General features: G+C 34.4%; 12 protein-coding genes, 1 long non-coding RNA gene and 2 pseudogenes across 21 annotated transcripts; 7 read left to right on the forward strand and 8 right to left on the reverse strand.

Moving 5' to 3' along the window:
• LOC110729991 overlaps positions 1-15049 on the reverse strand; it is a 16633-nt pseudogene extending 1584 nt beyond the window's left edge.
• Positions 15050-21534: 6485 nt separating this feature from the next.
• Positions 21535-22704, forward strand: LOC110730003 (germin-like protein subfamily 1 member 17). The gene is made up of 2 exons (XM_021909789.1): positions 21535-21760; positions 21882-22704. The coding sequence occupies exons 1-2, from the start codon at positions 21637-21639 to the stop codon at positions 22436-22438; spliced, it is 681 nt and encodes a 226-aa protein (XP_021765481.1). The 5' UTR covers positions 21535-21636; the 3' UTR covers positions 22439-22704.
• A 3003-nt stretch (positions 22705-25707) lies between these two features.
• On the forward strand, positions 25708-29608 carry LOC110730014 (uncharacterized protein At5g41620-like). The gene is made up of 3 exons (XM_021909799.1): positions 25708-26835; positions 27418-27525; positions 27963-29608. The coding sequence occupies exons 1-3, from the start codon at positions 26311-26313 to the stop codon at positions 29316-29318; spliced, it is 1989 nt and encodes a 662-aa protein (XP_021765491.1). The 5' UTR covers positions 25708-26310; the 3' UTR covers positions 29319-29608.
• A 756-nt stretch (positions 29609-30364) lies between these two features.
• LOC110730022 lies at positions 30365-31045 on the reverse strand. Its single transcript, XM_021909806.1, has one exon. The coding sequence runs from the start codon at positions 30821-30823 to the stop codon at positions 30554-30556; it is 270 nt and encodes an 89-aa protein (XP_021765498.1). The 5' UTR covers positions 30824-31045; the 3' UTR covers positions 30365-30553.
• Positions 31046-32180: 1135 nt separating this feature from the next.
• On the reverse strand, positions 32181-43339 carry LOC110730031 (IAA-amino acid hydrolase ILR1-like). Its single transcript, XM_021909815.1, has 5 exons — positions 42822-43339; positions 33922-34047; positions 33520-33834; positions 32743-32871; positions 32181-32653 (listed from the first exon to the last, which is right to left on the reverse strand). The coding sequence occupies exons 1-5, from the start codon at positions 43164-43166 to the stop codon at positions 32243-32245; spliced, it is 1326 nt and encodes a 441-aa protein (XP_021765507.1). The 5' UTR covers positions 43167-43339; the 3' UTR covers positions 32181-32242.
• A 14058-nt stretch (positions 43340-57397) lies between these two features.
• Positions 57398-58542, forward strand: LOC110732331 (ATP-dependent DNA helicase pif1-like). The gene is made up of 2 exons (XM_021912258.1): positions 57398-58099; positions 58192-58542. The coding sequence occupies exons 1-2, from the start codon at positions 57398-57400 to the stop codon at positions 58540-58542; spliced, it is 1053 nt and encodes a 350-aa protein (XP_021767950.1).
• A 1224-nt stretch (positions 58543-59766) lies between these two features.
• LOC110730040 lies at positions 59767-64347 on the reverse strand. 6 transcript variants are annotated; one of them, XR_002512993.1, is made up of 9 exons: positions 64175-64347; positions 63835-64067; positions 63666-63753; positions 63226-63344; positions 62784-62998; positions 62561-62683; positions 62425-62470; positions 62266-62333; positions 59767-61461 (listed from the first exon to the last, which is right to left on the reverse strand). It is a non-coding gene; the product is annotated as an uncharacterized LOC110730040 (long non-coding RNA). The 6 variants fall into 6 exon arrangements; XR_002512992.1 differs by having other exon boundaries at positions 59767-60022; positions 61134-61461; positions 62561-62998; XR_002512991.1 differs by having other exon boundaries at positions 59767-60022; positions 60276-61461; positions 62561-62998.
• A 5349-nt stretch (positions 64348-69696) lies between these two features.
• LOC110730079 (splicing factor U2af small subunit B-like) lies at positions 69697-71030 on the forward strand. Its single transcript, XM_021909850.1, has one exon. The coding sequence runs from the start codon at positions 69946-69948 to the stop codon at positions 70759-70761; it is 816 nt and encodes a 271-aa protein (XP_021765542.1). The 5' UTR covers positions 69697-69945; the 3' UTR covers positions 70762-71030.
• Positions 71031-79314: 8284 nt separating this feature from the next.
• On the reverse strand, positions 79315-90996 carry LOC110730058 (IAA-amino acid hydrolase ILR1-like 3). 4 transcript variants are annotated; one of them, XR_002512996.1, is made up of 7 exons: positions 90684-90996; positions 87957-88023; positions 82561-82686; positions 82142-82435; positions 81825-81950; positions 80361-80842; positions 79757-80063 (listed from the first exon to the last, which is right to left on the reverse strand). XR_002512996.1 is itself a non-coding variant. In XM_021909838.1 (5 exons), exons 1-5 carry the CDS (start codon positions 84293-84295, stop codon positions 80462-80464), a joined length of 1314 nt encoding a protein of 437 aa, XP_021765530.1. In that variant the 5' UTR covers positions 84296-85648; the 3' UTR covers positions 80256-80461. The 4 variants fall into 4 exon arrangements, 1 of the variants encoding a protein (XP_021765530.1); XR_002512995.1 differs by lacking the exons at positions 79757-80063; positions 87957-88023; positions 90684-90996 and adding exons at positions 79315-79404; positions 83909-85648; XR_002512994.1 differs by lacking the exons at positions 87957-88023; positions 90684-90996 and adding an exon at positions 83909-85648 and having other exon boundaries at positions 79758-80063.
• A 4714-nt stretch (positions 90997-95710) lies between these two features.
• Positions 95711-98688, reverse strand: LOC110725789 (tropinone reductase-like 2). The gene is made up of 2 exons (XM_021905261.1): positions 98606-98688; positions 95711-97844 (listed from the first exon to the last, which is right to left on the reverse strand). The coding sequence occupies exons 1-2, from the start codon at positions 98635-98637 to the stop codon at positions 97106-97108; spliced, it is 771 nt and encodes a 256-aa protein (XP_021760953.1). The 5' UTR covers positions 98638-98688; the 3' UTR covers positions 95711-97105.
• A 1683-nt stretch (positions 98689-100371) lies between these two features.
• LOC110732338 (peroxisomal hydratase-dehydrogenase-epimerase-like) lies at positions 100372-105840 on the forward strand (the record flags this gene model as incomplete). Its single annotated transcript, XM_021912268.1, is given in 6 exon segments — positions 100372-100448; positions 101309-101510; positions 101513-101719; positions 101721-102113; positions 102532-102590; positions 104685-105840. Coding segments are annotated over 6 exon segments (1755 nt in total), but the record flags the coding sequence as incomplete, so codon positions are not given.
• Positions 105841-106814: 974 nt separating this feature from the next.
• Positions 106815-109335, forward strand: LOC110732343 (annotated as a pseudogene).
• Positions 109336-113715: 4380 nt separating this feature from the next.
• On the forward strand, positions 113716-115411 carry LOC110730089 (secoisolariciresinol dehydrogenase-like). The gene is made up of 2 exons (XM_021909862.1): positions 113716-113916; positions 114426-115411. Exons 1-2 carry the CDS (start codon positions 113879-113881, stop codon positions 115246-115248), a joined length of 861 nt encoding a protein of 286 aa, XP_021765554.1. The 5' UTR covers positions 113716-113878; the 3' UTR covers positions 115249-115411.
• A 1133-nt stretch (positions 115412-116544) lies between these two features.
• On the reverse strand, positions 116545-119259 carry LOC110730097 (secoisolariciresinol dehydrogenase-like). The gene is made up of 2 exons (XM_021909873.1): positions 119015-119259; positions 116545-117808 (listed from the first exon to the last, which is right to left on the reverse strand). The coding sequence occupies exons 1-2, from the start codon at positions 119050-119052 to the stop codon at positions 116947-116949; spliced, it is 900 nt and encodes a 299-aa protein (XP_021765565.1). The 5' UTR covers positions 119053-119259; the 3' UTR covers positions 116545-116946.
• A 17254-nt stretch (positions 119260-136513) lies between these two features.
• LOC110732352 lies at positions 136514-138298 on the reverse strand. Its single transcript, XM_021912289.1, has 3 exons — positions 137835-138298; positions 136737-137781; positions 136514-136690 (listed from the first exon to the last, which is right to left on the reverse strand). The coding sequence occupies exons 1-3, from the start codon at positions 138296-138298 to the stop codon at positions 136514-136516; spliced, it is 1686 nt and encodes a 561-aa protein (XP_021767981.1).
• Positions 138299-144179: the final 5881 nt, after the last annotated feature.

Consider the following 144179-nt stretch of genomic DNA (forward strand, 5'->3'; position numbering starts at 1 on the left):
ATAATCTTATGTAGCGCTTTAAAAAAACTAATCTTACGTGGCATAATCCTATTGTAGCATTTTAAAAATATTTATTCTACGTGGCGTTTTTTTTATATTATAATCCTATGTAGTGCTTTTAAAAAAACTAATCTTACGTGGCATAATCCTATTGTAGCGTTTTAAAAATATTGATTCTACATGGCGCTCTAATAATTTTTAAAAAAATTAAAATCCTACGTGACGCTCTAAAATCTTGGGAAAAAACTCTCCTTTATATATAACTAGTTTTGTGTTCGGGCGATGCCCAGATGATTCATAAAATTTTAAGATAACATTTTTACTTGAATGTTAAATGCGGTCAAATAATTCATTCTAATAATGTAGGATATTTAGAAATATTTTTTGTAGTTTTGTTTTTAAATAGATATCTATGTTATTATTGACTTGAAATTATTTTTAGTAAACTTAAATTATTCGCACTGAACTGAAAGTATTTTTATCAAACTAAAATTATTTTGACTGATTAAAACTTTTTTTTACTGATTCTTTAATATATTTTTTAAATAAGTTAAATAACAATGCACTTTGTATGCAGCTAGCCTCACCATCTGGACAAAGTAAGTCCTATAAAAATGACCGAGTAACCCCCGTAATACTAACTAAGTAACCTTTAACACTGACTATGTAACCCCTATGTATAACACTGATTGAGTAACCACTATAGCACTGACTAAGTAACCCCTATAGCACTAACGAAAAACTCTTGTAATAGTTGGTGACACGGTTTGGCTAGCTACGTATAAAAGTTTGTTATTAAAAATACTATTATAAATGGATCTTATTTTAAAGAACTTTTAAAACGAATTTGATGATGGAAAAAGAATTGAGTTATAGGATATTTATTAACAGTTATGATAAATTTTGTATATATGAAATATTAGAATTTTATCTATAATAAAACTGTATACAACAATTTTATATTAAAAAATTATCCAAAAATCGCTTACTTAGCATTTATCATATGTGTCACAATAATACCTATTTATCTCCTACGTGGCGCGACACTTGGCGAAAAACTGAAATGCCAAGTGTCGCTGTCTCGTGGCCTGACTGCGAGACCGACTTTATTTAGTGATATATGATATTAGATTTTGTGATAAAATCACATGTCGATCAATGTTATAAGTAATTTTTTTTTTTTGAAACCAATGTTATAAATAATTAACATTATTATTTATTTTTTTATTTATTACGAAGTATATACAAGTATTATATTTTTATATAAAATATTTAGGGTTGTACTTGCTTGCTATGTGTTTCAGGATATTGCTAATGCACAAGATTAATTATAAATATATGCAATTATAGTATTAATAAAATTTTATAAAAAAAATTACTCGTAATATTTTTATATTTGTAAAATTATTCAAAATAACGTTGAATAATTATGTATAGTCGTTTTGTCATATTCACTTTTTAGACTCATCATTTTAAAAAATAAAAATAAAAAATAAAAAATAAAAAAATTTATAGGCCTTTTAGTAAATTATTACTATGTTTAGCCAAAATCCTTTTAATTTTCTTGTTTTTATTTAATATATATTACGTACGGATTATTATACATAAGTGATCTGAACTGGTCACATCCCTTCACTTTACACAATTAATTTGCATTTTAAAGAGCTAAAAGTCAACAAATTTACATCAAATTTAAATTTAAAAACATATTAAAATGGTTAAATGGTAATTAAGACGAAGTTACCAACCTTCTTTTGCAATAATGGCCACCAAACTGTTTGAGATACTCTTCAAAACTCTGCAATTACACACAAAGACGTTAGAGATGAAATTATTATGTTTGGAGCAGAGAAGTAAATTTTAGTATTGGTGGAGTTGAGTGTTGGTTATTTAAAGATATGTTTAAGGTTGCTCCAATTTCAACCATTGAATCAAGAGTAGTAATAATTCGCTTCATCAGCTTAAGAGTAAAAAACAGACATTTAAGATTCAAATGTTTATTAATGTACATGTATACAAGTATATTGATACATTAGACAGATAGACCTGGTAAGCCCGATTCATGTTGTGATTGAGTAGTGTCATACTTTTTTTTTTTTTTTTTTTATTTAATGCAACACAACTTTAGAACATTTTTTTTATTAAGGAGTTGATAAGAGTAACGGAGGTAAACGAGCGACTTTATCAAAATAGTTTTAACATCAGAAATAGAGAAGGGTTAGATATCATGTGTATAAATTATATGGAATATTGATTAATTTGTCCATTTATATTACCTAATATTTTTCACAAAGTACGTGTCATGAATGTTTGTTACAAATAAAATAAAAAGGAAAAAGTATTAGAAATTGGTTTTTGAAACCTTTCTCTTCATATTTCTGGAGTTGAAAACTCCACCACACCAACCAAAATTAAATTTAAAAATTACAATTAGGAGAAAATTTATATTTTTTAAACATAGTTTCATAAATAGTACAAATCTATACCAATGTATTTAAAATATATTTCTAAATAGATATAGCCCATATAGGTGTCATGTGACACACTCTCAATCACCTATGCATGACGAATAGTGTTTCTGGCCTAATTTTTGCTCACTAAATGCAGATACATTTAGATAAGATAAGTTAAAACAAGTTATGATAATTATAATCTTTTGAACTCGAGTTTATAATATTTGTTGTTGTGACATGGGAGGATCTTTATCGAGACTCGTAAACATAAAGAATTTAAATATGAATATAAAAGTTTGTGCTATGATCCAGGTTATATACCTTGGCTCCCTGTAGTTAAAAAACTAATTAATTTTATTAAAAAGGGTAATTAAAGATGGAACTAAAAAAGCTAGATATTTCAGAATGTCAAGAATAACATGAAGTGTATGAGTAATGACTAATGAATTAATGATAAAGCGAAAGAAAGGGACGTACCCTCCACCACTCCATGGGTCTCTGATGCCATTAAAAAACAGGATGTTGCTGCCGTACCTTCTTAACACCCTGTGTATATCCTGTTTCCAACAAAGTTTTCATTCATAGACATTATTACTATTTTTATGCTACAATTCTTATAATGTTATACTATACTAATAATGACAAATTTTATATTATATAGTCATAATAATGACTCATTAATAGAGGTGACGACGTACAATGAGCTAGCGTATAACGATCACTTCTTAAATTTGGTAAATTTAATTATAAATTCCTCGATATTATAGTTAATGATACCGTACAAGCCTGCATACATTTGTATGGTGCATGTGTAAAACTTTGTTTAGTGAAGGACTATATTTATATACCTTAAAATGTACCACAATCAATTATACCTTATATGTGGCTCTTTAAATACCAAAAATCAATTATTATTATTATTATTACTGATAAGTTAGGAACGAAGGGAGTATCATCTACATATTGACAGATACTTCATATATACGACGGGAATTTAAGGAGTAAGAGATTATTGTACTTTATGTACCAAGTATATAAGTAGAAGGTGGTAGACTCACAGTTCCACCAAATTCAGTAGTGATCCAGTGAGGGCGAGGTTGAACACCATACAGAGAGGTGCAATAGGAGTCTCGTTCACTGTAGTTGTAGCTGGAAGCTGGGAATATGCTCTCTTTGTTGTTTCCGTCTGTTGGCAGTATCATCTCTGTACATGCCTGAATGTAACATTAATATAGATTAGAGTGACAAACGGGAAGATTCTACTTCGTTTTTTTTTATTTTATTTGCAACACTTTTGCTTATGTACTATTTACAGACGTTACTTTGACTAACTATGATAATTTATTATTTAAGGAAAATTGTAGTCATGTGAAATTAATTCAACTATTTTTAAAAAATTTACTTAGTACAGTGTAATAGTTAAGATATTTGTAATTTTATTACTCTTATTTGATTAACAATTATAAAAAGAAGTGTCTTAACTATTTAAACAAAAAAAAAAGTATGTACTATGCAACAATTTGTAAAATATTGTCCACTTTATGAATGATAGATAGACTTAGCAAAACTAACCTAGATCGCCATGAAATAACTTGATCCACCTCTGAATTTATCCAATAATGGACGACCCAAACTAAATTAAATTGAGCCGACTAAAATAAAACAAAAGGAACATGAGCTTTTTTTGCTTCACCATTTTTGGATTGTGTGGCATCTTAGCCTCTAAGGAGACTCAATGGGCTGAAGCTTTGAACTTTGGAATTCTAGTGGTTGGTGGGCTTCATCGTGTCTAATATTTGTGCTGGGCTTATTCTTGTATCATGAGAGTTGTGCCGATTACTTATTACAGAGTATCCATTTATCCAAGGTATATCAACGAACATCATAGATGCTAACTTAGAATCAAATCTCGTTATTATTTATGGAATCAGCAACTTTTGTGTGCGGCTGGCCACACCGTGTGGTCAAATAACACACGCAAGTAACCCCTAACCGACAAGTAACTCCTGACCGATCAAGTAACCCTTAACCGAGTGAGTAACCCCTGACCGACTTAGTAACTCCTGACCGAGTGAGTAACTCTTAACCGATCGAGTAACCCCTGATCGACCAAATAACCCCTGACCAAGTGAGTAACCCCTAATCGGATGAGTAACCCCTGACCGACTTAGTAACTTCTGACCGAGTGAGTAACCCTTAACCGAGTAACCCCTAACCGACCGAGTAACTCCTAACCGAGTGAATAACCCCTGACCGAGTAACCCCAAACCGACTTAGTAACCCCAAACCGAGTGTGTAACCTTTATAGCACTAACAAAGCAACCCCATTAATGGTTGGCCATACAGTGTGGTCAGCCACATATAAAAGTTTGTGTTGCAATATAGCCTCTCTACACATCATCAAGACGTAAATAATGGATATGCATCAAATTTTGCCTGTAAGTTCACCCAATTGTTAAAATACATGTTATTTAGCCAATATATTATGCACAACAAAATCCTCTTTTTTTTTTTTTTTTTTTTTCTTTTTTTTGACAAAAAAATCATCTTTTGGTTTGTTTTACTATAAAAGCTAATCAATTACAAGTGAAATTAGTTATGATGAAAAATTATAGGAGTTACTCCTCTTATGCAATTTTTAGGAATTATCAATTTTTAGGAATTGTCTTGACATAAAAATACATTTATCTTCTATCAAGATTAAAATCTAATGGGTCCTAATTTATTTGAACTACGGAGTAATAAAGTAGGAAAATGTACTATACGTCTAAGAGGTCTATTTGTTGATGACTGTCCATTTTATATCCTAACAAGACAACATAATTTGCAACTTTATTAGCTTTTTTCTTGTATGTATTAAAGTCAACATAATCTCCAAGCATAAGTTGTGTATTGAGCACACGTAGTAAAGCCGTTTCTATTCTGAGGTAAAAGGTGGAGTATTTATGTTACATGTGTATGTATTGTATAAAAAAATTTCCTACTTTAATAATAGAGTTGTAGCTTTCTATAAATGGTCATTCTCAATTTCTCATTATCATCAGCATTCAGCACAACCTTTATGTTGATTTCATCACTTAGACAAGCTTTGATTGGGTGGTTCTACTGAATTATTTGAATAATTTGTGCAATTTTCAATTGAAAGACAATATTCGTTAAAAAAAAAAAAAGTTGAAAGACACTAAAATCTCATATCACTTCACTAATAAATAAAGCCGGTCTCGCAGCCAGATCACGAGACAGCGACACTTGATATCTCAATTTTTCGCCAAGTGTTGTGCCACATAGATGACAAATAGATATTATTGTGACACATATGATGTTAAGTAAGCGAATTTTGAATAGATTTTTAAAGATAAAAATGTTGCATAGAGTTTTATTATCGATAAACTATAAATATTTCATATATACAAAATTAATCATAACTTTTAATAAATATCTAATAACTCGGATCTATTTTCACCATAAAAATCGTTTTAAAATGTTATTTAAAATAAGATCCTTTTATAATATATTTTTTTTATTTTAAAATATAATAGAGAATTAGTAAAAAAAAAAGTTTTAATGAGTAAAAATAATTTTAATTTAGTTAAAATACTTTCAATTTAGTAAAAATAATTTAAGTATGATATCGCATGTCTAAATATCCTTCATTATCAAAAGTGATTATATGACCGTATTTAACATTCAAGCCAAAAAGTTTATCCTAAATTTCAATAAACAACTTGGGCATCGCCCGGGGCACAAAACTAGTATCATATCACTAATAAATAAAGCCGGTCTCGCAGACAGGCCACGAGATAGCGACACTTGGCATTTTAGTTTTTCGCTAAGTGTCGCGCCACGTAGGCGAAAAATAAGTATTATTGTGACACATATGATACTAAGTAAGCAATTTTTGCCCGAAAAAAAAGTAAGCAATCATAGGCTTTTTAAGATAAAATTGTTTTATAGAGTTTTATTATCGATAGAATTCTAATAATTTATATAAACAAAATTAATAAATATCCTATAACTCTGTTCTATTTCCATCATAAAAATTTCGTTTTAAAAAGTTCTTTACAATAAGATACATTTATAATATATTTAAAATAATAGAGAATTAGTAAAAACAAGTTTTAATCTGTAAAAGTACTTCCAGTTTAGTAAAAATAATTTAAGTATGATATCGCATGCCTAAATATCCTGCATTATCAAAAGTGATTATATGACCGTATTTAACATTCAAGCCAAAAGGTTTATCCTAAAACTCAATAAACAACCGGTGGATTAACCTATGTGGCTGTCCACACCGTGTGGCCGGGGTTACTCGAGTTACTCGGTCAGGGGTTACTTGAGTTATTCCAGACCGAGTAACCCCTAACCGAACCCTCAAGTAAGTAGTAATCCCTGACCGAGTAACTCGAGTAACCCATGACCGAGTAACCCCTCAAGTAACCTTTGACTGAGTAACCCCTCGAGTAACCCCTGACCGAACCCCTTAAGTAACCTTTGACCGAGTAACCCCTGATCGGGTAGCTCGAGTAACCAATGACCGAGTAACTCAAGTAATCCCTACCACATGGTATGACCAGCCACATATAAAAATTTTCATAAACAACCTAGGCAATTGCCCGGGGCACAAAACTAGTATATATAAAGGGGTGTTTTTTCCCGAGTTTTTAGAGAGCCACGTAGGATAAAATTTTCTAAACGCGTCATGTAGGATTATAAAGTTTAGTTATAACCAATTAAATAAGAGATTGGTAAATACTTTTAGAATTAAATAATTCAAATGCCATATAAGCAAAATTGGCAAATAAGATTTTAAAGTTTAAATTAATTATATATAAAATATTATCTTCTAAGATTAAGAATTTTATCTAAATATATAACGAATGAGTGAAAATTCAATTTATTTTAAAATAAAAATATTAAATGATATACTACATATGACAAATAAAACAATATTTTATCACATAAATATAAAAAATATTTGTTTACACGGAGTTCATCCAGTGTAATCTGTTGGACAATGAATGAACAATAAATAAGCATGATAATTTTTTGGGCCCACACTTTTTCTAAAAATTCTGGCCCATTTCATGCAATCTTTGCATGATTTATAAATTTGCATCATGTCAACCGAAAAATCTCCCACTTTATGAGGTTACGATGAATTGAGGACCTAGAACGATCATTTTTTCCTTTTAATTATTTTATTTTATTTTATTTTTGTGAAAGACCTTCAAACTTTATTCATGAGAATGGCAACATTTTATACAAGACGGTGGATATCTTACATTTAATCATAGATAGAAATAGAAAAAATAAATACCTATTTATGGCAGATTCTTCTAAATCGTCTAATTAGTCAACAAGCAAAGAGGTTGAATTTTTTATTTGTATTTTTTTTTTTTATAAATGAGTAAAAAGGTAGCCTTACACTTCAAACTAGTTATTTAAGAATAACCCTACAAATTTTTATTAGTTAAAAATATAATCACAAGTTAAGAAAAAGATTAAAAATTAACAAGCCTAATAAAAAATTAGTTAAAAATTCTAATAGAGGTAAACTCTTAGATATAATTAATAATAAAAATTTAATCAATAAAAAATAATGTATGTTATTTTTTAAAATTGATGAAAACTAGGCAAAACATATTATTCAATTACTTGAGATAAGAGTTTAGAATAGTTGTCTAGCTTTCTGACTTTAAGAAGGTTAGACCTAAAGTACGTGTTAAGGTCAACTCTCACCAAACTCATTGTAGGAGATATTTCCCTAAAACTTCCCTTCCTAGGAATTGGCCTTACTAATTATTACTTCATCCGTTCTAATAATATTGCAATAAGGATGAAATTACACACCCAAAGCACATTTTATAATTAAATAACTATAATAATAAGAGTAAAAATTATAAAAAGTTGATATTGTGAAAATATTTTATGAGACAAATCTAACAAAATTTCACATGACTATATTTTGCTTAACGTATAAATCATTCTATATGGTCTCAAACAAGAGTGATGAATAGTGCAAAAGTCCAATTGTTGCAATACTATTGGAACGGAGGAAATAGTTATTAGACCACTTGTATCATGGTAGTTTACCCTAAATATTCTAAGCAAGTTATAAGGTTAACCTAAGAGCATTGAGTATAATACTTCCTACTAAATGTATAATGTGATCATGCATAGAGATGACAATTGAGCAAGTCAGATGCAACTATCCAATATCCAACGAAGCTATACTATACCCATACTAATTGCTTTAACTAACTAAGACAAGTACGGTATAAAGTCCACGAAAAATTACTATCCATTTGTCATCCCTAACGTGCTAATATGTAGATCGACGCTATTCTTAATGAGAATGGATCTATCATATTGTATAAGTCTTGCTAAGAAAGATCACCATTATTCGGAGATGCGCAACATATCCTAATCACTTTTGTTGATGATTTTAGGAGCCCACCACCCACCACATTAGCTGATTATTCATTTCAATGGTGGTGTAGTTACTTTCAAAAGTCCTAATCCTAGAATGAAGCCCAAATTTCTAAACTTAACAAAAGTACAAATAGGCCAAATATATAGTAGTTGTATAGGTATTTAGGTTGTGAAACTAACTACCAATGTACCAATTTGATACAGATCGAACTACACTAAAAAAGAGAAGATACCTTAGCCTTTGTCTACCTCTTTATTTGGAATCTTTGATGTGATTGGTTACCTTATCATCTACGAGTATATTCTATACCCTACTTTCTACTATTATCTTAGCCCTACGGCGCATATACCTCCATAATCAAGATGACAAATTGACAATATGAGAGAATTTGTACCGCATATAATATTACTCGTAGAATCTATCATGTTCACTTTAATTTTGGAAAAATTACAAAAATATCTTATGGCAATTTTATGTTAGTTATTAAAATTTGTTAATTTTTTTTTATATTTAGTATAGATAAATAATAGTTGTAAATCATATGCTACAAGCCTTCAACCATATACTTTGATCTAGTAGTTAAATTTGGCAAATTGACACATATTTGATTAGTTAATTCAACTAATCATATTAATTGGATTGTTCGTATTTAAAAACATTAATAATTTCAGTATCAGTCATACCAAAATTAATAGACTCAAATGTCTAATGTCAAATCAGATCTAATCTAAACAACATTTTTTTCACCATATTAAACATATCCTATTCAAAGTGTACTTGTATATGAACTTAAGGTATAATGGTTGAGCACATTTGTTTTAAACAAGTGATAAAAGGTTCAAAACTAGATCCCTACTCCAAAGCGTGCTTCAATTTGACCTACTTTAACTAATGTTTGTGATTTATACATAGGAAAATATAGTTTAATTTTGTGGGCACTTGTTGGAACGGTCTCAATGAATAGATTATTAATTTTCAATTGTTATAATTTATACTTATAATAATTAAAGATATTACTAATAAAAGATTTGCATCGACATACGTGCCCAAGAGAAATGGAGCAAGTAATAAAATACGGAATGAGTATGTTTATTTATTACTGTATACGAAGTATATGTTGGTGGACCTAATTATCTGTTAAGTTATAGTAGTTTATAAAAGGAAATTTTGACTTTTACCACCTCCAAACAAACCACTTATTGGCTTTTACCACCTACATAAAAAAAAGTTTTATTTTACCACCACATAAAAAAATGAAAGTCGGCTTTTACCACCAATCACCTCCAACTAACGGATTCCGTTCCGTTAGTGGGGCCTATCATGTACACGTGTCACCATATTATTGGGTGAGATTTAAAAAAAAATAATAATAAAAAAAAAAACCCAGCCACCGCCGGTCCGGCTACCAACCCCACCACATGGAAGATCAGGGGAGATGAAGAGAAAAAGTCAAAAAGGTGGGCCATACTAACGGATTCATGGACGGAATTCGTTAGTTGGTGGTGAAATCCAATGTTTGGAAATCTTATTGGTGGTAAAATAATTTTTTATTTTTATTTTTATTTTATATAGGTGGTAAAAGCCAATAAGTGGTTTTTTGGAGGTGGTTAAAGTCAAAATTTCCTTTATAAAATATTCCTCAAAAAATAAAATTTTATAAATGTAGAAATTAGAGGAAAAAATACTAAACCTGCCATGTCCATTCTTGAAGACCATGCTTATCATTATCACCTGCTATATCAAAGCAATTCAAGTTTCCTGAGTAATTGTAGTAAATGTTGGCTGCTCCATATAACTTGGCAAATGTATCATTCCCTAACACTGGGTTGTCGATTGCTTTACACATCTGCAATGTCTATAAATTAGAAAGCCTGCCAAAATAACACAGAGTACTCCGTATAATATTAATTTAGAAGAAAAAAAATTTAGTTTATGCAACAAACATGTCATGTTGGACAGAAGGACATAACATATGGTTCGAACTAAAGTTTCTGTTAAGTTGGGTCTATGGTCAATTTCAAATAGGGTCAACAAATATTACCTGTTTAACAGGAAATGCAGGTAAGGGATTGAGAAAGTTAGAGGGAGTAGGATAGTCCGTCATAGCGGTGTAAATATAAGCCGTACTCAACCAACTTTCAATATCATCTGTAGAAATAGTAATGTTCCTGTATATAATCAAAATTATAAATTAAATAGAGGATTTTCTCGTCAAGATATCATTTTGTCGTAATTTACTCTTTCCGTTTCTTAATAATAGTCCCTTTTGGTGAAATTTCACGAGAATTAAGAAACTTAAATAAGAAGTAGTAAAAGTACGTTGAAAAGGTAAATTTACATGGAATATGCAAAAAAGTAGAGAGAAAAAGTAATAAAAGTATTTGAAAATGTAACATTTACCTGGAGAAGCTAATTTTGCACAATTATAGTTGCAAATTGGAGGGAATTTTGGTAAAAAAAATTAATATTAATGGTTGTTGGAAAAAACAAATGGGATGAATATTTTGGAACTAAAATTTGGCCAAAAAGAATTATCATTAAGGGACGGAGGGAGTAATATTTCTGAAAGTCATCTTACTTGCAAATGTTGAACGAAGATCTAAGCTTTTTCCAACCCTCCGTTTTGCTTGGCGGTTTCTTCAATTTGTGTCCATGACCTTTTGATCACTTCATAACAATTTTCACTTTCACTCTGAAATTTATGCAAGAACAATGTTACTTATAGTTACCAATCAAAGCAAAATCTAATTAGCATACTAATTAATTATCATTATTCTAGCCTTTCTTATGAATATAAAAAAGAAAATGAATTATTCTAGATTCTCATATAAATATATTTACAATAATACAAAATTACATATATTATGCAAGATTCCTCACAAATTTAAGCACTACTTTTTTAGAAGAATAATTCTACCAAATGATTAGCCACTTGAATACTTTTGACGTATGGGTCCTATGGGACCATTGTACCAATCGATTCATGTCAAATGTTTTTGTTTTTGCCTTTATTAGGTGGCTTTCACTAACTTGATGTAATTACCATTTTCCATATCATAATAAAATAAAAATATCAAACAATAATTGTAATGTTGCTTAGTGATTGATTCTATCAGTCGAGCCAGAAGATTCCTTAGTTTGTATCATCATATGTTCATTTGTGATGCAATGTTGAATTATATCATTTTCTCTCTATTTCCTTTCACCATTCTTAACATGACATGTTTTATGATTAGCATAAATTACAACAATCATATTCTATTGTATAAATTTGTGGTATTATATTATTTTCTCTAATTATTCCTAAGGATGAGTTAGGTTGGTCCTTTGCTAGGGGCTAACCTAGTTAATTACTTTATAAGAAATGAGCAGCATTCCCTGCTCTCCCTCGCTCTCTCTTCAATTTTTTGTACGCTCACATATACTTCATTTGTTTCTTGTTACGTAATCATACATCTAGCTTTTCTTTCTTCTTCTTCTTCTTCTTTTTTTTTTCTTTTTCTTTTTCTTTTTTTTTTTAATGTCATTTCAAATTATATGTTATACATATTACCTAAACCATGTATGTGGCCATTTAAAATATCAGGTAATGTTATATTATTTGTCAATTGATCAATACCAATGCATAAATGAATATTATATGGAGAATATAATACAAGTATAACGCTATTGAAATTAGGAGATGCATGCACTCCTAACTAATAAGGAGTAATTAATAAAATATTTAGAAGTTATATATAGAAAAAGAGAGACCCTGAAATCTTGAGTAACAATATTGTTGAAGCTGAAAGGAGAAGTGAGGTTTCCAAAATTAAGGATTGGAGAAGAAGATGCCAATGCTCCAATTGCCACATGTGGGTACTTCAGTCTAAACCAAGCCGCTAGCACTGCAATTACCAACATAACAGAAATTATATTCTTGAATTTATCACAATTTTCAATAATAACTACTCCTCAACTATATTCCTAGTAACAACAACTAGAGTGTCAAATTACTCAAAAAAAAAAAAAATCTCTTTCACACCTTTTTTCCTATTAATATCTTCACTGATTATCCGTAAGTAATAATAAAATTATAATAATTTGATATTTTGAAAGTATAATACTTGTAGTATCAAACTAGCAGAAATTAAAATGATAGCATCACATGACTTTTTTTTAAATTTTTTTATTTTACGTATAAATTATAATAAATGATCATATACATATAAATGTTTAAAAAATATAAAGTCGTATTATTATAAAACAAAGGAAGCATTGAGTATTAACTATCTTTCAAGATTATACATAAGCTTTTAAGATATAAACTAGAATTAGTTATTGAACTAGAATTTAAAATTAGCGAGCATGCATTAGTAGAAAGCAATATAACGATATGAGATAAGAAATTTAACAAATTAAAGTCGTTAAATGATCAGATAAGATGAAAGGATGGAGGAATATAGTTGGATATAAAATATATAAGATGTGATTAAAAAAACAAGAAACATACTTCCTCCATAAGATCCTCCAAAGACTACTACAGGAGACTCAGAAGCAGTCAGATTATTTTTGAGGTCAAGTATAAGAGTTGCATAATCAGCTAATGCTTGAGTTGAACTAAGATAGCCTTGTGTACTTGCATTTTTATATGCAACCTCTTTGTCTCCTCCATATGGTATTGATTTTCCATAGTATCTATGCTACAACCACACCAATGATATCTCATTATTAGTAGCATGCATAATTTTATCCATTTTGCTAATCGTCATGTCATAAAAAATAAAAAATAATTACAGGTTTGATTTTTCCTCGGGTGAGAGGAAACAATTATTTGGACTTCATTCCTCCGTCATTTTTTAATTGTTTAGCATTTACTTTTAAGTTTGCCAGCACATATTGAATATTTATTAAAATTTAAAAGAAACTTTTATTAATAAATTCTATAAAAAGTTGTTGAATTAAGACCAATTCAGTAACATTTATATATTACGGAGTATATAAAAGTTAGGCGCATCTTTATATGTTAGTAAAAAATATTATCAAGTTATATAATCAAAGAAAGCTAGATAAAAAAAAAATGGGTTAATTATTATATAAAATAGAAGAATACTTCTACAAAATATAGAATAATTACTAGTTATACATGTATTTATCATGCAAACCTTGAAATATGAACACACAAATTGAAAAAATAAAATAGTTATTCCACATTAATTCATCTTCAAGTCATATTTTTTTTCTTTCCGAATTCTTGTTTATATTTTACAACTTTACTCTTAAAATTTTTATGGAAGAAACATATCATTTACATTATTAAGAGACATTTTTTTATGTACACCCGGTTGTATCTATATCATTGGTGGTATAGACTCTATTTCGAAAGATCCTCACTAACTCCATAATAACGTAAGAAATAGGAAGAAGATTATGTACCTCAATGAAAACAAGAAGGGCCTTAAAATGAGGTGCATTCTCATACATGAAACCAGTATTATGCGCAAACCATTCAATATCTCCTTCATTACCCATATAAATAAATATTGGGGCATTCTTTTTAGCTCCACCCCAATATTTTTCATTGATCAAATACCTCTGTTGAAAAGTCTGATAACTTTGAGGATTAAAGTCGAAATGATCAATTATTTGTGTAAAATACCTTGTTTCATAAGGCTTTGCTTCATCATTGTTTGTAATTTGAGCTAGCTGCTCGGGTCGAACGATCGAGGAGGGGAACCTAGGAATAAGCTTGGCTAATGCAGGGGAAGATAATATGAAAAGAAGCAGAACAATGAATTGAAAACCCATAATTATGAGAAAATTATGATTAGTATTGTAACATTAAACACAAAATAAATTTGAAGGTTTAATCAAGTTATTGGGTTATTTTGTGTGATAAGAAATTAGGTAGAAGAGTTTTGGAGTTGAGTAGAAGAAGAGTAGTAGGAAACTAAAGATCTTTTCTTGAAATGTGATTTTATCTAGGAACTAGGTTAAACGAGCGGTTGTTAAATATTTTTGAGAAGAATAATATTACAAAATATCAAGTATATGAAAGATACTCAAAAATATTTCATTTGGGTATATATGAAATATGCTTGTCAAAGTGGAATGAGAAAATATCATAAGTTATAGATAATTTATTTAAAGACTTTGCAAAAAAAAAAAAAAAAAAAAAAAAAAAAAAAAAGTAAGACGGAAAATTTTTTTACAAGATAATGACAAGTGTCATGTAAAAATTTGTTTTTAGTATAGGTTAATAGATAGATCGGAAAGCACCAAAAATTTAACAAATTATTATGTGATGGAAATTTTTCTGGGAAAATGTAGCCGTTTTTTGTGCAAGAATTATAAGTATTGGGCTGATTAAACTTTTATACCGGAGATTCTGGCAGTAGAGATTTGGCTGGTAATGTGCGACATCCCCTAAAATTACCAATTTGGCAACATGGATTTGGTATAAAACATGGACATATCACCTATGAGTCGAATCTTCTGTATTGTGCCACTCTATCTTATTGGTCAATATTATCGTTTTTACGGATCATTTTACGGATAATTAATTTTTTTTTAATTACCACTTTGTCTTGATATGTGATAAATTTGTATAAAAATAAAATTAACATTTCTTCAAAAAAAAAAAAAAATTAAAATTAACATCGTTAATCTCAGCTATTAGTGATACTAGATGAACCCCGTGCGATGCACGGTTTGTTTGAATTTTCTAAAACAATTTTTTTTTATATTTATTTGCTAAAATTTGCTATATATTTAAATAAAATTCCTAATATCTAAAGATAATATTTAATATTTAATTAATTTAAACTTAAAAATGTCATTCGCCAATTTGCTTACGTGGTATTTGAATTAATTAATTCTAAAAGAAATTAATAATCTCTTATTCAATTGGCTACAACTAAAATTTATAATCTTACATGGCACGCTAAGAAAATTAAATCCCATGGCTCTCTAGTTTTGTGTCCGGGCGATGTCCAGATGTTTGATAAAATTTTAAGATAACATTTTTACTTGAATGTTAATAAATACGGTCATATAATCCGTTATGATAATGTAGGATATTTGACATACGATATCATATGGCTTATATTTATATAATAGAATACTTTTTGTAGTTTTGTTTGTAAATGATATCTATGTTATTATTGACTTGAAATTACTTATATTGAGCTTAAATTATTTTCACTGAACTAAAGTATTTTTATAAAACTAAAATTATTTTTACAGATTAAAACTTATTTTTACTAATTTTCTATTATTTTTTTTTAAATAAATTAAATAACAATGCATTTTGTATGCGGCTAGCCACACCATCTGGCCGGACAAAGTAACCCCTATAAAACTGACCGAGTAACCCTTGTAATAATAATTGAGTAACCTCTAACACTGACTAAGTAGCCCCTATCTATAACACTAATTGAGTAACCACTATAACACTGACCAAGTAACCCCTATAACACTCACAAAATAATTCTTATAATAGTTGGTGACACAATTTGACCAGCTAGATATAAAAGTTTGTGATTACTATATTATAAATGGATCTTATTCTAAAGAACTTTTTAGAACGAATTTGATGATGGAAATAGAGTTGAGTTATAGGATATTTATAAAAAAGTTATGATTAATTTTGTATATATGAAATATTAGAATTCTATCGATAATAAAACTCTATACAACAATTTTATCTTAAAAAATCTATCCAAAAATCGCTTACATAGCATCATACGTGTCACAATAATACCTATTTATCGTCTACGTGGTGCGGCACTTAATGAAAATCTGGAATGCCAAGTGTCGCTGTCTCGTGGTCTGGCTGCGAGACCGGCTTTATTTATTAGTGACATGATATGATATTAGATTTTACAATTTAAAAAAAAAAAAAAAAAAAAACTAGGTGGAGGTAAATGACACCATATATTGTAGGATGTTTTTATTTATGAGTATATAAAAATTATATAGAGGTCAATTAAAAAACTAAGAAAAAGGATTGACAAGTATTAAAAAAAAACAAAAAAAACAAAAAAAACCCTAGCCTCATCTCTCTCTTCTCTCTCCTAAACTCTAGCCTCCATTGTTAATTTTGAAGGGGCTTCCATCGGATTTCACCAGTGGAAAGCCCCAATCTTTATTTCATTTAAGCTTTTTGTTTCATAGGTTATAATAATGTCTCCCTCGAATGAAAGAAAGGGTTTATCTCCTTCGAAAGACGGTTTTTTCGATCTCCTTCGAAAGAAAAGATTTTTTAAACTCCTTTCGAAAGACAAGGTTTTATTTGTGTTTAATTTGGTCTCTAGTTGTGCGGGGCTACGATTGATTATGGCTCGGATTCGGATTACGAAATCAACACAAGAATTTTCTTTCTCACAAAATTGCGAAGCAACGACAGATCCACCCAAAAAGTTGTACGAGACAACGAATCGAGAATGTGCTGAATTGTTATATTTATGTATTGGACTCTTAGCCCTTCCCCGATTAATTCTTAATTGATTTTGTTAAATTCGTTTTCATTATCGTTAATTGTCAATTGTAGATGTCATGTTTCAGAAAGTGGACTTTTCCAATCTTGAAGTCCCCGCTAGGGTTGTTTAGTCTATACTGGTTTTAGGGCGTAGAGGCTTTCCCTGCTTTCCCGTTGTAGAGGGATTTTCAGATCTTTGATATATAGATCTTCTCTTAAGGGGTAGGTCGAAGACCTATTGATGATTTCGCTAGATTGGCCACTGTTCTATTGAATAAAGAGAGGAAACCCGATGTTCGAGGTTGGAATCGCCCTAGAGTGAAGTTGTGAAGTTCTCGAACAGACCCTTCCAAAGGAGATTTCCGCCCGGTTCAACTTGAGTACTCCATTCGGGGTGATATATAAAGGCAAAAATCGTCAGCAGATTAGCTAGTTTTGAAGCCGGTTGAAGGGGGATACGAACTATCGGATATAGTTCGAAATGAAGCTATTAAATGGCTCAATCCGGCCCCTAAATCTAAATAAGTCGCGAAGGTTGATGGCTTCACTAAACCTTGCTGCCTTTACCTTCAAGTCCTCCGATCCTCTTCCTTACGGCCTATCGTTGGTTAAAGTATTTCCTTCACGCGGTCTTCTTAAGCCTATGTCTTGTGCTCTTCCTTCTTCTTTCCTGTGCCGCACAAACCAAACAAGCTAAAGCTTGCCTGGTTGGTACAATAAAAAGGGTCAAAGTTCGTTAGCTGAACCAGTTGTTCCTGCTTCTACCACTCACTCGCATGCCTAAGCTCCTTTCGTTGCTTGAGAGTTGTAGGCAGATGTAAGTCAGTCTAAATAAGATGATACCTATGGCGTTATTTAATGAAATTTAGTGTCCTTTAGGACTTCTTTTTTTTTTAAAAAAAAAAAAGAAAAGAAAAAGGAAGTTGAGGTAAATGACACCATATATTGTAGGATGATAACTAAATAATATATTACTAAAAATAGTATTAAGTTATGAAAGTATGTCAAAATCACGCGTATATCAGTGTAATTAATGTTTATTTTACTTTAATATTTCCATTTAAGTTCTCTTACCCAATGCTTCGGGAGCGCTCGTTACCTTTTGCCTTTTATCTATGAGTATACAAAAATTAAATAGAGTTCAATTAAAAAACTAAGAAAAAGGAAGTTGAGGTGTGGCGTTTTAAATTGTGGTAGAGCTTTAAATGAAGGGGATCTTGGATTGGAAGTTCCTCATTTCGGAGCGTAATTAGGCTAATTTTTTTTTTATTATTATTATATATTTTTTAACTAGATACAATAAATGCAATCACTCATAGACTTGTCGCACATCAATTTGGAACCAAATTTCCCTTTATAGCATATTGACATTGGTCATGAGATCAAATCTCACCAATTAGAGTTTGCAGGGAGAAGGGGGAGGCCAGGACGGGCTTAATTATAATGTGATTATTGGTACTAGGCCAATGGGTTGGGCCTTGCAACGAGCTGAGGCAACTCATATTGAATTGTTAAAGAATAGTTCTGAACTTCTGATAGAAACCTCACCTCATATTTTACTCATAGAGTCATACTCCGTTGTCAATTAATGGATACTAATAACTTTGTGAAATATGTTTGTGACTAGTATAGTTTCCAATTTTTGACTATGAGACTCCCTTTAGTAACTCATACTTCGTATTGTTTCAACATTTGAGATTTACTTTCTCCCAAATAAGTTAATGCACTGTCTTGGATCACACACTCGCAGCAAAGAAGCCTGCTTCTGACAAGTAAGGCTTGAGGGGCGAAAGGCCTTGGCTTGGACGACTTGGTTGTGAACAAAACTAGCACCGCGCCACTTATAGAGAGCCCTGTATCATACTGAATCACTTCAATATAACACTCGTAGTCCTTGTTGATCTTCACTAATAAGGTTGATGACACGAGCAACAAAGAACTCAAAACCCTACAGTACATAGGCTCCAATTCATCAATTGTACTGTATAGACTATTGCTCATCATAGGCCATAGCAAACAACATATAATTGTGAGTTGTAATTGTAGGCTAGATAGTTTCATACAAACTATATATACTGATACAGAGCCATTATTACACATTGTCGAAAAGAAAGTGTTGTTTATGTCCAAATCAACTGGATAGGTTAACAACAATCGTACGTACTCATAGTCATATATAGATTTTACACCTCTAACTGAATATAAATTTCTTAAGAAATTGGATATATATGAAGATGGCTGCCACTTCTTCCCTTCTGTCTAGGCTATTATTGCTGCACGGTGTAAGCTTCTGTACCACAATTAAACAAGCAAAATACTACGTATTAGAAGTATAAGAGGGCACAGTACGCAAAAATAAAAAGTACTCGTGCTAGGGGAGGGGGATTTTGTAATCTGTGGTTTATACACACGGGTGTACAGTGCTCATCATACACCCGGATAAATAAAAAAAAAAGCGGAAAGAACAACCCTGTGTTTCATAAAGAACATACATGTATTTGACAAAGAACATGGTTGTATTTGACAAAAACATGCATTACCAAAGAACATAAAGATATAATAAAAAGAATGAGATAAAAGCTTGATAAAATTTTCTGAAAAATTACACATTATTAACGGGAAAAATTTAGAAGTGATAAATAATCGAGTAGGGCCGGGCCATATCATAATTTCTCGTGCTCAAACCCGTAGAAAAGTAGCGGGTTTTCGGGCTTTTTTCGAACCCGGATCGAGTTTTAACTAAAAATGCATTTTTAGGTTTGCCCAAACTCACCCTATTTCGGGCCGGATCGGGTCGGGATGTGAGTCATGCCAATGTTGATCACCTCTTAAAAAATCCTTACCAAAGATATCATTTCCCCAAAAAATAGTTTTCTATCTCTCCAAAAAAAAATTCAACTTCCCATAATAATTTAGTTTTTTTTACTCTAACATTATTTTCAATTAAAAATAATTTAAGATTTCAATATCAAATTTCAAAATACCAAATGTTAAAAAGAACATAATTTATATTGTAAAGTACATATAGTTAATACCTAAATAACACACTAATCAAACTCAAAGAATGTGCGATAATAAAAGTAATTTAAATATGACATGATAATAAAAAATAGAATTTGGGCGTCACTACGACCTTAAAGAACATACACGCCAAATTCAAAGAACATACTTTGTATTATTAAACCCAAAAAAAAATATGTTTATCAACATATGTTAAATAACATAAGTTATAATGTAAAGAACATATAATTTTACTCAAAGAACACACTGATCACACTCAAATAACATATTAAAGGTATGTTCTTTGTCAAACATAGGTATGTTCTTTATCAAACACTATATGTTCTTTCCGCCTTTTTTTGTTTACCCGGGTGCACCATGAGCATGGTGCATCCGGGTGTATTATCTAATTTTCAGGTTTTTGACGTATAAACATCAAGAATTCAAGATGTAGGAAATATAGTGACATCAATAATTTTGAATTCACGAGGTCTAGGCTATTGGTTAAATCCGAGCCTAGTTATATACGAAGTACAAAATACATTAACAACCCACTTGGTAGCTCCGTACGTACCTGGTATTTACGTAACTTGTGATTTAAACTTTCAATAACGAAGTATATACTCCGTATAACTTGGGATTACTGCCCCTGCCCCCCCCCCCCCCCTCTTTCTGTTAGAACTAATAATTGATTTTGCTAATAATTTTTTCTTGTACTGTTTCAGCTTTTTTATAATAAAATAAAATATAGATACGTAAGTAGGATAAATTTGTAATGTTAAATGAAATCAAATATAGGTACGTAAGTAGGATAAGCTTGCAAACTTTATTAGGGGTTTTTTTTAACTTTTTCATATAATTAGAAAATTCACCTATGAAAAGTAGATGCATGAATATATAACAAAACTTTCTAGTTTCTACTACTCTATTGCATTAAAACGTCATTGTTTAACCTACTTGGAAAAAGTTATTTAATTAAGTGAATTGTATGAAAACATCCCCCTTGACTATGTCAAGATAGACAAAGTCATTACCTGCTAAGTGATGAAGTTCATTACATTAATTAACTACTCTAACTGAAAAACTAAACTATATTAGAGAAGAAAGTTTCATGTGTAACGACCAATTCGACGTATTTACGTACGTCTTTGAACCATATCATAGCTTCCCAAATCTCAACTATAAAAAGGGATCATTTAGCATGCAAAGATCACAATGCAACTTGAATTTGAAATAAACCTTCTTCACATATCTTGAGTGTAATATACCAATTTACATAAGAAAAAAAAGAGATGGAAGCTCGTCATTTTTTTGCTTGCCTTATTTTCTTTGCCATGTCTTCCTATGTGGCCTACGCGACGGATCCTACTCAGCTACAAGACTTTTGTGTTGCGGTGAATGATCCAAACAAAGAACGTATGTTTTTCATCCCAATATATAAATCCCAAACGATTTGATTAATTTTTATTTCTATCAATTAGTACTTTTTTTCTTTCAATAAATTGTTACGTTGTTAATGGTTTTAACTAATTTGCAGTGTTTGTGAATGGACTGTTCTGTAAGAATCCAATGGACGCCAAACCCGAGGATTTCTTTTTCGATGGGCTAGACAAGCCAGGATTCACTGGCAACATGTTACGTTCCAATGTCACACTAGTCTCCGCGTTACAACTTCCAGGGCTCAACACCCTCGGCATATCTTTGGCTAGGATTGACTACGCACCCTATGGCCTAAATCCCCCTCACACTCATCCTCGTGCAAGCGAAATCCTTACGGTTATGGAAGGAACCCTCTATGTTGGTTTCGTAACCTCCAACCTTGCAAACGGCGATAACAAGTTGTTTGCTAAGGTGCTTAACAAAGGAGATGTTTTCGTTTTTCCACAAGGTCTCATTCATTTCCAATTCAATGCTGGAAAAACTCCTGCTGTTGCTATTGCCGGATTAAGCAGCCAAAACCCTGGTACGGTCACTATTGCTAAGGCCGTGTTCGGGGCTGAGCCACCTATCTCTGTCGATGTTCTAAGCAAGGCCTTCCAGCTAGATGAATACATGGTAAAGAAGCTCCAATCACAGTTTTGGATGAGCACCTAATTCTTCCACGACTTTGGACTATTTATACAAAATTGTTTATGTGGTGTTTGATATGAAGAATACTACAATATTTTATTTTTGCTTATATTTTGATTTGAATAATAACCAAGTGATCGATATGGGCTTGGTTTGTCAACGTTGTTTCATCATCATGTTATAAATGTATCCTACTATGCATGGGATATTATTTCCTTATTTACTTGTTATAAAAGTGAATTATTACGGAAAAGTATTATCAATTACTACTTTGGTCCTTTTTTTTTCTTCATATATATAACTTTCAATGCATACATTTGAGCATTATTATTATCTTCAATTATCATGTACTTTGAAATATTTTATAAAGTACATTAATATAATATGAAGTGTTTTGATCTGATTAATTGTACATAAGAAACTGAATCAAATAAACAATCATTTATGTTAGTGGACCATAACCATATCAACCAAAAATTGATAGTTGAGGCACAAGAATATGTTTTATACTTTATCACGTCCCCTCACATGAGAGCCCTTTGGGTTTGAAATGTAGATGCAGCATGAGTCCTCCGCATACCCTACGCGAAATATTCCACTTTAAAAGGAAGGGTGGATGAGATTCGAACCCGTGACCTTTGTGTCACGCTGGCTCTGATATCATGTTAGTGGACCATATCAACCAAAAGCTTAAACTGATGATTGAGGCCCAGGGATATGTTTTATACTCTATCAATTTATCAAAACAATTAGAACTAGTAAGCTACGATTTAAATTGTTTAAGTCTATTATGATATGGTCTTTTTTAATCACAGTAGATAATAATAATAATAATAATAATAATAATAATAATAATAATTCCTAAATATATGATGAGCGCATGTAATTTAAAATTTCATACCGAATAGTAAACTATAGTGTATTGAGTTTAAAAATAATAACATCTTAACATAATAGGAGAGATATGGAGCTTTTAAAAATAAAATGAGAAGAGTCAATGTTCAACACTTGAACTAACATTATAACGACGTACATTTGTTGATTTGGGTAAGTAATAACTAAAAAATCATGGTGTATTTACAAATGATCGAAGAGTTCAAGTAGTGGATAAGAAATGGAGCACAATTCCCTAATTAAGTACGAGTAACAAATACATCCAAAGTCCTAACATCTGTGATTGGGCGTCAATGTTGAGTTGGAGATTTTGTGGAAGACTTTCTGCCGACACCCTTTTTTTTTTTTTTTTGGGGGGGGGGGGGGGTGCAAAACATTCTTTTCACTTGTTGACTTCTTGTTCCTAAGGTTTATTAATTAGATACAGAGTTAACATGGGGAGAAGCCTGCCTATGAGATGTTCATTTTTTTTGTGACAACAATACAAACCATTAGATTATAGTAGAAGCAGTAAATGAATAAATGCGAGAACTATTGGCTATTACAAATTATGGTGATGTTTTCCCAAAAAAAAAACAATAATAAACAAATTATAGTGATGTCCAAAGGAGTTGGCTTTTAACGGAATAAATTGAGTTTCAATTAAGTTTTGCCATCAAATCATCAATCCAACCATATATTTAGGGGTGAAAGTTTGGTTTGCGGTGTGGTTTATAGCCCAAATCGAAACCAACCACATTAATTCGGTTTTGAGATTTTTCAAACCACACCGCACCATATTACTATTGAAATCGAACCAAACCACACCGTTTTAAATTCGATTTTTCAAAAGAAAATCGAACCACACCGAAATTTTTCATCCTCTTCCTTTTTGCTTCATCTAACTGGTCATTTACTTCAACATTGCTCACATTAGTTGACAATCTAGGACATAAAAAAAACACAAATTTTATTATTTTTTGGCTTTATATATGTAGGGTAGTAATTAGTATTGGGCTAAGCTATAATTTGGATATGAGCCATAATTCGGTTTGGATTTCGGTTTTTGGTTTTTCAAATCTTAAAACCGAAACCAAACCATATTAATTCGGTTTTGGGATTTCTCAAACCGCACCGAACCATATTATTTGCGGTTTGGTTCGGTTTTAAACCGCATTAGTTTCGCCCCTACATATATTAGTGAGGTTTAAAAAAATACTAAAACTTCCTTTATCTAATTGCCTTTTTTTTTTTTTTTTTTTTTGTATATATATATATAATTCTTAAAAAAAAAAATGCCTTTTTTTATAATAACATTCAAGACACCCATTTAAAATTTTGATAATATGTGTTTAAAAAAAAATGATAATATGCAATGAATTTGACAAGCTAAGATTACGAATATAATTTAAGTAGTTGTATGTGGTCTTAATTTGAATATGCTCTAGCTAAGCTAGGTCGTGTTGGTGTGATAATCAAAACTAGATTTCACGTTCAATAAGTGAGGGTCAGTAGTAGGATCGAATTGGTAAATTGGATCCTAAGATCCTACAATATTGAGAAAACGAGTAATAAAAATGATACACATCTACGCAATAAAAATGCAAAACTTCATGTACATTTTTTTATTTTTTGATAAAATCTTCATGTATGATTAATTATGTAGTCGAGTTGTCATTTTTTAGGCTTAGGGAAAGATTAGTTGCTTTCAGGCTCATTTTAATAATGAGTAATAAGTTTGAGCCTACACTATCCTGTACGATTCCATCTAATCTTTAATGATTTTATACGATCTGGACTATTTTAATAATGATCCAACTGCAAAATCAAGATCGCAATTGTGGGATCATACATGATTTTATAGGATCATACACAATTACGTACGATCTTGACCGATCTTACAATGATCCCTTCTACAATGTGATTTCGCTTCTGACCCAAATCATTTAACTAAACTTGAATCAATATACCATCCCGATCGCAATTGGTTATAATAGCTTATTAACTAATAAATGTTATTTGTCTAAACATTAGTAGTTGATAAAATTAGGTGTTGAAATAGTTTTATTAAAAAAAAAAGCTATAAAAAAACCCTTCGAAAGTTTTTTTTTTTTTTCTCTGGCTTTTCCAAAACACAACCTTAACTAGTAGCAATAACCCTAGAAAATTTCACTAAACACCACTTTTTTTTTTTTTCAAAATTCCAAGTTAGTTTCCTTAAAATTAGATTTAATGTAAAGCATTGAATTACACCTAGTTCTCGAAGTATTTAGACAATATCAATGCACTATACTGTACATAGCATGCACTATACTTATAACAATCATTCATGGAAGATGATTGAACCTAAGGTCAAATCCAAAAGAGGGGATTGGGACCCTTGGTGGCTTGTCTTTTAGGTGGGTCTTAAGGTAGTCCACAACAAGTCCAAATAATGGATGGGGTTATAACAAACTACCACCTCTACTAATACAATACTACCAAAGCTGTCCAAAACAAACACAATTTAGCATTGCCCTATAGCCCCTACTCATTCTCAAGCTACACAAGGAATGTGCCAAAATAATTCAAAAATAAAGAAAAAAAAGTTCAAGTCTTTAAGTCCAAAAAAGGGAATTTTGACTTTTCATTCTAGCCATACACAAATTTACATGTCATCTTTCTCACATGACATTATACACTCAACCTCCCACCAACATCATATGCTCTCTTTTCTTTCTTTTTCTCTTTCCTTCTTCATTACGCCCTCTTAATCGCCAGCTCTAATCACGTTTCCCCCCTTATTATCTTCATTTTGTGATACCCATTATCTTTTTCTCATCATTTCCTCAACCTCCCCCAATTAAAAAGATCTTGATCCAAAAATTCCTGTCTTTTTTAACTTAATTTCACATTCCCAAAAAACCCACTTCCCAAATCTCCCAAAAACCAGTAAATTACTAAACTTTACTCCAATTTGAGTTCAAAAATGACTTAAATTAACCAATTTAAGCTCATAGTTTTCCTGGGTAAGTTGCATTAAAATGGATGGGTTAATGGGGGATGTCACTAAGATCAGGAAAAGGGGTTGTTCGCCATCTTCCTCAACATCATCAGTGATCCAGAATTACAAATTCAAAAGGGCAATTTTGGTAAGAAAAAAGGGAAGTGGCGGTAGTGGCGGCGGTAGAAGCGGCGGCGGCGGCGGAGGTGGCGGCGGAGGAGGGGGATCCACTACGCCAGTACCAAGTTGGAGAATGGTGGGGTCAAGGTCACCCTCAGTTGTTTTAAGAGTAGCCGCCGCATCGCCGCGGTATCTGCCGAGCCTCTCCGGCAGGTCAAGGTCAGGGCATGGGCATGAGCAAGGACATGGGCATCCGCCGGTATCGGCACGGAAATTGGCAGCCACATTGTGGGAGATGAATGAGGTACCTTCTCCAAGTTTGAGGGAGGAAGAAAGTTGTAAAGAAAAGAGAGTTGGGAGAAGGGATAAATTGAGGAGGTCCTGGAATAATTCAGGTTCTCTTCCTCCTCACTTGTCTGATCCTTCCCATAGTCCTGTTTCAGAGGTGGGTTTTTTTTATTTTATTTTATTTTATTTTATTTTATTTTTTTATTTCTTTGTTATACATTGTACATAAATTGACTTAAATTTGCATTGGTTACAGCTTGATTTGGAAAATCATATTCAAAGTTTGTGTGTCATGCATTATGTCAATGAACAACTTGGTTTGGGTTTTTCTTGAATTGATAGAAATTGAATTTTATCCAAAATTTTGCTGTTGTTAGGAATGATAGTGAGTCAGATTGGGTGTTAATTTGAGTTTGGCTTGGTCAAAGCTCGGTTCTAGTTTAGGAGTTTGGTTTTGTTTATAATCAGAAGAAAATTGATTGTTGAGTTCTTAGGTAGTATGTTGTCTGCCTGCTAAAATTGTTTTTTTGCTATTTGTTTTATTTACTGTTTCAATTGATAAAATTTTTTGCTTCTTCAGGCAGAAGTCATGTTTCTTGAGCAGTTACCTTGTCAATCCATGTATATGTGAATTGTTTCCCTGAAGCTGTTCCTATGAAGTTAATGTAGTCCGTTTTGTGTTGATAATTTAGAAGTTTTACTGATGCTTGTGTCTTGCACATTTTTATTGGTCTTATAGAGAACGGAGCGGCCTGGAAGTGGTAATCACCGGAGAAGAGAGTCGTCTATCACTAGGAGGCTAAAGATTGAGCATTTTGATTCCGTTAGTAACGCCAGCTTTATGGAGGTATAATGTGGTTTCCTTTCATTTTCACAAATGTGGATGTTCATTTGAATTCATAGCTCTGATGCCTGTTTGAGATTACACATACTCTGCCTATTATCATAACTTGTCTGCCTGTTATGTGTATTGGATAAGCTATCTGAATGTGTAACTGACAGCATGTGGAAGTCTGTGGATATCAAGATTAGATGTTGTAATTTATCATACATGATGCAGTTCATTGCTGCCCAATATTACAGTGTAAAAATATCTAGTTCAAGATTGTCGGACAGTGAAAAATTGCGTTTATAAGACTGAAATGTCATGTATCTATATATGGTGATGCACCACACTGGAGCACGATAAATTATTATTTATATTTCAAAGCAGGGTTTATCATAAAAGGTAGAAGGTTTTCTGAAGTTCATCTTCTTTTTTTGTCTACCCCTCTTACTATGTAGATAGAGACTAGATCTCAATGCCAGACCCCTTCTGGATCAACAGCTGGGGGAAGACCCCGTTTGAAGGATGTGAGTAATGCTTTGACCACTTCGAAGGAGCTGCTGAAAATCATAAGCCGCATGAGGGGTCATGAAGATCAACCTTCATCGAGTATGTCCCTTATCTCTGCCTTACATGCTGAGCTCGAGAGGGCGCGTTTGCAGGTCAATCAGATGATACAGGAAGATCTGTCTGATAGCAAAGAGATCAATTACCTTCTGAAGCGCTTCGCTGAAGAAAAGGAAGCATGGAAGAACAAAGAACAGGAAGCAGTTGAGGCTGCAGTTGAATCCATAGCAGGAGAGCTTGAGGTGGAACGGAAACTTAGGAGGCGACTTGAGAGCTTGAATAAAAAACTTGGTAAAGAACTTTCTGAGACTAAGTTGTCTTTGCTGAAGGCAGTGAAGGAACTTCAGAGTGAGAAGAGAGCAAGAGGAATTATTGAGCAGGTTTGTGATGAGCTAGCTGGGAATATCGGCGAAGATAAAGCTCAAGTAGCAGAGATAAAAAGAGAATCATTAAGAATGCAAGAAGAGATCCAAAAGGAAAGAGAAATGCTTCAAATAGCAGAGGCATTGCGTGAGGAGAGAGCTCAAATGAAACTCTCAGATGCTAAACTTCAGTACGAGGAAAAAAATGCAGTGGTTGATAAGCTGAGAAATGAGCTTGAATCATTCCTTAGAACCAATAGTAAAGAAAATGGATGTGGGTCTGTGTATCAGAGAAGAGATGTAGATTTGGCCTTTTGTCGAAGTGAAGCTAAGGAGAGTGATGAGGGAGAAGTTGAAAATACAACTGATGACGATGGTGAAAACTCTGGTGAAAGTGATCTTCATTCCATAGATTTGAATATAGCTGATCCTTACAAGAACAACTACAAGTTGACTAGTTCACCCATGATACCTAAAACTTCCAAAAGACACTCAGCTGATGAGCAACTCAAAGGGAGGAAATCAATATTTAATCAAGTAGCTAGAAGAAGCACTTCTTTACTTCGAAGCGTATCCAACATTGTTGAGTGGGGTTATGGCTCAAATCATGAAGTTGATAAGCAAACTCCAAGGAAAAGTTGTGGGGATGAGATACAAAAGTATAAATCAGGGAAAGGTCCACGAGACCATGGTTTGCCTAATTCTAGGCTGGGGTTGGAAAGAGAATGTGCAAGCCCATCCAGCCTACGTGGTCCACCATGGCCATCTCGGGAACCATGCAATGTTGCAATGCAGAGACCAATGACGATGGAAGGAAGTGGAACTAGGATAAGGCTTGAAGAAGGCAGAGTTGAAGGGCATAACTCAAGGAGATCAAGAAGATAATTCTAAGATTTGAATTTTAGGGCAACTGTCTTGTTGCCCATGGTGGTAAACCTTAATTTATATATTTTCCGTGGTTGCCAATGCTACCACACTTTCACCCTTTTTATCTTAGCCCTTTGTGATGATGTGGGTTTTTGTAAAGTAGGAAGCATGTTTAATTCTTTTTCTTTGAAACATCTCTTCTCTATTTTGAGAGGAAGACTTGATTAGTGTAGGGAGCTGTTTGAAAATTGCCAAAATTATCAGATTTACCCATGTACATTTTAAAAGAGGATGGCCTTCCCTGTTCAGATTGGTCTGTGTTCAGCATTTCATGCATTAAAGTCTCTACGATAGCAGCAATCGATGCTGTCTTCTTTCTTGCAGATAGTTTAATGTCCTATATCTGTAACCATCTTCAGAGAGTTAGCCTGATAGAATCCATTTTGCTTGAAAGATGATGCTTAAACTGTTACACAACTGATAACCATTAGCGTTTAAGTAATCAGGTTTCTATCCCAGAAGCCTGTCATACTTGTGCACTTCTAAATCAGCTTTGACTGCAATTGAAATTTCAGATTGTTGGTTGTGGAAGATAATAATGACTCTTGGTTAATACATAGGGGCAGAACCCCTATGAGGCTACGATACAACATCTGCCCTCCTGGTTCTTCCCTGTCAATCGACGAAGGCATGCAGATAAAGTCTAGCCGAATGCCATGATGGCAGTAGTTAGACATTAGAGAATTTTGTCATGTGGGAGTTGTTACTCTATAATCTCTCTATAAATAAAGTTTTGATGAATTATTGTTCTCCCTAAAAAGAGACTAAAATGATTAATAGCTCCTGATTGAAGTGATGAATCTTAAGCTGAAAGTTTAAAGGGGTTGATGACTATTCCGACCTACTGTTTTGTTCAATTGAAATTTGCCACTTGAGGACTGAGGAGACATGCTAACATGAGGAATCCCAGGTTCTTAATTCTTATAAATATTTTGCCAGTGAGCATCGTAAACATGTGTCCATGATCTAATTCAAGCCGAACTCAAGTCAATCTCAAAATCATCAGCAACACTGCCTAAAAATGTAATTTTCTCATGATATTACCAAATTCAGAAATCCACAATTAAGTTATTACACAACTCAGCTAGAAACATAATAAAAACATAAAGTGATTAATCAATCATACAATTACACTGCCTTGATAAAATAAAATAAAAAAGCATACAATAAAAAGATAGATAGTGTAGAATAAATCAATCGTCTAAGAATTTGCGAAGACGTTGTTTGACGAAATCGCTACGAGCTTTAGTGCGGGCTTGTTGAGGGGCGATGTTGGCGAAGGAGAGATAAGCTCCGACTGCAATCATAGTTACTCCGACGGCAACTCCCGCCGCTGTTGCCGCCATCTGCCGTCGTGTAGGAGGATACGCCCACAACATTTGCCCTTCTTTTTCTTTTTTCTCCGCCTTCCCGGTTTTAGTATTTTTAACCTTATTATTGTCTATTGAGCTAAGTTGGGTCATGGTACAATTGATATAGTGGGTGGGTCGTGGGTCATACTAAAACCCAAGTCTAATTGGTTCAATTTTGGCTAATCTAATTTAATACTTCCTCCGTTTCTATTTACTTGACGCGTTTAATTTAGACACACATATTAAGGAGATGAGAGAGAGTGAGAGAGAATGATAAAGCAAGTGGGGTAGCTAGTAAATGCAAAGTAAAAAACTTACCCCAAAAGGAAACGTGTCAACTAAAAAAAAAAACTTCCTAAATAGAAATACGTGTTAACAAAAAAAAAAAAAAAAAACTTCCTAAAAAGGAACACGTGTTAACTAAAAAAAAACGGTGGTAAATAGGATGCAACCTTAATTTATTTATTTTTGACAAGAATGCAACCTTAAATTAGTATAAGAACTCATACAATCTATGTTTATGACATTAGGGGAAAAATCAATATAATCTTTCTTTTAATTAGCATCACTAACACACATTAGGAGTGTCTTAAGAGTATATTCTCTTCATCTGCTTTTTACTCATTTAAACTTATTTGCTTTGGACTTTTACCTAATTGTATTACTTTAATTTATACGCATAAAGCTTTTATAATTATGCATGGAGCTTAAGTAGCTTTTTTTACATTCATTTTTGTTTGAAAACTTATTTTCTAGAAATAAACAAAATTAAACTAAGTTTATTTGAAAACTTTAGCTCGTCAAACAATTATAATAAAAAAAGAAACTTTAGGAAATAGGAAAGTGTACTACACACCCAATCACCAATAAACATAACATTGAAAGTGTAATACACACCCATAAACATAACAATGTTTTTTTTTTTTTTTTTTTTTTTTTTTGTGTAGTTTGGTTTAGTGCTATATATTGAACTGTCAGTAGTTGGACATATGCAGTAGATTGATTCTATATTATTCGAGTTTTTGGGCGGCAAGTTAATCATCACACGCTCATTTGTTCATTATTCATACAAAAATAAGATTTGCTGTACAACACAGATCAAGGACATTTCTCAACTACACAGTCTACAGGCTCTCATTGTGATTACTCTTACGGGCCGTTTGGAATGTGGGAATGGAAATTTAGGAATTAAAATGTGGGAATGGGATTGAAAATTGATTGTTGGGAATATATAAAAAAATATGACAATACTTTGTTTGGGTAGTGGAAGGGAATAGATGGGGAATAAATAACAAAAATACAAAATTACCCTTACTAATCTTTCTTTTCTATTCTTTTCATTAATGACAAAAATGTCATTTTTCACTTATTCCCACTCCCACCCATTTATTACCCACCCTCTCTGGGTAATAAATTGGTGGGAATTCACCCCATTTATTCCCAATCCCATTTAACAAACAAGAGATTGTTTTTTTTTTTTTTTGTTTTTTTTTTTATTTTTATTTGGGATTAAAAGTCCCATCTCCACCCTCAATTACCATTTACCGAACACCCCCTTAAGACACAGTCAATAGAACCACCATGCTTCTCCAAGTAAGAAATCGCGAGTGCAGCATGGAAAGCAGCCCCAACAGGAAAAGCTTCCTCATCAACAAAGAAGTACGGAGAGTGCAATGGCTTATCCGAGTTCAGGGTCACATTCTTTATTCCGAGAACAAATATAGCAGCTGGCATTTTTGAGGAAAAGAAGCTGAAATCCTCTGATCCCATGGTCAAGTGAAAGACCTCCAACTTGGACCTGCCAATCAGCGCCTCCACAACCTGTGTCCCGTGCTCATGGAGTGCCTGATCGTTAATCATCACAGGCCAAGGCATAGGCGTCTCTTCCAAGAAGTCCACCTCACCATGGCACTGATGCACAGAAGATTGCATCTCCACAATCTGCAATCATGTATTATTATTAATTTCATTTCTAAATTCTAATTCTATCTTGCGACAGTATTAGGAAATACTGGACGCAAAAGTGTTACCTCCTTAATCCTGTCTCTCAAGTAGGTGAGACCTTCAGAGGTCAAGCTTCTAAATGTTCCTCCGAATTCTACCTTCTCAGGGATCACATTTCCTGCTTGGCCTCCTTTAAAGTAACCAATAGTCACCACCTGTATGATCCATGAAACAAACAAATTAGGCAAAATCAGCACGCGAAACAAGAAGCAAAGATCACAATATTTAGATTAGAAGAATATAATATGCATCTATATGACTATCACCTCCAAACTTTTATTGAAATTTATTCACTCTAGTTAATATTGGAAAGTTTTACTTTATTATTTTCGGACAATCTAAATAGAAATGTGGCCTTTGGTTTAGGGACACAGTACTATATATGTCTCCCTGCGGTTGCAATTAATTATCTGGTAACGGTAATACCGTAATAATCAAAATATGTCATAAAGAGCTTTTTTTGGATCAAGACATCCTCAAATTAGGGCTACTAATCTATCAATAGCTCCTCTGCAGGTAAACAGTCCTATTCAGTGTTGAAAAATCAGTAATATAATATTACTGTAGATGCAGAGATTCCATATGATTTAAAAAACATGAGGACACGACATAGAGGCCTGAGTTATGCATTTTGGAGGTCTGATCAAGGACTTCAAAGTTTCTTCAGCTCATAAAAAAAGATTTCTAGAAGGATAGAGTAGCAATAATGATTGACAAACTAGGACAGAGCAAATGAGCATGCAATGACTCCCATTGTGCTTATTCTGAATGTTAATATGCACAGAAGTAAAAATGAGACTTACCCCTGACTCAAGAGGATTTGTTTCTCTAGAAATGATTTGCTGGAGTGCAATAGCAGTTGATGAAGCTGCAACGATGGGGTCTTTACTGAGATGGGGATGTGCTCCATGTCCACCTTTTCCTGTAATTGTTGCCTTAAACAACCCAGTACCAGCAAGAACTGGGCCTGCCTTGGAAGCAATACTACCTGTGGGCACTGTTGGCAGGACATGTAGGCTGATGATGGCATCGACATCATCTAGAGCATGTTCTTTGATCATATGGTATGCACCGGCATTACCTTCTTCACCGGGTTGGAAAACCAACTTGACTGTGCCCTTTTTTGTATTTACAATGAAAATAATCAGCCTGCGGAAGCATAATCACAACTATGGTGAAAATTTAGCTAAACTTTTACAACTGACCTTTAGCTGATCTTTCCTGCCTTGGAGTAGCTTGGCTGCCCCGAGTAGCATTGCCACATGAGTATCATGGCCACAAGCGTGCATCTTCCCATCATTTTTGCTTTTAAACTCCCAATCAACCAGTTCCTTCAAATTCCAAGTTAAATTTTAATGACCAGTCTTGAATTCAGAAATCAGAAACAAAGAAAGTCATTAAGTAGTTAGAACTTGGTACTACATAAAGTAGTCCTACAGCCCCCAAAAACCACAAAACTAGATGCACAAAATTCCAGCACTTGTATTGCTGGTGCATGACGGTCAATTCCTTTGCAAGCTAGTGTGCTACAGAAAGTGGCTGCAGCCCCTACATGCTTACAGTCGGGATTACATATTAAAAATAGTTTGATTCCGTAAAAGCTTATATACGTTGCTAGTCACCGATTATTGTCTGGCTCTGCTTGTGTTAAGAATTTCCCATCTATACAGAAAAATTAAGGGGATACAGCAGATGTTTATTTCAATTGCATGGGCCAATGACTTCTTAATCTTCTGCACCTTTCCTAGCCTGCTCATTCTCAATGAGAATATGGCAATTGAAATGTTCTTTTTACTTGGCAAAATGAAGTCTACTAGATGAAAGCACTATCCAAAAGCAAAGGTAATATTTTAAACTAAGCCCAAGCCTCAATCAGCTAATTTTTGAGATGTTATATACATTATTCAGTTATTTTCACCCTAGAAATCAGCAAATTGATGAATAGCTTCTATGCTTGGATTGAGAGTTTTGTATTACTAGGGTAATAAAAGTCAAACTAAACAAAATGAAAGTAAATATAGGGGAGGAGGAGATGGTGATGGTGTATTGCAAGGAGTTTTATGTAATGGTGGTGTGGTGATAGATGAAGGAAGTGGAACAATTACCCTCATTTTGGGGTAATAGTTACACTAGGGGGAGGGTGGGTAACTATTATCCTCATTATGAGGGTAATGATTCCTCCATCTCTCTCTTTTCCTCATGTCACAAATAACTTATTTCATTTATAAACATTTTATCTCCCTACAACATCACCTCTAATCACTATGTTTTTCTTACTTCGACTATTATTACCCCCTTAATTTATTACCCTCAATCCAAGCATGGCCTAAGTAGTTGTTGTTTCGGGGTTTTCTGTGTCCCTCGGGAGAGTTACGTCACTAAGTCTTGATCCAGGCGTCTGTACCTGGAAAACAACGAAGACTCCAGTTGGGTGGAGTTCCGCCTTCGACGATCAAGTTAAAACGTGTACGAAGAATGTAATAAAGTGCGGAAAGTAAAGTGGGATTTTCTCGGATTCCGAGATCAGGTGTTTTTCTCTGTTTTCGAGAGAATTCAGTGTTTTCAATAATTGAATGAATGTGTTTTCCAAAGTGAGGTAAATCTCCCTATTTATAGGGTCATTGGATTTTGTGCCCCTGTTCTAGGTTACGTAAACTTAGGACTGATGGGCTGCGCCGTTTTTTGGTAGTCTAGGGAATTGGGCCCTGAAAACCGTATTTTCCCTTGCTGATATGGAGTGACACGTGTCAACTGGTGAGTGGCCTTTATTGGAACTGTCTTGAGGTGACACATGTCTTATTCTGAGTGGGTCACGTGACATGAGTATTTTTACCCAAATCAGTTGTAACTATCACTATCCTACAAACTACCGTTGTAAAATCCATTTCTCTAAAATTTCCTACTTGTATTTGTGTTATGATTTGAATGATCAATTAACATTGCCTTTAAATCTGTGTTGCTATGGTAATTTTAAATTACTCGTATACTAGAAAGACCTCTAGCTCAAAGGTGGGTTTTTTAAAGGACACACCCCTAAGGTAATCTTGCCCTTCGCATGGATATCATTGACTTGTTTGCAACTTGCACCAATAGTGACAACTGACAAGTGTGTGTTAGGCACATAATGACGAATCATTATTTTATTGGGTGCGTGCCACGCATTGCATAGACTTTAAGCGCACACACTCTAGGGCTCGTTTGGTTGAATGTGAGAAATGAAAATTCATTCGAAATTTATATTCCTATATAATTAGAATTCCTTGGAACTGTTAAATTGTGTTTGGTTAACCATGGGTAGTGGAAATAATCGTGGGAAGTTCCACTTACCTAGTTTTCCCTAGGTAATTAAATACCTCCACATTGTGAGAAGTGGAAATTTTTGGAAATTTCTACTTCCCATGAATTTATAAATTAAAGTTTGGTTGTATTTTGCCATTCGCCCTTTGGACTAATCTAGATTCAGGGATCAATTTTGGGTGGTTAAGTTCCAGTTCCCGCTTAATTGTTGTTACGGTGGATCAAACACGCATTCTCCCTATTAAGTGTAGTCTCAATCACCACTATACCAACAACTAGTACTGTCAAAAACCGAACCGAACCGGGGAAACCGAACCGATTCAAACCGATCCGAATGAGAACCGAACCGTTTAGAAACCGCTTTTTTTAAACCGAAAACCGACCCGAACCGCATTTTAGTGAACCCGAAACCGAACCGATTCGAGTAACGTTAAACCGTTTAAGAACCGAACCAAAATCTAAACCGAACTGAAAGGAAACCGAACCGAAAATGAACCGAACCGTTTCTAACCCGAAACCGTTTGAACTGCCATAAAAACCGTTATAAACCGAACCGTTTATAAACCGAACCGTTTATAAACCGAACTGATTATAAACCGAACTGTTTATAAACCGAACCGTTTATAAACCGAACTGATTATTAACCGAACCGTTTATAAACCGAACCGCTTATAAACCAAAATGTTTATGAACCGAATCGCTTATAAATCAAACCATTTACAAACCACTTACTACTAGGAGTGGTTATTGGGCGGGTCAATGCGGGTCATTAGCGGGGCGAGTACGTTGCGGGTAAAGGTCAAGTCAGGGTCAAGATAAAAGTGAAACGGGCTATTAACTTCTACTTTCTTTTATCAGTTCCTGTGTTGCCAGTGAGAATGCTCTTAATATTTGTCAAGCAAATCGTTACTACTTTTTTTTAGTTTGATGACTCTCATTACAGTAGAATTATATAACTACAACAAAAATAATAACCAATAATTCAAGACAAATAAGGAACAAAATATCAATAATGTAATGTGATTAAAACTATTAATATTTGTTCTATGAGATTAAAACATTTTAGCAAAAGCCTGAACCACAATTCCATATCTTAACTAGATGCAAAACTTTCATCTATCACTTCTTTACCAATGTCAAGGACGTCTTCTTCAATATCACAATCATAACCACGTAACCAATTTTGTGTTGTAACCAACGCCTCAACATTCTTAGGCAAAAGCGCACTCCTATACTTGTTTAAAATACGACCACCCATGCTAAAAGAAGACTCAGAGGCTACCGATGTAATAGGAATGGCCAAAACATCCCTAGCCATAACAGCTAATATGGGGTACACACTAATTTGAGATTCCCAATACTTGAGAACATCATATTTCTGCCCTTCATAAATTGGTTGCCGAGGAGTACACAAATAAGAATCAATCTCCATCGATGGCCGATTTGATGGGCCATCCTCATCATCATCATCATCAACATACTAGAAAAGTTCAAACAAAATGCTTTATTAAATAATAAAAATTAAAACATACAATTATTAATTTTGTAAACCACAATAAACAGAAATTGATTACCTTGAATATGTCATCATCCAAGTGACTATTTGATTTATCGATAATAGCTGGGATGGAGGGTGGAACAATTGTACTTGATGTAACACCGAAAGACATAGAATAATAAAAGTTGTACAACTCCAAAAGAGCATCTTTAATTACCTTCGCCTTTTCAACACATGCCTCATCAACATAAAGCACTTTTAACATCTTCGTCACTCGAACAAGCTTATAGCGTGGATCAAGAACAATAGCAATTGAAAGGATCAAACTATATTCATCCCAATAGCCCTCAAACTTTTCAAGCATAACTTTTGCCATGGGTGCAAGTTTAGGGTCTATATGCGCTTTACTTATTGTGTGCTCAATTTTTAAAACACTAGCGAAATACAAATTTGCAGTAGGATATTCTGAACCAGAAAATAACACAGTGATTTCATAAAATGGCTTTAAGAAATTACATATTTTAGTAAGGGTATCCCATTCATCATCCGAAAGTTTGAATTCATAACCCATAAACCTATCGATAACCAATTTCAAGGCTTCCTTTGCTTCTAAAGCTTTTCGGAGCATCGTATAGGTGGCATTCCAACGAGTCACAACATCAAGACGTAACTTTCCATTAAACACACAGTTAACCTCATGAAGAGCATGCTCAAATTGAGTGAGTCTAGAGTCTGAAGAATCAATATATTTACAAACCTCACGCAATTTTTGAACACTACTATCAACTTCTTTTAAACCTCTTTGAACAATAATGTTCAAGACATGAGCTGAACATCGAATATGAAAAAATTTACCATTACAAGGAAGAGGAGAAGTCAACATTAAATCTTTCTTCAAAAGGTTAACCATAACATCCATGGATCGAGCATTATCAACAGTCATTGCAAAAGCTTTACCCTGAAGGTTCCACTCCCCAATAAGTTTTAACACAAATTTTTCTACCTCAACACCAGTATGAGGAGGACCACAATAACGAAAATTCAGAATTTTAGACCTAAGACACCAATCTTTATCAACATAATGTGCCGTTAAAGTGAGATAACCTCGATTAGTGCATGCTGTCCACAAGTCACAAGTGAAGCTAACTCTACCTTCAATTCCAGATAAAGATTGCAACAACAAAGACTTAAACTTATCATGCTCAGCAATACAATATTTCAAAATAGTGTTTCAACACACATGGTTCACGTTGGGATTCAGATTCGTAAAAACTTCCCTAAGGCCATGATGCTCCACAATACTTAAAGGATAAGAATGCAAAATTATAGCTCTAGCAAGCAATTGTAAATGACGAGTTTGATTAAACGGGAGCTCAACACCAATTTCATGATTTCCTGGATGGTGTGGATTTTTACCCATGCATGTCTTAGTATGAGCTTTACAAGTTGAAGTACCAGCCTTACCTGGTGTTTTATATTCATTACCGCAAACATTGCATCGAGCATATTTTATCGGCGCAAGACCAACCATCTTATCAAAAAAGGTGTAATACCTCCAAACATCTGATGTTCGTCCACGCTTACTACCACTAGTGGTATGTTGAGTAGAATCTTGATTCTGAATAGTAGAATCCTCATCAAAACCGATAAACTCTTGCTCCATTGCTGAAAAAACAGAAACACAACAGCCTAAATCCAAATATGCCCCAAGAAGACAAAGTACAACTGTTAAGTTAGCCAATAAGGCACTATTACTAAAATCAATTGGCAAGCAAATTACTTTCACATATACTGTAACTTAAAATAACTCTATTAATTAACCACTAAAATAAAATACCATGCACCCAAAACTAAACCAGCTAATCTGAACCAAATTAGTGTTGACTATTTCACACTAAAATTTCCAACCAATCATACTATTTAGTAGTGATACACTACCAGATTTATAAATTACTAAAATTAGTAGTAGTTGCTTTATCTAATTTACTTCAATAAGTCAAAACAATGGATTAAAATGACAAGATTCTCTTTCTATTGGAAACAAACCAACTTGCATTAAACTATAATTAGCACACAAAAATTCTTTAGTGTTTATACCTGATCATAACATTAGAATGATATTTTAAACTGAAATAGTGTAATGATTTATTGGGTTCCCTACCATACAAAAATTCTAATGCTTTTATAACCACAAGATTTGTCTCCCACTGTCCCTTAGATATTCATAATAGAGGGTGATTAGTATATGCCATCCTGGTCTATAGTTCAGGAATTATATGAACAACAAAAAACAAAAACAAAACAATTAAGTGAAAATTACCTGGAGCTGTGACGGCTTGAAGGAGAAGAAGAATTGAAGATGGAGAACTGGAGATCGAACAAAAAAAACGACAATAGAGAACTCGAGATCGAAAATAAACCGAAATAAAAAAAAAATTAACTGAAAAATTACCTTGAGCTGTGACGGCTTGAAGGAGAAGAAGAATTGAAGATGGAGAACTGGAAATCGAAAAAAAAACTAATTACATTTGGAGAAATTGAGATCGAACAAAAAACCGAAATAAAAACAAAAAAAATTAAGTGAAAATTACCTGGAGCTGTGACGGCTTGAAGGAGAAGAAGAATTGAAGATGGAGAACTGGAGATCGAACAAAAAAAACGACAATGGAGAACTCGAGATCGAAAAAAAAACCGAAATAAAAAAAAAAATTAACTGAAAATTACCTTGAGCTGTGACGGCTTGAAGGAGAGGAAGAATTGAAGATGGAGAACTGGAGAACTTCAGAGTGAGTAAGGATTCAGCGCTTGAGGATGAAGAAGAAGAACCGAAGAATCAGTGTTTGATGTGGAGCAAAACGGCGAATTGAAGATGATGAATGAAGAGGAGATGACCTAACCAGGCTAATTCAATTCACGTTTCACCACTGTTTTTTTTTTTTTTTTTTTTTTCCTCTTTTGCAATATATTATTTAATTATTTAACAACCAAAATATCTAAATTCTAAATTTAAAATTTGTTTTTCCTTTTAGTTTTGGAGGGAAATTTCCCACCTTTCATATTTTGATGAAATTGTCAACCAAAAAAATGAAATCAATTTTCCACTTTGTAAAAATCAAAATTTTTAATTTTATTTTAATAACATTAAACGAAATTTTATACAATTAATTAATTACATGGCTTCAAAAAAAAACTAATTACATTTCTCGAATCCCGATAAAACGAAATATGCCTTCATAATATCAGCTTTTATAAATTTTTTTTAACACACACATTAAAATATTAAGTTCTTTAAATTATAAAATGTGAATCGGTTAGCGTGTAAATGTCTAGCGTTGCGATTAATAAAAAATCGAACACTGTTTAATAATATAATGACGTCATATATCTTAGAGAGTAAGAAGTACTACGGATTAGTTATATGGTTATTTTATATCAGTTTAGTTGTACCTATAAGCAAATACACTTGTAATCGTGTAAACTTATAAATTGTATAATTGACTAGTAGATTAGTACATAAATACAAATTACTTATTTAGATATGAGTTATGACTACATGAGTGATTGACTAATATGACTATATCAGCAATTGTCAATTTAGCATAGTTGCATAACAGATTAGCAGTGTACTAGACTATCCTACTAGGTAATATACTAATACCATTTCAGTATTTGATCTATTAGACTCAAGTTAAACGCTACTCTTTCTTATTAACTTGTTAGTCTAATTAAGTAATTACTAATTACTAATTAGTAATTAGTGACATAAGCCTTAGGGGTAAACCAATAAAGGATATAGAAAAATATAATAATCTTATGATTCTCATCCCTTTATACTAATAATATTTAACTATGAGAATATGAGATGGTTATATGTTATTTATATGTTAATATGTATAATCGGTTGAAAGAGTCAATATTACCTTCTTCTTCATTAATGTGTTATTTGATTATACAAATCAAACTACTTTGTAATATATAACTTTATGCAAATATATAATGATAAACAAGTCTTAATTATCAGTCTTGTTGACTAATTAAGTATCGAATACCAAATTGAAAATTTCGATGTCACAATTACTCATCAAATCATGATTATGACATTATTAATTAACTAAATGATCAAATAAGAAGCAGATAATAATCTGATAGTAAAACAATAATACATTAATGCACTAAACTTTTATAATCTACTTCCTAATAAACTAGTAAGATCAGTATGGCTAAACTAAATACATAACATGATATGTATTTATAAAATTAATGAGAATTTGCATATAATATGATGCCTCAATATGAAGTGATGAAGTCTCGACTTGATATAAAACTTGTTAACTAGCAAAAAGTTAGAAAGTAGTATAAAATTTCAAACCAAAACTGTTTGATTGCCCAAATCCAAACGACTCGATAAAAAAACCGGTTTTTTGAATCAAAACCAGACTCGAACTGTAATTTAGTAAAGCTGAAATAAAACCTATCCAAGTAATGTTAAATCGTAGAAGAACCGAACCCGTTAACGAACCGAACCAGTTATAAACCGAACTAAAATGAAACTGAACCAAAAAAGAACCGAATCGTTTCTAAACCGAAACTGTTTGAACCGGGATAAAAACCGTTTACACCGAACCGTTAACAAACCGCAACCTGTCTGCACCGAACCGTTTACTACCCGGACTGTTTACAACCCGGACCGTTTACAACCCGAACCGAATTTAAACCGGGATAAAAACCGTTTACACCGAACCGTTATCAAACCGCAACCCGTCTGCACCGAACCGTTTACTACCCGGACCGTTTACAACCCGGACCGTTTACAACCCGAACCGAATTTAAACCGGGTTAAAAACCGTTTACACCGAACCGTTAACAAACCGCAACCCGTTTGCACCGAACCGTTTACTAACCGAACCGTTTAGAACCCGAACCGAATTTAAACCGTTCAAGAATAAACCGAAACCGAACCGAACCGATAATTATTTAAACCGAACCGAAACCGACCCGTAAGACATTTGAACCGATTTCAAACCGACCCGATTTCAAACCGAACCGATTTCAAACCGAACCAAAACCGAACTGTCAAACCGTTTTGACAGTGCTACCAACAACCAATTGATTTATTTTATTGTGTACTCTCTAAGTAAATCATACCACTTAAGGCAATTATTTGTATATTTTATTAATAAGTGGCATGGGAGCCTGAATTTATCACCATGAGAATCAACTATTTGCGGTTTAATTGTAACTTCTCATCAAGGGGCTGATTCCATGAAATTGGCCAACAAAAAAACAACGAAAGAAACAAAGGAAGGAAACCTGCAAGGCAAGAGCATCCATATCAGCCCTCAGAGCAAAAACGGGCTTTTGACCCGACCCGATAGAAGCGATGACCCCAGTCTTGGCAACAGGCCATGCATACTGAATTCCCAGCGAGTCAAGCTCAGACCGAATGAGTCGACTCGTCTCGTACTCTTCGAACCCCAATTCTGGGTTCTGATGAATCGTCCTCCGAATCCGTTTCATCCATTCGAACAATTCGGATCGCCTCGCCGCTTCCAAGAGCTCCCGACTCAGCGATTCCAGGTCCGAGCTCGCCCATTTGGTGTGGGTCGAGATTACAAGAACAGCCGTCAGTAGCAGTTTCAGTAACATTTTCACCATAATTTGAGGATTATTTGTAAGAATAGTTTGATACTTGATAGTGCAAAATTAAAGGACAATTAAATAGGTGGTTGTAATTTTGTGATTTTCATTCATTCCGTTTTCAAGGGAAAAAATTAGTAATGTATGGTTGGTGCACCCAGAAAGAACATTAGGTATATTTAAAAGAATATGGGCGAAAAAAAAGAATATTATAAATATTTATAAAGAACTTGAGCATATAATATGTTCTTTGAGTTTGAACTATATGTTCTTTATATTATATAATATGTTCTTTAATGTATGTACATTTAAAAAAAAAAAAAAAATCACCCGAGTAACTAGAAAAAAGAACATGTTCTTTACTATATTATCATGTTTTTTTTGTAAAGACTTTATGTTCCTTGGCTAGAGGTGATCAAAGTTAGACCGACCCGGCTTGATTTTGGACGGGTTTTGGACAGAAATACTTCGCCCCTAAATCGGATCGGACCCGACCCGTAAATTTAAATTTTTGGGCGGGTTTGGGATTGCGTTTTTATGCATTTTAGTTGATTTTTTTAACTCAACCCGAAAAGCCCGCACGGCCGGACCATTTTGGGCAGGTTTGAGCACAAAACTTCAGCCCAAAACTTGGCCCGACTCGAGAAGTGAGCTGATTTCTTAACCTTGGCCCGGTCCGCCCAATGATCACCTATTTCTTTGTCAAACACGAACATGTTCTTTTTTGTCAAATATAATGTTCTTTTTCAAACACGTTCAACCACCTAAGTAACCATGAAAAATAAACATGTTCTTTTTGTAAAGACTTTATGTTCTTTGTAATGTCATATTCTTGTCAAACACAAACATGTTCTTTTGTCAAACACAGGTATATTCTTTTTCAAACACTAACATGTTCTTTTTTTTTGCCCATGTTCTTTAAAATATGTCTAATATTCTTTCCGGGTGCACCATGCGCATGGTGCACCCGGGTGTACTATACTATTTTCAAAAAATTAGCGTTACGTCTTCGGCAGTAGTATTTGTGACGCATTTCCATTAGTAGTAGTTGCATTTAAAGATGGCAATTACGACGAATTCACAATTTCAAACACAACATTTTGACAGTATTTAGTTTTAACTACTTACTGAAAAGTACACATTGACACCGTTTCAACAACAATTTACCCAAGACACCGTCGAATTTACAACGTTATTATTGTTATTGACGACGAGAGTCATTACTGACGAGAACTTTTAATTTATCCAAGTTGACCTGATGTAAACCAACTCCACCCTCGTCGATAATTAGTGTTTAGCCCGTGCAATGTCCTAGGTCGATACTTTAAATTTACTGCATTATAGTTTAAATGTAGTATTACTACTTCTTTCGTTTTATTTTACTTGCAACATAACCTTTATACGAATACATACAGTTTTAGGAGGTGATTAATAAAGGTGAACAAGTATTTTTTTCCAAATTAACTTTAACACTAGGATTAGAGAAGGGTTAGGTACCATATGTAACATTTATTTTGATTAATTTGGTCGTTTATATAATACTAGTTGTGACCCGTGCGCTCGGTTTCCCAAGATATCGGGATTAGTTGTTTAGTATTGATCATTTGGTAATTAAAGAAAAATTATGGAAGGATTAGTCGATGTATTTGTGATTACATATGCATGATAAGTAATTAGTTTTAGGAAGGAATAATGAATATATATACATCTGTCAAAAAAATACATTATTGTAGGTAGGCAGGAATATATATTGAAGGTTCAATGGGCACTCAAGAGGGGGGGGTGAATTGAGTGTTAAGTAATCGTTGGCTAATTTTGCTTCTTTTCGGATTATGTGTGAGGAACCAGTTGTGCTGGTTCCCGTACGCAGCGGAATATAAATAAGCAATAAAGAAGACAACAAATTTAACGAAATAAAACAAAGCAATAAAGAACACAACAAATTTAACGAGGTTCAGCCAACTCAGGCCTACGTCCTCCTATCCTAAGTTCTTTATTAATCTACTCCGAAAAACAAAGACAAAGAACACTCTGCTGTTCCCTACTCCGGGAACCAGCAAACCCCACACTCTACTCCGAGTGTGCTCTCGACTTACACTCGTAAGCCCAATGTGTTTGAACTCACAAACACTCACCCAGCCTTTAACCCCTTTGTTAAAGACTCAATACAAGAATCAAGAACTCCCCTTTGATCTCACTTCTACGAAGCTAATTAAGAGAAAAAGTTTAAGTACTAGAATGCTCTTGTATATGACTTGATGAATGGGATTAGTGCTTAAGTATATGCTCTCAAATAATTGCTCTTTTAATTTCTAGAGAGGCACACGAAATATGTGAAATAAGATGAGTTTATATAAGCTTAGATTCCTAAAACCTAGTTTCCTTAAATCACACAATCTTAGAGAATAAGATATAATGTAATTTTAGGAAAGTTTTTATCTTATTTGATTTAATCACAAAGATAGAATCAATTAAGATAAATACTCCTAGTTTTTAGGTAACCAAGAATATTTCATCTTATTTCCAGCTGCACAAAATATTTTCAAAATAATCTTTTCGAAAAAATCTTTTTGTAAAATCTTTTTCCAAAACGGCAGCTCGAATACAGTGAACCTGGTTCCCCGACCTGGTTCCCTGAATTGAAACATGTTATGAAACCTGTTCCAACTTTGTACCAGATTTCATATCATACTTCAATATACTTTTAAGCACTTATATAACCCAAACATGCAAGCATACTACGGAGCATATTACATGAAAACCTAGATAACATATTAAAGCATAAATCGTCTTTTCTTCATGTAATCTTCAAGACTTGAATCTTCCTTGAATACTTCTATTATGAGCAAACAATCTTTCTTCGAAATATCTTCGAAAAGCTTCTATGCTCCAAGTCTTGGAATCAACTCAACTACTGCACATGTAACATGGTTAATGCACAATAAAGAGTATATGACTGCTTTACCACGTAGCAACCATGGAAACAGTACATACTGGTTCCCTACCAGTACATAACACTTTTATCATATAACTGTTCCCTGTATAAAGACAAGTTAGTTCAATAAGAAAACTCATGTAAGTAATAACTTGTCTGGGGAAATAGTGTTCTATGTTAGCTGGTTCCCCCAACTGTATCGAACACTTTCAAGGACCTGTTTCCCTTAGCTGTTTGTCATCATTCAAAACTATCAATCAAAACCTAAGGGACTCAACAAATTCCCCCTTTTTGATGATGACAAACTTTTGAAGTTCCTGAACCTGTGAACATGCTCAAAAGGAAAACCGTCAAAAACTTCAAGGACTCAAGACTCTTTGGAACAAGTAAGTTAGGCCAACTGGTTCCCTAAACAGAAAATAGAAAATACGAAATAAAAAGACTCAAACTGACTCAATCTAAACTAGCTAAACCTTAGGCTTCAACTTCAGACTACTTCCCCCTTTTGGCATCATTAAAAATTATCCACAAGTAAAAGCAATGTGCACAAGTTAATGTGCTTATCCATACAATGGCATCAACCACCATTCAAGCATTATGCTGCAAAAAGAGATTAGTCAAACAGTTCATACCATAGCAGAGTTAGTAGTTCATACAAGCCAACAAAGTTCAACCAAAGAAGCCCAAATCCATCCAAAAAGAAAGTTCATGGAATGGAGAGAAGTAGACAGACCAACAAAATCAGTTATTTTAGAATAAACATGAGGGTGAGGAAACAAGAACAGAAACAGCATCACTCCTCATCATCATTCTCGTTCCCTTCCTCCTCCTCAAACTTTGCAACATCTTCTGTATTATCATCTGATTCCTCTTCATCTTTGTCACCATGCTCTGCTTAACCCAAAATCATTATATTACTAAGCATATTCTTGTGATTCCCCAATCTGTTTCAAAACCACTTCCTGACCTGCTGGTTCCTCTATTTTTTTATTTATTTTTTTTTTTTATATAAAACATGAGAGATATGTACTGATTCAGAATGTTCTCCTTGTTGCATAACGAGTGCAAAACTGTTCTCCTTGTTGCATAACGAGTGCAAAACTAGCATCACATCAATCAAGCAAAGAGGTTCTTGCTGGTACCCTATTTCTCTTGGTTCCTGGAACAGCGTCAATGGACTGTTCCTCCTGCACCTTCTCAGTGAACTTCTTTAATTGAGTTACTCTATTTCGTACCATGGTCTTAGCAGTGGGTGTCTCCTCATAATAACCAACAACCTCTATTTCATCCTTTTCACTCTGACTTTTCTGAATTTCCTCCAACTTCGGGCTTAAGGACATTTATGCTTCCTTCTGATGTTCCCCCTGAGACTGAGCTGGTTCCTTGAGTGAACAGTAACCGAATGAACAATGATGAATTTAAAGCATACGAGAGAGAGAAAGAGAATTTCGAGTGATGATGATTGATGATCTGCACAAAGGGTTAGTGTATATTTTAACAATGAAGCACAAAGAGAGAAGAAGGAAAGAAAAGAGTTAGTTGAGCCAATAAAAAGCAACTGTAAAGGATATTTTTTAAAATTGAAATCAAAAATTTGGTAATTATCTTTTACCATAATTATCTCAACCAACTATAAATAAGGCATATGATATGTTTGCCTTTTATATGGGATTAAATAACTGAAATAAGATAAATTCCTTCCAAAAGGAAATATCTTATAGTAATCTTCCGAAAATAAAAGATATTATCGGATGACATATCAGAGCTGGTCTGCTGTTTCCCTTTGCTGGTACCTGTATAGAACCATGTCACGCTGTTTCTGGCAATTCAGCCTGATTTCACCTGTTTCTTACAACAATGATTCTCAATCCTTTTGAGATTTTGAATCATCTACACAACACTTGAAAGATATCAACATAAGTATGTACACACACTATACAAGAGAATACCATTCTAACCAATCATTGAAGGAAGTAATTGAAGCCAATACCTAAAATCTAACTAGACCTAAAAGGACTCTTAACCTACAAAAAGACTCTCTACACAAAGGCTTTGTGAAGATATCAGCAATTTGATCTTCACTTTTACAAAACAACATCTCCACCAATCCTTTTTCCACATTGTCTCTTAAAAAATGGTGTCTTATTTCAATGTGTTTTGTCTTGGAGTGTTGCACAGGATTCTTTGAAATATTGATTGCACTAGTGTTATCACAGAAAATAGGAACACTTTTATAAATAACACCAAAATCTTTCAGCTGGTTCCTTATCCACAGTAGCTGGGAACAGCATGAAGCTGCAGCTATATATTCAGACTCTGCTGTGGATAGGGCCACTGAATTTTGCTTTTTAGAACCCCATGAAATTAGACAAGAGCCAAGAAAGTGTGCCATACCTGATGTGCTCTTTCTATCAACTAAGAAACCAGCATAATCTGCATCTGTGTATCCAATAAGATCAATGGTACTGCCTTTGGGGTACCACAATCCCAGATTTGCTGTTCCTACAAGATACCTAAGTATCCTTCTAACAGCCTTCAAGTGAGATTCCTTTGGATTGCTTTGAAACCTAGCACACAAACCAACAGAAAACACAATGTCAGGTCTACTAGCTGTTAGGTAAAGTAGAGAACCTATCATTCCTCTATAAAGAGAAGCTTCAACATCTTTTCCCTTAAGATCAGCATCTAATTTTGTAGATGGGGGAACAGGTGTATCGTAAGCTTTGCTGTTCTCCATGCCGAATTTTTTCAGCAACTCTTTTAAGTACTTTTGTTGATGGATCATTATTCCATCATCCATTTGCTTAATCTGCAGCCCTAGGAAGAATCCTAGTTCTCCCATCATGCTCATTTCAAATTCACTCTGCATAAGATTAGCAAATTCATCACATAAAACCTGATTAGTAGCACCAAATAAAATATCATCAACATAAATTTGTACTACAATCAAGTGTTTCCCCCTGGTTCTTATGAACAAGGTCTTGTCTACTGTTCCCCTCTTGTAATCATTTGCCATCAAGAAATTGGACAATCTTTCATACCAAGCCCTCGGAGCTTGTTTCAACCCATATAATGCTTTGTCCAACTTGTACACATGTTGGGGGAACAGTGCATCTTCAAAACCAGGTGGCTGCTCCACATATACTTCTTCCTTTAAATATCCATTGAGGAAGGCAGTCTTTACATCCATCTGAAACAGCTTAAAATTCATGTGAGCAGCATAAGCAATTAAAATCCTAATAGCCTCTAGCCTAGCTACTGGTGCAAACGTCTCATCATAGTCAATTCCTTCTTGTTGATTGTACCCTTGCACCACTAGCCTTGCTTTGTTTCTGACTATAGTACCAAGGTCATCTAACTTGTTTCTAAAGACCCATCTAGTGCCAATGACTGATCTTTCCTTGGGACGGGGAACCAGGTGCCAAACCTGGTTCCTCTGAAACTGATTTAACTCATCTTGCATAGCTAGTACCCAATCAGGATCAGTCAATGCCATTTTATAGTCAGTAGGCTCTACATTAGACAGGAAAGAATAGAAAGCACAAAAGTTTTGAAAAACATTTGTTCTCGTTTGAATCCCCTTATTTATATCACTAATTATTTGATCAGTGGGATGAGAAGATTGATATCTATAACTTTTAAAATTAAGACTGTTTTGTGCTTTCTCATTAAGTTGGGAACCAGCATGTTCATGGATCTCTCCTTCTTCTGAGGAGCCAGGAGGATTCACATTCATGTTGTTTCCTCTATCATTACTTACCTCAGGTTCAGGGGTGGTACCTTCTTCTGTTCCCCCTGAACTCATTACCTGTCTATTATTTGAGGAACCATCAGGACTTGGTTCCCCTTCAGAGTCCTCATTATCTTCATTTTCTTCTCTAGGCACTTCATCATTATCATCTGGTGGAGTATTTGGTAGGCCTAGATCTGCTTGCACTTCATCCGTGGGACCAGTATACTGGTTCCCCGTGAAATCCATCAATCCAATCACTTCATCAGGTTGTACCTGCGCAATCTCAGAAGACATGTTAAATTCATCAAAAATGACATGGACACTCTCCTCAACACGAAGAGTCCTTTTATTAAAGACTCTATATGCTTTGCTGTGAGAAGAGTATCCAAGGAAGATTCCCTCATCACTTCTAGGATCAAATTTATCAAGCTGGTCCTTCCCATTATTATGCACATAGCATTTACATCCAAAGACACGAAAGTATGTGATGTTGGGCTTTCGACCTTTAAGAAGTTCATAGGGAGTCTTATTTAACTTTGGTCTAATGAGACCTCTATTCAATATATAGCAAGCAGTGTCAACAGCTTCTCCCCAAAAACTCTTTGGGAGACCACTCTCAATGAGCATCGTCCTCGCCATCTCCTCAAGAGTTCTATTCTTCCTTTCTACAACACCATTTTGTTGAGGTGTTCTAGGGGCTGAGAAGTTGTGATTAACTCCATGTTCCCTACAATAATCAATAAAGTTAGCATTTTCAAATTCAGTACCATGGTCTGATCTTACCGAGACCAGCTTGTGGGTGAGCTGGTTCTCCACTTGTTTCACCAATGTTACCCATTCTTCAAACGTTTCATCCTTTGTGTGTAACATCATTACCCAAGTGTACCTGGAATAATCATCAACCATAACACAGACATATCTATGACCTCTTCGACTTTGTACTCTCATGGGACCACACAAATCAATGTGTACAAGTTCGAAGGGTCTGCTGGTACTCAAAACAGTTTTAGACTTAAAAGAATTTTTGACCTGTTTCCCCCTTACACATTCAGAACAAACTTTATCAGCTTCATACTTAATGTTAGGAAGGCCTACAACTAAGTCACGTGTTTTAAGTTTGTTTAGAAGTGTTAGGCTAGCATGTCCAAACCTCTTATGCCAAATCCATTGATTATTGTCAGAAACAGCTCTCAAACAGATGGACTTGTCTTGAGGGATTTTATCTAAGAAGGTAATGTAAACATCATGCTTCCTGGTTCCCTCACATACAAGTTCTCCTGTTTGTGAGTTAACTATGTGACATAGGTTGGCTTGAAACTCAACTATATTACCTTTGTCACATAATTGAGAAATACTCAAGAGATTATGTTGCAAGCCTTCAACATAATAAACATCATCTATTGCGTTAGAAAGTGTCTTACCAACCTTACCTAAACCAGTGATGGTTCCCTTGTTGTTATCCCCAAAGATGACACTTCCTCCATCAAAGGCCACTAGTGAAAGGAATTGATCTTTATCCCCGGACATGTGTCTTGAGCAACCACTGTCCAAATACCAATAGGTGTCTCCCTTCACTCTAGCCTGCAAGAGCAAATCAAACATTAGTTTTAGGAACCCAAACATACTTGGGTCCCTTTTCAACAACATTAACATCTTGTTGATCCTTTCTTCTCCACACATATTTTACACCCTTGCTGTTCTTATTAGCACTAATTTTCTTAGCTGGACATTCATGTATCTTATGTCCATTTTTACCACAATGAAAACACACATGCATTTCTTTAGTCAAGACATACTTTCCTCGTTGATATTCTTTGATCCAGGTGGTTTCTCTGGGAGACCAGTTAGTCCTGGTTCTCTGTCTAGTATAACCAAGACCAACTTTTCCTCTGTTTCCTCTTGATGAAGTCAGGTAATTTAAGGATTCTTGAGCATTCAATAATTTGTCCACATGTCTATGACTATCATTAAGTTCTTTTTCTCTGGTTTCAAGTGTTTTAGTTAACAATTCGTTTTTCTCTTTAAGAAAATCAAAGTTACTTTTTAAAGCTTCGAATTGTAGATTAAGTTTTGAAACCATAGAGTCAATAGACATGTCAACAATCACTGGTTGCTTGTCCTTTTTCAGTTGATTGATTTCCGCATGCAAATCACAAATATTACTTTCATACTTATCAATCGTATTACTGACATCTACACTGGTACCTGTAGGGGAAACAGTGAACTGTGCAGCTTTAAGTGAAGCAATTTCCTTGTGAGAGTTTTCCAGGTTGTAAGCCAATGTTTCAAAGGCCTTCAACAAGGAAGTTCTAGTACACGAATTTGCTTTACTTATAGCTACTGAAAAATCAAGAGTATCACTAGTGGTTGATAAGTCTCTAGGGAACCAGGAGGTCAGATCCTCTTCTCCATCAATTGGTTCAAACGATCTTTCCTTTTCTAGTTCCACTTTACACTTGTCCAATTCAACCTCTAGTTCTGCTACTTGATTTTTTAGTTCATAACAGACTCCTTCTAGATGATCACAACTAGCAATAGCAATATTACATTCACCACGTTTTTCTTTTAATTCTCTTTTGCAAGTTATGTATGTTTCACTTAGTTTATAGCATTCATCTAGTAAGGAATCAATACAAGCAAGCATATTTTCTCTATCATATTCATGCATATCTTCTCTAATTTGCTCTAAGCTTACCTTGCGTTCATGTAGTACATCCTTCTTTGCCATAAAGCATTTGTTGAATGTACTGGTTCCCCCTCTGGTTCCTGGACCAGTGCTGTTTTCCTTGATGTTTGTAAAGGCAGTTAGGCAAACATCTGAGTTGGGTGATCCTTCTTCTTCATCTGACCCTGAGTCAGAGTCTCCCCACATGGAAGCTATCATGGCATTCTTGTATGCTTGTTTATCTCCGGATTTAGACTGTTTGTCATTCCACTTAGGACAATCTCGAATAAGATGTCCTTTTTCTCCACACTTGAAACATCCTGTAGAAGAAGAATTAGAGTTAGATTTTTTATAGTTTTTAAAATGCTTACCTTTGAAATTCTTTCTTTGATCTCGAAGAGATCTCTCAAATCTTTTTGCAATCATGCTAATTTCATCTTCATCATCTTCTACTGTTCCCTTAAGCGCCATGCCTCTTGCTGGTTCCTTCTCAGACTTAGAGTCAATCAGCATCTCATGAGTCATAAGGGAACCAATCAGCTGTTCCAGAGACAAGGTAGACAGATCCTTTGCTTCATATACTGCTGTTACCTTGGCTGTCCATGCATCTGTTAAACTACGCAATAATTTTCTCACAAGATCCTCGTCAGATAAATTTTTACCAAGAGATCTAAGATCATTTACAATAGTCATAAACCTACGAAAGCAGTCATTGATTTTTTCATTTTTATTCATGGCAAACAATTCATATTTAGACATGATTAAATCAATTTTAGACCGTTTTACCTCGCTGGTTCCCTCAAACGCAAGTTCAAGGGTGTCCCATATCTCCTTAGCACTACTACAGCCAGAGATACGATTTGTTTCGGTCTCACCTATTGCTTGTTGTAGTATTGACATTGCCTTAGCATTCTTTTCCAGCAACTTGTAATCAGCAATGACCAATTCGCTATCCTTCTTGGGAACCTGGTTCCCCTCAACATCTGTCTTGAGAATGATATTAGGACCATTTTTAACTACGAGCCAGCATTCATAATCAATACCCATGATAACATTCTGGATCCTGTTCTTCCACCAAGCATAATTATTTCCATTAAACTTGGGTGACTTGTTGTCATAACCGATTGCACTTAATTCTTGAGTACTCATTCTTAACTCCTCTAGATGTTACTCTTTCGAGAAGCTTAGGCTCTGATACCAATTGAAGGTTCAATGGGCACTCAAGAGGGGGGGGTGTATGAGTGTTAAGTAATCGTTGGCTAATTTTGCTTCTTTTCGGATTATGTGTGAGGAACCAGTTGTGCTGGTTCCCGTACGCAGCGGAATATAAATAAGCAATAAAGAAGACAACAAATTTAACGAAATAAAACAAAGCAATAAAGAACACAACAAATTTAACGAGGTTCAGCCAACTCAGGCCTACGTCCTCCTATCCTAAGTTCTTTATTAATCTACTCCGAAAAACAAAGACAAAGAACACTCTGCTGTTCCCTACTCCGGGAACCAGCAAACCCCACACTCTACTCCGAGTGTGCTCTCGACTTACACTCGTAAGCCCAATGTGTTTGAACTCACAAACACTCACCCAGCCTTTAACCCCTTTGTTAAAGACTCAATACAAGAATCAAGAACTCCCCTTTGATCTCACTTCTACGAAGCTAATTAAGAGAAAAAGTTTAAGTACTAGAATGCTCTTGTATATGACTTGATGAATGGGATTAGTGCTTAAGTATATGCTCTCAAATAATTGCTCTTTTAATTTCTAGAGAGGCACACGAAATATGTGAAATAAGATGAGTTTATATAAGCTTAGATTCCTAAAACCTAGTTTCCTTAAATCACACAATCTTAGAGAATAAGATATAATGTAATTTTAGGAAAGTTTTTATCTTATTTGATTTAATCACAAAGATAGAATCAATTAAGATAAATACTCCTAGTTTTTAGGTAACCAAGAATATTTCATCTTATTTCCAGCTGCACAAAATATTTTCAAAATAATCTTTTCGAAAAAATCTTTTTGTAAAATCTTTTTCCAAAACGGCAGCTCGAATACAGTGAACCTGGTTCCCCGACCTGGTTCCCTGAATTGAAACATGTTATGAAACCTGTTCCAACTTTGTACCAGATTTCATATCATACTTCAATATACTTTTAAGCACTTATATAACCCAAACATGCAAGCATACTACGGAGCATATTACATGAAAACCTAGATAACATATTAAAGCATAAATCGTCTTTTCTTCATGTAATCTTCAAGACTTGAATCTTCCTTGAATACTTCTATTATGAGCAAACAATCTTTCTTCGAAATATCTTCGAAAAGCTTCTATGCTCCAAGTCTTGGAATCAACTCAACTACTGCACATGTAACATGGTTAATGCACAATAAAGAGTATGTGACTGCTTTACCACGTAGCAACCATGGAAACAGTACATACTGATTCCCTACCAGTACATAACACTTTTATCATATAACTGTTCCCTGTATAAAGACAAGTTAGTTCATTAAGAAAACTCATGTAAGTAATAACTTGTCTGGGGAAACAGTGTTCTATGTTAGCTGGTTCCCCCAACTGTATCGAACACTTTCAAGGACCTGTTTCCCTTAGCTGTTTGTCATCATTCAAAACTATCAATCAAAACCTAAGGGACTCAACATATATATACTTATGTATTTAAATTATGAATCCTATTTTTTGGTTACTTAATTTATTAAATTAGATAGTCATAATTGACAAATATTATTACATACTACATATTGTTTAGTCATATAGTATTGTTGTTTTATTTAACTGTCAGTAGTTTCAGTTGGTTATGTAAGGCTTCTAAAATTTAGTAAAATAAACAAAAACAAAATTATCTATTGCCTTGAGGAACAAGTATATTTTGTATATTTATTCTTTGCAAGCAACTTAGCTCTATCATATTAAAGGGGAATTCCCTGTTCCTTATTGTGAGGAACAGGTTTGGTTCCTCATGGGGTATATGTCAAAATTTGAGAGTTTCACTCATTACACATAGCCGGTCTCCACAAGTGAAAAATATCACATTATTTTCCAAAATGCCATTATGAGGAACAAAAGTGTTCATCATAATGAGGAACTGAGGCTCCCTCATATTAAAGTTTGTTTTTCATTCTTGAAAATGAAGAGGAAATCAAATACATCATCTTCTTATTCATTTGTTCCCAAAATTTGGATTTCTAATCCAGAAGAAAGTAAATTGCAGAAGGTGCTTAGCTTCATTAGTTATATAGCTAAGGTTTCACATGAAATGGTTTTATATTTACAATTGCTAAAAAATGATGTTGAAGAAGAGACAAAGATGAAGATGGATGGTGAATCTAGTGCTATAAGAAATGAAGCTGCGAAGATGCCTTTTTTTGAAAATGAAGTTATAGTAATTCAATCGGATCCAGAAGATTGTAATCAAGGTTGTATTGGTAGGAATGTTCAATACGATTATGGTAATCTAGTTGAAGTTGTACCAGAATTAATTTTGCCTCCTAAATATGGAAAAAATCAAGATATGTATGAAGGTGATGTTTAATTTGCTAGAGATACTAATGTTGTAGGCTATGTAGTTTGTGCTAGAATCTCTGTAGTTATAGGCCTTATAAATGGTGTATTAGTGATAATTATGGATTTCATTTTGCTTATTGAATCTAGTGATTTAGTTGTCCTTGAGTTCACTCTTTTGCTAAGATGTAACTTCAGTTCTTCTTTGTATAATGAAAGCTTTTATTATATATTTTGATGGTGTTATATGAAAGCAATATCTCGGTATTGGTTTAATACAATTGTTGATCTTTGTTTAGAGTTTTGTTTTTGTATAGTGCTTTTAAAACTTGTTTTGATTGGTACAATGCTTTATACATAAAGGTCATTCAATTTCAGAAATAAAGATGCTTTACAAAGAATAAAGATGCTTTTTATATTTTATAAAGATTGGTTTACTACATATAATTTCATCCAAAATATATATGGAATATGTTTTTCATAAGAACATGTATTATCTATGCTACATGTTCATTGAAAAGCATAAAACATTTAGCCTAGTTTTACATAAACTAATTACATAGGTAGCTTAATCTGATCTATATATAGATAAAGTGTTATGTAGGAACACAAATTCGCACCTGTGTTTCTTCACAACCTTTCAAAAGGCCTACAATCTATTAACATCAATGCTTTCTAGTAGGCTATTTAAAGTTCAAGTCCACAAAATAAGCAAAATGCAGCAACAACATACATTATCCTTAATAGCAGATGACTTGCTAACCTTCGACAACATAAAATATTCGTGGTCCAACCTCTTTTGATTACTTGCTGACCTTCAACAATATAAAATATTCTGCATTCCGAGAAGCAACATTTCAACGAGGTTTACTTGAAGCAGATGACTCTATAGACAAGGGCCTACAAGAAGCTTGTCAAAGTTAGATGTCGTTTGCCTTGCGACGACTATTTGCTACATTGTTAGTATATTGCAATCCTGAAGACCCTAACTGTTTGTGGGAAAAAATATTACCCATATCTTTCTGAAGATTACGACCATAATTTCCCTTCAAATAAAAAAAAAAGGCTCGCAAACTAACAATAAAAAGCATTTGTTACCTTGTTGAATCGATGGGAAAGTCTTTCAACACTTACAATTTTGGCTTATTAGGACTCGAAGAAGACGACTTTGAAATAGGAATGAAAGAAATTGAAGAAGAGCTTCAGATTCCTATACGTCTAGAAGAAATAAATGCATTTGAATTACTTAATAATGAACAGAAACTTGCATACGACACAATCTATAACAAAGTGGTGAATAATAAGCTAGCTGCTTTCTTCGTTGACGGCCTGGTGGTACAGGAAAATCCTTTTTGTATTCTACATTACTTGCTAATGTAAGAGCAAAAGGGAATGATTGCTTTAGCAGTTGCGAATTCTGGCATTGCTTCATCGGGTCTGTCTGGAGGTAGAAATGCAAATTCTCGATTCAAAATCCCTCTTGATGTTGACGAGATTCCAAGTCCCAGTATTTCCAAACAGAGTGCTCTAGGACAACTTATTCGTCTTGCAAGACTTATTATATGGGATGAAGCGCCAATGGAAAAACGTCAAACGATTGAATACTTTGGCAGATTGCTACAAGATGTTTGTTCGAATCAACAAAAATTTGGAGGAAAGGTTGTTGTATTTGGTGGTGATTTCCGGCAAGTATTACCTGTCGTACCGAAAGGAAGTCTGCGTGAAGTTGTTGCAACGAGTTTTGTGATGTCCCCCTTATGGCATGAGCTCCAGAAAATCCACTTAACACAAAACATGAGAGCAATTAACAATCTACCTTTTTGTAACTTTGTGTTACAAATCGGAAATGGCATGCCTCCTTATGAAGATGGGAAAAATATAGAGCTACCTATACCATTAGTCATTCCGTATGACAATGAACATTCATCTCTGCATCTCTTTGTAAATAGTATCTACCCTGATATAGCGAATACGACTTCTGAATCCTTCTTTGCAACAAAGAAAGCTATTTTAACCCCCAAAAATGAACATGTTGCAAAAATAAACTCTCAGTTAGTCCAACAACAGCCAGGAAGAGCTACAGAAGTTTTGACGGTTGCACAGATGACTCGAGCGAACAATACCCAACTAAATTTCTCAATAGCCTTTGTCCATCCGGTCTTCCACCTCATCATTTAACTTTGAAGGTAGGCAGTCCAATAATTTTACTTCGAAATATAGACCTGACATTAGGCTTATGCAATGGAACAGGATTAGTATGTAGAGCATTTTTCCCTAATGTTAATGATGCCGAAATTATTGTTGGACATCATTGTGGCCAACGGGTTTTTATACCTAGAATCCCGTTGCAGCCGTCAGCTACAGATAAGTACCCATTCAGATTTACCCACAAGCAATTTCCAATCAATCTGAGTTTTCCAATGACCATCAACAAGTCTCAAGGTCAAACACTTGATAGAGCTGGCATATATTTATTACAACCAGTTTTTTCTCATGGTCAGTTATATGTTGCATTGTCTCGTGCTAAGAAAAAGTAAACATGTTCAGATATCGATAAAGCCCACTGCGGATGAATCAGATGGATGGAAAAGAACTAAAAATGTTGTATGTTATAAGAATTTAAGGCGCGTTGGAATATTGTAGATCATTTTTTAAAGATATGGTACTAGCACAAAGTTAACAAGCTTATTTTTCCTTTTACTCTACATTATACAATAATATTGTTATTTTACCGCTCACAATGTTTACTGACAACACATTAACGACAGGTCCAAATCATATTGCAGAACAACACAATGACTACTCAACGACTTCCCCTTGCCAGACTGACACACCAGAGCCGAAACTTTACTACAACAGCTACATTAATAAAGAAGCACCCAGCTAAAAAAATCTCGCGGCGCCGTGACAAATTTACAGTAGCTTATTTTTGAAGACGCAGAGGTATATTATATACAATTTATAGAATATTAATTATCTTAACATATTTAACAATTATTTAACATTGAAATATCCAGAAAACACAAATGAAGACTGTGATCTTTGAACGAGATATTGAGCTATTTCATAATCTTCTTGTTCAAGAGAGAGAATACAACATTACCAACCCTATCATAACTCGCACACCTGACATGTTTGTTAGAGAAAACCAATTGTACTAGATGACAATATCAATTCTGCAACAAGAATTTCTGAAACACGACAACAACCTGAACCAAGCTCATACTTTGTCCCCCTTAATTGGGTTATGGATTTTGTTGGCAGATCTGATCGAATGGGTAAATATTACTTATCATTTATTAAAATTTTGTAATTACTGTAGGTGCATCGTAAGTACACATGAATTAATCCACATATAATTAAGTTCTTTGTTTTAATTTTTTCCTAGATATCATTGGGATTGCTCACTAGGCAAAAATTGGTAATCAGCACCGGTTCAAAACCCCCATTTAGCACCGGTTTTGAACCGGTTCTGATTTTAGGGATGCCAAAACCCAAGAGTTTTCGCACCGGTTCTTGCTGTGAACCGGTGCGAAAAATTCCCAAAAAAAAATAAAAAAATACTTTTAGCACCAGTTCTTGCGGTGAACCAGTGCGAAAAATGGCCCAAAAAATTATAAAAAAAACTTTTAGCACCGGTTTTGTTTCAAAACCGGTGCCAAAAATGCCCCAAAAAAATAAAAAAAAATTATTATATTTTTTTTTTTGCATTTTTTTCACTAAAATATATAAACACTAACATATATATAAAGTTACATATTTTCATTAAAAAAAGCCGTAATATTACAATTTTCGTCCAAAAAAAATACAATAAAATAAAATTCTGTATATGAAATTACTCTTTAATTAGTTCATAAATGCCTTCATGGTGATGGATGAGTTGTTGTGGGGTGCTGGGTAGGTTGCTAGCTGCTGTTTGTTTTTCTCTTGTGGTGCTGCTGCTGTACTGTTGTTGCTGCTTTGGTTATGGCTTGCTGGTTGTGTGCTGCTGCTGCCATTGCTTGTTTGTACTGCTGGCTGAATCAACATGCAGAACCACGAAAAAGAATCAGAACAAACACACTATCAATCATACAAAAACTCAAATCACTGGATGAGTTTAAACACTTGAACTGACATACACCCATTCTTCACCTCTACTCAGTTATCATAAACCAGTATATCATACCAGATTTTAACTAACAGTCTGACTGATGAAATCTTTAACAAAGTATTAACCTAATTTGAAACACTAAAGAATAAAATATAAAGTAGTAAACATTATCGTTACCAGGACTGCTTTCTGTAAAACTAATAGCAGTATCAGCAGCAAACTTGTAGCTGTTGTCGCTGTTGTTGTTGCCATTATAATTGTTACACTTTGACGACCTCCTCTGTTGTCGAAGCAATATAATAAGGACTACGATGAAAGAAAGGAGGATAAGTATGAAGATAGGTATGACAATCAGGAGAATGGAAGTCAGGGAAAAACTCTCATGATTACTCGGCTTATCATCATAATTTCCGGGTGGCGAATGGTGAAAGGAGTGTTCACCACCGCGGTAGTTGGATGCAGCACTGTCAGATGATTGTGCAGAACCAAGAATGGAGGAAGTTTCCATGAAAAAAATGGGAAGTATAAAAAACAGAAGATTAGTTAAAAAAAAGAGATTTTATTTTTTGCTGAAAAATATGATGATTATGAACTGATATCTGCTGGAAAATTCTGATGTAACTTTCTGTTTAGTAAGCATAGAAAGCAATGTATGAAATGTAAAGAAGAGGAGAGAGAAAATAACAAATTTGGTAAGAAGAGGAATGAGGGGTGTATGTATAGTTGTAGTGTATTGCCTTAGTTGGAGGTCATCCTACAAGTTTAAGGCACATGAATATCTTAAGACTTCTTAAGGGAATAGGCACAGGGTAATTCAAACTCAAAACAACCTAGTGAGGGATGCAACATTGTAACCAAGGACTGAAGTTAATCATTCAATGTCTAGGTTCGAGGAAAAACAAATAGGGAAAGACCAAATAAATTGAACCAATAATTCGAAGCGCATTTTGTCATAGACATCAAACCAATTGAACCAATTTAACAAATACCAGAATAAGATTTGACTGTTAGATACTTAGATGACCTCTTTCCTACCGAGTTACGAGTAAAACTGATTGAGTAATGAAAGCTTTGCCTGTCTGACTTGGCAATACACCACAGCCTTGGGAATTGAGTTCTTCAGTGTTTCTGACACCATATTGACATAAGAGGCCACATTCGAGCTGATCTTTAGGTAGTAAGCTTCTGTATATGGAACCACATTTGTTGCAGAAAGCTTCCGAAAGAAATCAGGAGTGATGTATGAGGATTCCATCTCTACTAACCGCAAAGTTGTCTTTTTGCTCTCTTCACGAAACCTCATTAGTGCTGAATTTGCTGCTGATGCTATCTCATATTGAAGAGTAGGGAAGCACTTTAATTCCTGAGTTGCAAAAGCATAGATAAAAACTCCTTTCATATATGTACTGTTTGTATATTTCTACCAAGGAAGATTTATCAACTTAAAAAAAAAAAAAAAAAAAAAGGAGGGGAGGGGTTTGTAAAGTGTACAAGGGTGTGCATATAAAGGGTTTAATCTCTCAGAGGTTAAGTCTGAGCCTCTAGGTCTGCAAAGCTTTTATAGTAATAGCGATACGTAGCAAGTTGTTGGCAACCAATAACAAGACAGAAATTTTAACTTTCCTTCCTGCCCCCTCAAAAAATAAATTAAAAAAAAAACTTTTTCCTCTCTTGATTCTTTAGAGAGACTAGGTAACCATGAGCTTATAAAGCATTTTGCAGCTCAACTAAATATCTATTTAAGGCCCACCATCCAAAATTATTTCTATTGTAAATACACTAAATAACTACATCTCAGCAAGTGACAATATAAAGACTTGGCAATGTACTCATGTCATAGTCTTCCCAAGACTTCATAAAATGTATATCATTAGAAATATGAAACAATTGTCTAAGTAGAATTTTAATCTCCTTTCTCAGAATGGTATACAGTTTCACACACATGTTAAGGCAGAAAGTGTAAACTAGAAATCAGACCACAAAACTACAGGGAATAAGTAAACTGCATTCAAAGCCTTACATAACAAATTAAAAGCATATCATATAGGGTAGCAATAAATCAATCCCGGCATCTCTCATTCATCATGCTAACTGCTATCTAACATAACTATGGTGATACAAGTAAAAAGTGAGATATATGATGATCCAGTTGAGGCTTAAGACTTACCTGTAGTGAAAACCATTCAAATACCAAATTTTTGCCCTAAGGAAATATGCCATGGGAAAACTGGAGCACTGCAAATATAAACACCACACAGCTAGTAAAACTGGCAACAACAAATCAGAAGAAATAAAATAAATGAAAATGAAAATTAAAGTAACATACATGGTCCAGTAAAGAAGACATGGTAATAGCATTTTGTGTCCCAGAGCTGAAGAAAGAAAACAAACCATGTTAGTACAAAAACAAACAAAAATCAACACAGTATCTTAATTCATTCAAATATCATGAGATATACAACCTTTGCTAATTTATCCAAAGAGCCAGTAAGGAAATGTGACTTGTCTGCAGATAGACAAAGTGATGTAATTGCTTTCGTGTGACCATATTTATGGTCCTTTGTAGACATCATCTCTTGGCCTGTCTGCAATTTGAAGCACTAAAAATCAAACCACCAAACATGGCATAAGCAGCAAAAAGAACTCAAGCATACGTAAATCATATAACATAATTTTAAGGCGCACTGTTCTTTCATGAAGTTCCAAGACTCAAGGCTATGTGGATACAAGTATATAACAAACAGAAATGATACAACTGGTAATGCTTCTTATCACAGGATCCCAGACACAGATGATAGCATCTTTGCCACAACTGATTATAGTGCTGATTAAAGGCCCCTAAAAAGCTCTATTGATTCTTCCATTTAGACCCTTGATGACAAGAACTGGCCTATCACTCTCTGCAAATCAACGTAAACAATGATGTCATCTTTGGGAGCAGATTTCAAGGATAATAAAGTGAGAAGGGATAAATGTTAATGGATATACACACAAATTCATAGACAAGTAATGTTAGCGTAAATGCCTTAAAGCCAAATGCCTACATGTTGCTTATAAGTTTCATCAAACCACAACCCAAAAATAAGTGTCCTGAATAACTTTACAAACAGACTGATAAACTACCTACCCAGCGCTAACTTTTGGTTTCTTGTAAAGATTGAACATCCACATGAAGGTAACAAGCACTGACCCAACAACAAATTGAATCAATGTGACTGTCACGGGATAATGAAATGCCTTCAGAACCTGCAGGAAAGAACATCATACATCACTAAAGCAAAAGCTGATGCAAGCAGAGAATCACTGCTTTGTATCTATGTTTACCTATGTGCCTCAGATCAATACAATTTTCCATGAAACATGTAATAAGAACTTTTTTATATACATGCAACAAGTCTGCAAAACAGAGTGATGCATCCTTGTACAGTTGTACCAGTACATCTCAAAGAAACAAAAACAAAATAACAACAATCACACATTAACACACACAGTACACAAGAAATCTTCAATAATCAACAAATATCAAACAAAATTAAACTAAAAATTAGGGTTAGCGGCGGAAAATACAATGCAGAAGGAGGCAAAATCAGTGTTTTCAAGATCTTCCAGGAAATTGTTGGTGCTTCTCAGTTGCAACTCTGAAAATCCAGTACACCTGAAACAGAAATATCAACAAAAGTAAGAGAGAGAAAATTGAAACGAAGAAGATGAAGAAGAAGAGTGCGATAGGTGGTACCAAAGGTATGACATGAGCAGCGATGAGAAGGACGATAAAATTGCAGATATTGAATGAAAATTGTTTCTGAAAACCCTAGCCATCGATGGAAACGCTTGCGGCGCAGTGGCAGAGAAGGAGATCTAAGAAAAAGGGGGGAATTGACGATAAACCCTAGAAAAAGAAGGTCGTGCCGCCGTGACAAGGAGGCCGTTGTGGTGGAGGTGGAGCCGTGCGTGCTTCAATGACAAACCCTAGATTACCACAACCCTAAAATTACTAAATTGAAAAGCAAATCAACGACAAACCCTAGATTGCGAAGGAATTCGATAGATTAAGAAGACCACAGAAAAAATCTTACCTCGAAGCTGCTTCAATGGAGGTGAGAAAGATCAGAATCCGCTTCAATGGAGAATAAAGAGCACGAGTTCAACGGAGGAGAGATATGGAGAGAGAAGGAGGTGTGGCTGCTTCAATGGAGAAGGTGAAAATTCGGAGGTGGTGGAAAAGAAGGCGAAAATGAGGGAAAAAAGAAGATGGAAAAGCAGGGGGGAAAGAAAGAAAGAAGAAGATATACGTACACAGCCCGGTTTTTTTTATTAATTACGCACTGGTTTGAACCGGTGCTATAACACTATTTCGCACCGGTTTGGTCTGAACCGGTGCGAAATCCCTTTCTCCCTTTTTTCTCTTTTTTAATTCGCACCGGTTTAATAGGAACCGGTGCGAAAAGTCTTTTTCCCAATCCCGCCCATTTCTTTTACCACTGGTTTTCAAGAACCGATGCGAAAAGTGCGGTGCCTATTTCATTTTTCTACTAGTGGCTATTCACATACACGATATAGCAACCATTTGCTCTAAGAGTTCAGGACTGCCTAATGAAGTACGTAGGATTGTGATAATAGATTCCAAGTACGTGTATATATTACAATAATATAAATTGGTTTTCCAATACAGAAGTACTTTAACTTAATTATAACTATTCTTATTGAACATTTAATTTCTTTTGTTTTTGGTAGCATGGAGCCTGTTAAGTTATTAGTGTGGAACAGTTTGGTTACACAAGAAGTTGTTGTTGTTACTGAAATTATAGACACGATGCCTGTTATAGAAGTTTCCCGCGTCAAAGCATCAACTTTCGACGGTATATGATATGAACAAATATTTATAAAATAATGAGTATGCTTTCATCAACTACCTATGGCACACATGTTTACAGATGGTTCATTCAACACAACCTTTTCTTCTACACTAAAAATTAACCCAAGTAATCCAGAAGCACAACTTCTCCGAGATTGGTAAACAAAACTTCTCAAACTGATTCTGTTTGTGTATTAGCTATTACTTACCTAACATTGTTGCTTTATAGGGCGGTGAATTATAAGGACCAAATTCTAATCCTTCAAAATTCATTCGCAACTGAAATAGCAGAAAGTTCTCAGCAACCTGAATTAATGATTTTAATTTCACAAATTATTCGCAACTGAGGTAAATTACATAGTATGTTCCGCTATACAAATTAAAGTGAACAACATACTGTGTTGTATCACTATATCATGCAATTGTTTTTGTACAAGTCTGGAAAAACGGTACGGATCGTCGGACGTGTTATTGACATTACAAACAAAAACAGTATAGTATACAATGTCTGAAACAAACGATGTGAAATTAAAAGAGGATCGGTGTTTAACTGTCGTGCTTTTAGCTCCCCCCACGTAGGGACGTTCGAAACACGATAATTGATATACCACTACTATTAACATAGCATACAATTACTGTTTTTCTTTATCCTGTTAAATATCTAAGTATGCGTAATCATACACATTGTAAAACTGTGGTGCATATCACTTTTGCTGACGATAGTGGTGACACACCGATCACACTTTTTGGTCATCTTGCTGAACAACTGATAAATGATGACGCTAATCATATGGCTACGCTCACATTACAAGTATGTATGCTTTAACTTATTACTATTACTTAACAATTACAACTTATATTAAACTCAAAACTACAAATTGTTTACAATAATCATTATATGGGTAAAAAAATTCATTTTATACACAATTGCAGGAACCACGGTATCTTGTAGACAGTTGCATTGCAACTTTGAAAGAAAAAGAGTTGACCATAGAGATGACCACATACATGTTGAGAGAAGGATTTCAACAGCTCCGTTGGAAAGCTAAACACATTAGTGGAGCTTAGATGTATAATGATTTTCAGACATGTTTATGAACGTATGTATGTGTATAATTTCATGCTTTTATTACGAACTTTATTTCCCTAGACAATTACAACTTTATGTATATTAAATAATGTTTGTTTGTATAAATATGTACTTATACATGTAGATTTACATAAAATAAACTTTTATCTTAAGTATTTATCATATTTTAATGCTTAACTCTATTGCATAGTAAATCTTGTACAATTTATTGGGATACCAACTACATAGGATTAATATGATATATTCTAAGCACATAGGATTGAAATAATAAATTAAAAATGAATACATAAATACACACACACACGTGTAAATTGTACAATTTACACTATAGTACACTTGTACAATATACATAAAACATAATACATGTCTGACATGTGTATTATAAAACATTTTGGGTTTTAACACGCATATTTGAAAACTCAATACGTAATAAAAAAGATCACTACAAGGTCTTTAAAGTATGCCTATAAATAGAAATAGAAACTAAGATTTGCTCTCAAAACAATAACTACTGTAGATTAACTTCATACGTAATAAGTTCTTTTCCTCACATTAAAATACTAAATCCTTAACCAGCATATAAATGGATGAGCCACGGAGAGTTTTGGAAACAAATATCAAAATAATTCTACATGATATACTACTTCAGCTAGGATTACCTCGAACAGAATTCGGTATATATGCTTTCACCGATGATGATATAAAAGCTTTTATAGATGTAAATGGTGTTCCTAATGTCCCATGTCCTGTACGATTTATTGGAACACTAGCCACCCGAATTAGTCCGTCACAGCAAAACGCTGCTAGACAAGCACTCAAATTTCTTCGGCAAACTTACAATATAGATGTTGACGACTATAATGATTATCAATTGAAATTAGAAGAACACAATCACAAACAACTTTTACAACAAATGTCAACAAATTTTACTAAACTCAAGCTTTAAATTATATTTATACATATATTTGTCTTTAATAACGAATGTGTATATATATAAGCTCTAGAGTTTATTTTATGTATAATATATTTATGTATGGACCTTTATAATATATATGCAATTAGGTTCATGTATGTATATGTATCTCTATACAGGTTTTACAACATTTAAGTATTTGTACTGCAATAAGCTTTACTTATGTAATAGAATAGTTGTACTATAAAAATATAATAATATATTCAGTTTGTACATCTATACTCTTTTTCTCCCAACTCTTTCCTATTTTGTAAATATTTGTATAATACTTCCTCCGGTTTTGGTTATTTGCAACAATGGTACCGTTTACGGATACCAATGCAAAAGTTTTTAAGCATCATTAATAAAATATAAGGGCATGTACTTAAACACTAATCCAATTAAAAAAAAAACAAAACCACCACCACCGAACCCACCGTAAACCACCACCCAGCCACGCAGCCACCACCACGAACCCAGCCACGCAGCCACCACCACGAACCCAGCCACGCAGCCACCACCACGAACCCAGCCACGCAGCCAAACCCACGAACCAGACCTACGCCACCCCACGAAACCAAACCCACGAACCAGACCCACCCCCACAAAACCAAACCCACGAACCAGACCCACCCCCACGAAACCAAACCCACGAACCAGACCCACCCCACGAAACCAAACCACGAACCAGACGCCACCCCCACGAAACCAAACCCACGAACCAGATCCACCCCCACGAAACCAAACCCACCCACCCACCCACCACCACGAACCAGACCCACGCCACCCCACGAAACCAAACCCACGAACCAGACCCACGCCACCCCACGAAACCAAACCCACGAACCAGAGGAACCCAGCCACCACCACTAAACTAGCCACACCACCCCCACGAAACTCACGCCACCCCTAAAACTAGATCTGAAACCCCTAACACCCCCACGAACCAGAAGATTTGTTGATCTTGATGAGATCGTCGAGGGACATGTTCAATCATTTTCCATTGCCATTGAAAGATGTGATGAAGAAGAAGAAGAAGAAGAAGAAGAAGAAGAAGAAAATGTAGAGGAGAGAGAAAATTGAAGCAGGAAGAAAATTGGGGAAACCAGAGAGAGAAAGTGGGAAGATGAATGATTTTTGGTGAAAATGATTATAATAATCAGATTTATTAGGTAAAAAGTTAAATTAGGTTAGTGATCTAATTAAATGTCTAAGTTGTTTAAGTAAGGGTAATATGGGTATTTTGTTGGCAAAAAGTTACTAAAAAAGGAAATAAAAAAGTTTGTTGCAAATAATAAGAAGCGCCTAATTTTAGTAAATGTTGCAAATAACCAAAATCGGAGGAAGTACTTAAAATTGTCAAACATCAGCTAACAAAAAAACCTAATTAACTATACTTATATATATACTAACCAAGTTGTGCCACAACTAGTTAATCCAAAAACAAAAACAAAAACAAAACGGATTTTTCATGATATACCACTGAGTTTCTTCAAAAATTTTTAATTCACCATATACCATTGAGTTTAACATAAATGTCACAACATGCCATTTTCGTTAACTCAGTTAGTCATTAACGTTAATTGTGCCACGTGGCAGCTTGTAATTGGTTGCCTTTTAAATTATTTAACTTTTAAATAATTATTTAATTAATTATCAAAAAATAAAAATAAAAAAAATAATTGAAAAAAAATTAAAACCACCACCAACTCCCAGCCATCTCCTCGCCCCCAACCAGCACCTAGCCCAGCCCCCCCACCCGTACCCAGCCTTGAACCACCACCGCGCCGGCGCCGCCCCTCACCTAGATGACACCCTACCCTCCTATCTTTCCCCACCCGACACCACCCCATGCCCCCTTTCCCCCATCGGAAGCCTTAAATTGACCCTTACTTTCCCCTGCTTCTCTTTCCCCCCAAAACCACATGTAATCAAACCATTCGAGTAATGCGAAATTGAATTCATTCGATTCTCAACAAATTCTTATTCATAATCACTCGTTTTAGGGATAATTGAGTAGGGACCAAACACTGACGACCAAACCCTTGGTTTTTGATCGAAATTAGGTTTAGAATCTGGGGAATTTTATGGGGTTTCTTTACTTCAATTATTGGCAACAAGTGGAGGAGATTCATGGGAATGGTCAATGGTTCACTAAGTGAATCAACCAAGTATTCAATGGAGGTTGAAAATGGCGAGATAATTGAGGGTCGGGGTGGCCTACGCTAAGGGAGGAGGGTAGGGTGTCGTGGGTGAGGGGAAAGAGATGGTGGTCGGCTCGCCGGCGACAAAGGAGGTGGACGTCGCTGACGGCACAGGGGAGAAGGCGAGATTCCGGCAGCCCGCAGGGAGGGATTGCGAGGGAGGAGGCTGGGCAAGGCCGCCGGGGGGAGGGGGAGCTGGGCTGGTGGGGGAAGGGGGTGTCGGGGTTGGTGGAGTGAGGAAGAACCAAGTTGTTTTTTTTTTTAATTCTTTATTTAACTAATTAATTAGATAATATTGATAAGAGCCAATAAGTGACAGCCACGTGACATAATTAACCCTAATTACTAATGGCGTTAACGGCACACTAACGACAGTTACCATTAATGGTATTCTGTGTTAACGTACGAAAACTCAATGGTATACCGTGAATTAAAAAATTTTGTGTGGTATATGATGAATTTTGAAGAAACTTAGTGGTATATCATGAAAAATCCGAAAACAAAAACGTTTCACGCATATTGGATTGCATATTGCAATCGAGCTTCAAACAAGCCACACCAACGCCTGTGCTGTGGCGGTTCACAATTCCATTTCTTCTTCCTCCACACCCTTCACCTCTCTTTCCACCCTTCGGAAATTAGGGTTTCCACTTCCCCTCTTTTCTATTCAATTTCATCTAACCCTAATTTCCGCAGAAAATAAAGCCCTAGAAATCAACAGCTCGAAGAATTAACCTCCGACAACAATGGCGGAACACTTGGCATCCATTTTCGGCACAGAGAAAGACCGTGTGAACTGCCCTTTCTACTTCAAGATCGGCGCATGCCGCCATGGAGATCGCTGCTCTCGACTCCATAATCGCCCCACTATCTCTCCTACTCTCCTTCTATCCAACATGTACCAGCGCCCCGACATGATTACCCCTGGTGTCGATGCTCAAGGTCAGCCAATTTCTGCCGAAACTCTGCAATCTCATTTTGAGGATTTTTTTGAAGATATATTTGAGGAACTCAGCAAATTCGGTGAAATTGAAACCCTAAATGTGTGTGATAATCTTGCTGACCATATGATTGGGAATGTTTATGTGCAATTTCGTGAGGAGGATCAAGCGGCGGCTGCGTTGGGAGCTCTTCAGGGGAGGTTTTACTCTGGGAGGCCGATTATTGCTGATTTTTCGCCGGTGACGGATTTTCGTGAGGCGACGTGCCGACAATTTGAGGAGGAGAGCTGTAATAGAGGTGGTTATTGTAATTTTATGCATGTTAAGATGATTGGGAGGGAGCTGAGGAGGAAGTTGTTTGGGAAGTTTCATAATTCTAGGCGTCGAAGGAGCCGGAGCCGGAGCAGGAGTAGGAGCCCGAGGCCGGTTAGGAGGGAGAAGGAAAGGGAGAGGGAGAGGGAGAGAGATTTTGAGCCACGGGGTCGCGATAGGAGGATTGAGGATGGAGGAGGGAGAGGTGGGAGGAGGAGGAGTCGGAGCCCTCCGCCGGCAAGAGAAGGTAGTGAGGAGAGGAGAGCTAGGATTGAGCAATGGAATCGGGAGCGCGAGGGGAAGATGTGATTTTTGGTTTATTTTGCTGTTTTGCTTGATTGATTATGAATTTATGATTTAAGTTAAATTCGGAAGAATTTAGTGTAGTTATGCTGATGCTTATTCTAGGGATTATGTTCAGGCTTTTGAAGTATGATCATGTTTATCCTCCTGTGATTTTTAAATTTGTGGGTTATTGCTTTTCAAAATTAGATTGAGGAATGAGTAAAATCATTTTGTTCTTTGTTAAATTTTATGTTAAATCAATGATTCAAAGCAGTAACATTTCTAATTTCTTATATACTTCTCAATCTTCTTATGTTTTGTGTTATTCAATTATAATCTTTTTTTTTTTTTTTTTTTTTTTTTTTTTTAATTTTTTTTTTTGGTACTATTGTTATGGCATGCCTAAGTATTTATTAAATGGATTTACACCAGCAACAAACTTTCCCTATGTCAACATGAATGAACATCTTAGATGAGGATATGGTCTAGCTATAGACTTAGATGAGGGTAGGGTCTAGCTATAGACTTAGATGAGTTGGATCTCTAATCATTCACAGATGGGTACTCATCTAAGTCTCAGAATTTGCTAATTTAAGAAAAAAAGTTGATGCATTTGATCCAAAATAAGGTTTCAAGTGTCCATACCATGTTAGAACGTTAAGATAGGGAAATCCTCAATGCTGCCTCCTGCTTTTGCTATCCTGATTTGGTTATTTTTTGGGAAAAAAAAAGCTTAAAATAGGAAGTTTGGGTGAAATGAAGAGTCCAAGTAACATAGGTGGCTAGTGAGCAAAGGAAGGAACTATTATGTGGAAGTTTGAAGGCCATAATTTTTTATTTTATGTTTTTTTTTAAAGATTGTTCTTTAGGTTGTATATACCTATAGTGTTGGAATTTGAATTTACCTTTATCTCTTGATGCATGTACTGATGTTCAATTGTTTATACTGATTGCTTTTGCATGTGATGTGTTATTTGGGGTTACCTTATTCCTGTTTGGTATACGTTTCCTTCTTTGTTTGCAATTTTATTTAGCTCTTAAGGTCATCTGATAGACCGATATGTGTAAGCACCTGACTAGTTGGAGGCTATCATTTTGGTGATGTAACAGTCAGTGAAGCAAGAGGATTCTGGGGGATGTGTAAGACTGTAAGTTAGGGTCTCTTGCAATATAATTTTTTATCTTATTCTAGTTGCCAAGATAACTTGTGCATTTATTGCTGCATAGTTCTGAGGTAACTTTATATTTAAAATGACTAATAATGCAACATAATGTGGTGTGGTAACTGATTGATTAGGAAGGAAATTATTTAATTTGAATTATGGTCATTTATGTCTTGCATTTTACTTGTTTAGCAATTTGATTGTTGAAATAGTTTGCTTATGTCAACTGTTATTGCAATTTTCTAGACTTTGCATTCAAGCAAATGTCCTTTGTAATTATATATAGTCTTAGCAAGGGTGGGTTTTGCCTTTCAGTGTTTGACAATGTGCAGTCTGTATGAGATTGTTTTGCTGCTGTCATCTGTCAACTAATCCATTTTGGGGTTCTTGGCATGGAACACAAGATTTTGAGAAAATGATGGATTTTTAATTTTACTGAATTTTCCCTTCTTGCTGAACTATTTTCTACTTGGAGTTCTTGGCATGGAACTCAATTTCCCTTCTTTTTGGTGCATTAATATTGCAGTTAATTTGAAAGGATAATGGATTTTTAGGTTTACTGAATTTTTCCTTTGTGCTGAACTATTTTTTACTTGGGGTTCTTGGCATGGAACACAATTTTTTCTTCTTTTCGGTGCATTAATATTGCAATTAATTTTGAGGATAATGGGTTTTAATTTTACTGAAGCTTACACATGTAAGAAGCAGAGAGGCAGAATTGGTATAACTAATGGTGTAAAAGCGAGGCTTAAACGGTATCAGTCTGCATCATTAATTGGGTAATTTTATGTCTTACCTCTATTTCATACTTTTATGTGATTTCCTTTAATATTCTTGGGTATCTATCCTGTTCATGTGAGTTTCATCAACACTATTTAAGTTTTGGCGAGTTATTGAATCTATGAAGCAAATGATGAATAATGATAATATATAAGGAAGGATTAGTTTGAATACCAAATTATAAAGGGCTGGATTGTAGTGAGAAACAACATTAACTCCCATGCTATGAAATTTTTTGAAAGTAGAGGAATATTTGAATTGAAGTTGGTTTTTAGGGAGGATAAAAAAAATTCTGCATCAGAAGCAATAAAGACATGAGTTTAAAGGCTGTAGACCTTTCTCACAATGATGAAGATTCAATGTTTCCTTTTGAAAGTATTTATGCTATCGAATTACATATTATGGTCATTGTATCAATCTAATTGTGATGGAGATGAAAATGAATTCATAGATACTAATTTGTGGATGGTGATGAAAACTTGTCCTTCCATAGTTGTGTTTACTTTGTATTTATTTGTTTATCCTTGACAGTCATGCTATTTGAAACTTTAACAACACTTATGAAGGATAAGCAGCCTAGAAATGTATATTATGTTCTAAAATAAGTATGTCATAAAGTAGTTGTGCAGACATCTATCCATTATCTTGATTATTGTAGGGTGTTTCTAGGGGCAGCTCGTAATGTGGAAACTTCTTTTTATACCTGATATGTCACACCCCTATATGTTACCTACAAATTTTGTATTATGATCCTTATCTTCCTAGACCTATGTTTCCCAATTCCTAATCCTGGGTAACCTGCGCAGTGCCAATCCTAGGGTTTTTTTTTTATTTTTTATTTTTTTATTTTTTGGGTAATGCTAACAAGAGCATATCTGGCTGATCCGCTCATGGATATGCTAAATCATGTGTTTGGCAAGGAACTTGAACTGTGTCATGTTTGGTTCTCAGCAGGCACAAGCCAGTGTCTATATTGCAATATTTTTTGACTTCATCTGACGTCGGGATAGTTTACTTGTACTTGAGGGTTCGACTTAGATTTCATTGGAGTTGCATCTGACAAGTTGACTATTGTGGGTCTGTGGCTATGTTTTGACTTATTGCCTTACCATTCATTGCTAGAAGCTGTTGTAAGAAGTGAAGTGATGTCTAGTTGTTGTTGTTTTTTGAGTGTGTAACTGAATGATGATGGTTATTGGTTAAGCTCTTTAAAAGTTCCTCTTGGTCTGCATACTTCTCTGTGTTGTTGCTCCAATTCTGGCTATTGCTGTTTAATTCATGTCGTTTATTTAATTATAGCTCAGACTCTCCTTTTGAGGTTTAGGTCTCTTTTTGATACTTAAGCTATATTCTCTTCACTTATTTAGGTGTTCTAGTCTTCATTTTAGATGTTATGGCCATTTTGTTGAACTATACATGTGACACGATTCATTCATTTTGCCAAAAGAGGAACAATTGGAGCACATTTTTGTGATGTAAGCTGTAATTCAATATGTAAGAATTTAGTGAATATACATATCTAAATTCTAGGAGCCATGGAATTATTTGGTGCCTGAATTGCTTGCTCATTTTGTAGTTCAAAGAAGTTGAACATTGGGAACCTGCGAAGTATTTGGATAGGAATTGCAAACAACACTGAAGAGTTCATGATTGTTTAGTATGCTTCAAAAGGTTTAAGGAATGTCATTAGCTTCCTTGACTTGGTATCTGTTTTTCATGACTTATTTTTGTTGAACTTAACTTACTTTTGTTAGAAAAATACTTATTTTTGCTGACCTATGCTGGATTTATTTTAGTTTATTTCATATTTTATTTTTGTTGAACTTAAATTATATATGCTAGAACTTAAGCTGAGGAGAACGAAACCTTAGATTGTTTGGTTGATTTACCATTTTTGAGTAGGCATTGAATTTGAGAGGTTGATTACATTTATTTTTAAAGGAACTCTTTAGCAACAGCTCAAAGTTAGTTCAGGATCAGGCTTTCAGCTTCCTCATATTTTGAACACTCTAGATGTGATATCCTAGCAGTTTATCCTCTCTCATGCTTTAGATAGGATTAAATTGGATGTGGTTGATCAACTTGGAACACAATTTCAAGTGATGATAATTGATGGGATTATGCTCAATTTCTATGGAAGAACTCTTCTTTGGGTTGTTCTCTACAAAATGAATTGTTTGTTGAAGATTGTGAACCTGCCATACCATTTGGACCATACTTCATCAATAAGTGTTTCTGAAATGCCTTTCTTAATGAGTATATCACCCTTTCTGCTATAGTAGTTCCTAACAAAGGGAAACGTCTTATCTACAGCTATTCAAATTAGATCTGGAGCAGTTTTCGTCCATTGCTATGCGTTATTATGTGATTTATGTCATCTCATCCTACCCAAAGCATAAGCTCATAGCTTTTCCTTAGTTCATGCATTCCATTTATTTGATATAGAATAAGTTCTACCCGTTTCAGTTGTTTCTATTACCACAACTCATCTTTAAATCTTTCTGTTGAGTTGTATAACACCTCAAGAAGTATGCGCATTCCCATTTATCCCATCCTTTGATATTTTGGGCCTTTGATTCTAAAATCAATGAAAGAACCTGAAAGGGATTGGAATTTGTTGAAATTCATCTGTCCACAATTCATATTTTAAACAGTTGGAGGTTGAGGAACAATTCTTTATGCTGCTCTTCTTTTGTTTTATATTTAAGGTCTGAGCCTCCTAATGTTGTATATGCTAGAAGCACATTGGTTATTGTCTCTATCAGGTTGTTAATGTTGCTTCTCTGAAAACTTCTTGTAGTATTGTTTTCTTGATTTATGATAACATTCCTTGTGGAGGTCTCTTGAACCCCTTTCCCTTGACAAATACTTTTATAACATGATCTAATTATGATCTAACAGCTTAGATGCCCATGTTTAGAAATCCAGTGCACCTCTTCTTCTGCATATAATCACTTAGATTCCACTTTTGCTTGCCTTTTTTTTGGCTATTAAATAGATTTGTACTCCATAATAGTTAAGATCAAGCATCACAGTTCAGGCCCTTGATTGCAACACTAATGCTTATCCCAATTTTCTAGGAAGGATTGGGCTAGTGGAGGCGTGCATAGGATCGTTCCACTAAGATATCTTTCATCTGATCAGTACAATGAAAAACAAATCTAAAATTTCTTTGACTATGCTTCTGCCAACAGCAATGCATAAACCTCGTGTTTCAGCTTTGATGCCCTTATCCTTTCAATATGCTGGTTGCATTCTGCACACCCATTTCCTACTGCTAAATAGATCCTGAACACTTGAAAAGTCCTGGTAACTTTCTGTTAAAACTCTTCTTTATAGTGATAGGAAAACACAGACATGGCAAAGTTTCAGATTCTTGCCCATACGAACCACAGGTAGGATGGACTTGAATTTGCCAATTTAAGAGCTGAGTTTATCTTAAGTTGCTAACTGACCTTGTAAAGATAGCCAATCTATGAAGTTGCTAGCTGAGTTTATCTTAAGGAACTTGCTAGAATGTACTACTCGGATCTTATACATCTTTCTGATAAATGATACTTCCCATTTTCAGCTATTGCATACCATATTAGGAGTGTAGACCTTAAAAGACGTACCCTTTTATGGATATGCAAGCTATGGAATCTTCAAACTCTTAAACTAGGGATATGCAGCTAAACTGGACATCTTTTTTATGAAAGTTTTTTTCATCTGAACTGCACACTTTTTACCAGGTAATATTTACACTCACTTATTAACATTACACAGGAGCCAATCAGTTTTTTTTTTTTTTTTTTTTTTCCTGACATCAGCTATTTCATTGTTAATTGGATGTCAATATTTTGGAAGCTTCCTAAGGTTTAGAATTGCCAAATTTAGGAGCATTTGCCTTGAAATTAGAATGATTGAAAGCCAAAGTGTTCCTTGTCTGGGGGAGTGTGCTTATGCAAGCTAATTAGAGAGATATGGGATCCTGCTAACTTCTTGTAACACAGTTAGGTATTTTATTTAATATCTTTGGCAATAAAAAATTGCAGTGGTCAGGAGTCAGGACTTGTTACTCACCCACCCACACACACGAATAAAAGCCAAAGGCTATTACAGTTTTTTTTTTTACATGCTGTTTACCAAGAAGCAACTTGTTAAGTTGTTTCAGGGTTTTTATGTAGGTCCTGAATGTTTACTGATCCTCTTCCCGATTCTGAGGTTTGCCTTATTACTGTTGCTTTGCATTATGCGTGATTGGAAAAGGAAGGATCTTTCTGCTGCTTGGTGAATTTTCTTTCTAGTTTTTTTGCCCTGTCCATCAACTATTCCATCTTTTGGAGCACTAGAAGGTTGTGAATGTAATGTTATTAACACCCTTACATATGCGATGTTGATACTCCTTATACTGCTATTGGTAGATCCAGTTCCGGAAATAGGGAAAATTGCCGGTGTAATGAGTAGCTTCCGTTTCCTTGTGAGCTGATTTTAACTACATAGTTCATGTCCCAGATCTGTTTTCTTTCATTTATTTAATCTGTATTGGTTGTTGGTGACAGCTGAATAAACTTGTATTTCTTGATTGAGGTATTTGATAACTTGGAATTATATGATTTCTTTTTCTGGCATCTATTTCCTTCCCAAATAACTTAGTGGATTAGCTGAGCAGCAGTTGATTTATGGAGTGGAGTTCTCTATTTGGCAATGCATCAGCAAGTGAAGCTAACCAGAGGTATTTGACAGATTCGTCAAAGCATATTTCCTCCTGATGCAGTGTAGCTTAGCATCTGTTCATAGTTTTTTGGTCTAAGCTTGTTTACCTGCCTGATGCAACTTGTAATTGGTGAAGTCATGTAAGATGACTGTAACATGTTATTCCCTGTTTCTCTGTCCTTTAATTATAGGCAAAATCACTATATTGATATGTAAAAGTAGGGATTTGCCCCCATTATGTACAATATAAGCTTTTCAAATGTTTTTTTTCCTCTAAATTTGAACAGAGCAAAAACGTGAGATGTATATTTTGATAAATAATCTAAGGAAATGTGGCCATAATTATCAAATCGGATTCTTACTGTGGCCTATAGGAAGCCACAATTCCTCTTCTTCCTCTATAATCTGGTAAATTAAACAGATACTTGATACAAAAATGCTGCCTGCTGTGTTGCAGGCATTGAAGCTGGGTTTGCTCCATCTTGACTCTACCTACCACTACCATTGACATGGTTGAATCACCACCCACTGCCACTCTATACCTGAATCACCACCCACTGCCACTCTATACCTAAACCCAAATTGAATCCTCGCAATTGAAGCTCGCGGTATTCCTGGGAAAGAGCACATATCTCACAGAACGAATGAATACAACAATCCTCTAAATTGCTGCCCTTCAAATTGAACTGAAGCCTCATCCTTCGACGATAGATAGCGGAGAAGAAGCATGCACATCCCAAAACAATAGCCAGCACTGCGTACACTGTTCCATTGACAGCACAAGCTGTATGCATCCAGGGGGGGGGGGGGGGGGAAGGAAAATCAGGAATATTTTTGAAGATATCTTACTTGACTAAAATAGAACTTTTCTGGAAGATATCTTACATGATGTCCCTTTATCAACAATGTCTGTAATCTGCCCAAATGTGATGCATGGACAAAAGAATGTGATACAACCTGCCAAAATATATAAAATCAACTCCAATTTCTGTATAAATTTCAAGAAAAATAATGCATTATATCTGTTTAATTCATGTCAAACATTGCAGTATATTGACCTTACGAATACTTACCTTTAAGGCTTCGATAATTTACGATGTACGAAGAATTATTTATTCCTGAAGAAAACTTTACTTTATATTGTCTTACAGTCATAATGTGATACATTTATTTAGAAAAACGTTATTTGCTTGGGTACATTGTGTATATTTTACAAGGGCACATTATGATTCATGTTGAAATTTAGCCTTTTAGGTGTATGATTCATGTTGAAATTTAGCCTTTTAGGTGTGGTTGTTGAAAAATTGCTAATCTTTATTGAGTTTTATTGTGGTTGTATCGACAAAAACCTTGTTCTTTACATTTTCATAAAATGTTTTGATTCAAAATTAATTGAGACATTTGTTTCGGAACAAAGGATACCAAGCACATTATTAATCGTTGTCACGAGTAGGTAAGTTTATGTTTAACTTACAATTTGTGATGTCCGAGTGGCATGCACAAAGTCCGGTAGACCATTCAACCTTAAAAGCGGCGTTTGTGGGTGTTAGGTTAGAGGGTGGTGGGTAGCTCAAAGGAACGTTTCCTGGAGATGGAGTTGATTGTGCTGAGGATGATCTTTGTCGCATTTGTTTATCAGAATGTCGAGATTCTTGTGGCGTTTGTGTACTTGAACGTGGAGATCCTTGTGATGTTTGCGTACTTAATCGTGAAGATCCTTGTGGAATGTTAGGTGAAAATGACAATTGTGCATGTCAAATTTGCGAGGGAGACAATGATGGTGATGCTCCTTGTGAAATTTTCAAAGGAGACGATGGTGGTGATGCTTGTGACGTTTGTATGGGTCTCGGCGTCATTGGTACTTCTGTTGGTGAGCCTGGAGGCTGCATTGTGTTACTTGCATTAAGTGGAATTTTCGAGGGAGACGATGGTGGTGATGCTTGTGACGTTTGTATGGGTTTTGGCGTCATTGGCTCTTGTGGTGGCGAGTCTGGAGGCTGCATTTTGTTGCACTAAGGTATTGATGCAGCTACAATACGAATTGGAATCAGAAAGAGATTGATATGATTATACACCAAAAATTACGAGGCAAATTAATCCAACTACAATTTTAGCAATAAGAAAGAAGGGCTGTCAATAAAGTTTCAAAGGCCCTCATTTACAAACTGAGTGGTTTGAATTTTATGCATTTTCCACAATTCAAGTATATTTAGGTGTTTTAATAGCCATTTATAATCGGATATTATGGAGCTAAATGTTGACTAATTACAACAAATATCTGAAAAATTATGCTAATAGGGTTGGCTTAGGTCTACTTTCAGTCTTTACTCAACATTATACTGATTTTCTAGTCATTAATTAGTCTACTAGTTGATTTCTTGTATGCAAAGAGAAGTTATATTTTTAGCCATGCAAATCATTTTCGCGTTAAATAAAATTTTCGATATGTTCTAATACACATTTCAAACACCTTATATGATAAGTGTATAAAATTTAAGGTATAAAAGATATGAAATTTTTATACAAAACATTCGATTACTAGACAAGTAGACATCCATAACTTGATGTCTTTGATTGTCCACTTGTAATGAATCTCTCCTATATCAGGCTCCTTTGACAATGTTAACCAAACTATAAGTCTATACAGTAGCAAGAAGTGGAAGGTCGAGGGAGCAAGGCAACTGAAGTCTGTAAACAGGCCAGCAATTAGTATAGTATCAAGAGAGGAAAAGAAGAGAAAGAGTGGGCAACACATTTATCAAATGATCAAATTGAACTACTAATATGCAATAATATGCAAATGATCAACCTATCACTAATATGCAAATGATCAACCTATCACTAATATGCAATAATAAGCCATCCGAGTTGGTTGTCCCGTTGATAATGTGGTTTGAGCTATTATTGTGACAGCTAAATTAGGACAGGGTAGTAAAAACATACAATACAAATGGATATGATACTAAACAAACCTAGTCAAGTTACCTGAATTCAATTAGCCACCATTTTTCATGTGATGGAGTTATCAGAACATATCCTGTACACTGATGTCTTACAGCAAATAAAAGCCAACTTCACGAAGCTCCTTATTGACTTTGCATTGCTGCATTGTCATTCAAATAGGACATCGCGACAGCAGCATGAAGTGCAGCTCCAATTGGGAGAGCATCCACATCTACAAAAAAGTGTGCCGAGTGTAATGGCTTGTCTGAATTCAATGTTTTGTTCGCTATCCCAATGTTGAAAAACGCAGCTGGAATTTTCTGCGAATAGAAGCCAAAATCCTCTGCTCCCATGAGAAATGGAGAAATAAGCACATTTGATTCCCCGAGTAACATTGTTCCTATGCCCTTCACATGGTCATACATCATTTTGTCATTGACGGTTGGAGGATAATGCCTTGCTATTTCTTCCATAAAATCAACAGTAGCAGTGCACCGATGCACAGCTGCTTGCAGCACTATGACCTGTAAATAAATAGAGAAATGTTCTTAAGCATATTGTCATCTTATCATGCCAGTCAAGCAAATCACATATCTGACGGAGTCTATACTCTGTACATCAACTTAATTTTAGCACCATGGAGGATACAATCATACAAGAATAAGGTCCATGAGATAGGAGGTTAGAGTAGTTGGCTAGTTCTCCGACTTCCAGGCATGAGGCCAGAAGTCGAATCTCACCAAGCAAATTCTAGGAGGGATTTCCCTTAAATTCCCCCCTTCTAGGATGGGCCTTCTCCTTACCATTAAAAAAAAAATAATACAAAAATAAGGTCCATAAGTCAGAAAAAGTTACCAAAAAAAAAAAAAAAAAAACAACCGTCATGCAAACGGTTCAACTTAAAAGTACAAACTACAGGAAAGTCTCAACCTCAACCAGTTTAGCCAATCTTGAAGTTAAAGATGTTCATCACATGAGGAAATTCAAATAACAATACAAACGAACTTTGAATTGTTTTTTAATCAGTAGCATATGCAGAAGAAACATACATAGCCCCATCCGTTGAACAAAATTCCATTTCTCTGAGTAAATCTTTGTACACATTATTTCTACATACAACAATTAGTTAATTGATCCTAGTGAAACAAGGAAACAATTATCCTTAGATGAACCTTTTCATAATGTACGGTGCATATCTTGAATACGTGTTAAACACTTAAGAGGAAATTTCGCTTTCAAAACTGAGCAGAGAGGCAATGAGGCCATTGAAATTTGCATAATAATAAGTGAATAAAAGGGCTTTAAGGCATGACATGCAAAAATAAGGAGATCTAATTTGAAATCAGAAACCGCATTCTCAGTAGTTAGAAACATCAAAAACAGAAAAAAAAAAAAGAAAAAAAAAAGAAGAAACTGAGAGGATAAGATAAACAATGTAGGCAAGAAAAATCAATAGTTTTCTGAAAGTTGGTGGAAAGATTTGTGTTCAAGTATAGTTTCACTTGCCTCTTTAATCCTTCTTTGAAGATTGGACAACCCCTCCGCAGTTGCACTCCTAAAAGTCCCCCCAAACTTAACAGTCTCGGGGATATCTCCCTCTTGGTTGCCTTCGACCATGGTCACTGTCACCACCTATATCAGTTTAAAGGTCACACATGATTAATAGGCCCAGATTTGATAATTATTAGTGTTAGAAAAGTAGACAAGTAGGACAAAATTGAGTATTGTAATAACACTAAAATTAGATGCTAAAAAAACTCAATGGCGTAGATCTTGAGTATGTGTCAATAATGTGTAAAGAACACTAGGAATGAGGAACCTACTCTTCCATCAAGAGGGTCTGTCTCTCGAGAAATAAGTTGTTGCAGCGACAATATTGTGGAGGATGCTGCAAAAATTGGATCTCTCATTTCACCTTTTCCTTGAATTATTGCAACAAATTTGCCTGCACCAGCAAGCACAGGGCCAGGTCTAGATCCAATTGTTCCTATAGGAGCGTAAGGCGAAACATGTAGTCCAAAAATCGCTTGCACATTGTCAATAGCACCCTCTTGTATCATAGAATATGCACCAGCACGACCTTCTTCTGCAGGTTGGAAAATCAGCTTAATAGTTCCCTATAAATTAATACAGTTTAAACATCAACAATTTATTTCCAATTTTTTGGTCAGCATCAACAATTGATCACAGCAAATTATAAGGATATAAACTTTTAATATTTTCATGCTTGAGATAAAAAGACCTTTAAGGCTTTCCTCTTCTGTTGCAGCAACTTCGCAGCTCCCAAAAGCATCGTGACATGCACATCATGCCCACAAGCATGCATTTTACCATTGATCTTGCTCTTATTTTCCCATTCTACCATTTCCTAACACATGAAAAGGTAAAAATGTCAGAACATCCAATTTCATATTATAACCCTATGCGCAAAAGGCCATTGGACAAAATCCATAAAAAATTGATTATAATTTAAACCATCTCTAATTTAGTTTTATAATCAGTAAGAAAAGAACTGAATAACAACAGGCATTTTAAGTAGAGACTTTTTCTACTGAGGGCCTCTCCAAAGCCTAGGGAAGACAGCAAGAAACCAGTAGTTTTACTCCCTTAACCATAGCTTGTCTACAACACTAACTATTTGATAACAAAATCAAAACTCCATTTCAAACATCTCATATAAGCTGCTGTACCAATTTATATGGACTAACAGTTGGGAATTCCACACAACATTGTTCCGGTGGATCCATACAAGTATACAAGCAGCTACAAGCCTACAACACGGCACCACTCTCCTCCTAATCCAACCCTTCACCTTCGAGAACCACTAACTATATCTGCAAGGACTACAACACTGCACCACTCTCTTCCTAAACCAACCCTTCACCTTCGGGCACCACTTACTATATCTGCAAATCTGCACCACTCTCTTCGTAAACCAACCCTTCGCCTTTAGGAACCACTTACTATATCTACAAAGACTACAACACTGCGCCACTCTCTTCCTAAAACAACCCTTCATTCATGAATTGGACGAGGTATTACCAATGTGACACCTTTAAATTCGATCCTTAACTTGCAAATTTGCTTCCAATGCCAACCAGTTGTCCAGAGTGACACATTATACCACAAGTCACTGCTTTCAAATAAAAATGGTACCGAGTATATCTAGTTCAACCATAAACTATCAATTTTGGCAGCAATATTCCAGGAATATTAGCAATGGCAGCTTCAGGAGATACAATGATACACTAGTTTAGAAACAAAGTTCAAAAGACAGTCAAATTAAATATTTTTATGCTTTAAAGATATATTGGAGGAAAAAAAACATCACATTTGTCTTTATGTATTATTATAAACTCCACCATCAACTAAATTTTGTTTACATTTTTTTCCATTAACTTTCCTAAAAACTTTTGCCCAAAGAAATGAGAATTAATTCAAGACAACAGAGTAATAAAAAAAAGCTAAGAATTTGCAAGCTTTGTATAAACAAGACAATATGATTTTTTTTAACTTTCTAAATTTATCAAACAAGAATTCATTTTTAATTTTTTTTTTTTAGAGAATTATGCCAACACCAAAAAAGGGACCTGAATGGCGAGGGCATCCATGTCAGCCCTGAGAGCAAACCAAGGTTGTGACCCGGACCCGATTGACCCGACAACACCAGTCTTAGCAACTGGCCACGTGTACTCAATTCCCAGCGAGTCAAGCTCTGATCTGATGAGTTGACTCGTCTTGTACTCTTCAAATGAAAGTTCTGGGTTTTCATGGATTCTTCTCCTCACCTTCTTCAACCAATCGAAGAACTCGGGATTTCTGGCCATTTCCAGTAATTCTTGACCGAGGGAATTCGGGTCGGATTCTGAGTTGGCCCCAGAAACCCAGATGATTTTGACCCATTTAGATTGAGACCATAAATACAAGATTAATACGGTGAACACCCAATTGTTGTAAATTGAATTGTGAGGACCCATGTTTGATCATATGGGATGAGAGAGTAAAAGATAGTTGGAATTTAATTAGTGTTGAAGTTGAAGCTCTTTAACTCGTATACGGAGTAACTTCGAAGTTTGAACAATAACACGAGAATGACACCGACATATCGAACAATTCAAGCAAAAATCTGTCAAAATTCGTAAGAGCATTCACAATAATTGTGCATAAGGACCTGCTAGCAATTATTCTAGGTACATGCTAGTCATTGTAGAGTTACAACCACTTATAGCTAAGCCAACCTACATAATTCTATCACTCCACCCAACACACATATATTGATTTGTTTAATATTTTTTATGTATTTGTTTGTTTATTTTTTTAAAATTTATATATTACAAAAGGATGTAACTTACTATTGTAGAGGTTGTAGCTTGGGGATTAATGATGTGGCAACCCAAAGCTACATGTACATGTAGCTCGCCATTATGGATGTTCTAATTTTTTGGATAATTAGAAAGACTTCGACCCGATTTGACCCATATTTCATATTTCGTAATAATTTTAAGTTTTACGTTATTTTCGATTGTTTCTAAACATAATCCAAAATAGACCCGAAATCTGATCCGAACCCGACCTGACCCAAATTGCCACCACTACCCTTTAGGTGCTTCCTCCCTCCTCAACCCTAGCCTCCATTGTTGTTTTTTTAAGGGGCTTTCATCGGTTTTAACCGGTGGAAAGCCTCCATCCTTGTTTCTTTAAAAGTTTTTTTAGGTTTATAATAATGCTTCCTCCTTTTAGGAGGAACTTTTCTCCCTCGAAAGAAAGGGTTTCCTATCTTTTTCGAAAGACAAGAATTTTTCAACCTCTTTTGACAGATAGATTTATCTCCTCTTTTCGGGGGAGAATCTTTTTAGGTTTGAATACATGATATTAGATCTAATGGATTGTTGTGAAATTATTTCGTTGGTGAAAAATTATGCGAGATCGCAGGGGTTATTAAGCTTCGAATACAAACAGATGAATCAGGAGGAAAACATCCTTACGGCTACAAAGGATCGTTAGATTGTCTCTCCAACAAGGCTTTTCCAGCGATATGAGTGGGATATATTCCACAATGCAAGATCTACTCGATGATTGTAGTTTTATGAATGAATATTTATTTGATTCAATATCTTATGTATTTTTAAAACCGAATCTCTTTTGTAGATGTCGTATGACTTTTTATTAATGAATTTTTTTACTATTGAAAAAAAAGACCCTTTAGGTTTGCAATGTGAAATGTGGTATGGGCCTTTTATACACCACATGAAAAATTCTACTTGAAAGTGCGGTATGGAATGGTGGATGTGATTTGAACTAGTGACTTTTGTGTCACTGTAGCTCTTAATACATATATATATATATTTATAATAAAACTATATGTGAAGCAAAAGTTTCAAATTACATATTTATAATAAAACTATATATATATATATATATATATATATATATATATATATATATATATATATATATATATATATATATATATATATATATATAGGAAGACTCATATAAGAACCCTCCTCTATATAAGAACTCAATCTTATATAAGAATCAATCTCAGCCGTTTATTAATTTTGATTCAACAATCTAAAATGATCCTTTAGTAATGGCATTTCTGTAATTCTTCTTTTATGTTCTAATATTTTTTTTGCTAGTTTTGATCCAACAATCTAAAATGATCCTTTAGTAATGGCATTTCTGTAATTCTTCTTTTATGTTCTAATTTTTTTTTGCCCACTTCTATGTTCTAAATTTAGTCTACTTATGTTCTAATTTTTTTTTTCTATGTTCTAAATTTTTTCTACCTATGTTCTAAATTTTTTTTTCCTATGTTCTAAATATTCTTTTACCTATATTCTAAATTCTTTTGCTTATGTTCTAAATTCAGTCTATTTATGTTCTAAAGTTTTTTTTTCCTATGTTCTAAATTTTTACTACCTATGTTCTAAAGTTTTTTTTTTCCTACGTTCTAAATATTCTTTTACAGATGTTCTAAATTTAGTCTACTTATGTTCTATAGTTTTTTTTTCTTATGTTTTAAATTTAGTCTACTTATTTTCTGCTCATATAACTTAGTGCTAATTTAATTTGTTTTATTGGATTTTTTTTACAAAAAATAAAACATTTGAAGTTTTTATTAGTTATTTATAAAGATAACCTATGTAGGAATTGAACCTACATCCTTTATGCATTTGCATAGTGCTCTTCCAATTGAGCTAATAAGTTTTATCATATGTACTTAATATTATTTGCATATGTTCTAAAATTTATTGCTTAAACTCTAAATTTTTCAATCTAAGCTCTAAATATATGTATGTTCTAAACTATTTTCCTATGTTCTACATTTTATTGTTTATGTTCAAAATTTTTTTGTCCATGTTCTAAATATATATCCTATATTCAATTTTTTTTTGTCTATATTCTAAATTTATTTCCTATGTTCTAAATTTTTTCTGTATGCTCTAAATTTTATCCTATGTTCTAAATTTTTTCTACCTATTTTCTAATTTTTTTTTTCCGTACGTTCTAAATTTTTTCTATCTATGTTCTAAACTTTATCCTATGTTCTAAATTTTTTCACCCTATGTTCTAAATTTTTAGTATATGTTCTAAACTTATTTTCTATGCTCTTATTTTTTTTCCCAATATTCTAAATTTCCAATTTTTTTTCCCAATGTTCTAATTTTCTATGTTCTAAATTTTTACTATGTTGCAAATCATTTTCTTATGTTCCAAACATTTCCTATGTTTTAAAGTTGTTCGTATATTCTACACCTATGTTCTAAAGTTTTTTCTACCTATGTTCTAAAGTTTTTTTTTCCTATGTTCTAAATATTCTTTTACCTATGTTCTAAATTTTTTTTCCTATGTTCTAAATTTAGTCTACTTATGTTCTGATTTTTTTTTCCTATGTTCTAAATTTTTACTACGTATGTTCTAAATTTTTTTTTTCCCTATGTTCTAAATATTATTTTACCTATGCTCTAAATTTTTTTTCCTATGTTCTAAATTTAGTCTACTTATGTTCTAAAGTTTTTTTTTTTCCTATGTTTTAAATTTAGCCACACCAACTACTCACAAACACTTATACAAATCAAATTGACTTGAGAATTTAATAGCTCATCAATTAAATTTATATCTACAAATTTTTATTTAATATAACACTCACAAATTTTTATTTTTTTTCCTATATTCTAAATTTAGTATACTTATGTTCTAAATTTTTTCAACCTATGTTCTAAATTTTTTCTACCTATGTTCTAAAGTTTTTTTTTTTCCTATGTTCTGAATATTCTCTTACTTATGTTCTAAATTATTTTTTTCTATATTCTAAATTTAGTCTACTTATGTTCTAAAGTTTTTTTTTTCCTATGTTCTAAATAAGTTTTTTTTTCCTATGTTCTAAATTTTTTTTGGTAAATAAGAATTTTATTACCAAAGAAAGGGCAAAGCACGCCCACACCTATCTACAACAGCCAAGAGGCCAAACATCCACCAACAACAATACAACAAAACTAAGCTCGCAAAAAGCTAGCAAACAACCAAAACCAAAACAAACAAAGGCAAACATCAAGACAACAAAACACCATAGCAACAAACAAAGCTACACAATAAGCAAAGACAGGATGTAAGAGAGGAACACATCATCACCAAGGAACACCAGCCCAGGACCAAAAAGAACAGCCAAGCACAGCAGCAGCCCACAGCAACATCCAAGCTGATAAACAAGCAGCCAACAGCAGACAAAAGAAACAAAGCTTAACATAACAGCACAAACAGCCTTGCAACAAAGAGCAGCAAACAAAAGCAAGTGAGCTTTGACTCACAAGGCAAATATCCAAAATATCTAGGAGAAAAGGATTCTCAACCCTCAACACTACTAGAAATAGGCTGATTTCCGACGGACTGTTTCCGACGGACCCTAAATTCCGTCGGAAACCTCAGAAGTTCCGATGGATTTTTATTTCGTCGGAAATTTTCGACGGAATTAAAATCCGTTGGAATATAAAGGTTTTCGACGGAATATTCCGTCGGAAAATTACTTTTCCGGCGGAAAAACAATCCGTCGGAAGTTTACGATGGAATATTCCCTCGGAATAATTATATTTCCGACGGAATTAAAACTCGTCGGAATATTCCGACGGAATATTCCGTCGAAATAAAATTAATTATTTATATAAAAAAAAACCCTAAGTTTCCGCCTTATTACTCTCCCCTCTTTCTCCGCCTCTTTCCCCTCTCTTTCTCTCTCTTCTTCTCTTCTTCTTCCTCTATGCAATTCTCTGAATCTCTTCTCCTTCTCTCTCCTCTCCTTCTTTCCTCTTTCTCGCCTCCTTCTTCTCTGAATTATTTCCCCTCCTTCATTCTCACACCAACGTGATTTAATTTCTTTCCCCTCCTTCCCGCCTCAACCAACACCACCATACCACCACTATGCCCAACGTCGATCTTGGTGGTTTTTTAGGCCAAATTCGACCATTAAAAGCCTAGATCTAGACTTTTAATGGCCGAATTTGGCCTTGTTAAACCGTTCTCGTGGTTAAATTCGACTCTATTTCAAATAATAAGGTATGTTTTGTTATTTAATTTTTCGATTTGCGATTTTTTTTTTCTTTGTTTTTATTTTTATTTTTTGTGTGTAAAGTGGTTGTGTGTGCGTTTGTGGTGTGTGGGTTGGTGGTGGGTGGCGATTTTTGGAGGTGGTGGGTTTTTTTGGTGGTTTCGTGGGTTTTGATGGCGTGGGTTTGGGTGGTAGATCTGGGTGGTTTCGGGTTTGGGTGGTGGTTATGGGGTGGTGTGGGTTGGTGGTACGGGTTAGGGGGACTGGTTGGTTAAGGTGGGTGGTGTGGGTTGGTGGTACGGTTTAGGGGGAGGGGGTAGGGGGGCAGTGGTGGTGTGGAGAGTCAGGGAGTGGGGTGGGGTGGGTTGGTGATGGTGTGGGTGGGTAGTAGGGGGCAGGGGGTGGGGGGCTGGTCTGGGCAGGGTGGGGGTGGTCTGGCCAGGGTGGGGGTCTGGTTTTTTTATTTTTTTATTTTTTTTATTGAATTTTCGTCGGAATATTCCTTTTCCGACGACTGAATATTCCGTCGGAATATTCCTCTTCCGACGGAAAATTCCGTCGGAAGCTAATCCACCTCCGATGGAATTTTCCGTCGGAACTTTGCGACGGAATTTCAATTAAAGTCAAAATCAGCGCCGACAGAATTAGATCCGTTGACGGAATATTCCTCTTCCGACGGAATATTCCATCGGAAGCTAATCCACCTCCGATGGAATTTTCCGTCGGAACTTTGCGACGGAATTTCAATTAAAGTCAAAATCAGCGCCGACAGAATTAGATCCGTCGAAATCACCTCTTCCGACGGAATTTCCGCCGGACAAGGCCGAATTTCCGACAAGGGGTGCTCCGACAGACTACTTCTGACGGAATTCCGTCGGAAGGCTTGTTCCAACGGAATTTCCTATGTTTTTGACGGAAAAATTCCGTCGGAATCCAGCTGTTTTCTTGTAGTGCAAGTGATCTCTTAGGAGTTACGATGTGCCAAGATTACAAAAGATCGTATAGACCACTCATATGACATTGCATACATCAAATTTGTAGACTGTATTGGAACACCAATTACAGTGGCAGGGTTTGCCTCACTTATGACCTTACGCCATATGCAGCCCCTAGAAAACAGTCTTGGCTTCCCCCACCCTCGATTCCCATTTTTCTAAGCTCTGAAACGCAGCACACCAAAGGATCTCTCCTGAACTTCCTCTACATACCACACCTAGCCAGAACATCTTTAGAACATACGACACTTAAATTTAGAACATGATCATAAAAATAATCGAACATGAAGTATAATAATGCTAATCAATTAAACTAATACTAATGCTACAAATTACATCCAATCAATTAACTACACTGTATAGATAATTTATAACATAGAACTAATTTAGAACATAGGCCAAATAATAAAAAAAAATTTGCAGTACAAAATCGCTAAAACCTTGAATCTAAATTCGAATTAAAATCGATGACAGTAGAAATAAACGAAAGAACAAAAATAAATTACCTGAAATCGATAAAATCCTAAAAATCGAAAGAGTATCGAAAAAAACCGAATAAACAAAATAAAATACCTAAAATAGAAAAAATCCTAAAAATCGAAAAAATTGTAAGAACATATATTGAAATAAATTGCAATTGAACTAGCTAAATTTAAAAATGTAAATTCGAAAAAAAATTAAGTGAAATCTAGGGTTTATATTTGCAAAAAAATCTACTGAAATTGAAGAACAAAATAACAAATCCAAACACTGTATAAACGAAATTCGAACATATAATGAACATAAGCAATAAATTTCTAATGAAATCGAAGGAATATGTACCTGAATTTGAAAATTGCGAAATCTAGGGCTTTATCGCCAGAATTTGTACATTTATTCAACAATTTGACTTGTTTTACGATCCTTGATGTTGAATTTATGCAAAAAAAAATGAAGGAAAAAAGTTGAAAATCCTTCAAATAACAGCTTCTACAGCGATTTTTGTGAGTTTGAGGAGAGATAAACTGGTTTTTGAAGAGAGAGAAAATCATGAGTTGCTTTGAATTTGAGGTTAAATTGGTTTTTGTTTTGTTTTAATCCTGACCACTCATCCCTATTTAATCCTACGGTTGAGATTGATTCTTATATAAGATTGAGTTCTTATATAAAGGAGGGTTCTTACTGGATCCCTCCCCTATATATATACACACACTATATGTAAGAAGATCTATAATTAGTCTTCGTTTATTATCCTTTTTTTCATCGTGTAAGAAGATTAGTAACTATATTCAATAAGCCATTCATTCATTATTGTTTGCAATACTAATATGATCTTATTCCTTAATATTAGATAATCGATTATTTCAAGGCACAAAAATTATTAAACTTGTAATGTACATTGTACACATACTAACTATCGATCAATTGTTATTTTTAAAAATAAAATGATGCGCCTTAATAACAATGTACAACTACTAAATCTCAATCAATTGTGTTTACTAAAAAGTGAAATTAAGCTCCTTAATATTAATAATAGATAATAATTGAGTATTAAAAGGCATAATAATTACTAATATTATAATATACCAATACTAACACTCGATCAATTGTTATACCAAGAAGTGAGATTATGCAAAAATAATCATTGACGAATTAAGTAATAATTATTGAAATACTTATTGTTTGCTTGTAACACCCAATACAAATGATGGCGTTTGAGTTGATGGGCTAAAATAAAATAGTGAAGGGTTAAAATAAAATGGTGGACGGTTAAAATAAAATAAATTTGGAATACAAATAATAGTTATCGGTTACTAATAAATATATCATTTTGTCAAAAAAATTTAAAATGCAAAATAAGTAAAAGTTTTAAAACATATTAATAATAAAACTTACAATTTTGGATACTTGAAATTGTTTATTTCTTGTAAGGAAACGTTCGAAACTGAAGTTTTTAAATGAAAAATAAGTAATAGTTTTAAAGCAAATCAACAACCAAAATTGCGGGATATTTACCTTGTTAACATCTTGAATATTTATATTTTAGTATACACCGCCATTATTTATAGACTATAATATAGATTTTGAGTACTATTTAAATAACTATTGTTACTGTAATATAGTTATTGAATACTATCTAAATAATTGTTGTTACTGAATAAATTACAAACTTACAATCGTTACAAATCGTTTTATTTTTAAGATTTGACCCTTTTTTTCGTTTTTTTAAATCACAATATTAATCATCAATTAATTACTCCAAATGTTTCATGAATTAGAAAGTTTGATGTTTGGTTCTACAACTTAATATTAATTTCTTATTAATCTGTCACCAAGATGATTCAAGGAGTTTATTGTGTTGCCATTGTGAATAATTCAGTGTCTATCTTCTGTTACTGATCAATAATCTAACTTGAACAAATTTTATATTTCGATGTTTAAAATCTGGGAAAACTATTCTTCTTAAAAAAAAATGTGAACATTGAAGAATATTGAAAATAACGATATTTCAATTCACATAATATAGTACGATTCGATTGAAAAACTATATGGTATGGATGAAATTATAACATTTTTTGTCTTCAAACTAATTTAATAATATGAAAAATCAGTACAATGAAGCTAATATATATATATATATATATATATATATATATATATATAACAACCTTTTTTTTTCCCAATTTTGAACATAACATTCATACAAATCAAAATAAGGAAAAAAAATTTACATACTACATTTGTAACACAACGATAAATAACAAATAATTTAAAAATTATTGTATAACAAAATATTATATATTCATATGAATATTTGAAAAAACAAACAATTTTTCAACCAAAAGATGAAGAACAAATTTTTTCATAACATATACAAGAACATGAAGAACCTAACAAAAGAGAGAAGAGAGCAAAAATCAAATCACTTAAAATCCAAATTCGAACCGCTAAACTTTTTAGCCAAAAATAATAAGAGGAGAATTAGTCATGAAACATGATAAACATTATATATATAAAAAGAAAATTGTAGAAATAATCTAAATAAGAAATTAAATTTAAGAACATGAAGAACAAGAAGAACATTAGAACTTTTAGAAGAGAGAGGAGAGAAAAATATATAGAACAAAAAAAAAAAAAAAAAAAAAGAGGAGAGAGAATGGAGTGGTTGGGAATGTTGGTGCATTGATTATGCAAAGAAAATACAAATCAGATATGAAATTTTATTTAAAAATTTGGTTTGAATTTTGAATGAAATATTAAAATATACTTTCTCCGTTTTTCTTTTTATAGTTGCAACAATTTGACTTTTACACTATTTATGTGTTGAACTTTGACTAGCTTTGATGATTATGCTTAAGCAAATATATATTCATGCATGTGGGATCTTGCTAGATTCGTCTCGATTTATACAATTTTAATATCAAATGTTTATAATTTTTATAGTATAGTTTATAATTTTTAATAATTTTTTTTTTATAAACTATACTGTAAAAATGGAGAGCAAACGAACTCTCTACTGAAGAAACCGATGTCATGAGAAGATCGAATAAAAAATTCAAAAGAACGCCTGAAAATTCACCTTAAAGTTTAGGATCTAGAGAACTAAGAGTTCAAGATGTGGAGATGGTTTCATTTGTTGAGGAAACTCCTCAGGAAAATCAACCAAGAATCCCTAAAAATGTCATATAGTAATATGGCTAAAGGAGGACTAGGAATGGCAAATGGACAATCGCAAATTGTTCATACTGAAGAGGATTTCGATTCTAATGATGATGTTCCTCTTGATTGTGATACGGATGACAATTAATGCCCAAATTTTATTCTAACTAAGGAGGAAAAGAAAAGACTAAGGAAGCCATGGCAAAACACCCTTATTATCAAATCTTTCGATAAGAAACTCATTTATGAAGTTCTTATTAAACGATTGAGATTGAAAGATATCACCTTAACGGAAGTCAGATTTGCCTAATATGTAGTCAGATTCACGAATATGGAGGATTACCACTTTGTGCTTACCTAGGGGCCGTGGATAATTGGTGATAGTTATTTGAGTATATAAGGAAATGGGTCCCAAATTTCGTAGCAGATGAAGCCCCAATCAAATTTTTGATAGTGTGGGTTCGCATACCCCAGTTATTAGTTGAATACTTCGACAAACAGTTTCTCCACAAATTGGCTCTAAAATTGGGAAGGTTATTAGTATAGATAGAAATACAGAGACCATGAGCAGAGGTCAGTTCGTGCGTTTTAGTATAAAAGTTGATCTATCCAAGCTTTTATTGTCCAAGTTTTGTCTTAATAGAAGAATTTGGCGTATTCAGTACGAAGGACTAATTTGTCTCCAATGTAAAAGGTTGGGACACAAGGAAGAAGATTCTACCATGAAAATGGTCCAAGAAGAGGATGGTGAAAGAGTTCAAGGCAAAGCTTAAGTTATCCAGCCTCAACCAGGACTGCGATCAGTTTTTTTCGTGGATGCTGGTCCAAAGGACTACCAGAAAGTATGCTTCTAAAGGTAGCAATGAGAAAGCTCTCAAAGGTGCAACTGGAGTCAAGCTTAAGGAACCACAAGTGGTGAAAAATGGTCAAAGCAAGCCTGCTAGTCAAGCCAACACAGGCGAGATGAGCCATAATGCTTCAGAAAAGTCAAAACAGAACAAACACTCGGGGTTAAGATTTGAAATATTAGATCAGGATTAGGATATGGAATTTTTGGAGGAAATATTAGAACAGAATTAGGGCCTGTTCCGATTTACTAAAAATAACTGGACTGAATTGAATTGAACTGAATAGAGCTGAAATGAATTGTTTATGAGAGAAGGAAATTAAGAACTGAATTAAACTGAACTAAATAAAGCTGAAATGAATTGTTTTTGAGAGAAGGAAATTAGAAACTGAACTGAAATGAATTGAAATTAAGCTGAACCCTAAAACAATTCAGCAAATTGAGGGGCACGTCAATTCTTTGACTTTAGATAGAGAAATGGTCGTAAAGGAAATTATCAATTTAGGTGAGGATAGTATTTTGGGATCAAAAGATATTCTTTTAGGCAAAAAGATCAAGTTGAGATGGAGGTAGATTATGAAGTTCAGTCAACCGTAGATTTAGGTTTATCTTTGGAAAATATTGATCACAATATTGTAGAGAATAATATTCCCCAAATTAAGGGGCAAAGATCCATAGAGAATATTTATGAGCAAAATTTGAACCACTACTACAAAAATAGTATAAGAAACCAAACCAAATAGGCCTAAGAGACCAAAAAATGTATGGTTTATATCTCAATGGTCTCTTAGCATAAGAAACCATGTTTTTAGTGTGGTTAGTTAGATTTAACAAAAAAACCATACTACTAGTACATATGGTTTCTTAAACTCCTTTTTAAATTAAAAATCTAGAAGGCAAAGAGACCATTTTTCTTTAAAAAAAGGTTTCTTTAATAGTATGATACATACCACGTATATAAGATATGAGGTTTCTTTGAACCATTCATAAAAAAAAAAAATAAAAAAAAAAAAAGAAAGCAATCCCTGTAACTTTTTCAATCGCTCTAAAATCCCACGCGCCGCCACAATTAAAAAGGTAAAAAAAATTACTAACTTTTTCAGCTTTGAAGATTGCTAGACTGAAATTGCTTAACTTTCTAAATTCTAATTCTTATACCTTAATTGCTGCTACTTCTGCGATTGTAACGAATGCAAGACGGAATCTGCTTATGACATATATTGATATATATAAACTTTGGAATGATCATACAAAATTGTTCATTCTTTGAAAGTGGCTGATATACAAATAATAAGATTAATAACTATGTGATAAGTTGATATAATATCTTGCTTCTTTTGTTTTTTGCACGTGAAGCTGTTGATCCTTGTCATTGGAACTTTTTTTAACTTTGTTTGTTACACTTTCTAGATTGCTTTGGCATTTTTATCTTTGATTTTATTGGTGCATTGTAAACTAGGATACTCTGACATGGAATGAGATTGCTAGGGCTATAGTGTTAGCTTTTTTACAATGTCTGGTTTAGGACATTAAACCAAACTAATAATGCTTAGTAGCATAGACTATGTGTAGTTTGCATTTGGTTTGTAATGGTGGATTAGTTGTTTGCATTTGAGTGAATTATGTTTCTTGTGTTCACGTTACGGTTTTGGTGATCAGTGTCCTTATTTTTAGAAGTTTCTTATGCAGGTTACATGGGAAGAGAGTTTTGGCTGGTGTTCTGTGCGAATTTACATGTGGTTAATTTACATTTTTCTGCTTTTGCTGGTCTTTTTTTTTTTTTTTTTTTTTTTTTAAAAGCTTTTAGTCAGTGTGTTGATAGTGCACTGCTCTGTTTTGGCTGTGGTCTTTTGATTTGTTATTTTGTTTGTGGTCGTTTTTTTTTTTTTTTTGGTTTATATGACAATTTTGTTTTTAAGAAAATTTAATATGAATGTTACTAAGTTGTCCTTCTTTGTACGAGACCATCTGGGTTGCATTAATGGCTGGGAGCTTACCATACTTGGAGATTGTGAACTCGGGTTAAGTTCTGAGTCTGCCCCAGAAACCCTGATCATCTTGAATTTTTGACCCATTTAGATTGAGACCATAAATACAGAATTAATATGGTTAAGACCCAATTATTGCAAATTGAATTGTGAAGGGGGGAGGAGGAGGAGAGTAAAAGATAGTTGGAATTTAATTAGTGTCGAAGTTCTCTAACCCGTGTAAGGAGTTATTTTGAACAAGAACACAAGAAGTTCTCTAGGCACTTATATCAATGTAAAATTTTGATATCTTTAATTATCAATAAGTATAAATTATGATAATTGAAAATTAATAATTTATTCATTTAGATGATTCTAATAAGTACCTACAAGACTATACTTTTATTTTTTTATTTTTTTATTTTTTTTATTTTTTATATTTAAATCGCAAATATTAGTAAAAGTAGGTCTGATGAATAGTCAAATATTTTTATTCCATCTATCATAAATTTTATTAATTTAATAATTACCCACTTATGTCTAAATCTTTATAAATAGCTATTAAAAGTATGCGTTAATTAAACAGTCATTACAAAAATGTATACTATAAAGATCATAGTGCTAATTAAAATGTACATCTATGTGAACCACAAATAGACAACAAAATAATACGCTCTTGTATGTTTTTACTCATTTCCACATACATGATACATCTAATTATAAGTGCCATTTTAAACATTTGTTGGCATAACACGCAAATTTTCAACAATATGCTAATTTTTTTAGTTTGTTTAACTTGAATTGAACGCGAATCCCATGGATGAATTCACTGCACTAGATCCACCATCTAGTACAAGATTATGTCCATTCACAAAACTTCCATCATCACTAGCTAGATACAGAGCTGCTCGAGCAACGTCCTCGGTCATCAAAACCCCTTGACCCCCAATAAGCCTCGGTGCCATGCCACTGAATACACCCGACGGGGAGATACAATTCACCCTTATACCATGTTGCTTAAGTTCAACACTCAAATTCTTCGCCAAACCCAAAATGGCATGCTTAGACATAGTGTAAGGGTGCGTTGCTATCCCTCCTATCAATGTGCAAACACTACAAGTGAACAATATGCAACCCTCCTTTTGTGGCACCATGACTCGAGCAGCGTGCTTGGCTCCAAAGAATGAACCATATAGGTTCACTCTAAGGACTCGATCCACCTCCTCTTGAGTCGAGTCTAAAATCGAACCTCTAGGCTTGTCCCTTATGCCTGCATTGTTGTACATGATGTCTAGCTTACCATACTTAGAGATTGTGTAGTCTACAAGGTCACGAACTTCTTCTTCTATTGATATGTCGCAGTGGAAGTACATGATGTTGTCGTTGTTGAGACTCGTGGCCAATTTTTGGCCTAGATCGTCTTGAATATCAGCAATTACAACTTTGGCTCCGTTTTCCCAGAAGAGTTTTACTGCACTTGCACCAATTCCACTTGCTCCTCCTGTCACTATTGCGATCTTTCCATCCAATCTAAAAGCAATTTAATAATTTCAGTTTAGAGAACGATGACCAACTATGCAAATTAGTTGCATATGCTTTGCAAACTTTAATATAATATTGTGAAATTGCAAATTAAAGTAACAAAGATATACAACTATACAAGTACTTCATAAGTTATATGCATATTGTGAAGTGTACTAAACTACTAACATTATTTCACGTGTCATTGACGATAATTCTCTATATACAATTGGTTGTACCTTATACATAGTACAACTAAGACTATTTATCTGCATAAGTGATTATACATAATACATGTAAGCATGTTGGTAAAGAAAAAGTCTGTAGCTATATTCAACCAAATGAAATGTGCTAATCACTTAATTTATGAGTTTTGTTTAATTTTTTTAATCAGGTTAACAACACTATTACAATCACAACCTAATATAAAAGCAATGTAAGTACAAATATAAACTAGTATATCGTATATACTTTTGAAATGTTACTTTAACCTTAGAATTGAATATGACTATATTACTAACATATTTGTGACTTACCAAATTACATATAGATATCAATACTATGTATCATGGAAAAAGGGATAGAATTTATAGAAATATACACATGAGTAAGGTGCATCCAATAGCATTTTTTTTCTTCTCGTTTTGATATTATTGCTCATTTAACATCATCAAATGAGCAATAATTAATCTTGATGAGTGTACCCATGTGCCTGGGTATATGTAAGAAATTTCAGCCTTAATATACCAAGGGGAGTTGTTTATGCTTACCTTTTGTTGGTTGATGTGGGTAAAAACCTCATATCGCCTAAATAACCAGATTGAAGGCACAAAAAAAGAAGAGAGATTTTAAAAATTAATACTTCGTATGTAATTTGGTTGAACATTAATCTTGTTAGATGTCCTACTTATATACAGATTATCACTTGATTAATCAAATACACAAAATTATAACAAAGATTTACGTATAAATAAAGATTTACGTGGGACGTCACATTGGATTTGTTATCGCAAGATTTTCATTTGACCAAGTTCTAAATTGTATCATATTCATATTATATACAAATCATTAAATTCACAATGTAAGATATGAAATTTTTCATGACATCAGGTCGATTAATAGCTTTTTCATTTGAGCAATTAAAATATGTTGACACGGTCCTTAAAAAAAAAATACTCCATAAGACTAGATATTTACTGTATTAAGATTTGGCCTTTTTTTTTTCCGGTAATTTCGTACGGATAAATTCAAGTTTTTCTTTAAGATAAATCTGTGAATATATCTCCTCACACAATCTAATTATTTTCTTCTATTTTTAAATGATAAAATGAAAATAATAAAGTGGCACAGAAATCAATGCCTAAAATTGTGAGAGGAGATAAATTGAAATGTTAATCTCTGATTTTAACTAGGACTCCTCAATTTTGTACTGTATCTATTTTGTATGGGCAAATAATCTTGGCCCATCAATTTTGTACTGTATCTATTTTGTATGGACTAATAATCTTGGCCCATCATGAATCTGCTTTGTTAAGGCCCAACTACGCAACTGGGCCAAGACGCAGGGACCTCCTTGGCTACAAGCCAGACCCATTAAGAAAAATACAACCCCCAAGATTGGGTTATTTACCCGGTTCACGATTGCTAGTAGGAGTGAGCAAAAATTCTGAGTCCTCGATGTTGGAACCACTCAATTCAAGTGGTTCCAATTTCGAGTAACAATTGCAACCGATTTTTGTTTCCAAATTTTAGGTGGAAAATCGAGTATGCACTAACCGGGTACCCAATTTTCACATGTTAGGCCATGGGCTGAGTTTGTAATTTACTAGGGCCCTATCACTACTACTTTCTTTTACCACTACTATCCACTACCACAAATCCACTACTACTATCATAATCACTGACAATCATTCCAAGATATACAAAGAAATAATTTACAGGTTTGTAGACATGACATGACCCGGCACAATTCAACATGTAGATTAGACCATGTGTGGGCCTCTTTTATGAAATTCCAACATGAGCTTGGTACAACAAGACTTCTCTTGCTCCATCTAGACATGCATGACCTTCTTTAGCATGAGACACATTGATATCAACACGCGGGCTAGCACCACCCGATCATTACCCATGTTTAGGAAATTATTTCTATCCCCTCTCAAGGTTTTCAAATAAGTACACAAATTGATTTTAAAAAAAAAAAAAAAAAAAAAATAGTACACAAATGAATGGATTTACCTTCTCTCAAGGATCGAGTCTAGGCCTAGATCTATAAGACACATAACACTCCTTCCTCTCTTGTTAACTTCAGAGAAATTTAATCTCCAAACATGCCACTCAATAAGTCAATAGACCTACAGTAAAAAGCAATAATGTGGTTGAGTTAGATTTAGATATGTTACCAACTAATCTCCTATTATATATAACACGTGATTTGGAAGTATGCACTTTACAAATAAGTTGTAGAAGGTGCCATAAATTTCCTCCCTATAATTAATAGAGAATTATTAGAGATCAAAACTTGTAAGAAATTTAATTATCAAAAGCGTTGATAAATAAAAGGAGGCTAACAATCAACGGCATGTCACCAATGGCTCCTCTTGCAGCTCAGAGGTTTGAAATACTTCTTCTTGCTCATTTTAAATTAATTTATTTATTTTTCTAACTATGTGAAACATTATCATAGTATTTGTGCTGTTAAAGAATGCATACTAAATAAAAATAAAACATTCGATCTCATGAAAGAATTCATTTTAAATTTTTACTTATTAGCTTTATAGTTCTGTAATGTTATTATGTTAGACGTGGTAGCATATGACAAAAATAATCGGGATCGATGGATTAATTTCATGTTTACAATGCAAAAATATGTATGGTTACATTTTGTTACCTTATTTTTTATGATTATTCTTTGAATTATCTTTTGGTACAAGTTAAGTTTTGTTTGTTTTGACGAAAATGATTAAAATTCTCTAAATGTAGGCTTAATTTGTTTGTTAAGAGACAATACCATGGTTAGAAATTTGGGTTTTTTCGCTAGCTAGTATAAAGGGAAGGGATAACAATGGGAGATGATAAGTCAATTTGACCCTTAATATATATAGTAATAAGGAATTAAAGGGATAAGGATGTTAAGGCCTTGCTGCCTGGTAAATAATTAAATTATTAAATAGCAGGCTACTAAGAGAAAGAGATACGGAACATTGATTAGTTTTAGTCGTATATATGTTGGGCTAATTACTTGAACATGTGAGTGACATATAAAAACTAGAGGTGTAAACTCAGTGACAATGTCTTCAGGTTCGGTTGTGTCGATTGGGTTGAGTACTTGAGTCTAGCTTAGTACAAATTTGAGTCATGTTAAATTATAATGTCCATACAAGTTAAATTATAATGTCATTTGGCAATTTCACAACAAACCAACTAACTATGAGTATTTAAGTATAATTTGTTGAAACATCACAATTTTGTAGGTTGAAAGGTAAGGTTGCAATCATAACAGGGGGAGCAAGTGGGTTTGGAAAGACCACAGCAAAATTATTTGTCCAACACGGCGCCAAAGTCGTAGTCGGGGATGTTCAAGATGAGCAAGGCCTTTCCTTGTGCAATGAAATAATTGCTTCTAACAACAACGACAACGTCAACAACAACGATCATGGAGATATAATAAACCTTGCGTTCATTGCAACGTATCCGATGACAACGATGTAAAAAATCTCATTGATCACACCATCACTAAGCACGGAAAACTCGACATCATGTTTAATAACGCTTGTACATTAGGAGACCCAATCCCATCTATTCTAACTTCCACCAATGAAAATTTTAAAAGCGTGTTTGAAAATTCTAAGCATGCCGCAAGGGTGATGATTCCGGCTAAGTCCCGGTGTCATTCTCTTTACGGCTAGCATTGCATCAGTGATGGGTTTCGAGACAACTCATGCATACACCATGTCAAAGCACGCTATAATTGGTTTAATGAAAAACTTGTGTGTAGAAATGGGGCAATATGGCATTAGAGTGAATGCGATATCACCGCCTGTTGTTTCTACGCCGTTAATGATGAATGCATTAGGGATGGATAAGGAGAAGGTCGACGAAATAAATAAAGAATCTTATGTGCTCAAAGGGGCTACACCAGAGCCCTTGGGTGTTGCTAACGCAGCATTGTTTTTGGCAAGTGATGAAGTTAAGTTTGTGAGTGGTGCTAATCTTTTCGTTGACGGTGGTTATACTATCACTAATCCATCTTTCACCATGGCTCTCAATAAATATTCTGTATGATATATATAAACAATCTGTACTATGCATGAGATAATAAAATGCATGGACCTTATATGAACCCATATTCATACAATGTTATAAGCTAAGGCTTATGTTAGTATATAATATGAGTAAGAATTACGGAGTATGTTACTTTTTATTAATGCAATGAACGTTCCCATTTATGAATTGAACAAAAATAATGCAATTCTTCTTCTAATTGTCCATGTACCATAGCTATCAGGCTAACACATAATGAACCACGAAATCAATGTGTGATGAGCTAGGCTAGACGCCTTTTGTGCTAGGGCTTGTGCTGATAAGGCTTATCTATATGTCTCCCTTTAGAGAGCTTGGATCTATAAGGCCTAGGTGCGCCATTTATCTGTATTTGTTTAAGAGGAAGAATTTGGATTCACATCAAATATTTTAGGAGGAGATTATTAAAGCTTATCTAATAGAGCCTTTTGTGTTAGGGCTTGTGCTGATAAGGTTTATCTATTTGGGTCTCTTCAGAGTGCTTGGCTTCATAAGGCATAAGTGCACCATTTATTCGTATTTGTTTAGGAGAGCTGGAGAAGATTGTTAAGGCTCCGTTTAATTTGACATGCAACAACATTTTCAATGAAAAATGATTTTTTATGGAGTCGATCCACTTATTTAAAATGTGTCGGCCCACTCTTTATTTAAACTAATTTTTGAAAAAAAAAATGAAATTATAGGGTCTCAAAGATGAAGCACGACCTGGAACATAGATTAGGTAATACATAGGTTATACTTATAAAAAATTGACAGGAGAACAACACAACACGATGTTTTTTAAGCTCAATTAGACAAAATGATTCACTTGAGCACAAGGTACGTGAGTTTTCTCAACTTGAGCAATTAACAAATAAATTTTTACGTGTGCAAAAATTATTAAACGTGTACCCCTAGCAATCAACAAATAAACTTTGACGTGTTCCCAAATTATTTAACCTACTCTCTCTCAAGGTTTTCAAAAAATACACCAAATACTGTCTTTTGGAAGCATGCACTTTATAGATAAGTTGCTAAAGGTGCCATCTTCCAATTTCGACCCTATAATATACAGAATTATTAGAGAGCAAAAGTTGTAAGAATATATCAAAAGTGCGGATAAATTAAAAGAGGTCAAGAATGAGCAACATATCATCAATGACTCCTCTTACTGCCCAGAGGTGTGATTTTCTTTCTTGATCATTTTCTTACTTCACTTAATTTTTTTTAAGATATGATTGTTTTATCATAGTTTTTGGGAAGTTTTAGGAGTACATTTGATGCAACATTTCAATCTCATGAAATACCTGGTTAATTTAGCTTTTTAGTTTTGGTGTGATAGACCATAAAATACGATTATACGAATAGTAAGTGAAAAAAAATCACTTGATAGGAAAATCATTTTTTCGGAAAATGGTTTCTATCAAAACAAATAGAGCATTAGCCAGTGCACAATGATAATTAAGTTTGAACAATTGAATAGTTGCAACTTTCCAACAACCAAACTGCATCTAATTGCTAAATCTAGCTAGCCCTTGATTTAATGGTGGCAATAATATTTAGACCATTAAATTCTTACGCTCAGTGTAATACAGGATTAATTTATTACTAATAAGTTTTAAATGGAGAATATGTTTAACTATAAAAATGGTTGGAATTTAATCGCTTTAATCTTTATATGAGTATAAATTTGATAATGAATTCAACCATGTTTTATAAATGTATGTGTGCTTAAAACAGAGGTTGACATTCTAATAAGAAAGATAATGTACCGTCTTTGTAAACACTTTTTTTTTTCCCCTAGAATTCTAATTATACTACAATGTGAGCTACTTGGACCTTTTGTATGAAAAAACTTTATGTTTTTTGTTTATTTTCTTCAATTTATCTCTTCCACTTACTTGTTTCACATTTCTTGAATGGATACTTGTGATTGATTCATATTAACTGACCTAAATCATTTTGGACCACATATATTATTGTTCGTTATATATTCTCTCACCAATTACATATTCTTACCCCACCCTCTAATAGTTTTTATCCCGAAGTGCGTTGCACCAATTACGCCACCCTCGAAAAAACATGCATGGACCTGAGGCTTATACGCGTGCAACTGACATTATATACAACACAGTGACCCCTAATTTTAACATAGTAACCTTATTAAAACTTGTGTGACCTTTTAATATTACTGTAAAACTGAAGTATAGCGTTATGTTGAATATAGTGACCCTAATTTTAACGTAATGACTTTTATTATTCATATTCACTAGTATATAAAAAATTTCGTTAAAAAAAATTAACCTCTTATAGTATTTATAATACCACAATGACTTTTATTTCAACATAATAACCTTTAATTTAATACAGTGGCCTTCATAGCGCCTCTAATGTTAGTGGTCCATAAAAAATTAGTGTAAACCATGTCCATTTAAGAGTTAATTACCTCATGCCAATTAAATATTCTTACCCACACCAATTACACTTATGCTCACATTTACCTCCGTTTTTTTTTTTTTTTTTTTTTTTTTGGCCTAAAAATTACCATTTTCAATTAAAACTTTGTAGGTTGAAAGGTAAGGTAGCTATCATAACCGGAGGAGCAAGTGGATTAGGAAAGGCGACAGCAAAACTCTTTGTCCAACATGACGCCAAAGTTGTGGTCGGAGATGTCCAAGATGAGCAAGGACTATCCTTGCGCAATGAAATAATTGCATCCACCAACGACATCGATCATGAAAACATAATCACTTACATTCATTGTAATGTTTCCGACGACAATGATGTCAAAAATCTCATTGATCTCACCATCTCTAAACACGGAAAACTCGACATCATGTTCAACAACGCTGGTATTTACGGAGACACAACCCCATCTATTTTAGATACCACAAATGAGAATTTTAAAAGCGTGTTTGAAACAAACGTGTATGGTGGCTTCTTAGGAGCTAAGCACGCCGCGAGGGTGATGATTCCGGCTAAGTCCGGTGTCATTCTCTTTACGGCTAGCATTGCATCAATGATGGCTCTCGATGCACCTCATGCATACACTATGTCGAAGCACGCAATCATTGGTTTGATGAAGAGCTTGTGCGTTGAAATGGGACAATATGGCATTAGGGTGAATGCAATATCGCCTTGTGCTGTCTCTACGCCATTAGCAACGAATGCATTGGGGATGGATAAGGAGACGGTCGACGAAATAATTTGTGAATCTTATGCGTTCAAAGGGGTTAAACCAGAGCCCTTGGATGTTGCTAATGCAGCATTGTTTTTGGCAAGTGATGAGGCTAAATTTGTGAGTGGTGCTAATTTTGTAGTTGATGGTGGGTATACTATCACTAATCCATCTTTTTCCTTGGCTCTCACTCGACATTCTGTATGATCTTAAAAAAGGTCAAGTAGAACATTGGCCCAAAGAAAAAAGGTGTTTAAGAAAATCACAAAATTGATGCATGTTTAGATATTGCTCGATACCGCACTAGCCGCTAGCTGATATAGTAGTGGACCATGTATTGGAAGTTTAGAACCAACTGTACAATGTAATTATTAAGGCCTATTGTAGCTAGCAAAATGTTGGTGAACCATGGCGAAATATAGTAATCCCCCCTTTTTAAAATAAATGATCAATTGAAATAGACACATAGTTTTAGACAAATTTTTATAATTGATTTAAATAAAATTATGTGTAAGTTGGGTATTGTTATCTATTAAATATTCTAATAAAGCAAAAATGTAAGAGAAAACTAGTACTTCCTCCGTTCCTAATTAGATGACACGTTTTTTTATCACGTTTGTCAACACATAATTTTAACGATTTATATCTCCCATTATCAACATTGTAAAATTATAAAAAGTGAATATTAATAAAATATACATGCGATTCAAACAAGATCCCACATGATTATATTTTATCGTAGGTACAAATCACAAAAGCCAGTCAAAGTGTTATTTGTGAATAGTGCAAAAGTCAAACTGTGTCATCTAAAAAGGAACAGAGGAAGTATAATACTTCGTATGTGGGACCATTAGAGAATAAATTTTAAATAATAAATGATTGTGAAAGATTTCTAAAATTAAAAATGAGACATTTTTTTTTTGAAACAGAGTGAGTATATATAGTATATTATTGTTTTTCATTAATCTTTCATTCTTTCTTTAATTAATTAAAAAATGTGGTTTATTCAAAAAAAAAAATGTGGTATCCAACACGATAGAGTTATAAATGTATATACTGAACTGACACGATAATGGCCTAATCCAATATGAGCCATAGCACAAGGGGCAGATTGATGGGCAACACGTCTTGCATGTATATCGTTTATCAAGATTTGGTAAAAATGATGGGCTAACACGAGAATGACTAATCCAACATGAGTATGTTTACCAAATCCTAATATTTCTTTCTATTCATTATTAATACTCCGTAATTCATATTTCAACTTTTATTTTTTTTATTTTTATTTTTTATTTTATTTTTTTATTTTATTTTTTTAAATTTACCTTCCTATACACTTATACTAAAGACAAACAGAACTTATAAAGAAACGATGAAGTAAAAAACATATGTGTGATTTAGACATTTCTATTAAGTAATCTCCTGGTATAGTACATGTCTTTTGGAAGCTAGCACTTTATTATAGACAAGTTGCAAAAAATGCCATTTTCCACGCTATGATTTAAACAGCATTAGAGAGCATGAGTATTAAGAAATTATCAAAAGCGTGGATAAATAGAAAGAGGCCAAGAACGAACGGCATATCATCAACTCCTCTTACCGCCCAAAGGTGTGAATTACTTCTTTCTTGCTCATTTTCTTACTTCACTTATTATCTCAAAAACAGACAAAGTTATATAACCTACAATAAATTAGTGGGAAGCAGCAAAGCCTACCTAGTGAAGATATAAGTTGCAGCACTAGCCCCAATATCTTGCGTCGTCGAGAACCTTTGAACCCGGTTCAGCAACACAACAATCTCCTTCTCTAATTCCCCAAGCGAAGAAAAGAAGAAGGGAATGAAACCATATCCAATCAGCCGACAACTAGCTTCATACTTCACCCGCTTCCGATGAGCCGCATCAGCCACAACCCGCCCAGGAACAAAGTCAGAATAGCCCTGTCTGTGTCAAACGAGAAGACCCTGTTAAGTCCACACAAACATCGCGACCACGATCCCAGGAATAAAGTAACACATCAGCAGGTCTGAGGGCCCCGTCATTCCCTCCAGACAACCCTATGTCAACCTCCTTTCTTGCCGAAATCCCAAATCTGTAGCAGATATTAACAAGGGTATCCCGGACAACATTATGCCGATATTTAATACCCACAATACCAGCACACGACACCGCGTGATCACTGAAAATATCCCCAGTAAAAACTCGAGAACAAGTAGAGCACGGCGTCGAGATAGAGAACAACATTATGCCGATGTTTATTATTATTATTATTATTATTATTATTATTAAATTTGAGCCATTGACTGAGCTATTACTTTACTAGCATCTTGCCAGCAGCAACCCAACGTATACAAGTATACGTTAGTAAACTTAAAAGTATATATTGTTGTTACATTGATTGAACATCGTATATATAAACCAGTAAATGAATAGTAAAATAGTAAATTTTATGTAATCATGGAATTGATACATCGATTTATGATGAGGTTGGGGAGTTGGTTTGGAGGGATAACTACATGTACCACACTCATATCTAGATCTGATCATGGGTGTATATTAGCTTAAGTTCAAGCAAAAAAAAATTGTGGCCAAACCCGATTCCGTGCCAAAAATACCAGGCTTTTCATATCATTTTTAGGCCGAGTCAAAATTATAACTAAAAATTAAATTTTAAGTTGCTTAACACCCCCCCCCCCAAAAAAAAGGGTGAGCCCGTGGCTGAAATTCTAGCCCAAAAATCTCCCTAAACCCGGGCAATTTTCGAGCCTGACTCGACTACATTTGATCAGCTCTACTACACCAAAAGCCTTATAGATCGAGTACAATTAATAGCTCGAGCGATAATTTTGTTTACATACATTAATAACCAATAAAAAATGATGGATGGTTTTACTGCGGTCATCTCAAAAAAAACTATCATACATTAAATTAAATGGCGCGTTGTGATTGGCTGAAATTTTACATGTCATCATAATTTTTATTTACTTTTAAATGCCAAATTAATTAAATTTTTTTATTTTTAATTTGTAGAATTCATTTTAATATTTTGAAAATTAAAAAATGATTTTTAGAAAATATAAATTTCGAAATTAATAAATGAATTTAAGAAATTAGAAATTTTGATTTCTAATTAATATGGGCATTAAAATATAAATTAAAATTAAATGCACACATGTAAAATTTCAGCCAATCACATTGTGCCATTTGGTTAAGCTAATGATAGTCATTTTCAACTGACTACAAAATAATAACATTTGTTTAGGCTTTATAGTTTATACAATCTAAAGATACAAAATATATTATTTGTACTTCGTATAAGATATGCTTCACTTAATTAATTACCATTATCAATAACTTTAACCAAATAACTAAGATTTGATGGATGGTGTAATTTGTTGGTAAATCACAACTACGCAGGTTGAAAGGTAAGGTTGCAATTATAACAGGAGGAGCCAGTAGATTTGGAAAGACCACAGCAAAACTATTTGTCCAACACGGCGCCAAAGTCGTGATCGGGGATGTTCAAGATGAGCAAGGCCTTTCCTTATGCAATGAAGTCAAAAACGATTACGGAGATGTAATCACTTACGTTCATTGATGACAATGATGTCAAAAATCTCATTGATCACACCATCTCTAAACACGGAAAACTCGACATCATGTTTAACAATGCTGGTGTAGTTGGAGATCCAGACCAATCTATTCTAACTTTCACAAATGAGAATTTTAAAAGCGTGTTTGAAACAAACGTGTACGGTGGTTTCTTAGGAGCAAAGCATGCCGCGAGGGTGATGATTCCGGCTAAGTCCGGTGTCATTCTCTTTACGGCTAGTATTGCATCGGTGATTTCTATTGAATCAACTCATGCATATGCCATGTCGAAACACGCAAAGTTGGTTTGATGAAGAACTTGTGTGTTGAATTGGGGCAATATGGCATTAGGGTGAATGCGATTTCGCCAGGTGTTGGTTCAACGCCATTAGTAATGAATCCATTGGGGATGGATAAGAAGACGATTGACGAAAGGATATGTGAGTCTTAATAGTTTAATAACTTCTGTAAATGCGCACATTTAAATAAGTCTAATAAACTTTAATAACCTTAGTTGAATTAGAACTGATTGGATCATGGCGGTCACAAGTCATTGTGCGACATGATTCCTTCCATGTATCACAAACCAATACAAACTCAATGATAAACTGTCATAAGTCTCAATATTCATTACATGTCGTCTATTAACTATATCTGTATACAAATACCATAAGTCTCAATATTTATTAAGGAATGTATATAATATTATTGGTGTTCACTTGAAGAGACACCAACATTAAAATAAAGGTTGGTTATGATGAGGCACATATATTATATATATATTTTGGTTAAAAGAGGAAGTTATGGTAATTATCACTTTCATGAAAAATTCATAACATTATTCACAAAGTTATGGTAACCAGGGTGATTTTTCAAGATTCACGTATAAAGGCCCGTGTTTTTTATGAAGTATTTTGTAATTAGGCCATAGTAGGTGGTTTATATTTAATTTTTATGCTTATGCTATGTACTACCGTGCATTTGGCTTTAATTAGTTGTTGTCTACACTAGATGAGTTTCCTTTTGTACATAGAAGGCTAGTTGGTCTTACATTCAGTACCGGAGAGAATCAATTATGATGTTATTTTTAACTTACTAGATGAGACAATATGTCACTATAGAGTTAAAGGCTATTTTTTGTATTTATAACATATATACACCCTTCATTTCACAATGATTACCCCATTTGAATGAAATATTGACACTATTTTTATAAAATGAGAGAATTTTTAAATTGCTTTTAGTATATAAAACATAACATAGTGTTTGATCTTATTTAATTCTTAGTGAGTAGTTTATTACAGAGTAATATTCAATTCAATCATTATATAGTATTTTTTTCTTCTATTATGCAAGTAATGATATTTATGGTTAAAGTAATGTAATGATAAACGTACATAGTCAAAATGAGAATATCATTGTGGAACAAAGGGAATAATTTTTTTTTATAACTCTAATAATGTTATATGCTATCACTTAGCAAAAAATTTATTTACATTGTATATAGTAAGCATTTTTTATTGGACTATTTGTTTAAAGTAATAGAAAGATTTCCTTTCCTACATGCAACTATACAAGTATACATTCAAAAAATATACTCATATAATATAGGGCCTCAATTTCCTAGCCTATCTTCACCAAGCTGATGTTTGGTCTAATGAAAAAGATTGTATGTTTTAAACTTAAGGTTGGGGTTCAATCTCCATTAGAAATACCTTGAGGGTGGGGACCCCTTACCCTACCTCCTCAATATCAAGTGTCTGCCTGCAGTACTAGATCTATAAAATCGTGAGAGTTGAGGTTTGATCAGGGCCCTTCTCCTTATCTTAAAAAAATAAATAAATAAATAAATAAATTATTAGCCTGTCTTTGGGCCTTCAAAAACTCCAAACAACCCCTAAATGATTATAATCATTTGACAAGCACCTTAACTAAAATTTAGGAGTATGTGATAAAAGGAATTAAATTGAGAATTGAGATGTTAATTTGATTATTATAACACTAAAATAAGGTGCTAAAAAGAAACGTGTCATTTATATCATAACAAGTTCTCATCTAGCCCTTCCGCTCAAGATTTTAACCTAATATCTATTTTGTAACCCGCATTCTTCCTCAAACTCCGCATTTATTAGCCCATGAAAGTAGCTTATACTTCGTTAGTGATAGAGTGTATATATATAAAACATATTCCTGGGTCTCAACCATCAGCTTAAACTTTTAGTTGATTTGGTTCTCTAATATGATATCAAGAGCGAGCGTAAAACAAAAATCATGGGTTCGAATCTCATCCTCCCCTCCTTTCAAAGTGAACCATTAGTTGTTAATTTTTTATTGTTTATTTTTCAAACAGGTATAGACTATGATTATAGTTTTAACACGGGCAAGAAAACTAACATCGTTTTAACAATATATATCGGCTAATAGGCTAAATGATACAAGTAAAATTACCCACTTGGCCACTGTAACCATTATGATAATTGTATAAGCTAGCTTATACGACTATTGGCCAATAAGACGCCTTTAATATCTTGAAAATAGAAATAAACAAGTTGTAGACCTATTGATTAACAGCGTATGATTCAGAAGTTTCAGAATTGCAATTTCCGATCTACAAGACAATAGCCACATGGCAACTTGAATGTTCTGGCTGTCAACCAATTTAATTATTGCAGTATGAATAGATTATTTACAGTTTTACTTGGCCAGTTGGCCTGCTATGGTTGGCCTTATTAATATCACTATCACCTACAAATAATAAGGGGTGGCAATTCTGGTCAACGGTCTAGATTCACCAATTCACCATATTTCAAGGTGTGATATCAGAAATTGTATAAATTTGGTACAGTATATGTATATACTTCATATAAAATATGATATATGAAGTATAAGTTAAATTGTGTTGAATATAATTAAGTTGTTTGAATTTGGTTTGGATTGAGTTGAGAATTTTATATAGTGATTTGTAACTTATAATGTCACACAATATATTACTCATTGGCGAGCACAGTTGATGCTGGTTGAATTTTAATTTTTGAAATGCAATTGTATCAAAATCTTAAAACTCGCATTTTCTATTATTTATCAAAAGATTAACTAAATAAACTAGCTAAAAGTTTAAACTAATGTTGAAATTCCATGATTGGTTATATAATATATATTACTCATATTTCACTAAGGAGTATTAGATTTGGATCCAAGAAAGTCACAACATTGTAGAAACTAAATAATAATAGAGAGGGGATGAAGAACTTTTTACATATGGTATTCGATTCATTGAAAAACGAAATATATATAGCAACATATATATTGTGCAAAATTAAGCTAAAAATAAGAAATATGATATCATAATCATCGACTTATCATGCCTAACATTAACCCACTAAACTCACTACTATTATGACTCCACTAACACAAATTAATTACTTTGGAGTTAAATCACGAATAATTTGAAGCAAATATTCCAACAAAAATTAGGTCCATTAAATTAACAATTTTGCTGATAGTATCTAGATTACTAGATACATCCCCTAAAAATAAAAATAAAAATAAAAAATAGTAAAATAAAACTGAACGTATTTATATTTGATTTTCAGTTGTGATACCTCAGATTATTTATTTATCTGTTTATATATTTAAATACATAAGGCAAAAGGTCCCTTTCCGTGTCCTCAACCACCTAATTTCCGGCCAAACTTTATCAGATAATTTTGATAAAATATTCATCACGTACATTTTGAGTTTATTACCATCTTTAATTTGACATATTTACTAGAAATGCAAAATATGGATCCGAACAATCATTTTCACTGCATTGAAAACAAGTTACCTATATTTTGATATGGCTAAAAAGTACCTATTTTTTTAAGATGTAAGTTGGCAACAAGCATTTAATAAGATAAAAAATGACCGTATTGGTCGGCAAGAATTTACCGTAGTTTAACCTGTTGATCATTCGAAAAGTCTTGGCAGTTAATGAAGACTGTCAAATTTCTATGTACAAATAAACCAATGAGTTAGTATTATATACTCCTGGATCATGCATGGTACTCCATACTCAATATGCTTGAGTTATTTTGCCTAAACTTTACGTTATTTTGTTTGAATCTTGTGTTATTTTGCTAAAACAATATGTTATTTGCTTATTTACTTTAACGGTATATATAAAAAACAACATGCATATATAATTTAACATGTACTTATTTAAAAATAACATATATATAAATTGAAATAATAAGAAGTTCACATCAAAATAACATGAATTTTATATATACCAAGAGTACAATGAAATGATTGATGTTGAATATAAAAAAACAACATGCAAGTATAAAATAACATGTACTTATTTCAAAAATAATATATATAAAAATTAAAATAATAAGAAGTTCACATCAAAATAACATGAATTTTATATGGTAATCCAGGAGTAAGATAGAAATTGCATAAACCTATACTTTATTTTTTAAATTATCAATATGGAAATTTTTTTAATTTAATATATACCGAGTAGAAAATATAAATTGAGACAAATCTAACAACTAACAAGACCCCACGTGATGTGATTATTTTCCATACAAAAAAATGAAAAAAGAGATTACGGAGTACATTTCTTTAAAAAATAAACAATACAAATAAAAATACAAAGTACTGTACAAGTTAAGAAACTACCTTTATCGGCTTATTGTCAAAATAAATATTAAACCTTATTAATGTCTTATTGTGAATGATTGTATGTACATAAGAAAAGGTAGGTTGGAGATACATGGTGTATGTAATTAGTTGCACGTAAATAGCATGTGCTTTAAATTCTTTCAAAATTGCATAATTCAAATACAAACCCCTGGAGTCCTGCTATAAATATTAAATTCTCACTTCATAAATTTTGTAAGCATCCAATATTTGGAATACGATTGTCCTCCTTTTAGTGGCACTCTTTCTGCGCCTTTCCTTCAATAGATTTTGGAGCGTCTTCCCTCATAATAAATAAGGTTGCAAATATGAATGGCAAATCAACAACTGTTCCTATTGCTAAGAGGTATGCTCTTTTATTTTATTCTCTTATTTTTTCGTCTAGTCTAAAACATACACGAAATGATTCATTCATTTGGTCATTGCATATATGTCGTATATATTAGCAAACTACCTACGTCGACGTGAGTGAGTGAGAGCTCAGTGGTAGATCCATCTGGATGTCATGGCCTAGTTCCAACTTCCAAGTAAGAGCCTCATAACCCTTTCCAAACCCCTTCTTCCTCCCAACAACTATGCAAAGGTGCACTGACCAGCCACTAGGAAGGGGGGTGGGGGTTTGTGCCTTTGCATAGTTGTATTAGTGGCCCGAATATAGGAAATAAAAGATACAATAAAGTCAAAACAGTCTTGGATTTTTCACCACATATATATAGTTGCAATACATACTATACTTTTTTTTGTTGAGTAATTAATAAGCTAGTTTACTAGCTGAGATATATGTATTATGTATACATGACATAATTATAAAAATTTAATTTAGCTAACATATAATATATTTATTTATTCCCACAGGCTAAAAGGAAAGGTAGCAATTATAACTGGGGGAGCAGGAGGATTTGGAGAGATCACGGCAAAGCTCTTCGTCCAACATGGAGCCAAAGTCATTATTGCCGACGTACAAGACGATAAAGGCGTTTCCTTGTGTAACGAAATTATGGCCACCAACAATAATCATGGTGAAAACGACGAAGAAATAATCTCCTATGTGCATTGCAACATCTCCGATGAGACCGACATGAAAAACCTCGTTGATCTAGCTATCTCAAAGCATGGAAAACTCGACATCATGTTTAACAATGCTGGTATCCCGGGTGATATAAACCCTACTATAGTAGGTGCCTCTAGTGACAATTTCAAAAAAGTGTTCAACATTAATGTGTATGGTGGTTTCTTAGGGGCTAAGTATGCTGCTAGGGTTATGATCCCGAACAAGTCCGGTGTAATCCTCTTCACGGCGAGTGTTGCAACTTTGGTGGCCGGGGAGTCACCACACGCGTACACAATGTCAAAGCACGCGATTATTGGTTTAATGAAAAACTTGTGTGTTGAAATGGGACAATATGGCATTCGAGTGAATGCAATTTCTCCTTGTGCCGTCTCTACACCGTTACTAAGTAATGCGTTAGGGATGGATAAGGAAGGTGTTGATGGGTTGATTTGTGAATCGGCCGTGCTTAAAGGGGTTGCCCCGGAGGCCTTAGATGTGGCTAATGCAGCGTTATTTTTGGCAAGCGACGAGGCTAAGTTTGTGAGCGGCCTTAACTTAGCTCTTGATGGTGGGTATAGTGTCACTAACCCATCTTTCTCCATGGCCGTCAAAAAGTTGTTTGCGTAGAAGGAATTTTTATCACTGAAATGATCATGTATGGGTTGTAATGTACATGCATGGATATGTCATATGAGTAGACGTGATTTAGGCCCTTTTTGTGTGTGTGTGAAGTATGTAATTGTTTTTGTAATCCATTTCATGTATAATATAAACATCTCCCAATATTATCTTACTTTTAATATTCGAATATAAATATATGTAAGCAATATTAATTTTTAGGTAGTCCAGTCTACCTAGGTTCGTTTTCTAGTCTCATGTTAGTATAGCCTAGGTTCAACCGTTCAAAATTGTTGTGTTTATGTCTTTATGAGCTTGATTTAGGCAATACAGAGGAAAAGTGATATAAAGCCCCAATAGTAAGCTAGTTGTTAGGACCAGGTTGGCGCGCAGGGGTTAACGCTTGATAACCAATCTCGGAGTCCGGATAATAGTTTGAGATAGAGCTTGTATCATGGTTCGCGTGAATCGAATTTCTTGTTGGTTGGCTAGCCTAGCAGCATTTATGGGTCGTAGACGATGTAATAACTTCAAGAATGACCACTTGACTATGTGTAACAATAATACAATCTTTGCACACTCGCTTATTGTTCTTCTTGCTAAAAGTACTAGTAGTCTAATAGAGTGGCCAGTGGTCTGTTAAAATAATAATCTTCACACACCCAATTATTGTCCTTATTGCTATTTGCTAGCCAGCAGTACGTTCTGATTAATTGAATGCCCCATTTTAATCATCAGTCCAAATTAAATTTTTGAAAAAAGCTTGCAACTTTGTTCCATGGTCCTACTTGCTACATGTGATTATTGAATCACGTTGTTTGGAAGGTTGCAAAGACACTTCATATTGATAGCAGATAGCGTTTTGTATCTTCTCATACTAATTATGGCATAAGTTTAACATAAAAAGGGCGAGTTTGCCCGCATAAATCTGCCATGCGGTTTTTCCCTTTTTACCCCAAATTATACTTATTTTACCCCTTGATATACATAAATTGTATATCAGACTTATCAACTTGTATTTCCTCTAAAAAGGATAAATCTTATTGGATAATCCATTATCCATAACCACTTAGTTTTCATTAATTCTTTTTATAATAATAATTCATACTCTTGAATCACAATTATACATTTAGAAAAGTAATCAAAAGGTAGGGAAGATTATATGCTAATCATCACTTAAATTAAAGGTTTAATTGTTATAATTAGTTTATTATTTAACAATAAATTGGAATTATTTGACTATAGTAATGACATTTTAAAAACTACCGAGTAGTGAAGAATAAAACAGAAACACAAAATTTACCAAACAGAGCTTATGTAGATCGAATGTTACAAGATTTGATTAAAATAACATATAAATTCAACACATTATTAATGTAAATTGGAGTACAATAGAATTATAGAAATTGCTGGTCAAATCTAAGCTAGTACTTCTACTTTTCCCAAATATAGAAATACTCATTTGATTTTTGTAAGAAAAAAAAATCAAATTAAGACCTTAGTAAATATGAGCTGTAGTTGATTGTAAAGATTAAAATTTAAATAAATAAATAAAATAAAACAAAAAAAAAGTATTTGAAAAAATAATGAAAAACACAAGTCCTTGGTATTAATTAAGTAATTATCTCTTTTACTTTGTATGTATTATTATTTTATTTTTGTTATTGTTTTTTTGAGAGGACCACATGTAACTCTTGCAAACTCCACTCAAGAAGTGTAACCTTGTGATGCAAGAAAATTTTGTAGCACAAAGGAGAAGGATGGGTTAGTAATGCCAGAACCACCATCAATCATGAAATTAACACCGCTCACAAACTTAGACTCGTCGCTTGCCAAATACAACGCGGCATTAGCAACATCCTCAACATCCGGCGTCACACCTTTAAGCACCGTAGCTTCACACAACAACTCATCGACCGTCTTCTTATCCATCCCTAATGCATTGACTAATATTGGTGTAGCAACACCACCAGGGGAAATAGCATTCACCCTTATGCCATATTGCCCTAATTCCACACACAAGTTCTTCATCAAACCTATAATCGCGTGCTTTGACATTGTGTAGGCATGGGGTGATTGGCCTCCTATCACTGATGCCAAGCTCGCGGTGAAGAGAATGACACCGGATTTCCTAGGAATCATTACCCTTGCGGCATGCTTAGCCCCTAAGAAACCTCCATACACATTAACATCAAACACCTTTTTAAAATTTTCATTAGTTGTGCCTAATATAGTAGAGTTTAAATCTCCTGAAATGCCTGCGTTACTGAACATGATGTCGAGTTTTCCATACGTTGAGATGGTGAGATCGATGAGGTTTTTCATGTCGGTTTCATCGGAGATGTTGCAATGCACGTAGGAGATAGTTTCTCCTTCGTGACCATTGTTAATATTATGGTGCCCATTGGCCATGGTACTAGAAGCCATTATTTCGTTGCATAAGGCTACGCCTTTTTCGTCTTGCACGTCGGCGATTATGACTTTGGCACCTTGTTGGACAAAGAGTCTAGCTGTGGCCTCTCCGAAGCCGCCTGCTCCCCCGGTTATGATGGCTACCTTCCCTTTCAGCCTGCATAATTATTTGAAAAGTTACCTATACATATTTTTTCTTTTTCAAATCCTTATTAAGATACTTCTAATTTAGGCTACTTTCATTTTTGCCAAATAAAGGAGTATATAGTAGTTTTCCTCAAAAAAAGGAGTATATAGTAGTGAAAAAAAATAAACGAAATGGCACGAGCTGATGAATGAGTACTAATCACATGATTTTACAAATTGAATTTATTTCTTAGACATTTGATAATTAATTCAAGAATTAATTTTACTCCATCTGTTTCATGATATATACGGTGTCTTTTTAATTTTTAAGATATAACTAACCTTTGAACATCAATAATAATATTTTAATTTTTTGATAGTAGAAATATAAAAAGTTGATTACACATCAAAAGAATCTAACAATTCTCAATATAATTTGATTATGTTTATTAATAAAAATATTTGGTCAAACTATGTAACATTTGACCATGAAAATAAAAACAAGCACTATATTATGAAAAGAAAGAAATATAAGATACGAAGTGTGCATTATTCAACTTATGGTGTCAAATTTTGTCAGCTTAGACTAAGATATCTATCTACTACTTCGTATTATTGTTACATCATAGCTACAAAAATTTAAAGCAATAGCACGATAACGTTACCAAAAGACTTGTTCAAATGTCAATATCACGTCATAACTCAATGCAAATTGCAATCAATAAATTCGTCAAACTTTGTGAACTCTAATGACCAAAACCGTTTGTCACCCAATTTATGTGATCTTGAAAATATAATGTTTAACTCCTTGTTTGAAAGAGCCAATGTAAAATAGGTTTTAATATATAATGATCTTTTCAAGATTTTTAAGAAAAAATAAATCATTATAAGGATTTGAATGCCTATAGAGAAACGAAAATCTAATCCATTTCAAAATTGGTTATTAAATGGTATTGGAATTGGACTGAATCAAAAATTGGATTATTATATTTTTCTACTCGAAGATTGTACTAATTGTCTTCGGTTTAGTTTAGTGTCCATTTTTTGGTGCAAATCGACTAGCTTTTGAACACTCCTAACAACCTAAATATAAGGCTCCCACTTATTTCTTTCAAACAAGTCGTACAAAAAAAAAAAAAAAAAAAGTATTAAAAGAACGGATCACATGACATAAAATACGGAGTACCATTTTGAAATTAACATTTATGTGCGAGAGAAGAGAAATAATGAAACTCACCTTTTGGCAATAGGAGCTATTGATGACTTTCCATTCATTTTTCTGAAACCCTTTTTTTCTCCCTTAAAGAATTTTCAAATTCTTGAACCTAGCTAAGTAAATATATTCCTACATGGAAAAACAAGCACTAAAGAAAGCTATATATATCACTCAAATGTCGATGCTTAAATAGCATTCATACATAATATTAGGGGTAGCTGAGAATACAATTAATAAAATTGCTTTCCTCAATGAAAAAACAAAGTTATCCACAATTACACATCCATTTCCAAATGCTAATTAGTTCGTATATAGGTGCACCTAACATAAAAGAGTAAAGACCTCCTCCCAATCTCATGTGATCAAGATGTGGACTTGTGGCCCTAATCAGAAGGTCTGGTCCATGTGATAATTAAGGCTATTGCAATTTGAACACCATTTTGTCAAATAATTAAAGCTTTCATTGGTTGGTCTACTTCTTTTTTGGTTTTGGTGTAAGAAAAAACGGAATTTAAGTTATATTGTCTCAAACTTTATGAGTATAATACATATGTTACTACGTTATTATTGAAAAAATAATACTACGTACAGTACTTAGAAACTTTTTGGTATTGAATTTTAGTAAGGATGTTTTTGTGATCGATGATGTGACAATTTTGCATTCACTCTTAGAAATATTATGATTTGGAAAGGTGGTTGAATTGATTGGCAATGTGATTGGTCGTTAATGAAAAGATGTTCTCTTGGAAGAGGAATATAGAGAGCTAATTAGATAACAAAGGTAAGCACAAGCATTAAAAAAAATTGTAACTGAGATTAAATAAAAAAAAAATGCTAGCAAAATCTATAGTCTTGTTTTTTCGTTAGTAGTTTGGTATGATACTCTAAAGATATTAGATAGTGTTGGGTAACTTGGTTTTGATTTAAAATCGATATATTCAAGTCTAGAAATTGAGATGTTGAAATTGAATCCTAAATAAGTATTTGACTTACACCAATCTTCTTAAATCTAGAATTTAAATTAATTGTAATTTATATAATTTTAAAATAAAGATTATTATAATGTCTCAACCTACTGTAATTATAAAATTCATATTACAATATTAGAAACAATTACTTTTAGACTTTTTTGACACAAAATTTTGATAAAGATATATTCATGGTAATGAGTAATAAATGGTAACATGGTTGATAGCGAGGGATAGTTCGGCTGGTTAGAGCTTTCCTTCCGATTTCAGAAGATTATGGGATTATGAATTCTCATCACCTACTTTTGTAGCTCTAAACACCAAAAAAAATTATTAAAATCTTTTGTAAGTGAGATATTATAAGAAAACCTATAATAGAAATTACAGCTTTAGTCTGGTTGTTTGGTATAATATTGTAAGATATTAGGTAGCATTTTATAACTTAAATTTGATGTGAAATCTTCTAGAAATTGAATTATTGAAATTTAAATCAAGTGTTTGACAAAATACCAATAGTAATATAATTCACTTGACTTCATTCATTTTTTTTTTTGTTCAAAGGTTTAAACAAATTAATTACATATTACATGTAAATGAAAAAATAAAAATAAAAATAACAAACAATTTGAGTCGCTAATTGCATAGTAAAAAAAATACTCATTATATGGTTTGGCTTACAAATTATCTTGGTATAGAGTTCAAAAAATTTTAAAATTTGATTACAAGAGGTGATGAAAACATATACTAGTATGAGATTTGATTGTGAATGTAGAAAATTCAGAAAGAAACGATGTATCATAAATATAACTAATGGAACAAATTTGGGGAAGGAAGGTTAGTAAAATTTCAAAGCATTATTGTTTTTGACAAGGCTCACCAACAGTCGAGAAACTATGATGGAGAATAACAAATTATGCAACCATGAACACCTCCGACAATAGAAAAATAACATTTATTTTCCACAACCACGACATTGGAGTATAGATAGCATAGGTGCAAATTGTGCAATGCCATAATCTTACAAGTGTAATGTCTCATACTCTCATACATGATAGATAATTCAATTCACACATATTTTGTACCAAGAACTATAGTTATTTTCTTCATTTTTACGATCCTATAAATTTTTATTTTTTTTCTTATCATCAATTGATGAGTGGTGTGTACTGTGAATGCATTGAGCCATTGACATTATTTTACATATAATTATGTAACAAATCACTACTAGCAAGTATTAAATACATCACCAATTAAATTGCAACTAAATGTAGCTAGCTAGTATTATTTGAACGACAGATCATATAATCTTGCCATCACTTTTATTATCGTGGGAGGCTGTCAAGTTGTATGTGCAAGTGCAACTAATGGGTAGACGTAGATCCATCATTAATGTAATTGTGATAGCACTCCCTTCGCTCTTGAAAGTTCGATTCACTTTGCATTTGCACAGTTTCCAATGCACATCTTTGACCATTAATAATTTCGACAATGTATAAGTAAAATTTTTAAAAAGTTGATATTTGAAAAATTTATCATAAGGGGAATCTAATAAGATCAAATTTGTTAAATTATTTTAATTGTATAAATCATAAAATGTAGTCAAAGTTATTTTATTCTGACTATATGAATAGTAAGTGAGTCGAACTTACAATAACGGCTGTAGTATATATTTGTGTAGCATATATTGATGATTTCAACCCAATGACAACTATCCTTCATTGAATTATTTAAGACAAGACTTTTAATTGCACCCTTTATTCACGAAAACATTTCATACTAACATAATCTAAATTAAATATATACAGTTTAAATAAGTTTAATATACTCTGATCTCGTCTACCAATGGTACTAACCAAGTTATTACTTATTAGTAATGAGCCTCAATGACCATCTCGATCTACACTTTTTTTATCGAGCTCAGCTCTACCAATAATATGTATTGGCGGATCCATAGTGGGGCCAAGGCGCGGCCACCAAAAATTTTATAGCTTAATTAATTATAATTTTAATGCAATAGATAACATTATAATGGCTTTGATTTACTTCAGCGATGATGCACTTACGCTGCGAATAAAGTGAGTTAGTTTGTTTCAAGGGATTTGTTAAACATCGCCCACAAATCTCTACATAAAGCCCACAATTATTTTTACTTTGACTCTTTTGCCCTTTTTCTAATTTTTACCGAAACCGTAATTCACTCTCACGTAGAATGTGGAGCTGGAGTGGATCGCCGAGAGACACTGGAGAGCCGTCATCGTCGCCGGAAAGCAAGATAATTCGGGGAAAAAATTACAAAAAGTAGGGGTGGCGTCTGGCTGGAATGCCACTACCGTGGCAATGGCGTCTGGCCGGGACGCCGCAACCGTGGCAGTCGCGCCTGGCCAGGACGCCACTCCTACTTTTTGTAATTTTTTTTTTTTTTTAATGTTATTTAAACTTTTTGTAATTTTTTTTTTTTGTTTTCTTTTTTATTTTGTAATTTTATTTAAACTTTTTTTATTTTATTTAAAGTTTTTGTAATTTTTTTTTTAAATTTATTTAAAGTTTTTGTTTTTTTTTGTGGTTTTTTAACTTTGATAAATTTGAAATTAAATATGTGTTAATAAGTTCAAAAAAAATAATTATTTTAATCTGAAATTATGTTTTAAATATATGTTAATAAAATTATGTTTAATTTTGTATGTGTAAATTATATATAGAAATTAAATTTACAAATAAAAATTTTAGAAATTACTTATGTTAATTTTGTGTTAAATTTATTAATTAATCTTTATATAATTATATGTATTTAAAAATAATATGGCATAGTAGGATTTTTGTACATGATGGTCCCTTCGAAGATGCTCAACAAGCGATTGATTGGGCAAAACAAGTTGCAATTAGATCTGATTTTTGTTTAGTAGTAGCAACTCAGAAATCTCTCAAGGACTCTAGACGGCGACATGGTATGATGTATTGTCATTTAATATTTAAGAAATTCCATAAAATTGAAACCCAATCTATCTAGGCCAATTTTTGAGTTCATAGCGCAAAACCCAGCCGAGAAAACGAAAAAGGAGGATCTGAGTAATAAAAAAAAACCAAATTAAATGAAATTCTGCAACATTTGAGATTGTCAGTCAATTAGACTAAAACCCAAAATAATTGAAACGTAAATCAACTAAAACGCTCAATAAACCCCATTCACGCAGCACGCCATATTGTTAACCCTAGATTTAAATACAATGGCTTTCTACTACTACACAATAAATAAAAATTCAATGTAATTTCACAATAAATCAATAAAACCAAGTAAATCTGAATGATATTCAAGCACAAAAGCAAGGAAATTGATTAGATAAAAGAACGATATTACCATAAATTGAAGAAATTAACAAGCAGCGGAAGAAATTTAACACGACTTCAACCCAAATTCGGTAAATTTTAGGCGGCTTCAAAAGATAACTACGATTGTATAACAGTATAAGAATACAGGATCGTGATATACAATCAGGATAACGCCTCGTACATCGTCATCCAGTCTTCTTCGTCTGTGAAGATACAGTCGTCATGTTGTTCCTCTCCTGAGAGTTTCTGTCCCACTTGCATCAACTTTCCCATCCACTACACAAAAAAAAATATTATATTGAATAACGATATATAGCAATTACAAAAACACAACAATAAATGTTTAATGACACATACCGCATCCACGGTAGTGGCCGGTGGCATATCATGGTCATCTATATTCTTCCCCGCACCATGGCAAAAATGCGACACCTTCAAAAAATTAAAAAATGTATACACATAAAAAAAATTATAAGAAAAATAACTACCAAATCAAATAAACTAAAAAAATACTAGCAAAGTAATCTGAAAAAGAAATCAACATAACACTTAAAATAAATTAAAGAATAAAATATACACAAACAAAGAAAAAAAAACCAACACATACAAAATGTTAGGTTTTACAGCAATTCAAGAACAAGAATTACTTAATAATTATACAATAATCCAAATACAATTCAATGTATTACAACCAAACACCAAAATATCGAAGTATTACAGAAAATACAAAGAAAACACTAATTGTGAAAGATAATATACTTGCCTCTACTCCAAGCCTTAACAACCAACATGAACATGAGAAAAACCGGTGACCACTTGAGTCTCAATCCTTGATATGCTATCTTAGGCGTGTAAACACTTTCCTAAAGAGTTTAATTTCCCCCACAACGGTGTTTGGAATAATCCGAAAATACTCTTTGAGATACAAAAGACAGCCCAACGTTCTTTGCACTAAGAAACGATGAAAGATGATCAATTCACAATATAGAATTCATTGCAAGAGAATTCTCACAAAAGTTTGCAAGAAATTTGAGAGAATAAGTGTGGAGAATTTCTTTGGAGAGTTTCAGAGAATTTTTTTATGTTCCTTCGAATCTGAAATCAAGCCTTTTATTAAAGACTTAACTGTCAGAATTTCGCGAAAAACAGACAGGCGCGGGCGTGCCTCAAAGTGGAGCGGGCGCGCCTCTTCTGAACTTGCGAAATTCACAAAGGAAGGCAGAGTGGTACGCGGTTTAGGCGCGACCACAAGCGCGGGCACGCCATCCATGACGCGCGGGCGCGCCACCAGACGCGCGGCCGCGCCAACTTCACCCTTCCAAATATCCAAATTCCAGTGAGGTCCGCGGTTTAGGCGCGACCTCAGCGCGGGCGCGCGTACCTAGCGCGGGCGCGCGTACCTAGCGCGGGCGCTACTCATGGTTCGCGAGCGCAACCATCAACACTCTAAAAATTCCAACAATCCTCCCCCATTTAGAGTGTTACTTTAAAACATTCTCCACTTCTTACAATTAAACCACATCTCATGCATCAATGTCAATGTCCCTTCGGATTGAATTGACACCTAGTACAATACACTTAACGATGATCATATCCCATGATTTCCATATGGATTGAATCACACGGATATATCCAACCATTCAAAGGTGAAGTACACACAAGACAAATCGAATTTATCATCACTTGACACTTTTATACAGCCATGTGTCCGTATCTTTCATAAGTTCATCAAAGTCTATATGTTCATCTAGACTTTTTGAAGCGGCTAAACTTCGAACTTATATAGGTAGGTTCTCATATACGTAAATATGCCCTTGTGACAAGACACTTACATTTGGAGCTTCTCAACTCTAAACCTTTGAGAACTTTTAAATGACGCTACCTTACACATCACAAGTATCATAGCAATATGGGTCATCAAATATTTCTAACAAACATCAAAAATGCGACTCAACCACATTGAATCTAAGACTTGATGTTTCTTCAAGCGTTAGATTAGGTTTCACAAATTTGTGTTTTTGGACATAAACCCATTCCATTCATAGCAAATATGATGGAATGTCTTGGCATTGCCTTTGTGAAGCAATCCGCCAAATTCAATTTTGTTGGAACATAGTCAAGACTTATGACCCCATCATGGATAAGCTCTTTCACTAGGCTATGCCTTAGTGAAATATGCCGAGACTTACCATTGTACACTTGACTATAAGCCTTTATCAACGCCGAATTGGAATCACAATGGATTGCCACCGGTGGCATTAGCTTTGACAATAAAGGAAACTCTAGCATGAGATTCCTCAACCACTCAGCTTCCTTACTAGCTGAAGCAAGAGCCATAAAATCTGCTGTCATAGTGGAATTAGCGATGCAAGTTTGTTTCCTGGAAGACCATGATATGGCACCTCCCCCAAACATGAATACCCAACCACTTACAGAAGAGTCATCCTCTTTGTAAGTGATCCAACTTGCATCCGAAAATCCTTCTAAAACTGAAGGAAATCCACTATAAGATAGACCATAGTCTAACGTACCCTTAAGGTAACTCAAGACCCTTCTAATTGCAAACCAATGTTGTGCACCCGGGTTACTAGTAAATCTACTAAGTTTTCCAACAGCCAATGCAATGTCAGGTCTTGTACTAGTCATGGCATACATCAAGGATCCAATTATCCTTGAATATTCCAATTGGGAATTCGTTTTCCCCGAATTCTTAACCAACTTAACATTGGGTTCCATGGGGGTGTTCACGGGACACTTATCAAACATATTAAACCGTTTGATCGTTTTCTCAATGTAATGAGATTGACTTAATATAAGCCTTCCATTGTCCCTAACAATCTTGATGCCCAAAATGACATCCGCCTCCCCTAAATCCTTCATCTGAAAAGATGAGGATAAGAATTCCTTGGTCAATTCTACTTGTTGTAGACTTGTACCAAAGATAAGCATATCATCAACATATAGACAAATGATGACACCATGACCTTTGTCATCAAATTTGCTATATATACACTTATCAGCTTGATTCACTTTGAATCCAAAAGACAAAATCGTGTCATCAAATTTCCGATGCCACTGCTTTGGTGCTTGTTTAAGTCCATACAAGGACTTAACCAATTTACACACCTTACTTTCTTGTCCTTCCAAAACAAACCCTTTGGGTTGTTTCATATACACTTCTTCCTCTAGATCTCCATAAAGGAATGCCATTTTGACATCCATTTGATGAATCACTAGATTATATACCGAAGCCATTGCAATTAACAACCTTATCGAGGTTATTCTTGCAACCGGTGCATAGGTGTCAAAATAATCAACACCATGTTTTTGCCTAAAGCCTTGGATAACCAATCTGGCTTTAAATTTCACTATGGAGCCATCCGGTCTCCTTTTCCTAGTGAAAATCCACTTTCAACCAAGAGGTTTGCAACCGGGAGGTAAATCCTCTAAGACCCAAGTGTTATTTCCCATGATGGAATCCATCTCATCATTTATAGCCTCTTTCCAAAATGAACTATCTTGGGAAGATATTGCTTCACTATATGTCTTTGGGTCACTATCCACATTGAAACAATATGGAGTATTAGAACTAAGGACATCCCTAGATCCTTCAACCAAATAAATTATGAAGTCATCTAGAGGATTCCTAATTTTCCTTTCTCTAGTACTTCTCCTCAATTGAGGAGTTTCAACATTCTCATTATCGAATGTACTTTCATGAGTTTCAAGTTGATCATTCAACTCCACTATCTCCCTATCATTGGCACTAATTTGTAGATATTTCGATCTACTCATTGATGAAAATCGATTTTCATCAAAAATTGCATCTTTTGACTCTATAACCGAATGAACAGATATATAGTCATTTTGTTCTATTACATAGAACCTATAAGTTTTGCTATGCTCAGCATAACCTATAAATATGCAATCCAAGCCCCTTTCACCGAGCTTTCTTTTCTTGTTGTCGGGCACTCTTACGACTGCCCTACAAGCCCAAACCTTGAGATACTTCAAGTTTGGCTTTCTTTTGTACCAAAGTTCATAAGGAGTAGATTCTTTTCCCTTTGTGGGAACCCGGTTAAGAATGTGACATGTTGTCAACATTGCTTCACCCCAGAACCCTTCACTCAAACCAGAGTAAGATAGCATGGAATTCACCATCTCTTCAAGGGTTCTATTTTTCCTTTCAGCTACACCATTTGATTGTGGTGCATAACCAGCTGTTGTCTCATGAATTATACCCAAAGATTGGAAATAACTTGGATCATAGTATTCCCCTCCTTTATCAATTCTCATTCTCTTAATAAATGAATCTACTTGCAATTCTACTTCTCTTTTATAAATATCAAACTTGGTTAAAGCTTCATCTTTGGAATGCAAAAGATACACGTAACAAAACCTAGAATAATCATCTATAAAAGTAACCATGTATCTTTTGTTCCCCAAAGAAGGAGTACTATGAAAATCACACAAGTCACTATGGATTAGTTCTAAAATATTAGAACTTCTCTCAACTCTCTTAAAAGGAGTTCTAGTGATCTTGTTCAACATGCAAGTAGAACACTTATTAGGAGAAATGTCACAAGAAGGAATTAATTCTTGTTTAGACATAAAAAGCATTTTACTATAATTCACATGTCCTAATCTAGAATGCCATAAGTCAAACAAACTCAAATCAACATGATTATCATTGACATCAACATTCAAACATAAACCATCATCAAGTTCATACTTGTCTTTCAAAGAAAGCTTAAATAATCCATTACATAAATAACAACGACCTATGAAATTTGTTCCTCTAGTAATTATACACCTATTAGCTTCAAACACTAGTTTATAGCCAAGACTATTTAGGGAAAGCCCCGATACAAGATTCCTAATAATATCCGGAGTATACAAAACATCCCTAAGAATGATTGCATTCCCCGAACTAAACATTAGTTCTACTTGTCCTATACCAAGGACCTTGATGGTTGAATTGTTCCCCATAAAGAGATCTTCTCCATCACCAACCTTGTGAAAGGTTTTGAACCAATGCCTCATCTTGCATACATGCCTTGAAGCCCCCAAAGCAATCCACCATGAGTCATCATCCTGCACCATAAAAATGTTAGGATCCGTTGCATTTAAATCCAAACCGGAATTAAATTCAACCTCATGAATCGGATTACCTTTGGTGGGTTGGTCCTTGCTATCATTAGCACGGCCCTCCTTGGCTTTCTCCGTCCTTTTCTTAAAAGAAAAGCAGTCCTTCTTTCGGTGACCAAATTTACCGCATTCCCAACGAGCAAACTTGTTAGTGTTTGCTTGCTTCTTGGACTTTCCCTTGAAAGAGGTATTGATTTTCCTCTTTCCACTAGTGGAAGCACCAGTTTTTCCTTCCTCCACCAAATAAATGGTGGATGAGCTAGGATTCCCATCCTTAGCATTTTCCATGGCTCTTATCCCTTCTTCAACTTGAAGATGGGTGGCCAACTCGGACAAAGACATGTCCTCTTTCTTGTGTTTAAGCTCATGCTTAACACTTTTCCAACTAGAAGGTAACTTGTCGATTATACTTGAAACAACAAACAATTCATCCATAGATATAGCATGTTGTTTCAAGTTCCCATAGATTCGTTGTAATTCATGAAATTGGTCCATTATGGACCGACCATCAACAAACTTAAAATTATTAAAATTCATTACTAAAAACTTCTTACTTGAAGCATCTTCAGCCATATATTTCCCCTCCAAAGACTCCCAAAGCTCCTTGGCCGACTCCACATTTTGATAAACATCAAAAAGATCATTCTCCATACCATTCAAAATATGACCACGACAAATAAAGTCATCGTTGTCCCATTTTGACCTCTCCCGAACATTTTTCAAGGATTCATTCTCATGTTCACTAGGCCTTGGAGTACTAAAGACATAGGCTACATTCAAAGATGTAAGAAGAAAATACATCTTCTTCTTCCATCTCCGAAAATCCACACCGTCAAACTTCTTGAGTTTGACAAAGTTTATGGTCAATTCTTTCACACTAGACATGCTTGCTAAAGATTTAAACTCTTTAGATTGTTAGGTTTTTACAGCAATTCAAGAACAAGAATTACTTAATAATTGCGGGAACAAAACCTAACTGTGTATAATTAATATCAAATTATACAATAATCCAAATACAATTCAATGTATTACAACCAAACACCAAAATATCGAAGTATTACAGAAAATACAAAGAAAACACTAATTGTGAAAGATAATATACTTGCCTCTACTCCAAGCCTTAACAACCAACATGAACATGAGAAAAACCAGTGACCACTTGAGTCTCAATCCTTGATATGCTGTCTTAGGCGTGTAAACACTTTCCTAAAGAGTTTAATTTCCCCCACAACGGTGCTTGGGTTTAATCCGGAAATACTCTTTGAGATACAAAAGACAGCCCAACGTTCTTTGCACTAAGAAACGATGAAAGATGATCAATTCACAATATAGAATTAATTGCAAGAGAATTCTCACAAAAGTTTGCAAGAAATTTGAGAGTATAAGTGTGGAGAATTTCTTTGGAGAGTTTCAGAGAATTTTTTTATGTTCCTTCGAATCTGAAATCAAGCCTTTTGTTAAAGACTTAACCGTCAGAATTTCGCGAAAAACAGACAGGCGCGGGCGCTCCACCAGGAGGCGCGGGCGCGCCTCAAAGTGGAGCGGGGGCTCCTAACTAGGAGCGGGCGCGCCTCTTTTGAACTTGGGAAATTCACAAAGGAAGGCAGAGTGGTACGCGGTTTAGGCGCGACCACAGGCGCGGGCGCGCCATCCATGATGCGCGGGCGCGCCATCCATGATGCGCGGGCGCGCCACCAGATGCGCGGCCGCGCCAAATTCACCCTTCCAAATATCCAAATTCCAGTGAGATCCGCGGTTTAGGCACGACCGCGCGTACCTAGCGCGGGCGCTACTCGTGGTTCGCAAGCGCGCAACCATCAACACTTTAAATATTCCAACACAAAATATATATAAACATAAAAGAAAAATTAAAAAAAATAAACTAAACGAAAACATTATCAACTAAACAGAAAAACGTACTAACAAATTGCAATAACAAATATAAAAAAAAATGAACAAAACAAACATACAAAGAAATGTAAAGGAAGTATAAACGTAAAAAAAATACAACAACATTGAAAAAAATTTATAAATATAAACAACAAAATATACAAAAACAAAAAAAAAATCTGATTTTTTTTAAAAAAAAAAAACTTAAAAAAATATAAAACAAAAACAAAATTTTAATTTCAAAAAAAAATTACTGAAAAAAACAAAAAACAAAAATAAAAAAAATATAATGATTTAAAAAAAAATAAACAAAATAAAAAAAAATCTACTTTCAAAAATAAAAACTTAAAAAAAATAACAAAAAACAAAAAAAAATCACTTAAGAAAACAAAAAACAAAAAAAATTCTGATTTTCAAAAAAAAAAACAAAACTGATTTTCAAAAAAAAATAAAACAAAAAAACAAAAGAAAAGGGGGGGGCGCATGGGCTGGACGCCACGCCGGTGGTGGCGGCGCATGGGGAGGACGCCACGCCAGTGGCGGCGGCGCCAGTTCCAGACGCCAGAACCGTGGCTGCAGCGTCCAACCCAGGCGTCAGGGTCGTGGTTCCGGCGTCTGCTCCTGGCGCCGCCACCACCGGCGTGGCGTCCTCCCCATGCGCCCTGCCTTGCCACGACAGTTTTTATTTTTTATTTTTTTTTTTTTTTTTGGGAAAAAAACCTACCTTTCCACCGTGAGACCTCCTTCCCTCCGCCGCCGCCGCCGCTAATTCCTTGCCTTGCCGCCTCGACATTGCCGTACTTTGAATTTTTTTTTAAAAAAAAACGTAGAATGAAAGTGGGTGAGATTTTTTTTTTGGGTGATGAGAGAGTGTTTTTTTTTTGTCAAGGGCAATATTGTCAATTTAATGGAAATTTGTGGGCTTTAGTTGGTAATTTGTAGGCGATGTTTAGCAATCCACTTGTTTCAAAGGTCTTAGGTTTAAGACTTTAAGCTAACTTAAATCAGGTTCATAGTGGATCATGACTCACACAATACTTTCTCTTTACTCAAACAAAAATTATTGTATGAGTGTAATTCATAAACTTATATGAAATGTTCAATAACATATATCTTAATATTATAAGTCAAGATGTAAAAAAAAACTTATATAAAATGTTTGATAACTTATAGGAAAATTTAACAAGAATAATCCAACCTTTTCTCGATTTTCCCAAATTAATCTAACCTTTTGATTATTTTGTAATAATCCAACTTTTGCCACCCATTTTCTTCTAGCAAACCTATGTGACCGATTACCTAAATATCAGGTAAAATATTTTTTTTTCTCCTATTCCCTCATTCTTCTTCCTCCTTACCGACATCAATGGATGGTAGCCCAACCCACTACCCAACCATAAACAATGGCTTCCTATCTCTCTCCTCCTTCCTCCTCCCCTCTTTAAAACCTTTCCACCTTCAAGTACAACAACCATCACCCATCTTCTTCATCCCTCAACCCCACAACCACAACCAACCCCTTCTCCAACTTCTCCTTCGACCACCACAAGATACTGCTACCCACCCCTCTCGCCACCCTATTTGGCTAGAAACCACCCCAAATCTCAAAACCATAATAAATTGTAATACCAAAGAAACTCAAACCCCCACAATTTCTCTCTCCTCATTTAGAAATGTTGATGTTATTGATTTGATGTAGGTCATGGTTATGGTTGTAATGCTCGTGTAAATGGTCGGAATGGGATTTGGTGAGGTGGTATAGGCGGTGGGATGGTGCCTTTGGTGTTGGGTCATGGATTAGGGATTTAGGGTTGGAGGTGGGTCATGATTGTAGGTTAAGGGTGAGCCGTGGATGGGGGTTAAGTGTGTTGTGGTTGGGGGTCGGGTTATGTTGGTTGTGGTGTTTTGAGGTTTGTGGTGGAGTGTGTGGTGCAGGGAGGCTATCTGTGAGGTGGAAGGGGTGGGAATTTTTTTGTTTTTTTTTTATTTTTTTTAAATTTTATTATTTTAAAATATAATTTAAATAATTTTTTAATAAAAAAAAATCAAAGGTTAACCATTTTAACTAAAAAGGTTAGCCATAAACCTAAAAAAGGTCACTATAGTCAATTTTTCTAAACCTTGGTGCCACTAAAGAGAGCTGAAAAAAACTTCGTCTTCCACGTAGGAAATTCAAAACCATGAGGCCACCATGTAAAATTTCCCTAAAACATAATCCAAATTAAGTACAAGTACATGCTACATTTAACTAAAGCTAAGCTACAACCGGAGTACCCTGCCCTACTCCGCCACTACCCGGGTCGTCCCTGGGGTCTCGAGGCTGAGGTTGAATGGTGGAACATGTGTCGCTTGGCAAACGACTCATAAACTCCTCCCACCTCTCCTGGTTTCTCCTCTCCATTGCGGCCATTGTCGCTTCAAGTCGGGCTTCCATCTCGACTTCCAATTCACTCTGGATTTCACTGCGAAGAGCCTGCACCCTATGCTCCATCTGATCTTGCATCTGAGAAACAATGGAAGGCGTGTACTGTTGTGAAGACGTGGAAACTCGTCCCATTCGACTGCCATAGTACAGCTCTGCACTTCGACCAAGTCCCTTCACACGACCCTTCTTGTTGCGACCACCCACGGTCTCCCAGTACAACTCATTCGGACTCTTCCGAATCCCTTGAGTGCTTGCCTCTTCAACCTTCTTCTGGTAGGCCTCCTACAAGATATATATATGAAAAGGAGCAACTTACTAAGTTTAAGGAAGCATTTTCAACAAAATAGAACCAAGTAAGGCCTAAATGACTTCTACGTTGCCCATTTTCTTCATTTATTACCAAATGAGTTCTTTCTTTGTCATAACATGTCAATGATAGGTAGTTTTAGGTGCATAGGGCTTGAAATGACAAAAGCCAAAGTAACTAAGTTTTAGGAACCTTTTTCATCCAAAATTCATCCAAATGTGGCCTAGGTGACTTCTACGTTGCCCATTTTCTTCATTTATTACCAAATGAACTCTTTCTTTCTCATAACATGTCAATGATAGGTAGTTTTAGGTGCATAGGGCTTCAAATGACAAAAAAACCAAAGTAACTAAGTTTTGATTCTAAGTTATATTGAAGTTGATACCGCAATTTGCTTCGCTTTGGTGTTGACTGGCACTGTGCCTTTCCCAGGCACATTCCTTGAAGTGCGTCTTCAGAAAAAGCTCAGGAGCTGTTGGTAGCTGGCCTTTATTCTTCCCCACCTTTGATTATACATGCAGAAAATAACTGTTATAAATGTCACACCACCATTACATTGTAATACACAAATGCATTCTATTTTACTTGCCTATTAAACAAACTTACCATCCTTTTTGCATGTTGGACAGCTGACATAGAACCCTGATAGTGGGTTGGTTCGACCACATTTTAATTTCCATCGAACCGCCCCTTCTGTTCTTCCTATTTTGGGCCAACTTCTTCTTATATGTCGGATATGTGGCAACAATGTCCATCATCTTCTTGTGGACTTCCTCATTAAGCCAGCCTGGCGTGGTGCCATTCATCTTGCGTGTGACCGTGTAGAATATGTCACGTAGGCGAGTTGCAAACCTCCTTTGAAAAGTGAACTTCACATGCTCGTTCAATTGAGGTGCCCATGTGAATTGTTTTTGCGAATGATAAACTTTAAAAGTTATAAACTCAACTCAATCAATCCTATCAAACAAACATGTATTAACTAAGTTAAAAATAGCATACGCTGAACAAGTTCCACCAGTGTTGTTTCGTTGCTTCATCTATCTCTCCATAGTTCCTCTAAGCTTCTTGATAGTATCCAGTAAGCGTATGGAGACCGCACTCCTCACCTTGTTATCATCAAACCTACAATAAACGAGAAACAAAAATGTTAGATGATCATCAACAAAAAGTAATGTTTAACTTGTTAGAAGTAATAAAGGGGTTAAATTTTCAAAAATAAGAATATAAGTTCAATTCATTAAATGTACGTACGTATAAGAGCGTAGTAGGGTCTAATACTGGCAACTCTGAATGCTCTTGTGTCGATCCTTTGCATGGGTGGAGGGGGGCTCTAGAGTGGCACCCAAATCCACCGCCTTGAGATCCTCCATTTCTACATCCTGGTCTTCGATCACAATGGCGGGAGCTTTCCCTTTCCCCCTTGCTTTCCTCGACGATTCTCCATCTCTACCCCCCGCCATGACCACCTGAAATAGATGTTAGTAACATGACATGATATTATAAATGACAAGTATAGTGCAATGTAATAAAATTTTATACAAACAATAAAGATTTAATATAAGATCAAGTCATATTTTGATTTTACAATAACAAGCAAATTCTTAAAGGAGATTAACATCTTCTCCTATTCAGTAATCTCATCACTACTATCACTAGAATCATCACTACTATCATCTAATAATACATCGATGTCATCATCCTCGTCATTATCTCTAGAGTCGATACTAGATTCATCATCTTTATCACTTGAGCTAACAAAGCCATCGTCATCATCTTCATCATCATCATCTATGGCATAGTCTGGAATGTCATTCGGTGGGCCAAGAGTTGCATGTACTTGTGGGGATGGTGCTTGCAAAAACTTTAAGTCCACTGAAGCATCAACCACTGACCTTGCTTGTGTTTTAAACACAGCCCACCATTGAACTCGATCCCGTTTCAGGCTAGGGTATGATGCGTAGTACACTTGAGTCACTTGGTAAGAAAAGACAAATAGATCATACTTGGGGTATTTCTTAGTATGATTTACTTCGACAAGCTTGTATTGTTCATGTATGTTCATTCCCCTACCATAATCCATCCAACTACACTTAAACAAAATAGTCTTGTACTCTTTTTCGGAACCAGTGTAGACAAGTTCAATTATGTCGTCTATAATGCAGAATTACTCTCCACCATCCTCACTTGATACACACACACCATAATTCATTGTAGATTTGTTCTTACCATGGGCATGTGTATGGAAATTAAATCCACCGACAAAAATATGCCTCCAAGTTCGAACTCGCTTGAAAGGACGCATGCACAACGCTCGCAGGACATCCGATTTGGTTTCTCTTCAACCACTTATAAACGGTTTGAATATCAACGTCACAGTTCATGAATTGAATAAATTGAAGTGCAAGAAGTAAAATTCCTAATCATGTCACGGTTAGACCGTTAATATCATCTTGTGATGAAACTAATCAAAGAATTCAGCTTCGCATTTCTCCATGACTTCTTCTCTACGAGGTCGAGTACTAAGAATGTAGTCCTCAAACCTCTTACGAGGTCAAAGACACACGGTAAATAAACATTGTAATCATTTTAATTATTCATAACGTTGAACACAATTCATTCTTAAACATATTATACCTTTCGTATTCACCAAGAATGCCGCTGTTTTGTAACACGAACAAATGAGCACACTCGAGTTCTTTTTCATCTAAAAACCGAGTTTTACCCTCATTTGACACACGACCGCTATCCTCAGTGAACAACTCTAGTATTTTAGCGTCATCCACTGTGGAGTCCACGTCGGCATTCACATTTCTACTGAGATCTCGTGTTTTAGTGTCAACTGTCACCTGAAAGTAATTAGAGCAGAAGTTTGCTATCTCTTCGGTGAGATAAGCATTGCATATGAAACCTTCAACTCGAGCCTTATTCCCAATTTTACGTTTCAAGTGATTGAGGAACCTACAATTATAGTTATATAAATGTATAAACAAGTCATGACAATGAATGGGAAGTAAAAAAGAGGATATGAAAGGGTCTTTGATTTACCTTTTGAAGGGACACATCCATCTATATTGAACAGGACCACATAACTTGCCCTCATATGGGAAATGAATAGGCAAATGCTCCATGGAGTTAAAGAATGCTGGAGGGAAGACCTTCTCAAGCTTGTAAAGGATCTCAACTATGTTTTTCTCCAATCGCTCCATGTCACTTACTGTGATTGTGTAGCAACACAAGTCGCGGAAGAATTGGCTTATTTCTGTCATTGCATTCCAAATATGACCAGGGAGCAATTCCCTCAAAGCAATGGGCAACAATCTCTCCATGAACACGTGACAATCATGGTTTTTCATTCCGTGTAGCTTACATGCCTGCAAATCTACGCATCTACTCAAATTGGAGGCGTAACCATCAGGAAACCGCAGCTGTTTAACCCACTCACACAAAACTTTTCCCTAAGCCTTGTCAAGAGCGAATGGAGCCTTTGGCATGAACTCTTTTCCTCTATCATCCTCCTGAAGATGAAGCTGCGGCCGTTTACAATATTTGACAATGTCATTTCGAGCCGATGGCGTGTCACATGTATGCCTTTTCACATTCATTATAGTGTGAATTAACTGATCAAAGAAGTTCTTTTCAATGTACATGACATCTAAGTTATGACGAATGAGCAGATACTTCCAATATGGAAGCTCCCACAGTGTGTTTTGCTTGAACCACCCCTTTTTGAGGCGTTTTAAGTGCCTCGGGCCAATCTATAGCCTTCAGAAGGTCTTTCACACATCCCCACAGTTCTTCTCCTGACATGATGTGTGGAGGTGCACCTTTATCGACTTTGTTTTTACAAAATGCAGTTCTACTATTCCGTAAAGGGTGATTCGTGGAAAGGAATTGGCGGTGGCAATCAAACCAAGAAACTTTACCACCATGTTCGAGCCAAAATGCTTTGCTTTTCTCCATGAAATATGGACAAGCCTTCTTACCAGATGTGGTCCAACCAGACAACATACCATAAGCCGGGAAGTCACTAACGGTCCATAGGATGGCTGCTCGAAGATTGAAATTCTGTTTCCTCGAAATATCGCAAGTATTTGCGCCAACTTCCCATAATTGTTTTAATTCTTCTATCAACGGTTGCATGTACACATCCAAGTTTCCCTTAGGATTTTTAGGACTAGGAACGAGCAACGAAAGGAACATGAATTGTCTTTTCATACACATTGATGGAGGCAAGTTATAAGGGGTTAAAATGACAGGCCAACAAGAATATTGTCCCCCAAACTTACCATGAGGAGAAAAACCATCTGTACACAAGCCAAGTCGAACATTACGAGGCTCGGAGGCAAACTCTGGAAAGCAACTATCGAGGTGTTTCCAAGCTTCACTATCACTAGGGTGTGCCATTGTGCCTTGTACTCGAGGGTTTTTCGAATGCCATGTCATTTCCTCTGAAATGTTCTTGGTTACAAAGAGCCTTTGCAACCTTGGTGTGATCGGGAAATAAAATAAAACATTCAAAGGCACTAAGCTACCTTTAGAAGTCTTCTTGTATCGGTCGCTGCCACACACCCTACATGTAGATATCTGAGCATCATCCTTCCAAAACAACATACATCCTTTCGGGCATGCATGAATCTTTTCATGAGGCAGCTCCAAGCCCTTCACAATCTTCTTCACCTCATAGAATGTGTCGGCCATATGGTTGTTGTTAGGAATCGCTTCACTGACAAATAAGAAAACCCATCAACACATCTGTGGGGAAAATTATACTCGCACTTTAGACTAGTAATTCTAGCAGTCATCTCTAACACAGACAATGAACTCCCTTCGTATAATGGTTGTTTAGAAGCCTTCAACAAATCTAGAAAATGATTAGCTTGTGCATTAGGCTCCTCCTCTGAATGCCCTTGGTCTTGAGTATGACCAAAAGCATCGAAAACCATTTCACAATATTTGTTGGACCGCCCTTCAAGAACTCCTAGAAACCCTTCCCCATGACACATCCACTCATAGTAATTAGGTAGAAAACCCTTGCGAAACAAATGAATTGTAACCGTTTTCGCATCCCAAAGTCGTTTGTTCTTACATTTAAAACATGGACACCTAACTTCATTTGGGTTACTACTCTCGAGATGATCTTTGACGTACTGAATGAATTCATCAACCCCTTTCACGAACTCTGGATTAATAGAAAGCCCAACCTTCCTTTCATACATCCAGCTACGTTCTCTTCGTTTCATGATTACAACTTCTACACAACTCACGCATATGTGTATTCACATTAGTCACAAAGCGTATTTAATACTCATTATCCATCAAAGTGTTATGGAAATGCAAATGTGATTTAAAATGATGTCCAAGGGTCCTTATCACTCCAACCTAACCCATCCTTGTACGTTTAATCCCAATAGTGAATGTAACCCAGGTTTTCAATTCTATGGAAAATCCGCCAGCATTTCCCTACAGTTCTCCAAGTACACGATGTAGGCGATTAGACACACCTACATATGTACCTAGAGAACATTGTAGAGAAATGAGAAGGTAGGATATTCCCTAGAATCAATAATAAGGCATACATTTGCCACCTAAGTGAGAATAAGCGTACAAGGACAGTCCCAAACAGGGACTATTCAAGACATACTCCTAATGTGTATGCCTTGAACGGGTATCTAGGCATATGATTATGAAAATGATTTATTTAAAAATATATAAACTAAACTAACATACATTATATTAAAAAAAAATATCATAATTAATCTAAACAAAACTAACATATCATAATATCATAATATTCAAATAAACCAAACCAAACAAAACCAAACTAAACTAAAATATCATAATATTAAACCAAAATAACATACATTATATAAAACTAAACTAAACTAAGCTACATTATATTAAACTAAACTACATTAAATTAAACTAAAGTAATCTAACATACATCATATTAAACTAAACCAAACCAAACTAACATATCATAATATTAAACTAAACTAACACACATTACATAAAACTAAACTAAATTAAACTACATTAGATTAAACTAAACAAAACTAAACTAACATACATTGTATTAGGGTTTTTAATATGACAATTAAACCAACTATTTGTACAAATCCTACACAAAAATTAAAAAAAAAATATAAAAGGGTTTATTATTATACCAAAATTAAATTAAAACAAAAGGGGAAAACGAACTCACTATGGGTAGATAAAAACTCGGTGGCGGCTACACGACAAGCTCGGTGGAGGCGTCGTCGGTGGTGGCTGCAAAATAAGGGCGGTGGAGGAAATTAATTTATTAAAAATTTAAAAAAAGAAAAAGGGGGAAAGTAGGAGGACTTACCGAAATTTGTGGTGGTTCTAGTCGCGGCGACGCAAGGGAGGAGGTCGGAGGTAGCTTGGTGGAGGTGGCGTCGGTGGTGGCTGCGAAGTACAGTTAGGGGTTTACCGGTTTTATTAAAAAATTAAAAAAAAAAACAAAAAAACAAAAAAAAACAACAACAACACTGACCTTTTTCGACGGCGCCAGGGGCGGCAGAAGCTGGCTCTGGTGGCAGCAACGAACGGGTGTGGCTAAGGAAACGGTGGTGCGGGTTAGGGATCCGGGAAAAAAAAATCAAAAAACTAAGTAAACTTACCAATCGGCGGCCAAGGCGGAGAAACCCGGTAGATGCGGCGGACCTGGTGGTCGCCGAAATTCTTTCTCTTTCTCTTTCTCTTCCTTCCCGTTCTTTTTTTCTCTCTCTTCTGGTTCTGTTTTCGTGAATTACAATATTAAGGTTGTGGGTATATTGTAATACGTTCCGAGGGAATTAAATTCTTCCGACGGAATATTCCGTCAGAAACTATTTTTCGAGGGAATATTTCGTCGAAAGAATATAATTCCGACGGAATTTATTTCCGTCGGAAAATACTTTTTCCGACGGAATATTCTGACGGATCTAAATTCATCGGAAAATTCGAATTTTCCTACAAAATTTTTGGTCCGTCGGAAAACGGCCTATTTCTAGTAGTGGTGGTTTACGAACTACAAGCAGGTTGATAGAGGTGTTACTATAGCCAACAACGAAGTATAAATAGTTGGTATAGGGTCCATCAGAATTCGGACACATGATGGTAAATTCTGCATGATGAACAATGTTAGGCATGTTCCACAGGTCACGAACAATCTAATTTCACTTAGTCTTCTAGAAAGAAAAGGGTTCAGTTTCAAAGGTACGGGTGGAGGGTTGTATGTCTACAACGGTTCAAAGGTAATTCTGAAAGGTGTTAAACGGGAGACATTGTATGTGTTGCAAGGGTCTACGTTATCTGGTTCTGAGTCTGGTGTTGTCACATCATCTATGCGTGATAGTGTTAAGAAACAGGGGAAGCATAGAGTCACTCTAGGTGGGGGTAATGATCCACATCCGGGAAAGATCAGTCAACACTCACTGTCTAAGTCTGAATCTGAAGCACCACAGTCTTCGCCTTTGAAATCGGGTCAGCCTTGTTTGGCTCTTGGTCGGCATGTAAGCTTTGGGAACTCTCCCCGAAGGAAAGGTTGAGAAGACAAGGTAACTTTTGCACTATTGGTTGGAGAGGTGGATATATTTGAGCCATCTAAGGGAGGTGTTGCTCGTGCTAAGAAGAAGCATTGGAAAGTTGTCTGTTCGAATACGGTTCCGCAAAGTAAGTCCGAAGATTGCTTGGACTTACAAATTATTCGAAGCTATTAGTAGCCCTTATGGGCTAATCTGGTGCCCAACAGGGCAAATCTAGTCTGGTGCTTAATGGAGCAAATCTGGTGCCTGGCGGAGGCAAATCTGATCAAGGAGAGTATGTTTCTGGTTATTTTTTTTTCTGTTTGTAAACACCTGATTGTGTCTCACCAAAAACCAAACCTAGTGATGAGTACCTTTCACGTCTTTGATTATCAAGTTAGGTGAAGAGTTGAAGAGTCTCGTGAATCCCTTTAGCCTTGACCATTTATAACCTTTTCTAAAATGTTTTAATTCAAAATCATTTATTTCGTACCCTTAAACCCAAAATCATTCATTTCGTGTCTTTGAAAATCATTCATTTCATGTCCTCTTTATAAAGACACCCAAACAAGTCTATTTTGGTCCATAATCCTGGTCCAATTATTGCTTAGTTGGATGGGGCTTGAAAAGATCTTTTCAATGATATATTATAAGCCCAAATTCGAATTATAACGAATAAATTATTGCCCAAATTGGACCAAGGTTCACCTTACCTACGACCCAATGATCATGTGGAGGGTCCAAATACCTTAATCCGAATCCTAAACCAATAAGAATTCATTAGAAACTTCTATAAGTCTTAAGATGGTTCTAATCTATCCTTTTCGAAAGATAAAGATCACGAGTTTGAAATTGAATAAAACTCCTCTCTTTGAAAATCCTTGTTCTATTCAAATTCAAAGATGTTTAGATATGATTTTCGTGCCTCATAATTTTTATCCATATATTAAATGGTTGGATAGCCCTTGAAATTATCTTTCCAATGATATATCATAATCCCAATTCCGAGTTATAACGAAAAAGATATGAATGAAATACCAAACTCTATCCAAAACTAACACTGTTCCACTATTTCGATCATATCTTTTATTCTACAAAATATAACAATCTGATTCTAATTGGACTGGAAAGTAGACTTCCAAAGCTTTCCAACAATATATTATTTATCTTATTCAAATTTCTAGATCAAAAGTTATGATAAAAACAACAACCGCAAAATTGCAGGATCATCGCACCACTACAAAGGCTGTTGCGTCACGATAAGCCTGTCGCACCTAGGGGTGTTCAGATCCGGGTACCCGAAAATCCGGGTACCCGGATCTTCGGGTAGTTGATAAGTCGGCATGTGTCCCGTCCCGGATAATTCGGGTACCCGGTATTCGGGTAACCGAATTATCCGGGACGGGACACGGGTACCCGGATTTTATTATCCAAGAAAGAAGTGAATCGAGAAACCTAAAATGGATCTCCTCTCCTCCTAAGCCACCACCGCAATTCACCACCCACCACCACCGCAATTCACCACCCACAACCCACAAGTCCACCACCACTTAAATTCACTCCACCACCATCAAAACCTCCCACCAACCCAGATCCACCACCGAAACCCCAAACCCACAACGAATAGGTACCCGGTATTCGGGTACCCGAATTATCCGGGACGGGACACGGGTACCCGGATTTTATTTATCCAAGAAAGAAGTGAATCGAGAAACCCAAAACGGATCTCCTCTCCTCCTAAGCCACCACCGCAATTCACCACCCACAACCCACAAGTCCACCACCACCTAAATTCACTCCACCACCATCAAAACCTCCCACCAACCCAGATCCACCACCGAAACCCCAAACCCACAACGAAGCGACAACCCAACACCACCGATAGCCAAATACGATTAAGTTAAATTCCTGAGATTAGACAAATACATCTCTAAGATTAGACAAATACATCTCATTAGAAATTATAACCCAAGTGGAAATTGAAAAGGACGAAAGAAATTAACAGGGGGAGGAGGAGAGAAAAAGAAATTAACAAGGGGAGGAGGAGAGAGAAAGAAATTGAAGAAGATAGGGTGTGGGACTGTGGGTGAGGTAATGGGTGGGTAATTGTTCATATTTACATCAAATGAAATAAAAGGTAATACTTTCTTACTCTTGTACTTCGTAGTTCATATATCAAATATTTAGGCAGTAAGTTTGTACAAATGTATGTAATAGTACTACTGGGTAAGTGGGTATCCGTACTTTTTTAAGGTTTTTTTTTTAAAAAAAAAAAACGGGTATTCGGGTACCCGATAATTGCAAAGCTTGTCCCATGTCCCGGCCCACGAAAGTGCTATTTTATCGGGATGGGTACCCGACCCGAAAAAAACAGAAAATTTTAAAAATTTCCCATCGGGTTTTTTGCGGGTCGTCGGGAAATCGGGACGGGACAACCGGGTCGGATTTTTTTGAACACCCCTAGTCGCACCGCGATAGAACCTGTTTTACTTTGATTTGATTTCTGACTCTTTTCTGATCCTTCGACCCTTTTTTTTCTTATAAATAGAGGTCGTTTCACCCCGTTTTCAATCATCAACAAGCTTGATCACCAACAATCATCATCTAATCCCTTCTCTAATTCTTTCTCTCTCTTTCTTGAATATTTTTTTAGCCTAGCCTAAACACGTCTTAATACATCCTTGATACTTTTCCCTAATCAAACACCATACCTCCTTCACGAGCTTCGAATACTCCTAGCCAATCTCGAAGTTGCCTTCGACCTCGACGTGAAAGGTTGATAGTTCTGAGGGTTTGGTCCCTAATCTATATTTTAATTCTTATTTATTTACTTTATTTGATTTAATCTTTCTTGAAGTTACTAACGTGTGTATTGTTTTGATAGAAAGAAATACAAGGCATCGAAGTAAGTAATTCAATTATTTAATTATTCTTTTGATATAGAGATCATGTTAGGATGTTTCTTTTGATTCCTAGTATCATGTTTAGGGTGTTAATTAATATTTCTAATGTCATGTTGGTTTCTAGTATCATGTTTAGACTAATGCTTTGATTGTGATTTTTATTAGTGACATGCTAGGTTTTGTTATTAATCCGTTTAGTATCATGCCTAGGATCTTCCTAATCATGTCTTGCTAATAATATTATGATATTGATTGTTGTGTCAATTAATTATTATATGTTGCTAGATTATTCATGATTGATTGTTAGTGCTTGATCACGCCCTTTATGCAGGTTTAAAGTGAATTTGTACGTACTTGAAATCATGCCTAAAAGATAATTAATAATTTGTTGTTTTAGGCTTAATATAATTTTAATGCAAGTGATCACCAATAATAGATTTATTTGTGTATTAATTATCAACAACGTAGATTAAACAGGTTTAGGGCTAACTTGATGTATGTATGTTGATCGAAAAGCGCACATGAATATCATAAGAATTAAGTAGAGGCCGATTTAGGACGAGTTCAATCTCTTTAGGTTGGATTCATACCATCATCCTTGAATATTCAGTCATGGTTCTGGACCACTATGGAGTTAGTGATCTCCGTGATCGTGAATGGGGTGTAACCTTCACATCCGTGAACGGTTTACA

Source organism: Chenopodium quinoa, unplaced genomic scaffold (assembly GCF_001683475.1).
Source record: "Chenopodium quinoa cultivar QQ74 unplaced genomic scaffold, ASM168347v1, whole genome shotgun sequence".
Lineage (NCBI taxonomy): Eukaryota > Viridiplantae > Streptophyta > Magnoliopsida > Caryophyllales > Amaranthaceae > Chenopodium > Chenopodium quinoa.

Bases quoted from the DNA above. Each gene is read 5' to 3' on its own strand.
- LOC110730014 (XM_021909799.1), top strand. From the start codon at position 26,311: ATGGATGGGTTAATGGGGGATGTCACTAAGATCAGGAAAAGGGGTTGT. The intron at 26,836-27,417 runs GTGGGTTTTTTT...TTGGTCTTATAG, and splicing joins CCCATAGTCCTGTTTCAGAG to AGAACGGAGCGGCCTGGAAG. The intron at 27,526-27,962 runs GTATAATGTGGT...CTTACTATGTAG, and splicing joins GTAACGCCAGCTTTATGGAG to ATAGAGACTAGATCTCAATG.
- LOC110732352 (XM_021912289.1), bottom strand. From the start codon at position 138,298: ATGAAACGAAGAGAACGTAGCTGGATGTATGAAAGGAAGGTTGGGCTT. The intron at 137,782-137,834 runs GTGCGAGTATAA...CTTATTTGTCAG, and splicing joins GCTAGAATTACTAGTCTAAA to TGAAGCGATTCCTAACAACA. The intron at 136,691-136,736 runs GTATCTGCTCAT...TACATTGAAAAG, and splicing joins TGGGAGCTTCCATATTGGAA to AACTTCTTTGATCAGTTAAT.
- LOC110730003 (XM_021909789.1), top strand. From the start codon at position 21,637: ATGGAAGCTCGTCATTTTTTTGCTTGCCTTATTTTCTTTGCCATGTCT. The intron at 21,761-21,881 runs GTATGTTTTTCA...ACTAATTTGCAG, and splicing joins GAATGATCCAAACAAAGAAC to TGTTTGTGAATGGACTGTTC.
- LOC110730022 (XM_021909806.1), bottom strand. From the start codon at position 30,823: ATGACCCAACTTAGCTCAATAGACAATAATAAGGTTAAAAATACTAAA.
- LOC110730097 (XM_021909873.1), bottom strand. From the start codon at position 119,052: ATGAATGGAAAGTCATCAATAGCTCCTATTGCCAAAAG. The intron at 117,809-119,014 runs GTGAGTTTCATT...ATAATTATGCAG, and splicing joins ATAGCTCCTATTGCCAAAAG to GCTGAAAGGGAAGGTAGCCA.
- LOC110730089 (XM_021909862.1), top strand. From the start codon at position 113,879: ATGAATGGCAAATCAACAACTGTTCCTATTGCTAAGAG. The intron at 113,917-114,425 runs GTATGCTCTTTT...TTATTCCCACAG, and splicing joins ACTGTTCCTATTGCTAAGAG to GCTAAAAGGAAAGGTAGCAA.
- LOC110732331 (XM_021912258.1), top strand. From the start codon at position 57,398: ATGATTGCTTTAGCAGTTGCGAATTCTGGCATTGCTTCATCGGGTCTG. The intron at 58,100-58,191 runs GTTGCACAGATG...TTAACTTTGAAG, and splicing joins GAGCTACAGAAGTTTTGACG to GTAGGCAGTCCAATAATTTT.
- LOC110730079 (XM_021909850.1), top strand. From the start codon at position 69,946: ATGGCGGAACACTTGGCATCCATTTTCGGCACAGAGAAAGACCGTGTG.
- LOC110730031 (XM_021909815.1), bottom strand. From the start codon at position 43,166: ATGGTGAAAATGTTACTGAAACTGCTACTGACGGCTGTTCTTGTAATC. The intron at 33,835-33,921 runs GTCAGTTGTAAA...AATACAAAAAAG, and splicing joins GCAGGAAAGATCAGCTAAAG to GGCACAGTCAAGTTGGTTTT. The intron at 32,654-32,742 runs GTAACACTTTTG...ACATGATTGCAG, and splicing joins TGAGAGACAGGATTAAGGAG to ATTGTGGAGATGCAATCTTC.
- LOC110725789 (XM_021905261.1), bottom strand. From the start codon at position 98,637: ATGAGGTTTTTACCCACATCAACCAACAAAAG. The intron at 97,845-98,605 runs GTAAGCATAAAC...AATTGCTTTTAG, and splicing joins CCCACATCAACCAACAAAAG to ATTGGATGGAAAGATCGCAA.
- LOC110730058 (XM_021909838.1), bottom strand. From the start codon at position 84,295: ATGGGTCCTCACAATTCAATTTACAACAATTGGGTGTTCACCGTATTA. The intron at 82,436-82,560 runs GTCTTTTTATCT...ATTAATTTATAG, and splicing joins AGAAGAGGAAAGCCTTAAAG to GGAACTATTAAGCTGATTTT. The intron at 80,843-81,824 runs GCAAGTGAAACT...ATTTATTTACAG, and splicing joins TTCAAAGAAGGATTAAAGAG to GTCATAGTGCTGCAAGCAGC.